The sequence below is a fragment of the Cricetulus griseus genome, chromosome 2 (genome assembly GCF_003668045.3).
Source record: "Cricetulus griseus strain 17A/GY chromosome 2, alternate assembly CriGri-PICRH-1.0, whole genome shotgun sequence".
Taxonomy (NCBI): Eukaryota; Metazoa; Chordata; class Mammalia; order Rodentia; family Cricetidae; genus Cricetulus; species Cricetulus griseus.
Window position 1 is genome coordinate 336304707 of NC_048595.1, and position 144179 is coordinate 336448885.

The window sequence follows — 144179 nt, forward strand, 5'->3', positions numbered from 1 at the left end:
TAAGTATAACAATCCACTAAAAATACAGTAATCATAAACTTTAGGCAGTTAACAAAATGACATTGAAATGGATCATATGAAATTACTATTATCACAAAGGGTATTTAAAAAAATAAATAACTCTGATAAATGGTTTTAAGACTTCCAAATATGCCATAGGTTAAAAAGTAACAAACAAATAAATGTTGGAGATTTAAAATAATCAGTACAAATTAAAATTTGTGAAATGCATCTAAATATTGCTTTGAATGTTTATGGGCTTAAGTCAATATGTTTGGGGAAAGGAAAACAATGACGTAACATTCAACTCTAAAGCTAGAACAGGTAGACTGATTGAACTCACAAGCAAAAAGAAGCAGAGGTGGAAATTCATAAGAGGGAGTACAAAGTAATAGGAGTTTATTTTGTATGTTTGACCTTTTGAAAGAGTGAAAAACACATTTTTGAACATGTTTATTGGAAGATAAATTGATAAGAGCCAATAGATATTGTACATGATAAAGAGAATTTGATTACTGGTTAAAAAAATATGAGGGAATTCTACAATTAACTTCATGTTAATAATTTTGAAAGGTAGTTCAATTTGTTTCTGAGAGTATTCAAAGTATTTCGGACAGAAATGGTATTCAAAAGAGAACTAAATGTTAAGCTTGATGTGAACATTCTAAACAAAATAAAATTTAGACGTATTTCAAGAAAATATGGTGAACAAATGAGCTTCCCAAATAATGCAAGGATGATTTTAATTTAGAGTCGCCATTAGTGTAAAATCCATAGGTGGAAGAAGATGGAAAAATCCTACAACCTTGTAAAAGTGTGCTATCTAACATTCAATAAAAGTACTCATTTGTGATTTTAAAAAAATGTTAACCAAGAACAGAAAAACTTAAAGTAAACAGTGCTTTTAATAGTGAAACTTTAGAAGTGCTCCCAATAAAGTTAGGAAGGATTCTTTGAGGTACTAATTAGACAAAAAAAAAAAAAAAGTTAAGAAAACTGGATTTAATGATGAAATAAAGAGGCACTTCCTTTTCTCAGTGGCTCTATGAATGGTCTTCCACACTCAGTCCATACAAGGACTTTCTATTGAAGGCAATGGGATTAATGTGAGGGCTAAGTACAAAACAAGCAATTGATTCCTTTGCTTTGTTTGAAGGATTTCCTATGCCTGGTGCTGAAGAGGGGAAAGGGTCCTGTCATCTGTCTGAGGGCCAACTCTTCTTGTTAAAAACCTTATGAACTCTTTGGGTGATCAAACTTTTTGCAATAAGAAGTCGGGCAGGGTAACATAAGTCTCAAACATAAAAGTTATTCAGTTTTGAAAGATTTCTTATGGTCATTAAATGTTTCAGACAAACCCTCGTTATGAACTAATTGGTAGCAAATGTTAATTTGAAGACTTAAGCTGGCTTTGAGTTATAGTGGTTTGGTTTCGAGACTTAGAAACCGAAATAATGAGAAGTTGTGTGAGTATCTTCCAATGCTTCAAAATTCCAATCGACAAACCTTATTGTTCCTCAGCTGCAAGCCAGCTCAGAATAGAGAGAACCTTCTAAATGCAGCAGTAGGGAAGCTGCATTCAATTCCTTGTACCATGAGGATCATGTCTTCTGATCTGGCTCCTGTCTTTTTTCCAGTGTCATTCTCTAGATCTGTTGAGACATGTTGGCAAAATTCTCCTAATGTTTTGAAATCCTGAGGATTAAGAGCAGGCATTTTCTATAGAGATGACGAGCCATTCTTAGGATTCCTTTACCTTTTCCTGTTGTTCTACGGGAACAAAATTTATGGAGCGTGGGGTATGGACTAAGCTAAGTATCTCAGCAATTTTCTTCTTATCTAGTAACTCAGATTCCTCAGGCAGCACGATATTTTTCTTCCACAAACTGTTACCTAATAATAGTCTCACCTTTTATCAGTCTTGGGGAAGAAAGCAAGCAGGGAGGTCTACCAGGGAGGGCTTCAATGGACTGATGACTCAAATGGGTCCTTACACATAAAACGTCATTGGGACCTTTCATGTTTTCCTCTGAGCCTTCTGTCTGCTGTTCTGTGTTCTGTGCTTACTATCTCCCTGTTTGGGGCTAAAGCTCCTCATCTTCAAAAGATTATCTTTTTAAAAAGGCTGAGAATGTTGTGTTTGCTAGGATTTTCAATTTCAGATTAAAATTGTAGATTGTGTTTTTTGAAGAAATGTCATAAATAAATATATTATAAATATACTACATTGCATTTAGAGGAATCCCATGCTAAATTCTGTGTATAAAGCTAAAAATGATTAATTAATTACAAAAATAGCATATCTGAAATACAACTGGTCCTACAAATTTGGAGTAAATAGTATGTAATAAGTTCCTGCAGGTTTTTGCACTGATATAATTAATTTAGATTTGTGAATTTGTCCTTTGCATAATGGACTGGATATGTGATTGCAAATGATAAGTTTTGTTTCTGTGTGCATATCCCTCCAAATCCCTTTTGTCTTTCATTTCTTCTTTATTCTTTCCTTTATTTTAACCTTCTCTGAGAGTTAAAAGTCACATTCAGAGATGAGTGACAAGAAATTTAAAAAATACAGAGACTTGGAAACATTTATGCAATGCTAAGAACTCCAGTGACTGGAATGACAGGTGCTGCTGATGGCCCTTAGGCTCACCTAATGTATATTAGAGTCTGTAGTGCCAGACTCCCAAAAGAAGGGTCTACTACAGCTAATTTCCAGTTATCTTTCAGACCATGAGTTCTGTCTTGTGCTTCCATATAGTTGCAACTAGTGTCAAAATAATAGTCTATTCTTGTTTGTTTTGTTTTTGTGTTTTTAGCATACTTCTACCTAAAGGCAAAAAAAAAAAAAAAAAAAAAAGTAAAACTGAAATGGACAATAAGTCAATGGAAATGTAGCATCCACCACTCCATCCACACACACACAATTACTGATGTTGATTGAACTGAGTTGGAGGTGTCAACTCCATCATCATCCCATCATCATCATTGTCTGTGTTTACTTAACTGGTCCCCAAAGGCCCATGTATATCATGTTTGACTAGGATGGCAGGATTGGAAGTTGGCAGAACCTCTTAAGAGGTAGGCCTTGTAAGAAAGTCCTTTAGGGGAGTCACCCTTGAGAAGGATCAAAAGTCTCCTGCCCTAGACATTCTTCTTCTTACCCCAGAGAGGTGATCAGCTTCCACTCAGTTCTTGCCATGACATACTGCCTGCACAAGCTCAAACCTACGAACCATTTTGCTCATGGACAAAACCTTCCAAATTAGAGTCAAAATAAACTTCCTCTTCATTAGTTGATTGCCTTGGGCATCTGTTATATCTGAGTAACACTTCTATCACAGTGTTTTGAGAGATTTTGTCCCTCATGTTATAGCATAAACACATATCTTCAATTGTTCCCTTAGTGAAGAAGCACATCTTTTAGTTCCTCCATGTGCTGTATGTCCAGAAATCTGGCTCTGTGGCCTTTTCTACTTTCTCCGTGCACAAAGACTCAGGAAGAACTTGACCTGACTTAACTCTAGCTTAGACATGTGTATGACTATCCAGGACTGTGTGAGCTTATTTGTGGGGACACTGAACACAAGCAGAGGGACAGGAAGGATGCGGTTTGAGGTACAGCTGTGTTTGTGTTTACTGCCTAGGTAAGTCCCAAACTGAAGGAAAGGTATTATTTGGGGAAACTGAAAACCCAGTGACCCTTCTTTCCATAGCCTCTTCTCCTTCATCTGTACAAATTCTCTCCCCCAGGGAATCCTCTCTTGCAGATCATGTACTCCTTTGTTGATTCTCTCAGCCTTTCTTTTTGTTGATGTCTCCTTGGGAACAAGGAAAAAATTAAGAGGAGCAATCATTTCATTTGGAGACTCTGTAAATCAGTGTGAAATTTCTCCTCCATTTTTTTCCGTAAGCTAGGAACCCACAAATAATTTATTAGAATGTTACCAAACCCCAGTATAGCTTCTCTTTTCCACTTATTCTACAAATATTTCATCCATTATTTCAACAAGTTCACTTGAAAAGTAGTTGCTTTCATAGAATTGACCACAAAAGGCATTCAGTAGCCTACATTATTTGCTAGTAGCCCTGGGAGACACCGTAATGCCTACAGCCATGGACTGTGCTGAACCCTAGTCATCATGGTCAATCTGGGCTGTTTTATACCTGTGGTGAAGCTTTATTCATCAACTAGTAGACTAGGAGATCAGCAACAACCAGTAACAGCAAACCAGAATAAGTATACAAGATGTAGTTATAAAAGAGTAGTTACAACTTCTTAGTTGTTTACTTGTGGAATTTTCCATTGAATGTTTGAATCTTAACTTTGCCACGAGTAACTCAAACCTTGAACACCGAGGATAAGGTACACACTGTAAATGTTTGTGCAGGAAGGTTACAAGCCATTAGGAAACATTTGGCATATGTAAAGTATCCAATTTACTTCTGGTTATTTTTTTTCCATGGTACTCGTCTGTGTTGAATTTAGCTGCTATTGTGTTCATCAATGATTACTTTTTATAGTCTTCTGGGATTTCTTTCTCTTTACCCTTTGTTTGACTAAATAGTTTGTCATCAACAAATTCTTCCCCTTTGCTACTCTCATGTTTTTAATATATTCAGCTTATTTGATCCCAATTGTCCCCATAGGAACACCATTATAACATGTTTCCATACTCAGAATTAGTCCTTAGTTCTCTCACTCTTCACCCCTTATTTAATAATAAGTATAAAATCTATAATATGACCTGTACTTTTTACTCTTTTGGCTACCAACCACCATTCAGATATTTCTTTTAAGGAAATTAATTTAAAGTTCACTTTCAACATGACAACAAATTCCCCTCATGAATATTCAGTAGTTTCTATTGTTTGTCCCTCTTAGAGAATCCACCCTTGCAGAATCAGGAGGGCAAAGCAGCCTTCTGTGCCACCATGCTGCTGTCCGTGTTCTTGTCTCTGGGATTAAGCGGGCCCAGCGACATTAACTCCTGTATGCTTTTCATCTGAAACAAAGCAAGTGATCCATTTGAGTTTCTACTTAGTTTTCCAGTTGCCAGACTCTGGAAAGATGTGGCTGTGATGAATGCTATCTGCTCTGCCGTCCTAGGGCTCTTCCAGTGCTGCACTGGTTTTAGAACAAAGGGCACTGTGATGGACACCTCTGGGTGCCCCATAGGTCAGTATCCTTTGGAACAACTCCACTTTCCTCCTGTAAACAATATAGTCAGAAGGGGAGCAAATTTATCCGGTGAACAGCACTAGTTGTTTTACTTGTTTTGTGGCATTTACGCCCACCCCCAGTTTTTATTCGCATTTTCTCCAGTGCCCCAAGTTGTTTGGTGATGTCTGACACCAGTAAAGACCCACTAAGCACCACCATTTGAAGTTAAACGGGTTATGTTTACATACAGTAATTAAGATTTTAAATTAACACAGAAAGTAGAGACCTCAGCGAGGGGATTTGTTCTAAATTAGTATGCAAACCTTCACTGCAATCTGCTCCATTGTGTTTGTGTAAAACCACCTCATCTACTAACAAATGCTGGACGGGTGTATTCGCATCATTTTGCTTTAGTTTTTTTTTTGTTTGTTTGTTTGTTTGTTTTTTGTTTTTTTTGTTTGGTTGAACAACTGGTCCTTAAGTAGTTAGACTTAGAGACCTACATCAATAGTTATGAAACTTCGTAGGGTGTGGGGTCATAGCTTGTGCCCCAAGCCAGGTTTGGCCACCATTTAAAAGAAGCATATTGATAGTAGGACACAGAAATGAGATTTCTTCAACGTGGAAAGTAGGATAAGAGATCCAGGCACCCTCTCAAGTCCATCTTCCGGCCCTGAAGTAAGATTAAAGTTTAAGTAAAGGGGTAAGGATACAAGGCTAAAGGTCTAAATAGCGTGAGTCCCGCCCATCACCGGCTATGCTACAGTCTTATCCTGAAGGTGACCTGACAAGTTGTTTGGGCTGTGTGAAATCTCTCCAGGAGACAAGTCCCTCCTCCGGCTGGTGCTTTCCTTCTCCCAGCAGGAGATTCCTGGGGAAATCCCCATTTCTTTCGAGTCATTCTTTCAAAGGTCTGATAGTCAGACTGAGAGATAAAGGTGTCTCTTTAGAATAGCTTCCTTTCTGCCAGACCAGTTGCAAAGTGAAAATCTTATTGTGTGAAGCTAGAATTAGAGAGCATGCCAAGATTCTCAGCTTACAGAACCAATACAGAATCAAACTTATTGGAAAATGATAAAATCCACATCCCTCATGTTTATTGCTAGACATAAGAACAGCCTCAATGAGTGGGATGTCTTGCAGAATTGGCAACACTGTCTGCTTGATATTTTCCTTATATCTGTTTCCTCACAGTACCACTTCAGATCTTGATTGCCTCACTTTTTAAACACAATCTCTAATTAGAGCTTTGTACTCACAATTTATTGTCTATGAGGTACATTTGAAAACTAAGCACATGGTCTTTGCTTAAACCCTCTCTACATTTATTTCTATTTGTGAGCCACTGTCTTCCTTTTTATTATTATTAGCTGTTTCAACTTCCTTTTCATTTTTGTCTTCTACTGTACCATAAGCTCTGCCTATACACCTTGACTAGTTGATTTTTGTACTTAACCAAAACCTCTACATATCTGAGAAGAGGAAACTCATTTGAATAATTATGTCCAATTGAATGTTGAGAGGTCCACTCCATGAGGATTATTAATGATTGATGTCGGAGAGGCCAGCCCACTGTGTGAGGTGCCACCCCTGGGCAGGTGGGATAAGAAGGTAAACTGAGTAACACATGGAGAGCAAGCCAGTAAGCAGCAGTCTTCCATGGTCTGTGATACAGATTTTGCCACCAGGTTCTTGTCTTGAGATCCTGTCCCGGCTTCCTTCTGTGATGGACTGCAAAGTTCAAACTGAAGTAAATTCTTACCTCTCAGTTGCTTTGGTCATGGTGTTTATTTCAACAACAAAAAGCAAACTAGAAAAACACTCGTGCCGGGCGTTGGTGGCACACACCTTTAATCCCAGCACTAGGGAGGCAGAGGCAGGCGGCTCTCTGTGAGTTCAAGGCCAGCCTGGTCTCCAGAGCAAGTGCCAGGATAAGCTCCAAAGCTACACAGAGAAACCCTGTCTCGAAAAACCAAAAAAAAAAAAAAAAAAAAAAAAAAAGAAAGAAAAAGAAAAACACTGGTGTCTTCTCTTGAATATCTAAAATCTGTTCCCTTCTTTGTTCAAGCATGTGTCTTTCTTTGACAACACAGAGCATTCCTTACTGGTCACCCTAACATCAGTTTGCTTTCTGTATATCACTGGCAAAAATAGTTTGTGGATAACCTTCAGCAACATTCAATATGGCATTATACTTCTAAATTGCTCTTTGCCAAAATATCCAGAATATGTAATTACTTGGAAATTGAGTTCCTACAGGTGTCATTTAGTACTATGTTTATATCAGAGCAAAGCACCTCCTCTGGACGCTTATGGTTGATGTTGAGATACATAAGAGCAATCTGTAAAGGGGCATGCACCTACCACACATGGAGAATGCATGTGAACATGAAGTCAGGGATGAGCTGATGCATCTATCGATAAGCAGCATCCAAAATCGAAGCTCGGGGAAAGGTATGGAACAGATTACTCCTTATGACCTTCAGAAGAAACTAGGCCTAAAACCATCTTGAGCTTGTTTAATGCACCCAGTTTATGGTCCTTTGTTATATCTGCTTTACAAACTAAAAAAAAAAAAAAAAAAAAGATATTTTTAATCCAGTTGCACCTATAGTTATCAAACACACATTTCTTACCATGAAATATAAAACTTTTAACATGTTCTTGGGCCTGTATAGCCCCCTTTTTTTCTCTTTCTTATATTTTCATGCATGATGGCCTTCAGTATCCTTGTTCACCTGGGAGCTTCAGTCTGCCCATCATGATAATTAATGGCTCCTCTTTTCTGTCTCAACATCTGTGAATTACTACAAGGCCAGATTAAATCCTTGTCTTCTGGTACCATTGGCACTTTCCCACTCCAACCTCTTTGCTATGCTTATCATTTCATTGTTTAGCCCTCATTAGCCCTCCCTCGCTATTCATTCATCCGTCAAACACCAAATTCTTTAAAGGAAGAGATTTTAGACTTGTTCAGATGACACTGCTAGAAGTTAAATGTTCTGATTAGGTAAATGAGGCCAGACCATCTCTTTATTCCTCTCTCTATCCTTTATGAAGAAGGATTTTTTTTTCAGCAGTTTGCTTACATGTTGTATGGATTGCTTAGAAATTTCTTTTTGGAGTTAAAATAATTATATCATTCCACCCCCCCACCCTCTACCCAGATCCTTTTCCCCCTTCTAATCCTTCCCCTGTATCTTCTTGCCTTCTTTCAAATTCATGGCTTCTAATTATATATATGTATATATATTAAAATTATGTATATGGATATGCATTCTGAAATCTATAAATATATGTGCTTAGTCTATCTGCTACTTGTATGTGTATATTTTCAAGGCCACCCCCTTGGTCTTGATTTGACATTACTTTTAATTTTCCTACTTTATGGCAAGAGGTGAGACTTTTGTTATCACTTCATTTTGCTCAGACATGTTTCTTCAGAAGATATTTATTTACAAGGCTGGGAAAAGAACATGTTATAAACATATTTTTAAAGTCCTATTGGCCAAAATTTACAAACTTCAGAACATTTAATACAGAAAAATCATTAACCAAGGAAATAAAATAAAATAGTTTTAGCCTATCAAATGTCTTTCCAACTCAGACCTTTGTTTTAGAGCTAAATACCAAATGTCCCTCACAGCAGTGGGCAATCCTGGAAGTTTTAAGTGAAATTCAATAACCACACAATGTTCTTGGCTACACATATGTTTCTGTAGAAGACAACATTGTCTGAGGAAATGGGGGAAAAGAGACAGATTATCTAGTACAACATTGTATTTCATTGTGTTCAGCAAATACTGTCTTAGTAAATATATATATATATATATATATATATATATATATATATGATAATGAATTCATATAATTCTGGACACAGATGTTAATCTTTTCTTTAAAAACAAATTAAATATGTTCATGTCAATAATTTTGAACTCCGTTTTCTGAATTTTTCTCTAAAAAAATAGCTGGATCTTTACTGAATATTGGATTTCAGCACTTCACAAAGAGCTATGTCAGGATCGTACAGTTTTAAGATAGAAAGTATAGCACAGGTTACCTAGGTAAAATCCAATTTTTAAAAATTAGATACAAACATCCAGAGGCTCACTAACCAGTCTGAGTTCATTATCTATGTGGAGATAAAAGACTGAAACTCATGTCTTCTGGCCTTATATGAAGTACGTCTTCTGATACAAGAGAAATTGGGGTTCCCTCTTGGGGTTCTCAATTTTATTAACAAAAGAATTTTAAAACAGACTCAAATGGAAGCTGAAAGACATTTTATTAGAGTTTAAAAGACACCCCTCCCCACCCCAGGGAAGGCAAACTATAAAGCCTCAGCACTTGCCTGGAGGAGCCAAATAGACTGAAGCTGGCTTGGAAGATAGACACTTGGCAAACAAGCAGCCACACGGCAGAAAAGGGAGCTTAGCAGAGAGTCAGGAAGCTCAAAGCACTGAGGAGATACCAAGAGTGAAGGAAAGCATGCTTAGAAAAGAGATGGAAATTTGATGCTGCAGCACTGAAGGGCATTTTTTTTTTCTTGCAGAGGACCCACGTTTGGTTCCCAGCACCCATATGGTAGTTTCCCATCCACCCATAACTCCAGTTCCAGTGAATCTTACATACATGATACATGTACATACATGGAGTCAAAACACTCATGCACCATATGCATAACATAAGATAAATAAGTGAGAACCAAATTAAATTAAACTATATTTTAAAAAGGTAAAATAAAAGGAGAAGTTACATTTTTTTCTGAATAATTACAAAAAGAGGGCAGACATACGAAGCTAGATGCTTATGGCTTGGAAAGCTACTTCTCTAGCACGAGGGACTTTGGAGGGAAAAGTAAAGAATCTCATTAATGGAAAAGTAGCCCACGTATCTCTTTGTTGTGGCCTTCCTATAGGTGATTCCTTGTCCAGGTAATTGACCTCGCCCAAAAAGAATGTTAGGTCTCTTCCCAGACTAGAACTTCTATTCTCTTGACCAGAAAGAATTTGTTTCCTACTCTATTATTTCTGTTTTGCTTCCCCATGCTAAAAGAAAATCCAACAACAACGTCAAAGCTAAAAATATTCACACTACTTTTGCATCATACCAATGACAACAGTGTCCTATAAAACTTCTACCTTACAGGAAATGTCAGTCCAAGGTCGTTCACTTCTTGAGTCTAAGATTATATTAGCCATAATAAACAGGGAGCACGTTTTTATTGGCTCATGTCTCTATAAATATTTAGAGTTGTTTGAATCACAGCATTTTCCTCTCAATTAATATCTATGTAGAAAGTAGAGGCTGACAAAACATTTCATTGGCCTGCTTTCCCAAAAATTGATCACTGTAGAACATAGATACATGCATGAAGTTATCACTAAAATTGTGGTAAGCTAAAAAAAAATAAAAAATGCATGCCATTTTTTCTTATATAGGACAACAATCTAAATGTTCACAGATTTACCATGCTGTAAAATCTAAATTATGTCCCTTTTGTGTTTCTCTATTAATTTCATGTGTCAGGTATTGTTAGACCCCCGGAAAACTCAGGTATCCGGGGTCCCAGGCCACGTTCGAGGTCACCCCAATCACCAGGCGGATTCGAGAGCTTGAGGCAAACTGCACGAGGCTTTATTGTAATTTAACGAGCTAACCCCATGTTAGCTCGGGTCCTTCCCCCATCCACCATGGCAGATGGCTAGAAAAAGACGGCTCCTAGGGCCTCCCAAGAGATCTTATAGGACAGCGTAAGGGGAGTGTCTAGGGGTACGCACAGGTTCAGGATTGGTGTGCCTCTAGGCTTGGAGGGCTTGCCCTGTGTTGATTGGTCAACTGGTTGTTATGGTCCATAGGCCCTCCCAGGGTGGTTGCTATGCTCTCTACGTCATTGCTGTGCGCTTGTCCGTAAAGCACACCCAGAGTCATAAAGCATAGTGCCACCAGCTAACTTCTGATTGGTTCCTTGTCACAAGGCAGGCATCTGACTTTCTAGTGTCTAGGACAAGGTCATAGAAGCACATGTTCGGCCGTTATGGCTGCCAAAAGGGAAGCTGGTCCCTTCAGTATTAATGTATTCATTTCTCTCATTTTGCTGAGGACAAGAACATTTATAACCCTCACAGGTCATAACGGTCTTCACACATACATGCTCAATTCATACTTGGAAGGAATAATGAGAATGGTTAGTTCAAGCAACTTCTTGTCACTTGATATGCCATGTTTGCTTGATATCCCTTGGAGACATGCTCTTTTCTGAAGGGAAACAGAGGAGGATAGATCTAGGGGAAACGGGGAGGAACTAGGGGAAAAGGAGGGAAACTGCAGCCAAGATGTAATATATGAGAGAAGAATAAAACAAACAAGCAAGCAAACAAGCAAAAAGTTTCTTAGTCCTTGCACCCCTAAACATAATTTGTGTATGTTCTTGTTCCGGAGAACCAATGTGAATACTCAGTAACAGAGAGGTCCACGGGGACTGCCAAATATTTTTATTTCAAAATGATTTAATACTTTATTTCTTATCTTGTCTAAAAAAGAAAAAAGAAAACATTCATACTAGTTACCCACCCATGCCCTTCCAGAGTGGCTCTACCTCTTGGTTTTTGCTAGATTCTGTAGTTACAACAAACAAGCCCATATCACAGCAGTGGGCACAGCAGTACTTTTATCTAATTCACATTACATTTTTCTACTGGTCGGCACTTTTAAATTAGAGTTATATGCTTTGCTTCTTCTGCTCATACTCTGTTGGCAAAACAAATCATATAGAGAAGCTTAGAATCAACTATAATAAAAATAAAATGAAGTACAATTCTCTCATATAAAGGAAAAGAAGTATCCCCTACAAACAAAACAACTCTCTATGATCTCTTACCCTTTGGCATTGCTATTCTAGCTCTTAACTTGTGACAAAGATACTGCCACACTGACAGGTCATAGAGAAATTTCAATATGGCTCCAACCTGCCTATATTTACCTACATCTGCTGACTTCCAATACTGTGTACAGCATCCATGTGCCTGGAAATATACACTGACCATGTTAAAGAATGGGAAACTTTACTATTCTGCAACTACCTTTTCTCCCTTTATTATTGAGGATGGTTTTAACTTGATTCACAGTTCTAAAATCAGCCATGTGAGCAAAAACAAAGATGTCTATTGCGTATTCTCTTGTCCCTTGGTATTTCATGTTTGGTTGATATCCCTGAGAGATATCAGTTTATCTCAACTGTCATATCATTACCTGCTTTGGTACACTAAGGAATAGGCCACGAAGTTTCTGATCCTCCACAAGCCTCCTATCAAGGAATGGAGTTCTGGTATTGCTCTTACTGAAGAAAGCTTCAATTCCTCTGATGAATTCTCTTGAATCCTCCTTTGTCTAACTACTGCTTCTTCTAGGAAAAGGCAAATATGGTGAGATGCTATTCTACTCCCTGATAAACAGGAAACACATGATACACATAAGCTCATTCTCAATGGACTCTCATATTTTGTTTAGGTAGCCAGAGTCATCTTGAGGAAGATGGGGAACATAGTTCCCTTTTTCTACAACCCTCCCAGTAGTGCTGGCCTCTCCCAGGAGCTCTTGAGCATATGAAGCTGATCTCCCCTACACTGAACAACTCTCTGTACTCACATGCAACACAGACACACAGATATCTACTTTTATGAGCATAGACAAGTTACCACATCGTCATAGGTCTCTGCTTTCTCAAATGGAAATCGAGTGCTACACTAACCAAATACTTTTAAAGCCATTAGGACAAGTATGAAGTAGTTAGATCAGGAGGTGGGAGCGATACTTTAATCTTTGATCTATTTACATTATAAGAAATCAAGGGCAGATTTGGTACTTCTTTGGAAAAGCATACTTACATTAACACCAGACTTCTGCCTTCGGTTTAGAATGGCGTTGGTGATTAAATGAACCGCACCTCCTGCCATACTGATCAAACATGTAGGTCCCCATTAGGACAGTTTTACAGCACTTCCAATTTTGTAAAACCATGGGACTTACACTTTAGAATTTTCCATCCCTAACTACTTCTTTAGCGTCATAGGAAATCTATTCCATTTAAAATAAAGAAAAGATTTTAAATTAAGTCACAAAAGATCCAGAGAACTCTAAATTCAGTCCAGTTCTTCTTTGAAACCACAACTGATGAAAAAAAAAGTCCTTTGTTAATTTGAGTTTGTGTTACATACTTAATTTCATTTAAATGTAGGTATTTTGTAATTTCCGTTTCCTTTCATGTAAAAAAAAAAAAAAAGAGAGAGCTGTATTGGGGATAATGGACATAAAGCTTCACAAATTACATGTGTCCGGTCTGAACACTGTTTGTGCATAGCACTCCCTTTATAAACAAACAACACAAAGTGTACCTGATGTGATACAGACACTCCAGGGCTATCATTTGTCATCAGCCTCTATCTATGTATTACCACATAATAAAATTTTTCACTGCGTTTTTTTCCTCACAAAAGTATCTTAAAAGAAGGGAAAAGTTACTTCCCACTGGAAATTTAAGCAAAATATTTACTTCCAAAACATATTCGTAATTATTTTAGGTGTGATAGGTGACAGTTTTCTAATTTTGAAACAAAATACTACTGTATACATGACTTGAAATCATTAAACATTTACTGATTTTTATCATGCCCCACCTACTGTACTATGTGAAATTCCCTTTCAAAGTATCAGAAGGCTTGATTAGGATTGTGTATAATTTGACCACAGAGTTGCTAAATTGATTTGTAAGCAAGTGTCACATACTTGAGAGCTGGAAGACATTTTCAGTGTTAAGTAAAGATTTATTTACATACTAGGTGCCTCAAAATGTAAAGAGTTTGGGTGCTGAAATAGCTATTGCCTCTGTTCCTGACTATATCTCATGTCTGCCCCTAGTACTTGAGACTCTAAAGCGGTTGATATCAGTGGGAGGGAGATAGCAAATGCTCAGAAAAGCAAAGAATGAGGAGAACCTAAGAGTTCTACATCCTAAAAATTATTCATGTAGTTTTCTGAAGGAGACAGGGATAATTGCTCTAAAAGCAGCTACTTTGATCACACATTGACTTCGTAGCTACAGGGTAACAGATGCTTCAGAAAAAACTGAAAGAGCAGAATTACAAATTTTTATCCCCTGCTGTATTTTCAAAGAAGCAAAACAACAGCTTAGATAACATAGAAAAGCAGCCTAGGCAAGTATAGAACTGTGAAAGGAATTAAGATGGCATAGAAAATTTGAAGAATAGAAAGTATTCCACAAAGAAAGACAATGAGAAGGACAAGACCTGACCCACTGGGAGAACCTTTTGGTTAAATATAGACAGACAGACAGACAGACAGACAGACAGACAGACAGACAGACAGACAGACAGACAGATGATAGATAGAAGATAGATAGATAGATAGATAGATAGATAGATAGATAGATAGATAGATATGCTTTTTGGAAAGCATATAAGTTGCTCTAGCCAGGCCTGGTGATTTAGACCTTTAATCTCAGTTAGCAAGAAGCTAATGTGGGAAAGTCACAAGTTCAAAACTTGTTGGGGTTATATACCAAGTGCCAGGCCAGTTTGGAATAATGAGTGAAATGCTGTCTCAAAACTATTTTAAAAATAGAATGAAATGGAGTTCTCCCTAGTGCCAGATCTCTCCTCAGATCTGTAGTGGCTCCCTCTATTTTGGTGTCTTTCATCCTTCTCTCCTTGAGATTTTATAAATCAATAAAAAGTAAGATTAAAAACACTAAAGACAAACAAAATAGAATGAAAGAGACTGGGAATGTAGCTTCATGTTAGAGTGCCTGCTTGGTAGCAACAAAACTTGGATTTCCTTTCTAAGACACTCTTCCTTCATTAAGAAATGGTAAACACTAGTTACTATACCTACAAAGAAGAAATACAGCTATGAGTAGAATTTGACTAGATCATCAAAACTTGTTCTCTCTTCCCCAAAAGGACAACTTGATACTAATGGGGAGTTAACTGGGACCTACCAAATCATTGATTTGGAACTCTGTATCTAGAAATAAGTAGCCAGGCAATTAAGATAGTTTGAGGAGGAGGGAAAAAAAGTCAGTAGTAATTCCTCTGGCTTATTATCACTTACCATATGGCATGGACACAAAAGCTATAAACACAAGAAACTTGGTAAACAACTCTAAGAAATTGTAAGTCCTGAGCAAGAAATTAGTGTGTTATAATGCAGTATTATCCTGTTCCTATTTCAGAGTTAGAGATTTTGTAGATTGAGAATTAGAAAACAGAATAGTTCACCGAATAAATAGAAATACAGGACAGTATCTGGTTGCTGCCCCAGGATCTTGCTAGAAGATTGATGAACACCTGGACTGTATAGCACAGAATGATCTGGAAGCCTGCCAGATTTATGCTATAAAGTCACAATCTTAGGGAGAGAAAGAACATTGTCAGATAAAACTATAAAACTGGATGTAATGAAAGACATCAGCCATTACAATCGAACATGTTATGCAAGTAGTACAGGAAAAAGAGAATTTATAGTTAAAAAAGAGTAAAGGAGGACCCAGAATTGTGTAATCAGAGCCCAGATCATGAGCAACATTTGGAGTATAATGCAAGATAGTAAAACACTAAGATTTGTTGCTCGAAACACATGATCATAACAATGAAAACTTGTACTTTGTTCAAGTAAGAACTTGAAAGAGTAAGTAGATTCTACATGTCATGAAGATATAAGTTTATGTGGAACTCATCAATTCTGCTTTTGATAGCATGAAAGAAAATAGCCCAGTGGAGATAAAAAGAAGAGAGAGAACAGAGTGAAACAGCCGAGAAAATGTTCTGTAGCTTGCTTACTGAAAGAAGGCCTTGTTCCTGCTCTTAGAACTAACATTAAGCTTGGATCCTGGAATTGTGGCTGGAGATGGCCCTAACATAGGCGGCCAGAGCAAGGTCATATTGGGAACACTGTTTACCTAAAGAGTTAGAGGCCTTGTAGCTGGAGAAAGAACCTAGATCTTAGTTGAAAGAAAATGTGCTGAATGGTAGATTTAAAGATCAAGACAAGGCAGGAAACAGGAGCGGTCAGAAACTGGAAGGATTAAGAGGGAGATAGAATGTTGTGGAAAAGTTTTCGACAAGGGATTCATGATTAAAGCAGTGGGCAGAGAGCAGCAGAGTGTTTGGATTACCCTTGGAAGCAATGTTTAGTGCACAAGAGGTGACCGTGGGTGGGAATTGACAGGTGGCATTGTCAACAGCTTAAAGGACACAGAGATCCGAAGCCTGCAAAGGAAAACAAATACAATGATGCTGGGAATCTTTTGCTTTCCTGTAGTCTGTTAAAGGTCTCATCTGTTATGGTACCGAACAGTTTAACAGGATCAGATAAAGCACAGGTTTTAGAATGAGATAATTTAACTTGAATCCTATTCTACAGGATTCTGTGACATGACCCTGAACAAGAGATTAAGCTCTGTATAATTGTTTCAAATTTTTTGTCTGTGAAATGGGAATTATAATAGCAAGTGCTGATATCACTGTGAGATGAGTAAGATTAAATATGACAACATATTCACAGACTTGAGCCTTGTGCATTAAAGCTTCTATGTAAATATTGGTTTACTCTTAGTCTGAACACATGCCAAAAAGTAATTGTAAATTCTTTATCTGCCTGGCAGTAAGTTATTGCTTACCATCAAAATGAGTGTGTGAGAATATTCTACTGGAGGTCAAAATAGCTTTTAAGGAATGTGATCATACTCTCTCATCTGAAAATTGGGGTTTTCTAACTCAACATGCTTTTAACGTACCTCATGGATCTAGTATAGATGCAATTTTATAACTGAGGCTCAGTAAGCAGAAGCTGAATAAATGAAGAAATAGTGAATGAACTGCCATGTAGCAGAGATTGAACATGAGGCTATTTCATGAAAATCACTTCAGGTTTCCATAAAAAGAAAGGTGTTTGTCTCCCTCCATATTTTGAAAGTTTCATACATGTGTATAATTCATCTGGATTTAAAATTTAGCTGCCTAACTGATATTTTATCTAGAAACTAAAACTTAGTAAAGAAAAACAAACTGAATTGAAAATTTAAGTGAAATTTATGAATATTTATCTTTATTTACTACTAATAAGGAAGAAATACATTTTCTTCCAAGTTTACATTTATAGATATAGGGAAATCACAGTGTATATGTTTAAAATAACATAATTGAAAAATGATCTACCTGAAGGGCTAAAGACAAAAGGCAGTTGGGTTTTAAATATTATGCTAGACACAGAGGTGTTATAAGCTAACCCTGCATGTGTGTACGTGGGTGTATTTTGGGATAAATCTTCAAACAGCTTTTAAGTGTTTTCTATAATTTGTCCTTCTCCCTTTAGAGGTCACAGGGTGTGTATTTTTGCAACTAGTTGTAGGCATGGCCTTACACTTTGGATTTCACGGAAGATTCTGACAAAAAACTATTGCTTACAAAGTCAAATAATATCTATTCAGAACATCCATATTCACTGACACTTAGTAAATTTCTCATACTAAGCAATCCTTTTAAGTAGCTGTCACTCATATGCTATGACCCATTTGAGCAGGTAGCAAGAAAAAATGTTGATATTTATGAAACTGTAAATATCTTTAATGAAATCATCAACTCTGGGGCTATTATCTAAACTGTCCTTCTTAGTATATAGTAATTATTCAAGTATTTGTGGGATAATTAAATTTTAGTGCAAATGAAACCCAAACCAAAGTATCACTTTTTTTCTATCTTCTATTTTACTTCTCATTGGTGTAGTTTTCCAGTCTCTCCTACCTTCTCAATAAGTATTAAACTAGTAGCTTAATGGAAGTCTGGTCCCTGGACTCTTTAATCTATGAAATGGGCATAATAACGTGCCGAAGCTATAATGCTCTCATGAAGACTGACTTTATGTAAAGAAGTTCATTTAAGTAAGAGATGTTACCTTGGTCATCACTGGAAGCAGCATTTAGCATGGGTATCATTTTTCACTGAGAAAGTTTCAATCCTGTTTTCCTAGTTATTCCTTTAGTCAAAGAGCCAGCCTTGAGCTGGGTGAATGCTTTTCACTGTTCTAAAGAATCACCACCCTTTCTGGGCTAGTCTAAAACATCTCCTCAAAAAGGAAAACCTCCAGCTCCCATTTTGGGTTCTTTAGTTTCCTCTTTGGCTGGCTTCCTAAGAAGTCTGTCTTATTTGTACGGCGATACCCTGTCTAGCTTTTGGGTCCCCAGTTTTCCCCTTTCATTCTAAAAGTCCATAGTGATGTCATTGTCATAGATGTTTTTAATCAAATTCTGTCAGTTGAAAATGGAAAATTACTCTGCATCTGACTTTTACAAGCCAGGGCTAGCCAACACAGTGACATCCTTTGCAATAAATACACCTACCATTTAACAGTTATCTTAGAATTCTCTGTCATCTGTTGTTTAAAGAGATTTAACGGATAGACACACATTATATGTTTAGTACATAGTTGTAGCATTGACTACACAGTGTAATGAGTTCTTTATACTTTTATAATATCTCTCAGTTCTCTTAGACTAGAATTGTGTTAATAATTTCAGTTGGCATAAGATGCTGTGATATGATCTCATTCCTAATATTTTCAAAATTGCCATCCTGAATCATCTTCTATAATTGTTTTATTTTTTATTTGTTATTGTGTGTGTACATGTGTGTGTGTGCATGTGCATGTGCATTCTGGTCTAGAGTATTCAGCACAGGAATGCAAAGGTCTATTTATGAAGCTATTGCAACAGTAAAGCTTATAGGATTGCATATGCCAGTCTAGCCAGCCCAGATATAGAGATTCTCCTGTACCCATATTCTGTCTTATCACAGAAGTGTTTGGATGTTACTTTGTCTGGCTTTTATGTGGTTCTGGGCTTCCAAATTTAAGTCTTTGAGCACGCATACCAAGCACTTTACCTACTGCCTACTTCCTACTACCTACTACCTACTGTCTACTGTCTACTGCCTACTTCCTACTACCTACTGCCTACTATCTACTACCTAATACTTACTACCTACGGCCTCCTGTCTACTACCATAATCTCTCCTTGCTACGTCCTGGAATCCAAGAATTGTGAACCATCCATAATTTACCAATTTTACTCAATTCATTCACCCTTAAATTTGTGGCAATGCATATGTAAATGTGTTTCATTTGCCCTTTAAATTTTTTCTTTTTAAAAATTATTTTAATTAATTAATTAATTAATGTTTTCCCAGCCTGATCAGCTTCCCCTCACTCCCTCCTCTCCTCCCAGTTCCTTATCCCAACCTCCACTCTCCCGCCACCAATTCACTCTTTTTCTCTCTTCAGGAAAGGGTAAACCTCCAATGTCAGTCAGCCATGGTATTTCAAGTTGCAGTAAGGCTAGGCACCTCCTCTCCTATTGAGTTTGGATTAGGTAGCCTAGTATTGGAAAGGGTCCCCAAAACGGGTAACAGTATCAGATTTAGTCCCTGCTCCCTCTGTTAAGAGTCCTACAAGAATACCAAGCTACACAACTATAACATATATGCAGAGGGACTAGGTCAGTTCCATGCAAGCTCTCTGGTTGGCAGTTCAGTCTCTGTGAACACTCATGAACCCTGGTTAGTTGATTCTGTGGATTTCTTGTGGTGTCTTTGACCCTCTGGCTCCCTTCCCCAAGCCCACTTCCACAGGATTCCCTCACGTCCACCTAAGGTTTTGTCTCTGCATCTGTTTTGACTTGATGCTGGGTGAAACCTCTCTGATGGCAATAGGGATAGGCATCAATCTATGAATATAGCAGAATATCATTAGGAATTATTTTGTTGACTGTTTTTGTTTTTGTTTTTGTTTGCTAGTCATGTTTGGTTCTATCCTAAGTCTCTAGGCTATCCAGCCTCTGGGTCCTGGTCATCCAGGTAGGTCAGCGGTGGGCTCCCTCTTATGGTATGGGTCTCCAGATGGACCAGTCCTTGCCTGACCATTCCCATAATTTCTGTACCATCTTTACCCCAGCATATCTTGTAGGCAGGGTAAATTGTAGGTCAAAGGTTATGTGGGTGGGTTGGAGTTCCAATCCTTCCACTGGAAGTCTTGCCTAGTTGTGGAAATAGGCCAGTTCAGGCTCTATATCCTCATTGCTAGGAATCTTAACTAGGGTCACACTTAGATTCCTGGGAGTTTCCATTGCATTTAGGTTTCTAGCTCATCCTAGGGATGCTCCTCATTCTAATTGTCTTTCCCAATACTCTTTCCCTCCATCCTCCCCCAACCTGATTGCTCCTGTTCCCCTAACCACTCCCCCATCTAGAACCTCCCCTTCACCCATTATGTCTATTCTATTTCTCCTTCACAGTAAGATTCATGTTACTCCTTGTTACTTAGCTCCTTTGAGTTTGTGGATTATAGTATGGTTATCCTTTAGTTTACAGATAATATCCACCTATAAGAGAGTACATACCATGTTAGTCTTTCTAGATCTGGGTTACCTCACTCAAGTGATATTTTTCAGTTCTACCCATTAACTTTTTCATTACCTTTAAAAATACCCTTTTCTAAGCTGGGCGTTGGTGGCTCACGCCTTTAATCCCAGCACTCGGGAGGCAGAGGCAGGTGGATCTCTGTGAGTTCAAGACCAGCCTGGTCTACAAGAGCTAGTTCCAGCACAGCCTCCAAAACTACAGAGAAACCCTGTCTCAACCCCCCCCCCAATTAATAATAATAAAAATAAAAATACCCTTTTCCAAAGCTAAGAAAACTGTTTTCTGCTCTGGGGCTGTATCACAGCAGTAGAGCAGCATAATAGCACAAGAGAAATGCTAATTTTCACTCCCATCCCCCCAGCATCACATACATACAAATTAAATTTAGAGACTAACATAGAGGCACACACTTCCTGGAATGCCAGCACTGGGGAGATTGAGGTAGAAGGAATGCAAGTTCCATGTTCAAATCCAGCCTGGACTACATAATGAGATCCTGACTATAAGAGAAGGAAGAAAAGAGGGTAGAGGAGAAGGAAATTTCTTTTAATTGTTGAGCTCTCTAGTACTCTGGCTTGCATTTCTTTTCTTTCTTTCTTTCTTTTTTCTCTCCATTATAGTGGTGAATAACTGGTAAGAAATCTGTAAGGTTAGGATAATTTAAAATATATAAATGCCAACCAACAGCAAGCCAGAGCATGCCAAAGTAGCAAGGTGAGAGAGCTCCCATGTGCCTTGTCTGTTCCTTAAAAATTTCTCCCATGTCACCCTAATATCACCTTGATCATACCCTGATAGGCGTGGTGGGGCACACCTGTAGCCAGTCCTTAGGAAGCGTGGTTACAGTGTCTCCCTACACTCCTTTTTTTTTTTTATTTGAATTAGAAACAAGATTGTTTTACATGTCAATCCCAGTTCCCTTTCACTCCTTCCCCCGCCCCCCCAACTAACACCCTACCTATACCATACCCTTTCTGCTTCCCAGGGAGGGCAAGGCCTTCCATTGGGAGGGGTCTTCAGAATCTGTCATATCCTTTGGGATAGGGCCTAGGCCCACCCTGTGTGTCTAGGCTCAGGAAGTATGGAAGGAAAAATTTTTTAAAAAATAAAAGAAAGAAAATGTTCCATTATTAAAAAAAACAACAACAACCTGTAACCAAATTCCTCTTTTACCTCTTTTTAAATTATTCACGCCATATATAATTTGAGCCAGTAGCTATCAACCTTGGCTCTGCAGCATTTTAGAAACATGGTTGTCCCATCTCATGCTCCAAAAAAGGAACAGAATATTTTATGATTGGAAACTTGAAACTATGTTTTAAATAAGCTTTGTAAGATATTCTGATGATCACGAGTGAGATTCTTCCCATTTCATTCTAATGAAAAACAATTCATGCGTCTATTAATAATACACTTTTGCTTTATTATGGTTTCAAAATATTGAAAAGAATTTACACACACAATAAAGATCATAACCCAGAAATGAACACGTGCCAGTCTTACTTCTTTATGTTCCGGCACATCACTTTGTAACTGGAAACATGTCCCAGGAAAGCCTTACTCTCTGCTGAAGAACACTGTTGCAATGCTGGGAATCTGCCTGTGGTAGACTGTACCCTCTGCATCAGGGTGCTTTACGTGCCAGATGTTTGCGTGTTTGTTTTCCTATGAATTCTGCTTGGTGAAAAGGGACAGCCCATATATGGACACATTATGTAAATGAGCTTAATTATTAGTAATAACTTGCAATGTGATGAAAAGGCATATTCATTTGGATTGTAATGGTCAGTGTTTATTCATATACTTTAAAAATAACTTGCAGCTTAAGGAAATTAGAATGTATAACTGTACTTTAGAAATGTTTTCTTAATCCCAAACAGATTGAATACATTTTAAATAATGCTAGACAGAAGACACTCTATTGTGAGCCTTCAATTATCCATTTTAACATTAATAAAACAAAAATTGCTAATCAATGTGCATCATGATTAGACAGATAAAGTCTGATGTGGTTTGGAGCCAAACATTCAGAAGAATCTTAGGAGAAGGACATCCTTTTATATATAAGTTGTGCCTCCAACTCTAATAACTGTGACTGAGTCATATCTTATACATTAAAATATACAACATAATGATACCCTAAAATGGAATGCAGTCAACTTATTCCTAATATATATTCAAACATAAGTAAATAACTAAATTTTGCATGCATCTATTTGCCAGTTTATGAATTATGTATTTTTGTTTCAAAGGGGGTGTAATAGCTCTGGAGGCCAAGAAAATGGTAAAGTTCCAGAACCTGATGATAGCACTTATGAGACACTTAACTATGAAAGGAAGGCACTGGTTACAAAACAAAACATGCATTTACTGAAGAGCCAAACAAAATGCCTCAGAATTTCAATGATTCATTCTATATAGATTATTGAACAACAGCGGAAAATTAACCCTTGGGGAATTCCTATGTGCTTTTGGTTTGGAGTGAAACACAGTAGATAGATAGAACTTTTGCCAACAATAGACCTAGGAATGAGCAGGATGTCAAGAACTGCAGCCACACATTCACTTCTTACCATTAGCAACACAAAGCAAAATTCTGGCTGCTGTTGATTGAGCTCAGATGCCCCACTCACCAAACTCCAGGACAATTTCAATCTTTCCAAAGAAGATGTTCTGTTGCTCTGCTCCCTCACTAAATGAGATATATGCCTCAGATGTAAAAGAATTTAACACAGTATAACATGGGTTATTCGAAGTTACCACCAAAATCTGTTTTCTAAAAGTTGATAAACACTTCTAATACCATCAAAAGCAAGGATGAACCTCTGAGAATAACCATCATCATCAAAATAAACTGTTGCTATAGGGATGGATGGTAGTACCAAATTACAAACTTGTTTCAATGTTACAAACATTGTTACAAACATGAATCAGTTTGTCTTGGGCTACTTTGAATACACAAGTCTTCTGAAAACAATGCTTAGTTACAATGTATATGTATAGGCTAGATTAATGGCTCAGGGGGTAAGAGGACAAGCTCCTCCTACAGGAGAGCCAAGTTCAGTTCATAGCACCCATTTCAGGTGACTCACAACTGCCTGTAGTTCCAGCTGCAGGGGATCTAGTGCTCTTTGAGGGTTGGAAGTTTTTTTTTTTTTTTTCTCCATAGAATTTATTGCTAAATAGCAACAAATGCTCAAATGAAGAAGCCATGAGCTTTCTCAATATCCAGGATTTTATATTTTTTGCATTAAGCCATTCTATCAATGATCCACAGTCCCACTGAACTTTAAGCAAAAGGGTTATAATCATATATGCCTAAAAAGTGTATTTTATTAACAAAGACAATTTCATTTAAACACAACTCTGTTAGATTTAATTTACATAATGGATTAGGAATAAACTAGTAACAGACACAGATTTGTTTTGGAACACTCAGTGTTCTCTCCTTCATCATAAAACTATGATCTTCGTTGTATTCATTTAAGCACTTTTTTAATTTTAGGGGGTAGGGAGCACATATGATCAAAATACATTGTATACATGCATTAAATTCTCAAAGAATAATAAACAAAACAAAGTATAATGTCACTGAAAATGTTTGCTCTGAATAAGCTTAAATTATATTTAATCTCTTATATTTTTAATTAAATTCACTTGAAATACTTACATGTAAGATAATGGTCCTTTATAATAGATTTTTTTTCCCCCCGACAGAAATGATAGTTGGAGGGAAATGGATGGCTCATGAGATAGAAGGGTGAACTAAAATAAATAAAATAGGTCACTAAGTAGCAATCCACAACACATTTTTTTTTGGTAAGTGGCACTTCTTCTGTGGGGAACCCAGGGGAACCAAATTTCTCACCAGAAATTTGGCTCAGCAAAATTACCTGAAGTATCATCAGGTCCCTGAGATTCATCCTCCATGCTGTGAATTCTCGTAGGGTCCAAGAGCCTACTCTGAAATAACCAATATGAAAGTTCCTGGATTTTTGGCCAAGGTTACATGGAAGGATCCAATTTATTTTGCTCTCTTCTGTGGTGAGGTTTTCAGAAACAAGGAAGAGAAAGCCTGGGTCAGAAGGGTCTCATGAGTTAGTACCATGTTGACAGCAGACCAGGAGGCAACAGCTTTTCTGACTCATAAGGCCTCTGTTACAATCCGCTTACTTGTCCTAGGAGGGTGGTCAAAATTCTAAGTATGGAAGGATCAAGGTTATGCTGGGAAAATACAGTGTATGGCAGCTTTGTGTTCTGTCTCTAGATGGTACTAAGCTGTTTCATCATTTTCCTTTTGGGTAATTTCTCCAATGTTGATCTTTGGAATTGAAAGCATATTACTGTCACAACGTAAGTTTATGATTACTCGTGTATGATTATTTCTGTCTCATCAGGATTTTAGAAACCATAGGGAGAATATTCAGTGTTTAATTGTTGTATTCCTTTAGTCTCATTAGTTAGATCTGCAATGCATGCTTAGGTCAGTTTGGTTAATTTAAGAAAATAGGAAATGGTAGTAAATCTTAATTATCTAAAAAATACTGCAATATCAGAATGGCAATTCTAACTCTATAGAAGTTGATTTATATGTGTAGACTTTGATTCTGACTAAACTTGTTCAGTGATGATTTTTATTTGCAAGTTCTTTATAATAAAAGTGATATTTAACAAAATTCAGCAATATTTAGGCTACCATATTAATTATTTAAGTTTGATGATCTAGCAAAGTTGATACATAAAATTAACATTATTCTCAACTAGCTACTACACAATCAAAGGATGGATGAGCCATTTGTCTTTTATAAAGCAAGATTTTATTCTCCTACTAACCAATTTAAACTCCCACCTGCCTATACTTTATTAATTAAACTAAAGACCTTAAAACATTGTTTTATGAATGACCTACTCCATACTATGAAGAGATTTTAGTTCCACTTGGATTTCTCACCTATAGAACCTATGCAATAGGTTATTTTAATCTAGTTAGTTTGGAGACAGTTGAGCCAATAAAATTTGACCAGTTCGTAATCAAGACAAAAGTCTTTTACCTCGAATTAAGTGTATGAGCAAACATGAAAAACAAAAAAACTAATGTATAATACAGGCTGCCATAGGATTAAATCATCTCTAAAAAGGCCTTCAGATTGGTGATAATAATCATATTCTGGTATTTACTTAATAGGTCTGCTTTGAAATAAGGGAGATATTTCAGAAAATCAATGTTCAAAGAATTTTTTTGTTTTAATCATGCTCCATTCCCAAGTTACAGTGCTATAAATTGAGGGTGATGCTGTCTTCTTCCACTTCAGCAGAATAATAATCCCATAGATTCTTACTATAAAATGTTCTTCAAGCCCATTCACTTCCTCCGTCTCCATCACTGCCATCTCAGGTCACAATAATTTCTCAACTTGTTTTTAGTAATGGCCTATTAGTTTTAGAACAAATATTGAATGTGTTCACCACGAGCTACACAGTCTTATGGATCTGGTAGCCACCAGCATTAGCAGTCTTTATTCATTAGCACCATCACTACCATATCATGTTGCAAGGACACTGGCCTTTCCTAGTGCCTGGAACTTCCCAAACTATTTCTTGTCAGTTTTTGCCTTTCCCACGCATGTTCATTTTCATCTTTCCTGATATTCTCTATTTAAAAACACTTTTTATTTCCTTTATTATACCATTTTCAATAAATATCTACCCACCTGTTATTTTATGATAATATTCAAACTTGGCAAGGCACAGACAGAAGCAAATTTTTCCCAACCTTCTTTACCAATGTATTACTTCTGAACATGTAAACAATTCAATAAATGATTCAAAATTGGATACTTTATCATGTTTGTAAACAATAGTGATATAAATGTCTAGATTTGGCTAAGGACATAGATTCTACCATGGAATGCTGGCCTACTTATCCAGGGAATTCTAAATAAATGCTTTCAGTTGTCATCAACACAGACCTTGTCTATAGATTCAAAGACATGCTGAAGTCTTATGCTTTATGCCATCATGGGATAGCTTAATGAGATGTGCACATGCTTCTCCAATATATCCTTGGTTCATTAAATTAGTATTCAAACATTATCATTTCTAAGTGACTATCGCTCAGGAGCTCAAATGGTCTTACCCTCTCCACTTCTACAACAACAGAAACTGTCTAGTGTGCAGTCAAATTTTAGTTCACCTTCATCATCCTTGCTATGTGGTTGCCTTCACAGGCATCTGACCCATGAATGTTCTTAATAGTAACAGAGCCACATCACATAAGTTTTCTTGGTAACATTCCATGCCACCGCATTGAGCAGTATTGGAAGAGAATACAGTGCACAGCTATCTGAACTAGCTAGGGTAGATTCATAGTTACACCAAGTAGAACTCAAAGTGTATTTTTTTATTATGTGACATTATAAGGATAGAGTATAGGTTTGTATGGTAACCATCCCCTAACCTGATTGTAGCTTTTTTGTCTTCACCATTAGCTTCTAAAGTTACTTGGGAGAAGTTTACAATATAGGCAGCAAAAAATAAAGAAACATTGAGTGGGCTAGGAATTGAAGAAGATGGCTGTGGAATATCACTATCACTTCCAATCATGCTACTAAAGGAGCTCAGCCACATGCTAACAGTCCAGAAATGTATGCAACACCCACCTAGGAAATCATTTCCCAATAAAAGTTGACAAACAATTGCTGCACATTTGACTGCCTGCCATGGCTGACAAGCAGTTCACATGTAGACATTGTGTCCCCAGATCTTCACATGTTTCTAGAAAAGATGTATTTGGGCAGATTTTGAGACTTGTCACCACACCATGCCCAGGATTCCCATTCCATCCCATTATCACTCACCATGCCTTGAATTCCCATTCATCTCTATATCACTTGGTGTTGCTGAATCTGCAAACTTCTGTAAGAATTCACCACTCTCCCATTTGTGGCTCAATTAGCACATCTGTGGCATCTCAGCTGTTGCATCTCAGTCTTATATCACCATGGAAACTCTTCAACTAAAAAAAATTCACTGGGAGAAAACATACTTCCCAGTAACAATATTCTCCCTTAAAACCCCTGTCAGTCACACTGATGCTTCATCTCAAACCATCCTGGGATCCTTGTTAAGAATTTGAGATGAGCCAGGAGAGTCTAGACAATTTATGTTAGCTATACTGAAAAAATAAAACAAAGAATTACAGCAAGGTGAAATTTGATCAAAAGCAATCATGAATTAATTCACCCATCATACACACACATATCAAACTGAGATTCAGCAAAAGAAAATGACTTTCCGAGTTATGAACCAGATACAATATTCTTTATTATCAATTAAACTATCTTTCATCGTGTGCTGTTTGGTCCTTTAGTGATCTTGCTTGGAAGGATTACAAATCTTAGTTAACTAAATTTTAACACACTTCTCGAGTTCAAAGTTAATACTTGGAGGCTTCATATCCTGATCTTATTAATAATCTCTTAACATAGATCACAGGTCACATTAGAATAAGTGAAATTGGTCATGAGAATTTTCTTTTTTAAAATTATATTTTATTTATTCTTCCCCCTCTCTGTCTGTCTCTCTCTCTGTGTCTCTCTCTCTCCCTCTCTCTGTCTCTCTCTCTGTCTCTCTCTCTCTCTCTCTCTGTGTGTGTGTCTGTGTGTGTGTGTGTGTGTGTGTGTGTGTGTGTGTATCATGGCATGTGGGTGCAGATCAGAAGATGATCTTGTCTTCAAAACACTCAGTAAGTAGTGGCATTTGAGAAAGTCAGTAAGCAGCAGCTCTCCAATCCCGTGCTCTGAAGGAAGGCTGGAGTATCTGGCCTCAGTAGCTGGAGTTTGAAGGCCAGCCACCTCACAAGGTAGAAGTATTTCTTGCTTGCATCTGTAATACACATTGCCAAAGTTTAAATACCGTGGCATATTCCAAAGGAAGGTGCCAAGGGTCAGTTTGCAGAAATGTATCCAAATGTGCTGTCAAAAGAACTCTGGGAACCAAAGCCAAGACAGCCCTAATCCAGGAAAGCACACAGAGAAACAAAGGGTCTGAATTTGGAACTGGGAGGTGGTGAGCAGAATGTCATACCTTGGGCTGCCATTGTTCTAGGTGAAGCAGAATATAAAATAAGCCAGGATATTTAAAGGACTGAGGAAAGGTAGACAGCAGACAAATTGGCTTTTAAAGCTTAGCCTGGGTAGAAATTAATTCTGCCAGAGAAGATTTCTAGGAATATAAAATCAGTGGTAACAAATGCCACTTTAGCAGAAAAAGTTGATGGATCTTGGCTCATCCTAACTGTATTGTTAATGATTTAGTTTTCAAATAGAGTTAACTTTTAACCAATAATGTATTTCCTGTAGACTAATAAATTACTGTCAAAATTTATTTGCAATATTGTGATTTTAATGAGATACCAATTCAGTAATTTTTTTTTAAATAGCCTACTCCAAAACAGAAACGTCCTCCAAAACAGAAACCTCCTCCAAAACAGAAACCAGAGTGAAGGTTTAGGAATAAAGTAACAGTATATTTTTCACACATATATGTGTCATATGTTGTGTCATGTCAAAGAAGCCTGAGAAGCAAAGCCAAGGCATCCCTATTACAGGAAAACACACAGAGAAACAATGGGTCAGAACTTGGAACTGGGAGGCAGTGAGCATGAATCTCTATCTTTTCAATACTTTCAAATAAACAATTTAAAGTTGCTAGTTTTTATTTTTAATATTTCTACCCATATTTGATAAACATCCTTATAGAAATAATACACTAAAATATTACTAATTGATACTAAAAATATGTATTCATATTCCAGTGTTTTATTTCTTTCCTCTCTTATTACATTTTTATTAACCAAGAAGAGAGTTTCATTTATAGCACAAAATGTTCTGAAACTTACAGCCATCCTCCTGCCTCAGACTTTTAAGTGCTGGGAAGGCAGGTGATAAGCAACCACCCCTAAATGTCAGTGTCTTCTTTCTAAAGGACAGCTTCCTAGAATTTGAGCTTCTGGGATAAACATATAAATTTTTAAATTTTAAGAAGGTAAAAAGAAATGTAGCCAATGGCCCAGTTTTTCTATTTCATTGTAAAAACAGGAGCAACCAGAATCAAGTTTTAAGTTTCTAGAATCTACAACCACACACCAAGACCTCTTGCCCACCATAATTATCTCTTCTCCTGAGCCAATATCTCCATCTGTCTAATATATCTAATATCTAATATAATCTAATATCTCCACACCACCTCTGCCCACTCAGGGACTTTTCAACTTCAGCTTTTTCCTACTCTTTCTCAGTATCTTAAAGTAATTCAATTTTTACAGTTCTCCAAGACAAAACCCAGTGCTGTTCCACCCCTGATTCTTGCACACAAAAAGCTGAGGAGCACACCATGCTCTTGATACTTTTATGCATATCAAGGGTGCAGGCACTCTCCAACACCTTTGGCACTGTCATTCCACCTTTTTTCTTGAATGTGTCTCTTGTTGTCAAAATCATCTCTCTGTTTTTGTGCTTTATTCCCTTCAAGTCTGGCTTCCACACAATAGCCACGAAAATTCCATTTACCTTAAAATGGGTGCTGTCACTCTTCTACGGAAAAATCCCATTAGTTTTGCTGATGGGAGATATCAGGTGTAATTCACATTTCCCTGATGGCTAATGATGCTGAACACCTTTTCATGCATTTACTACCCTTTAATACTTTTAATCTTTTTTTCACAACAGTATAATCATTTTAGTCGTTTTGTCTTTTGCTTATTAAGACATGGAGCTCCTTCACATACCTAGGTAATGATTTTTTTCCAGATAAATAGCTTATGTATCTTTGCTCCATATCGGTGGCCAGCCTCTTCATTTCTTTAATTATTGTCTTGATAGGCCAAAGTTTTAGTTTGGAAAAAACTAGAAATGATCACTTTTATACTTATTATTTATGAACCTAAGAAACAGTCTCTTTTCTGAACATCATGAGAAAGTCCGCCCATTTTTTTTTTTACAAAACATTTCATGATTTGAGGTTTTACATTTAAATATATGATTCATCATCAGTTACTCTGTAATAGTAGCAGGTAAAGGTGAATCTTTTATATAGTCAGTTGAAATACAGTTTTTGTACACCACTTTCTGACAGAATTTGAGAAGGATTATCAGGATACCTTTGTTTGACAATACTTGAAATTCTAGAAACAACTCACCATTCAGGACATTGGCCTCGCAATTTTCTTTAAAGGTAAGGTTTATTAATTAAAATACAGTTTCTTTAATATAAGGACTTGCAGATTTTCTACTGGGGTATAACATTTTCTTTATTTTGGTAAATTCACTCATTTTCCTAAGTTGTCAAACTTATTTTATGTGATTGTACCTCTTAATACTGTTAGTAGTTTTAATGTCCGAAATTTCCTTTGTCCATTCATAAATTTCATTTTTAGAAAGCATTTAGATTCATACTGAAACTGAGGAGAAAGCTCAGAGTTCCCATACATGTCCTATCCCCTGCTCATACACCTTTACCCACTCTCATGATCCCCACCGGAAAACTACATCTCTAATTATCAATCAACCTGTATTGATGTATCATCACCCAATCCCAATACTTATATAATGGCTACTTTCAGGGTTTTGTACTCTGTGGGTGTTTACAAATGAATAATGACATGTAACTACAATTCTACTCTTATATACGTTGCCCTAAAAATCTTCTGTGCTTTGCCTATTTAACACCTACATCTCTTCCTAAGCCCTGGAATTCACTGCTTGTTAATGTCTCCATGGTTTTGCCTTTTCTGGAGTGTCACATACATGCAATCATGAAGGGTCTCCTCCTTTCCAATTGGTTTCATTCAATTACTCATATTCATTATGTCCTTCCCATCCTCATCGGACCTTATTAGCTCATTTTGTTTTAGCACTGATTAGTCTTCAAAATCTGAATACGACAGTGTATTTTTCCACTCATCTAATGAAGGACATCTTAGTTACTTCCAAGTCTGGGCAATTATGAATAAAGTTGCTATAACTATTTATGTGGAGCCTTTTGAGAAAGCATGGCTTTCCTGTTGACTTGAGACTGTTCCAAGGAGTGATTGCTGGATTATATGCTAGGAGTGTTGTTTACTTTTGCAAGAAACTGTCAAACTCTTCCAAAGTGACTTATTTTCTATTCCTACCAATGAGCAAAAGACTATCTTTTCTTCCTGCAATGCATTGTTCCTCATGAAGTAGAGTTGTAAAAAATGATGCGAATCTATTTCTGGAACCTCTATTTGCTACACTGATGCATTTGTCATTTTTTTTTTTACCAATACCATATTGTTTTAATTATCATAACATTATAGGAACTTTTGATTTTTTTTCCTTTGGTTGGTTGTTTTGCTTCTCTATAAAAAAACTAAAGAATCAAGTTGAGAATATCAAAGGAACTACTTTGGAGGGGATATTGATTGAATTGCTTTGAATATATAGATTAGGTTGACAAGAACTGTCATCTTGATAATTCAGTCTCCACATCCTTGACTTTTGAATACCCTCCAATTCAAGTTCTGCTTGTCTATTGTTCCCATATAGGGACTCAATTACTTTTGTGGACTAACATTGTAGTCTACAACATTTGTTGCAGTTGCCTATTAATGCATTTGTCAATTCCTTAGTATCTACATAGATGATCACATCATCTGCAAAGACAATTTATCTCTCTCTCTCTATGTGTGTGTGTGTGTGTGTGTGTATGTGTAATTTTATCTTATTTTTATCTGAATTTGGACTTCTAGAACAGTGTTTGAAAGCAGTGGTAAAAGAAGACATACTTATTTTTCTAGTGGGAAAATTTCGAATTTTTCCAGAGTACATTATGTCACCTGTAGTTGCTTTATCCAAGACTGGTTTTATCAAGATCACAATTCATCTCTATTCCTAGTTTCATTAGAGTATTTATTTATCATGAATGGGTTTGAAACTTAGACCAGTGCTGTGTCCTATCGATTGTTTTGATGTTTTTTTTTTCTTCCTTACCTTCTTGATATGATTATTATGCTTATGAAAGGCTTCACGTACAGGAGGCCCTCAGTTTGAGTCTCAAGACAAAAAAAAAGGGGGGGGGAGGAAAGAAGAGTGAGGTGATGGGGAAGAGAAGAAAGGAGGAATGAAGGGAGGAGAGAGGGGAAGAAGAAAAATGCAAATATGTTTCTGGGATATAATATGCCTAGTCAGATTTAACAGATTTAATGTGATTTTTAATATGTTTCAATATATTGTATTGGCTACATATGACAATTCTTGTTATTTTGGTCTCAGAAAAGATATTGGTCTTTAATATATATATATATATTTTTTGTCTATGGAGGCTTTTTATTTATGTTTTACATCTCTAGAAAAAGAATCCCAGGATTTTCCCTCCTGTGTGTTTTTATCTTGCTTCTTGATGGTCCATGATGCCAGCTGAGGTTGTCAGTACAATAAAGCCAAAGTGATGGGATGGGAAGCAGATTGTTCTGCCACTTTTCTAGGTCTTTGAGCTGCACATCAAATCTAGAGCTGATCACTCCACACTTGTTCAACCTGCCTTTGAGGTTCATGACAACTTTCCCAGCTCTGTGGTCATCGATGATTTCAAATTCACCAATGGAACCATGCTTCATCATCACAGTTAGGAACCAAACGATGACTTTGGAGCAGGACCTGATGAGGACCTGGCGTTTGCCTCTCTTCTTAGCATTGTTGATGCTCTTCAGAGTATCCGCCAGGACATTCATGTGCACCATGGTGACCGCGCAGAAAGATAGCGGAAAAAGCGGTCTTTAATATTTTTGCAATGTCTTTTTCACACTTTCTCTTCATTTTATAACATAAAATAGGAAGTTCTCTATCCTCTTCATATTGTAATAAACAGTATTGAGTTTTTTTCTTCACCAGGGTTAGAACCAGTCAGTGATACCAATAGGGACTACAGTTTTCTTCTGGTGAAATTTTCTATAGAAATTTTGATTTCTGTAAGAAATGCAGGACTGTTACTTACACACCTTTAGGTGTTATTACACTACAGGTGTCTATAAATTTTGTCTCTCACCTTGTTGGGGAAATGGTGACCATTTCTTCTTGCTATTGCCACAGATTAGCAGTTTTCTCCTCTTGGACATTATGAGTTACACCATTACACCACAGGTCTTCAGTTTCTCTTAATTATCAAAACCTTCTTCCATTTTTTTATTTTTATTTTCTATTGTTTTTTCCAGACAAGGTTTCTGGCTGTCCTGGAACTCACTATTTAGACCAGGACAGAGATCCATCTTTCTGCCTCCTGAGTGCTGGGATTAAAGGTATGCACCACCACTAAAATGTACAATGGCCATTGAGTATTGAGTTAAGTTCAGTTTATAGACTCTTTCCTTTGAATGCTTCTTTCTATTAAGAAAAATTTTAGGACAATGCTGGGGTTTGTTTGTTTTGTTTTTTGTTGTATGTGTGTGTGTTCTGTCATGCCTGCTCAGTAGATAGTGTGATCACATTTTCCTTTACCTTATCTGAAAGAGCACAGCTTCTTTAAGTCTTTCTATGCTCACTATTACAATGGGGTCATGTTGATGCTGGTATATGCTTACTGTCGTACTCTCGAGAAAGGGCCATGCTTTCTTCCCGTTTATTCTTTATTTGTTGGAAATGTTCACCTACATTCTAGACATTGCAAGTGACTTTGTATATTCTATTGTAGTCCTCTAGCTGGTTAATTTGACTGAACTCCCATCATTAGCTTTGCAATAGTTCAAACCTCAGCTCAGGCTTTTCTTCTGCAGCTCGGGTCTCCTCCACATACACACACACACACACACACACACACACACACACACACACACACACACGTCTCAGTACTTAGCTAAATAACTGTCTAGAGGCTATGGGGAGATATTGGAGAGGTCACTCTCTGGCTGTCTTCTTGCAAGATAGCCCCTTACTTTGGGTGTTCTGTGTTGCCATTCTGTCATTGTCTTGTAGACCAGAAAGCTGTGGTATTTCATCACAGATTTGCTGTGCCACATGGCCACTAACTGCAGCTTGCCCTCAGGCTTCTCCCTTTATAGCCACAAACTCTCCCCAGCTCCATGGACCACATCTGCACACGACAATGGCTGGCATAAGAAAATAGGCATGTCTTTTTACTTATCAGTGAGGCCGCCAGAAACCTTCCTGTATGCCAGACCCGTGTCATATGTCCACACTAAGACCAGTCACCAGCAAAGACAAACAATGGTGTGTTATGTTTGGCTTAGTGAGTTCTATGCAGGAGAAGAAAGGTAGGCTTTCCAAATTAGTCAGTGGCTCTACCACAAAGGAAAAAGCTGGTAATGGGTCTGAGATAGACAGCCAACTGTATCTGCTACAGAAACTTCTGCGTTGCAAAATTTCAGGAGATGCTTTTCACACAGATTAGCACAGGGATTGTGGGACCCGAAGTTGTGCAATGTGGTACTGCTAAAATTAATTACTAGATAATTTTATAAGAGCTCAGAAATTTATGAAGTGATAAATCAGTTTTAATTCCATTTATTGGTGGAACCTCTTAAAGAGGGTTATGAAGAGCATTGTCCAAGAATTCATAAAGCATATGGATAAGGGTGTGGCTCAGTTGGTAGAGAGCTTGCCAGCACCACATTAACTAGGCATGGTGGCACAGGCCTGCAACTTCAGCACTCAGAAGCTGAATGTAGGAGGATAAGAAATTGAAGGTCATTCTTATAGTGTAGTTGAAGGGCAGTGTGACATACAGCAGATCCTGTCTTTAAAAAAAAAAAAACCCACAGGAACTCAAGCTATAAATTCTCTAAGAATATGGATATATATATATATATATATATATATATATATAATATATATATCTGTGATGGTTTGAATGTCAATGGCTCCCACAAGCTCATATATTTGAACATTTAGTTCCCAGTTGGTGGAAATATTTGGAAAGATTAGAGAAACATAAGCTTTGTTACAGGAAGTGTGTTACTGGGTTTAGATTTTGAAGTATCAAAAGCCCATGTCATTCTCATCAATATATGTAACATATATTAATTCCGACTAATATAAAAGTAGTCTACTCTTGAGTGTGTGTGTGTGTGTGTGTGTGTGTGTGTGTGTGTGTGTGTGTGTGTGTGTTGCTGAAGTTTGAATCAAGGCCTTCCCATGCTAGAATAAGTGTTCTATCATTGAGCTATATCTTCTATTTGCTGGTTTGTTTGCTTTTTGCAGTACCAGAGGCTGAACCTAGAGTCTTGTACATGCTAGGCATATACTCTGCCACTGTGTGTGTGTGTGTGTGTGTGTGTGTGTGTGTGTGTGTGTGTGTGTGTGTGTGTTTAGGAAACAGGATCTTGCTATCTTTTACAAGCTGACTTTTAAACTTGTTCTGAAGACCACATAGGCCTTGAGCTTGTAATCCTCTTGCCACAGTCTATTCCTATTAACTGAAATTACAGAGCAATGCCACCAGATCCAGGGTTAAAAGCACACATATTTACAAGGCTCAAAGCAGGACTAGATGTCGAACTAGAAATCATTGGAACACTATATTGTGTATGGGTGTTTGTGTGTGCACATTAGTGTACTGATAACTGGAATAAGAGAAATTCCCACAGTAAGCTTTTAATATGAAAAAACAGTAATAAAATAGTACTCATGCATTTTTTTTTTTTTTTTTTTTTTACCTGTAGCAAGAATAGTTGAAGTGGGGGGTGGAGGAAGCCGATAAGCAAATTCTGCACTAATCCACTTACAAAAGGACATGATTTCACTGGTTAAAGGCAAGAGTGCTTCTTTCTCACAAATTAGCCAAAGAAACTAAGGCCATTTCCCCTCCACCAACAGAAATCTAGTATAGTGTCCCAACCCCCACTGATTGCAATGGGAACACAGAAGCCAGGATTTATAAACATATATACACTCAGGCTAGTCAAACCTCCACTAACTTTAGTGGGAATATAGATCAAGAGTTTGTACTTAGTGGTGAAGGCAACAAGAAATCACTGAGCAGGATCTTCGGCAGAAATGGGTTATAAAACGCGCAGTTTTGAACTGCTGGGCTAATTGGGATTCAAGAAACTCATCAAGATCCTAATTTAGTGATGGTTTAGTACATTCTCAGTCACAAAGCATGATCTTCTAAAGGCATGATCTTTCAAACTGGTGCAAATAAACCCTGGGAAGTGTCCAATCCTCGAATAAGTCCCTGAATTCTGGTGTGCCTTTCCTTCTTGCTTGCTTCGGAGCCCTACAAGAGCGGCTGCTATCCCGGAAGTGAATCCTGTCTTTGGTATGTGGGAGGCTAAAACCCTTTCCTGTTTGCTTATCTGGAATACACGAAGAAGATTGCCACCAACCTGACTGCCTCAGACAATGCACTCACCTTTCCCAGACCCACCCTTTTTTTTTGTCCTGTAAATTAGGGGCTGGAGAACAACAGGAAATCAGTCCAGTCTTAAACTGGCAGGGTGCTGGCTGCATCTTTGCCTAGGATTGTAAAGTGAAAGCGCAAACACAAAGCATTGTCTGCTCTGGGTTGTATCAGTTTCTACCGATTCATTGGCTTGTGGAATTCCTGGAAGGACAATGACCAACAGCAATTATCTCCACGTGTTTTTCTTGAGAGTTTTCCATGTGGAACAGCTTTGTGCCTATCCTTAAAATCTAGATGTGACTACTTCTCCATCTTAAAGTAATTGTCTTCAGTTGAAAACCAAATATTCAAACAATAACCCCAAGTGTCCCAGAAAAGGACATAATTAATTCCTATCCTTATTTTCTACAATAAACTATAACTACATATTTTTAATTGCAAAAACAACTGTTTTAAAGGTTTGTAGATTCATTCTAACTATGAATTATTTAAAAATTTTTATAGTTAACTGGAAAGGAAACTAATTTTTAAATATATATATTTTTATTCTTTGACAGTTTCATACATAGACTAAATTTTAATTCTTTTCACACACACCCCCCATTACCACAGAAAAAGGAGAGCTTGTTTTGTTTTATTGTATTTGAGGCAGGGTTTCTCTGTAGCTTTGGAACCTGTCCAGGAACTTGCTCTGTAGACCAGACTGGCCTCGAACTCAGTTCTGTCTCTGCTGAGATTAAAGGCATGCGCCACCACTTCTCAGAGTAAAAGCAGTTTTAATGTGGATCTTTTAACTACAGCTTTCTAGAAATGTATTTTGTTTAGAGACACAACTTCAGCTTTACTAAGCTCCTTTCAGTTACATGAAATTATTTTATCAAACCTGTAGTAATCAAATAATTGATTCTTTAAACCTCAACAATCATTAGCTAAATAAAAAGCCCGGTAGTCCTCAATCTAAATGTAACTCCATACTACATATTTCAGTAGGGCAAATGTCACTTATCATTATCTCTTCCTACAAAGAATTCAGCACATCCCCAAGCAAACATTAGCTGTTTTACAATGGGCTTTGTGTTAAATTGCACTTTTTTATAATCTCGTATAAACACAAAAACAAATTATCATAGACTGATTACTTACTGTGAAAGATGTGTATTCCAGGCTACAGTCTGCTTTGTCCTAACAAAGACAAAAGTCATGTCAGACGATTCACAGGAGGAGACCTTTAAACCCAGTTTCATTGGCTCACAGAGGTGTAGTACAATTGAAGGAGCAACAAGAGCTGATGCTGACAAACCAGAAATAAAGATTAAGAATACAACTCCTTGGTAAATATTATCCTAAGGACTCCATGAATAAGTATCTCAAGACTTGGAGGAAGAGTCAGCAAAGAAGTGTGTATCTGCAAGGATGTACCTCCAGTCATATTCAGGACAATGACATAAAATGAAATATAGGAAGAAATACCATGAGCTTTCTGTATGGGTGCATATCTACCCACTGACAAAGCCAAATGCAAGTCACGTGTCAGAGGCACACTGGAGAGATACAGACGTCAGCCCAGAGCTGGCCAGAGAAGGGACGAAAATGGATTCCCAGGAATAATCCAAGAAAAGTTGGCACAACAAAGACTGCATTTATTACAACACAAGAACATTTTGGTTATCACTAACCCACAGGATGCACATTTTCTGTGCCTAATTCTATTGAATGGGGGAAACTTACCAAATTTAGAATGGGTGCTAGGTCAAGCGGAGTTGAATAAGATGTATGTTTTAATAGTAGGCACATGAGACTGGGGAGATGGCTCAGTGGAGATCATAACACCTATTGCTCTTACAAAGGATTTCATTCAGTTTGTAGCACTCTCACAGCCACTCACAACTGCCTGTAACTCCATTTCCAAGGCATACTCTTCTGGCCTCCATTGATTCCTGCACGAATGTAGTACATGTATACTCAAGGTAGGCGCACTCTCATGCAACATACATAAATAAAGAATGATAAATAAATTTGACAAAAACTTAGAAAGTACATCAGATGGTTTAGGAGATTTTTATCAGAAAACAGTTAATGGAATCATTTAGAACACACATGCTATCCATCCATGATTCTGGAAAAAGAAACAAAGGAGAGAACAACAGGGATAGCTGGCAGAGATTTTGTTCACATCCTAAGCCTGTAGGAGGAATCTAGAGTAGAGGGTTGTGCCATAACCACAGAGGAGGAGATGATCAAACCATAATCCTTCATGAAATCAGTAAGCAGAAGCCACAGTTTCCCTTGGCTCTTTTGTAAAGACAACATAAATAATTGTCAGGATCCAAATCTCCTCAAATGCTTTCTAGGTCCTCAGAAAATCCTAGCTTTCCTATCCCTAATGACAAAGAAAAAACCATAGGTTCATTCATGTGTCCATGTATGCATATTCTTTAATAGCTAAATTGCCCTATCTTCTTTGTTAGATACAAAAAAACTGTCAATGGACTACTACCACATACTAGATGCTCAATAAACATCACTTGAATTTTAAAAAGTTAAGAAAATGCATAAAAAATCATCATGCTGCAAATATTTCCATGCCAATGAACAAAAATTATAAGGAAAATATTGTAATTTCAAAACAAAACTTCGACAAGTGTCACACAACTAAGAAGTCTAGAGGGCTTGGCTTGGCAGGAAACAGATCTGCTGGAAGCACCACACAGAGCTCTTTGGAGACATCACAACTTTGTCAAGAGAAGGCTCTGCCTGCCAGCAGCAGGGAGGGGAAAAACAGCAGCTTTGTGAAAATATGTTCACTGTGTTTGGTTTCAAGATGCAGAGTTCAGCTTTCTGGAATTGCGCTGATTTATTGTGAGAATATTTCAAACATCCCAATATAGATATTTTTCTTACAAAAGATCCTTTATGCTTCTATCTTATCCTTATTTCATTTTCAATAGGAGATCATTGGATCTTTGAAAATAAGACAACAGAAATTCCAACTTAGTTTCAAATTTAATAAAAGGAATGTTTATATAAATGTCTATGCTTTAAAGGGTATACTGTTTCGGGAAAATTTAACATGATAGCATAAAGAACTGACTCAAATTAATAGATTACTCTTCTGAATGATACGAATTGCTTGGGGAAAACAACTTAAAAATGTTTATTAAACTCCAAATAGCTCGTGAATATCCTGAAAATTTATAGTGTAAGTAACAATTGAAATATGTTCATTTCACTTAAGAGTCTCCTTTTCCCAAACCACAAAAACATTTATTTTGTCTAATCAACTGATAGTTAATAATTCAACACTAAGCTATTTTATTGCTTTTCTCTGGCTAATCAATTGCAGCAAAGATGTGCTGGTTTTCCATAACCAAAGACTTCTAAGCTTTCTTATCTCTTCCATTCTGAGACTCAGACATATGAGAGTGAGTGGGGGATGATAAGGAGAAAAACAGAGAGAGGAGGAAGAAAAAGAAAATAGGTAGATGGGTGTGGCAAAACCTAGGGTCACATGTAAGGTCTGTTGCTGGCACTCCTAACTAATCTATCACTGAGTGACTTCAATCATTCTATAAAACGCTAAAGTCATTTCAGTTTTCAGCTGACCATCTTTCTTTCAAAACCCATTAGTCCAAACAGATCTTTCAATCATCCAAACTTTATGAGGGTCAATATGACACCACAAAGGAAAATGCTACATCTGACCTCCAAATCTATGCTGCAGTTGAAGCAAACACACAACTTAAATAAACAGACAAACAAATATATTTGGTCTGTGTGTGCTTTGTATAGATGTGTGAGTGGACTGTGTGTATGTAGTGTAGCTCGAGCTGTGCATAGACCAGGGAAGAACTTTGTGCTGTTGTATCAAACTCTCTTGACCTTGTTCTAAAGGGCAGGAAGCACCAGTGATACTCTTTTTTCTACAGCCACATTGTGAAGATAATCCGTGTTCAGAGCAATGCCTATCTTTCCATGGGTGCGTAGGTGCCAGGAACTCAAACTCAGGTCCTCATGCTTACAGGACAAGCACTGTTGCCCACTGAGACACCCCAGTTCCCTAAAATACCAAATAAACTTACCCTCAGACTATATTATGAAATACATCTGAAACATGAATTTCACTCTTTGACTTACATTCAGTCTGTAAGTCACCCCTTGATGTGTATGCAAGCGTTTAAAAAGCAACATTCAACAAATCTGTCCTTTTTCACTTCAATGAGTGATGTTCATCCCTTCTTGCTGTGCTTACTACGGGCTTTTAAGTGTTGCACTCCTCCTCTCTGTAAGGTAAAATGTGTTTTCAGCTCACTTGAAGCTCTTATTTTGAAATCAATAATTACAAACTTAATTATAAACTATCACTTCTGTACTTCCTCAAACATCATTGACTGTGGCCATCATTTCTAGCTATAGCTTTGGAAGGAAACAAGCAGGGGGGAAGCCTTCCTACTAGCATTTCCTATTTGTAAATATGAAAACAGGCTCATGCCCCTAAGTGCTGCAAACAGGCTTTAAAAAAGAAAAAAAAAAAAAAAAAATAAGGCCTGCACATGTTGTCAAACAGCCTGGATGACTTTTGACCTGATTTAGCATTATTTGAAGCAGCTTACTGACACTGCCAATAACATCTCACATAATAGAACACACATCTTGTAAGTGAACCACAGACAGTGCAGAGCAACCTAAAGAATCCAGGAAATCCATGTTTCAAATGTAAGTTGCTCAAAGAGAATAGCTACTGAAGGATCTGGAGGAAGGCCCTGATAGCGCCTCCTGTACATGAAGTGCCACATTTTTGAAACCTTTTTGCTTTCTTCTCACGAACTTGCATTTTTTTTTATTAAAGTCTATGATTTTTTTTGAATCATCACATTTAACAAAAGTTTACCTCCCTTTCTTTCAATAAAGATTTAGTCTCACTGGATATGCTTAAGCCATAGAAACAGAGCATGCCTTCCAAAGACTGGATGAAAGAGACAGACAGTCTTTTAGAATAGCAGGTACCACTCTAATCTGAAGCTTGTACTGTCCTTTCAATCTGAGCAGAGAAACAATTAATAAAGGAACCCATTAAGACCTGATTATTGCAGCTAAAAAAAGGAAGGTAGAATTTCAGTCCTTTGAAGTAACTGAGAATGATTCAGGCCTCATTACAGAGATATAATCTACATTCATACATTTATGTTAGTGATTCAAATCTATTGGGAGAGATTGGATTCCGTTAAATAGTGCATCTTTCCTGTGGAACTTTTCTCAGGCTTTCTGGGGCTAAGCTGAGAGGTGACTTACAATACAAAGTGGTGGGGGATTTGTGGATTCTACTGTGCTGTAAAAGAAAGGGAGTACAGAAAAGAAAAAGAAGACTGTGATATAATCTAAAAAGCCATGTCAGCCTCTCCTTTGGGCAGTTTAGTAAATGCTCTCCCTGTCATCAACACTGTACAGAGGAGAGGAGAAAGCACTTCAGAAGTCTCAGACACTGCACCTGCTGCAGGCGAGTTTCCATATGAACATTTTGAGGATGGCTTTTCCCCTCATTTTAGATAGAATTAAGGTCAAACTCTTAGCTAGAAGATCTGAATAGCTTCTACTGGAATAGATAAGTGATTGTGTGTGTGTGTGTGTGTGTGTGTGTGTGTGTGTGTGTGTGTGTGTAAGAGAGAGAGACAGAGAGTAGAGGAGAAAGAGAGAGAGAGAGACAGAGAGAGAGAGAGAGAGAGAGAGAGACAGAGAGAGAGAGAGAGAGAGAGAGAGAGAGAGAGAGAGAGAGAGAAGTGTTGGGCTGATTGAGTGTCTGAGTGTCTGGTGTGAATTAAAAAAGAAACACTCAAGTTGGCATCAATAGTGTTGATGCTCAGTGTAAAGAAACCCCAAACTAATTACTTCCTGTGGTTCATATATATATTTTTTTTACAAAAGCATCTTTATTGTATGGTTTCATCAAATATATTTTTAAATGTAGTTTTAATTAGTTGTCAATTCAAACATTTGAATTCTTCTTTCTATGAGGATGCAACTTAGCTCCCTTAGAAATTGTCTGCTCCTTCACTCATTTGTCTGTTCAGGTATAAAACTGTGAAGTAGGAAATTGAAATTAGCACTGTGGGCTCATTTTTCAATATCCATACTTTAATTAAAGAAGCAAAACTTCTTTGACGCATGCTCTTTATTTGCTTAACTTTTCAATTAATAGCTACAGAAATCAGCTAATTATATTAAAGTTAGAAATCTGCTGTGATGTTCGTCACATTGTTGAAATCTTTTGAATAAGCATTGCAATGAGTTATAAATAATGCAATTAAAATCCCAATTCTGGTATTAAATAGTTCTATTTCAAAGGCACTGAACACACAGGAAAATATAAGACCATGCATTCAAAACATTCTTCAAGTCACTAAAATGTATTTGGGCAATCATTAACAATGCCTATCTCTAGAACTTTTAAATTTTAATTTTCTTTCTCCAGTTCCCAATGAGGACTGAACCGGAATGCTCATGACACTGTTCTTGAGTTGTAGGTGCAAAACTCCTTTTGTTAATTCTTTCTGTTTTAGTTGTCTAACTCTCAAGTTCACCTTGAAATGCCTGCATCTTACTCAGCCTATTAGGTTGAACCAAGTGAAATTGCCACTTTCCTAAAAGGAAAGCTGCAAGATATTGACAATTTGTTTTGCTTAGACAGGACACAGATGTCTAACTACCTCGAACAGCAGAGTAATATATGTTCATGCATTCCTGCCAGGCAGTCGTTCCCTAATTTAGATATTTTCTAAAAGACGTGAACCCCTGGAACTCAGAACTAACTGTATCACACTAGGCAGGAATGGGTTATCACAGTATTTCCTTCTGTGTGTGTGCCTTTTGATTCTGGGCAACAGCTTCCTGGTCTTCTGCTGACTTCTGTCTGCATCTGGGTTAAGAGCTGGTTTCTGTGAGCAGCGGTAGAGTTGGGGGTTGGTGTGTGCTGAAGTGTGAGTGGAAGATTTGTAGGTAGTGAAGCTGCATTGTAAAATATAACCCTTTAAACATTAAATTTGAAGATGGGGGACCTCCTCTTTATGGTAAAATGCAAAGGAAATTGCTTAGAGAAGAAAACAGGCAGCAGGGGATTTGGTGAAATTGTGTGATAAAATCTGCGATCGCAGGGAAGTGCCTAGGCTTTGAAGCCCGTGCGTGATTCTGTAAAGGACTCATGTTAGCAATTAGAAATCAGTAACTCGGGTCCCTGATTTCATTTACGCCAAGAAAGAGGCGATGTTTAAGGGTGACGATAAATCTCCCTGAGCTTAAAAAGACAGAGAGGGCCAAAGTGTGAACTTTTTTACTTCAGCAACGGAAGCGAGAAATCAATGATTCATTAAAACCCGAGACCTCCTTGGAAGCTGGCAGGAGAGGAGGAAACGAAGCAGCTCATTATGTCTCCCTTTTCGACTCTAGCTCCTATCAGTTTATAATCTGCTCTTGGGGGAGAGTTTGCCCTGAGCATCCTCTACTGCTCTTTCTCCCCAGCCCTCTTCCCTGCTTCTGGGACCTGGAGGGGAGAAACGCACACACACACACAAAAGCCAGGCTCCAAACTCCATTTTCACAGCCAAAGAGGGTAAAAAAGAAAGAAAAAGAAAACGACACTGGAAAACAAGTGAGCAAGGGGCTCCCGGGAGGGGAGTGGTTCCCGCCGGAGGGCAGCAGATTTCGGAAAGCACGCGGACAGCTCGCGCTGGTGGCCAGCGCTGCTAGCACAGGACGCTGGAGCAGCAATTAGCTAGAGCTGCAGGCTGCGGGGCGGCTGGCCCACAGAGGCTGTGAGGAAGGGACCCGCAGCCCCCAGCTCTGAGCAAAGGCATCGCGCACTAACTCTCGCCTGGGCTCTCCCCCCTCTCGGCCCCTTTCCCCCTCCCTTTTCCCTGGCGTTCCCAGCAGCTTAGGGTTTCAGATGTCCCACCGCCGTTTGACCCCCTCCCCCGCCTTCTCCACCCCTGCAAATGAGGTTTGACCAGCAGAGTTAGAGCCCACCTCTGGCTGAAAAGCACTGACATTTAGACTCCAGGCTTCAACCTGTTTACAAGCGGCTTTCTAAGGGACTTGGAGGTGGAGGGTAGAGCCAAACAAAACACCAGCCGCCAGCCGCCCCCCAAACAAGAAGTGGCTTTCGGGAGACTTCACATCAACAGGCACCACCAAAAAGAGAAAGGAAGAAGAAGAAAACAACAGTGCCTGGGCAGCTGCCTCCGGTTCTGACAACTCCAAAGAGACACACTTTTTAAGTGGCCAGCAGGCTGGAACTCTGCAGAGAAGGACCAGAAGGTGCCAACCGCAGAGGGGCGCAGATGTCTTCCTGCACCCCCACCCCACCCACTTTGGGTTTTGTTCACCGTGCTGTCATCTGTTTTTCAGACCTCTTTTGCATCTAACATGGTGAAGAAAGGAGTGAAGAAGAGAACAAAGTAACCCCCGGGGTGGGGGGAGCGGAGCGCTGGTGACCGACACCACCAGTTCCTACTGCTGCGGCCACCCACGTCCACTGTTAACCAGAGACTGGAGAGCCACAGGCAGCGGATCTGAGAACGGAGCGAGGACAGGCAGCCGGCCCTTCCGAGGAGTTATGGATGTTGGTGTATTCGCTTCTGGCCAGATCCGTATCCGGAGGGAGCTAACCAGTAGCCACCACCTCCAGCTGTCTCTTTGCCTCGCACCAGGTCTTACCCTTCCAGTATGTTCCTTCTGATGAGACAATTTCCAGTGCCGAGAGTTTCAGTACAATGTGGAAATGGATACTGACACATTGTGCCTCAGCCTTTCCCCACCTGCCGAGCTGCTGTTGCTGCTTCTTGTTGCTCTTCTTGGTGTCTTCCGTCCCTGTCACCTGCCAAGCTCCTGGTCAGGACATGGTGTCACCGGAGGCCACCAACTCCTCTTCCTCCTCCTCTTCCTCCTCCTCCTCGTCCTCCTCCTTGTCCTCTCCTTCCAGTGCAGGGAGGCATGTGCGGAGCTACAATCACCTCCAAGGAGATGTCCGCTGGAGAAAGCTATTCTCCTTCACCAAGTACTTTCTCAAGATTGAGAAGAATGGAAAGGTCAGCGGTACCAAGAAGGAGAACTGTCCGTACAGTAAGTAACAAATGCGTGCTCCTCTCTTTCCAATTATCCACCCCCACCCCACGCGGGGAGGGGGGGCAGAATCTGTTCCAGATGTGGCCAGCTAAATATTTATGTCCCCAACCCCTGTAAAATGATGAAGTGGAATACTTTCACACTAAATCAGCCCCCTCCCGAGTATACATTGTGCCGCAGGGTTCCCTCCACCATAGAAGCCTCTTCCACATCCCTTGCCACCCTATTCTCCATCTCTAGTTTGTCACTCACAGGACCACTCCGGGTGCCCTGGAGTTGTTGCTGGTAGGAGATGCCCCATTCCGTCTCCAATACCTTCCCCCCCATCTCATCCAAAGGTCTCCTTTCCCTCCCTTCTGGAAATGGCTCAAGTAAACACATTTTGTTTCCTTTTGCTGGCAATCTTAAGAGTTTTGGGACAAGCTCCTAAAGCTGAAAATAATTACCCACTGTCAATTACAGGGGCTTTATAGGACATTTAAGGAAGAAGACTCACTTCCACTGTCTCCTGGCCCCCATCTTTTGTCCCACCACTTCTAGATAGAAGCCAAAAGAGGTTTTTTCCCCCTAGTTTTTCCTCGTTTTGGTTTGAGTGATTGCAGTCCATGAAGTTAGCTTTTCGGGCAGCACCACCGCTGTTTGTCTCTTGCCTGCCTTCTCTCTTGGTAACATGATGCTCATGTCTGCATTGTCAATAGCATATGCGCTGCTTTGTGGTGTCTTGTTGTACTGTTTCTTCTGAAACCTCTCATATTGCAGAGGCATAGTACTACAGCATTGTAAACATCTGGGACTGGATTCACACAGACCTCACACAAATTTCATTGTCATTCTTTTATTTTCAAAGTAAAAGCCTAAGTCTGTTTCCAAGACTGTATCCCATAGGGCGAGGTTTGTCTCCCAGCACACATTTCTGCAGGGGATCCTTGGAGCTCTTTCTTTCCCTTTTCCTTTTTCACTGGTCTTTCTTTCCATCATTCTGTCTTGTGTGTGCAGGGGGGTGGGGGAGTGCTGAATAAGGGGGAGGGTGTGGAGGGAAGGGGTGGATACCACCTCTTGTCTTGAACCAACCCAGGCAAGCCAGATTATTCTATTGGCTTCCCTTCCTGATTACTTTCAAGTGCTGAGACTTATTCATCCTCCATTGATTGTTATTTAAAGGGATTCCCAACGCTATGTAATGGCACACTGAAGACAGTAGACAATGACATTTAAACATCTTTAATGACCACTTGGCTTTATCTCTTTGGTAAATTCCAAGTCACCTTTGAAGGGTAACGTTTTTGTGTTAGTTGTTTGGGATTTCCAAGCATATACTGGCCAACAAGCTGAAATATATGAGTCCCTCATTTTAGATTTTTTTTTTTAACTCAGAGTATATCAGGTACTGATGAAAATGACAACTGACCAGAATTTAGCATTTCATTTTTCAATAAAGATTACATAAATTAAGATTTAGTTTTCTTCTTGGGGGACTCACAAACAATCCAACATTAACTTTATCCATCTTCAGTTGCTTTCAACCTAGTTGCTCATTAAAATTAGCGATATGTTTATAAGCAAAACATTTGCAGAAGCATTTGAAGTAATCTATGCTAGGTTAAGTATTGGAAATACTAAATACTTTATTACATATGCAAATATATTCATTCTGATGCTTAGAAAGTAGCTGAAATAGTATCTTTAATGGTAATATCTTTTGAAAGTCTCCTGCCACTTGAGCCCTATACATACTGTACTATAGGTAGCTTTTATGGTTTGCAGATCCTAATTTAATATTTTTTGCCTACTTTTAAAAGAAACTCCAGCAGTGTTGCCCAGTTAAAGGAAGAACCTGCCTCCATACTGGGCTACAGTGTTTTCTCTTAGGCTGGTTTTCTTTAGTTCATATGGAAAACATGAAGAGATTGAATCAAATGTCTGAGTTTTAACCTTGAGCTTACTTTCCTCTTTTTAATGTTTTGATAATAACTCAATCTTGCTGTTACTGTTGTGTTTTTTTAAATGTGGTATAATGATCAACCTGTAGATATCTTAGTTTATGACTATTTTGTAAAATAATGATTCCTGTTCCATGAACTACTTAGTAAAATGACTCCCAGGGAACACATTGAGTTTTATTTTTACAATATGAACTATCCCAAATGAGAAAATTATGCAACTTTTATTGCATAAACAAGTACAGCAAATTTCCATTCTAACATTAAAAAAATAGACATTATCTCTTTTGTGGGATTAAATATGGTAATTACTAATAGTCTCTTTTGAAATTAAAGGCTAAATATATAAGAAGACTGTCTTAATTAATGGTTTAAAAGTGAAGGAGGGTGGTTATATTGCTACATATTGTCAAACCATAACTAATTTAAGCTTTCCAAGAACGTGTGTATCAAAACATAGCAAGTGAAAAGTACAGTTTAAAAGGTCCTTAATTTCACATGGAGCACAGTACTTAGAATGCAGCTAACATTCCCAGTTGGACTGATTGACCTGAAATACATAGTATCATTTATATATTCTTTAAATGTTGCATAATTGCACATAAGAAACATTTGCCACACCCAAAGGGTAGCCAGCCAGCCAGCACACCAAATAGTAGCTGGCTAAATATTAGGATATCTAACCTCTAAAGAGTGTCAGTTCCTTGTCCAAAAGCCCCATTTTGGGACCATTTTCCTAAACAAGATATTAATTAGTCCCAATACACAAAGATGTTCTGTTGAGTTTTGCTTATTAGAAGATTAATTTTCTTTGTTACCTTTGACCCTGGTATTAATGTTGCTAGAATACCATCACAGCTTACCTAAGGGGTTATGCCTTGGGTAATTAAACAGCTGTTTCACTGGCTCATTGCCACAAAATGCTAACAAAAGAAAAGAAAGGAGCTCACTCATAAGTATTGCAAAAATGATTTTTTTTAACTTCATCTTCCAAAGCTAACACCTTGTTTTGAATACATCTGAAAGTTCCACATGTGTTAAAGAAACTCTTCTCAACTTAAGTGATTACTCAAGCCTTTTTCTTTAGAAGAGTGGTGGGGTGGGATGGGGTGGGATGGGGTGGGATGAGTGTGTGTTTCTTTGCTCTTTGCTATTATATGGGAGTAGAATAAAGATAGTAGTAGTGAATTATGTTTCTCCTGCTAGAAGACTAAGGAAGCTTGAATAATTGAGACTAGCTATGGTATATCTGTCACTAGATATGTGCAGGCTCATTAGGTTTTGTTTTATCATGCCTTACATCTAGAGCTTTGCCCTTGAAACATTACCACTCAGCTTTGGTTCTGACCTCCTAGAAAGGCTGGATACAGCTGTTAGGTCCCCTTGCAAATGGGACTGCTTGACTTATTTCTAGACATGAGTAAAACAGCTGTGAGCTTCTCCCATGGTTGTCACTTGAAGAACAGAAGAATCTAGCAAAAGGAAAATGTATCCCAGAACTACAGACAACTAAATAGATGTTCCCAATACAGGCTCCCAGAGCTTATGGGCCTTTCTGAGAAAAGCATATGAGAGGCAAGGAATATGTAACACAATCCCTCTTTTTAAATATGTATCCCACTTAGTACTCATAATAGCCACATGGCTTTGATAAAACTATATACATTTTAAAGTATGAAAATAAAGGTTGGAGGAAGTAAAGTTTCCAATCACTCAACTGGAAAGTGACAAAAGGATATTGCAAATCTAACTCTATCTGGCTATCTCTCCTTGTAGGTTATAGCTCTCTGCTAATCTGAACATGAATAACAGTTTATTAGAATTAAAGCAAGCCACTCCCAACCTCCTAAAAATGAATCTCTTAAAACTTGTGTTGCCTTTTGCTGTGAACACTAATAGGTTTCAGTCTTAATTGGATGAGAAGTAAAATGACCGTGGGAAAAAAATAAAATGTCAGAGATGATAAGTGCAGGTGGCCACATGGTACCAGACAATGTCAGTGTATCATCCAGGTCAGGCCTCTCGATATTCTGCTGTGGACACACACAAAGTACACATGCATCAATCTCACTTATGTGAACAGGGGTCATTAGGAATACATGGCTATTTAAGAAAATCCATGAATGTCATTGTATATAGTAATTGTTTACAGCTGAGGGCCAAATGCTTAATTGTTCCCATGTGCAATAAAATAATTTGATTGTAAATACCTGTGGGAGCTTAGGCTGTTGCAGGAACTTCTAACACATGACTCTACAAAAAGTGACATTATAGAGACCTAAAGCCAGAGACAGAAATGCTGTAAAATGAATGGGTAAATCAAAGAGATATTTTGCTACATAAAAATAATAGATTGTAATGCTAGACTTAGCACTAAGAGCTTGCATTATTATTTTTAATCAGGAATTTAATCAGGAATCAGTTTATTATTGAAGGAAATTTTTAAAAGTTGTTGAGGAAAGAACTACAGTATTGTCTCATATTAAATACTCAAAAGTTTTCTGGAATGTGGTGGGACTCCTATGGGCAATTTATGGCTTCCACTGGTGTCTTATTTACAATTGTGATTCTTTCTAGAATTTGCTTGCAAAATTTATAACCAGAAGCATTTAATCATCAGCCATGAGGATTTATGAAGATGGAAGGCACTGTATTTAATGTTTACATGACACTGTCCTATTACCTTTACTGCATCTGTACCATGTGGCCCCTCCACTTTGATGGCTTTATCATAAATCCATTAAAATGCACAATTTGAGAGTTTCCTCTTCATAAACCTGATTTATAACCACCTACTAGAAGAACCCAAAAAACCAATTGGCTGGAATGCTGGTATTGGAGAGGGAGAATTCAGGCACCAAACTCTAGGTCTTGGGAATGTCAGTAACCTGGTACCTGAAGGTACAGTCCATTCTTTAAAAGCATGTGATTCCAAAATTATGTTTAAACATATAATTTTTGAAAAAGAAGGGTCATATTAAACCAAAGTTCATTGCACATTTTCTTGTACATTGCCACTAACAGCTTATAACATAAACTCTTATTTGAGTGTGTTTCCTTAGAAATTAAATAGCTTGCATGAACATGAGTAGATACTCTAAATTCCTATACAATTACTTTAATGTTCAGAGGCAAACCCCATTTATTATCCAAATGTCTACCTTCCCACAAACCAAAATGCTGGGAAAAGGGTTGACAACTCACTTAGAATGGAACTAACATTTCTCACAATTATGATCTGCCTATGGATATCTTTCTACATCTTTTCCAAGTTTTAATGTCCATAGGCTTATCAAATTTAGAGTGCAAATTATATTTATTATCCTTTCAAAGGAAGAGAATACATGCATACTCAAGGTGATTTTAATCTATTTTAACATTAATTCTCTGAACTTTGCAATGAATAGTTGCACAGATGACAGCTTTACTATGACTGTTCCAACATTTGTCAACATTAATAGTTGATGTTTGCTTAATATAAGTAAGTAAAATATTAGCATTTCCCTTGAAGAAGTTAAAACCGTCTTGCAGTTTTACAGTAAGATGGAATATAGATCCCTGTTCATGCAATATTCATACAGTTTTCTAACAGTAACACCCTTCATTTTGTCTCAAGTTCTTTATGCAAATGTATCTTAACCTTACAAGGTATATCAGGATTGCTTAAGATCTTTTATATTTACCACTTAACAATTTTTTAGACTTGTTTTTTTTTTTTTTTTCAGATTTAAGATGTTGACTTTCTAATATCTGAACATTTTCTCCCAACGTTACTTTTACCTGTAACAGTCAGTGGGTACAAGAAAGAATTATATAAAGATGGTCCTTCCAAGTTAGAAGAAGGAAATACAGCTGAATCCTATGATCTATCTGATACTGAATTGATGAATACAAAATCTTGATATTGAATAGGATTATTTTTAAGTGAGACCTTAATTTTAACAGATTTTTTTTTATTAATGGAAGCATTCACAATACCTACCAGGTCACCCACAAAATAATGGCTGTCAAGGCTCCTTGCCTTTAAATCAGGCCACTGGTGTTCTTTCTTTGAACATTGTGTTCTAATTGGAACAATAAATCAAAGAAGACACTCAGAGTAGATTCCCATGTAAGGTGGATAACTGGACAGTGACTTTTTACTGCTGCTAACACGTGCATCCAATTACCATTTGATAGATTCACAGCGCTGGCAGTACAGCATTACCTCATTTTATAGTTCACCTAATAATTCTTCTGCCTAAATCTGTCTACCTTTACCTATACCTAACCTGTCAGGATGTGTATTACCAATAATGAGGAACTTTCAGATGTTTGGCATGCTTCCTGCAATGAATGCTGTGATGAATATGTTAATATATTACCTGACTAAGCCTAATAGAAGGGAATGTCTTCATTAAGTTGACGTACCCTAAACTTTAAATCATTAAATTAACTAGGCAAACCTAATAATTCCACCAAAACTATAACCTAATTCTGCAGTTTAGGTTAACTAAAACATAAAGGACTTGTTTTTAAAGTTGTATTATACCTCAGATAAATTATTGCTCTCTTTCAGGTTCCTTTTAAAATGTTCATTGTCTTGATAAGTGTAATTGTTGTTTTCATAATATTTCTTACGGTCTCACTCTGGTGTTGGGAATGACTTGCCATTTGTAGTATTGAAACTAAACTCATGGCTCAATTACCTTCTAGAAGTTCTGTTTTGAGGTGACCCATGACAACTCTATTTTAGAAACACCATGAACACTAGTTGGTCTATCGCCTGCCCCGTTATTTTCTCTTCCATTTTTGTTTGCTTGTTTTTAAGTTATTTTTTTTTCCTGGTGTTTAAACCTACTTCATGTCTTTGAAGCCAAATAAATACTTAGCACCCCAGGTTGTATGCAGGGCCAAAAGCACAAACAGATAGTTTGGAATGTTAGATAGTTTATATTGACCGCACAAGAACTTCATCAGTTTAAAATGGACACACTCCACCAGGAGCCTCATTCTATCAAATCACCAGCTAACCCTGTATCACAGCCTCCAGGCCAGCTTTTTAAGCTCTGCCTATACTGAAAAGGGCAAAGCCCTAGAAAGGCATCATTCTCTATTTGATTTCCAGCTTAAACTCTGTACCCGCACCCATTTCTGTAGTTTTCTTTTTATGATTCTTCTAAGTACCATTCCCTAGGTACTTTGACACTTTTCCTGTCTTCATTTCTTCTCCCAATTTTGTATAAGAGAAAGCAAAGATAATTTAACAATAAATGGCTTTTTTTCCCCTCAAACTACTTGATAATCCCAACTTTCAGAATGTCACAAATATTATCATACTCCTTTATATAGCTTTGGTAAATGTATATGACTTTAAAAAAAAATCCATGCCTTTGTTAATTCTGGTTATCGGGAAGGGGAATACACACACATACACACACACACACACACACACACACACACACACACACACACACACTTGTACTTCTGCTTAACCAAATACGGGCATGTAGATCTCTATTAGCAATATTTGAGACACAGACAATAGAATCTCCAGCAATATGTAACTCTATTCATATTCTTCCAAGAAAGCACCTTTGGTGACACCCTGCGGAATTAGAGTTATTTGCTTTATAAACAGAATCTGGCTATTCATTTGCATTAAATTTATCTGTTACTGTAATAATAACTGAATGTTGAGCTTCTTTGTTCAAATGTTTCCAAATTTGAAGCTACCAACATACCAGAATTAAAGGAACAGTTAATAATTTATAATTTGGCAAATGTGGTAACACATGACATATTTAAAGGAAGATATTTTGTAACAATGTTAGTAACAATGCTTATTAGATTTCTTTTGGGTTTTCTTTTTTGATGCAAAAGCAATGAGTCTTTTATTGCTTATTAGATTTAAGCAATAAATCTTAGACATTTTTTGACTGTGTCTCTAGAAGGATATGATTGCAAAGATATGGAGGGAGTGATGAAGATGATGATCAGATTACAATATAAAGGCTTGACAAACAAAAATACAGGAGAGCTTTATATTTATAAAGCACACATCCAACCAGCCAGAAAGCCAGTGTAAAATATATAGTGAAAATTCTAGGAGATGGAAAAAATGAACAAGAGGACCCACAGCATTAAGAAGGGAGTAGGAGGTTTTACTGAGTGATGAAGCCAAGAGTTTTAACTCCCAGATAGAGTTCAGACAAATGAGTAGCACTGACCTGCAAAAGGGCTGACCTGACAAGAAAATATAACCCAACTCCCAGCATTCAACTGGATGTTAAATGAACTGAAATGAGAACCTGTGACCTAAGAGGAATCCTGCAGAGGTCATCAATAGTCTTGTGTATCAGCAGAAAGAAAGCTTAGACCCAAGTCTTGCTAAAGAAACTATGCCTTAATGATGGAATGTAAAAAGCATGGCCTTTGATTCAAAGTAATTAAATATGAGTATAGAGTGAAAGTCGACTTAGAAATCACAGGTTTGGGGGCAAGTTGTAAGACAAGAGTGTGTAGCTTTGTGCAAGGTATCATCAGTAAAATAAGGATATTAATTTCTTTTTTTCCAACCTTATGAAGAAGAAAATAGAAAAATCCCATCATTTAACTCAATAGAAATATAAACTAATTATTTTGTGTCAGATAATTTTGTCAAGTACTGAAAATATTCCATGTTTGAGAAATATTTCTGCTCTCATGGGGCTAACACTGTAATGACAGTGTCAAACAGACAACTATATCAAGACACTGAGAATGCTAGAGTAGAGCTAAGAGAGACAAGCAGGTACCTGAACAAAAAACACAGAAACTCTTCCAATCCTCTTGTCTAGGGAAGGACCTGGAAAGGTAGGGGTAATGGAGGTTCAGGAAGCTAGGAGAAGGTACAATGAGGCTGGCCTTGACCAAAGGTCACAGAAATGGGAGTTGATATGTAGACACAGCTTAATATTAAGTGGTATATATTAAGTCTTCATCAAGCAGACAGAGTTTTTTTGTTTGTTTGTTTGGTTGGTTGGTTTTGGTTTTTCGAGACAGGGTTTCTCTGTGGCTTTGGAGGCTGTCCTGGAACTAGCTCTTGTAGACCAGGGTGGTCTAGAATTCACAGAGATCCACCTGCTTCTGCCTCCCTAGTGCTGGGATTAAAGGCGTGCGTCACCAACGCCCGGCTAACAAAGTTTTTTTTTTTTTATATGAATATGGTACTTCCATCTTTTTCAAGGAAGACAACTAATTATTATTTGTTAAAATGGAAATTAGCCACACTAACATTAAAGAAAGATGATTTGAGGCACCAAAGGAATTTCCTGAAATTTGATTAGATTTGTGATGTTCCTAGTGTTTTTAAGTTTGAGGAAAGAGCAGAGGCTTTTCAGGAGACTGTTAACAGGTATTTTAACATAAAATGATGGCTTAGGGGGAGAACTAGGAATGATGAAGACGATAATAGATGTCTTCAAGGACTCAAGCTATAGCAGAAAAGCCACTGGCACAAAAGAAGTAGCATGGAGCAATGAAGAAATCAGATGAAAGGCAGGAAGGAAAAAGAGACAATTTCTTCTGAAATTGTATATTTTAAACCATAGTCTATGTCATTGTGATTTGGTTTTGTATAGGATTATCACAGATATTGTGCTTTCATTTGTTATGCCTTGACTTCAACCTTTTGGGCTCCTCCATTACAAGTTTTCATTCTGGAGACAAGAGCTCATTACAGGGAATTGAAAGACAGAACACAAATTGTACTCAGAGCTGAGAAGCAGTGAAGAATTACAAGGGTAGCAAATACCAGCTCAAAGAGAGAATGAGGATATCAGATCACAGTAAGAAGAAGGGACTCTAGCAGGACATGACAGAAGAACAGAAAAGAATAGAATCCCCTAAAAGATGACACTGGAGCATGTACACTCACAACCAAAAAGTAAGGCATTCAGGAAGCTGCATAGCAACAAAGTGGAATGGTGAACAGGCTAGTTGGCATAGAAATCATCAGAACTTGCTGACACATAAAAAGCCAGTGTGAAATATCCCTACATTTTAGGGTCTCCATTTTTTTCTGTCAAAATATCACCTGAATGTGGTTTTGGTTTACTGACGATCTTCGTTTTTAACCTCCTTCCCAGTTAATTTTAGGTTTATTTGATGTATATGGGTGTCTTGCTTCATGTATGTATGTGCATTATGTGCATACCTGGTGCCTAAAGAAATCAGAAGATGGTGTTGGACTTCTTGGAGCTAGAGTTATGGTGAGCCACCATGTGGGTGCTAGGAACTGAACCCAGGTTCTCTGCAAGATCAACAAGTGCTGTTAATCTCTAAGCCATCTCTCCAGCCCCCTCATTTACTTCATAAAGTAAGAAAAACACAGAAAGCTAAGAAAAATTTGAAAAAACCCTTTACATAGGATTATTATTGGCACAATGAAAATATAGTTAAACTTCTAGCTAGATTTAAAAAGAAAAAAATTCAATTAAAAAAAAACTGGAGACAAGAAGCAGATCTTGATATGTCAGGTGGTTGTTAGCTTAAAATTTAAAATAGGCCAACCTGAAAAGTTCTTAATTTGTGGAACACGGGGAAGGGGTTGTATATTTAGGAGCAGATTCCACAGTAGAACTCCTGGAATATCACTCTACACTACCAGGCTGTGCCTTTGTTCTTCTCCCAAATTGTCTTAGACTTATTTGACAGAGGTGATCAGAGAAAGAAACAGAGTAGGCTATAGCTCATTATCCTACAAATGAAGCACTTCAGTATTTTTAAACAAACAGAGAGATGGGTTATCATATTTAATGACATCCAGCAATGAACCTGTCTGACTCTGTGGAGTCAGACTTTTGGGTAAACAATCTGAATCTTGAAATTTTACGGCAGTGTGATCTTGGCCAAGTTACTACCCAAGGCTTCATTTCTGTACCTATGCAAAATACGTTACTAAAAATCTATCTCGTTATTGATACAAAGGTGGGTTCATAGATTTTCACAGGTGGCTGAAAATATCATCTGCAAATATAGGACCCTACACAGAGCTCAGAGTGGTTAACTTTCATCAATATTTGAGGAGATGACTAACTTGTATTCTTACTAATTATCCGTTGTCTAGGAAGATCCCTGGATTAGGTAAGATTTTAAAAATAAGTGTAATATTGATGTTACACTATCTAACCTCATTTTATAGTTGACAAAACATTTTAGTGTTTTCCTCAGCTGATCGTCAAAAAAGCAAGAATAGTATAAGATAGGCTTTCTTATCCTGTACTATTCTTGGATGAGAAAATTACGTAATAATAGTATAAGATAGGCTTTATTATCCTGTACTATTCTTGTGTCCAGCTGGAAGATATGTGAGCTAGCATGAGTTAATATCAAACTTCACCTGGTCCTGGGTAGAGTACTCTACCTGAAAGATATTCATTTTCCTGAAAAAGTCCCATTATTTACCTTTTCTTCTGAACTACTAATCAACAGTACCTTATTCTATTTTAAATTATTTTATTACAAAACCCTCACCATCTTTGTCAGTTTTTTGGCTATGGAAGGTGCACATGCATGAGAGCCATCTGTCTAATAGACATTTTGATTCCTTTCCAGTGTCCTTTGCTCAGCATTTCATGTAAAATGGTCACACTTTTCTCTCCATTCATCCCCAGTCTTATATATTTCTATGCCCCCATTACGGACATCTCAGGTTGTTTTTGTTCCTGAAGATCCCTCTCTCTATGCTCACACTTTAAAATGGTATAAGATGTCCCTGGAAGGATGTCCCTTGCTCTCATTATCAGTTCGCCTTCTTTCCCGATTTCAGACCAGGTGCCATCTCTAGGATGTCTTTCTGACCACTCCAATGCCTACAACAACCTATTCCTGTGTTTATAATACAATTTTACATCTGATTGTTCACTGCTCACATGTAGTTTCATGCTGACTGAGAAAGCTGTTGTGGTGCACAACTATGTCTCACTGACCCTTGATGTAAGTTCTTAATTCAGTACCTGGCATATATAATCAGTTTTCTTCACATTTGTTATTAAGCAAATTAATCATTACAACTTTATAGCCTTGGTCAAGGCATTGAGACATTTCTGGGTTGGTCATTTGTTATGGTAAGCATGATGAATATTCTTTGGACTTTGGTCTTTGCAAAGAAGGGATTGATGTGAACAATCTCATAGACTTCCATTCAGCTCTTATTTTCCAATTCTGAGAAATAGAAAAATACATTAGAAGGATCATTGTTATTTTTGACTCTGAAATTCTTAAGTTCATTCAAACCTCTGAATTAAAATTGTGTTAGTATGAAATTAATCATTCTTCCTATTTTCTCACTTTTATAAGAGCTTTTGATTACATTCTATGGATATTAATAATGAATTTACTCCCCTTTAAAATTCTTGCTGCTGGCTGGGTGTTGGTGACTCACGCCTTTAATCCCAGCACTCAGGAGGTAGAGGCCAGCGGATCTCTGTGAGTTCGAGGCCATCCTGGTCTCCAGAGTGAGTGCCAGGATAAGCTCCAAAGCTACACAGAGAAACCCTGTCTCGAAAAACAAAAACAAAAACAAACAAACAAAACAATTGCTGATGAGCGTTGTTTCTGATTTCAAGTTATTTATTTTTATTCTTGGATAATATGGTGGCTATTAAGAAGTGAGAAAATCTTAGTAATTCCTTTGGAGGAAAAGAATAATGTACTGCAAACAGTAGGAGTAAAGGGATGTGACATGTAGTCCTGATTGTGTCAAAACATTTACTGTGAGAACTTACACAGGTCATTTACTTTATCTTGACCTCAGAGACTTATCTATAAAATGAGTGTCATTGAACTGACTTAAATCATCATTAAACTATTTTAGTTTGGTACACTCATGGATTAAGGAACAGATTTCAGAAGCATACCTGTCGATGAGCATGTGAAATTGTAGTCATGTGTAGACATCAGGTCCGAATCCTTAAGTCCTATGGATGCAACTTTATATTGTAAAGTCAGTAGAAATTTTACAAAAGATGGGCCATTACCTCTGTTTTAGCCATGTGGACCCTATGTGGTGTCACCAATGTCATCAGGAGGAAGTGCAGAGGATCCTGTAGCTGGACCAGGAGAGGAGCAGATTCCCTTCAAGAAACCACAAAAGAGCTTGATTCCATTGACTCCTTGCTGTAGATCCCCTGAAACTCATACTAATATCAGGCATCTGCTCCCCATGTCGGTGAACTAATACATTTACACTTAAACAACCATCTCTGTAGTCTTTTGTTACAGAAACCGTAGATTTTTGACATGCAAATCAGAAAGCTGCTACAAGAAATGACTAGAAATGTAAAGGTGACATTGAAATTGGACACTGGGCATAAAATGGAAGAATTTTCAGACATGCATTTAAAAATACCTAGATTTTTCTGAAACAGATGATCGACAGAAACACAGGCTTTAAAGACATTCAGGTTGGAATGTGGAAGACAAGGACACAGTAAAGACTAAGTCACCTAGGAATACCCATCCCTTAACTCTCATTGTTGGTGAGAATAGGAGTTACTGGTGCTTCTGGTGAAAGCCGGGAAGAAACAATGAGGGGTGTGTTATTGGAAACTGGAGGACAGGTGATTGTTGAGTAAGGCTCAATTTGTAAGTGGTAAACTTGATTATCTAGGAACTTCCGCAAGGTCAATGTTGAAGGACAGCCTGCTTTCTTGTTGCTATGGTAAATTCCACTTGATAAAGGGGATAAAGTGAAGAGAGACTTTCTAAGTAGAGAAAGCATTTGATGGCTTGTAAAATATTTTAAACTAGGAGACTCACTTTTAGAAAGAACAGGCCCAAGGAGCTGCTGAACAACTTTCAGGTATTCTTAGAGGTGACATGTGTGCCATTTCAATAGTCGTTAGGGATAGCAATGAGATTGACCAAGTTATGTTGATGAGGGTTCCCCACGAAGCATGTGAAAGGCCCACAATGGTTTTGAGAATGTTAAATCTCCAGAAACTGTCACTTTGGATTAAGATGGAAGAAAAATAGGCAAGATGAAGCAAGATTGTCAAGTGCCCCACAGATTCTAAGGACCAGAAGGGGAATAAATTGAATAAAACTTTTTTCACATGCTATCTTAAAAACAAAAGGAAAGGTCACTGTAATAACAGAGTCTTGTGTACGAACTCAACTCTTTGAGTACACAGGCAAAAATCCTCCAACTGTGGGACCAAAAGCCGGACCAAAATCCAAAGAGAATGCTTCCAAACTTAAATAAATAAATAAATTGCTCTGCTGGATCTGAAATTGCTTGGGACTATGAAGAACCCCTTTCCTCACTACATTGTCCTCTTTAGGGAATTGTACTGTCTATAGCTGCTGTTTCATGTCCCTTTTAGCAATGCATTTGAGAAAGAATTACTTATATTTTGGTTTTATAGAAACATTGGTAGAGAATAATTTTGTTGTGGGGTGGATCATGATACTTAAAGCATGAAGTTGGAGGTATTTGAACCAACTAGCACTTGAAGACATTATGCTATAATTGTATAATTGATGGAAACTCACAAGGGACATTGAGGGGTTATTATCTCATGCACATGGAATGCATGCACATTTTGGATGGGAGCAGGGTCTTTGACAGGTTAGATGATGGGCACCCAGATAAGAGGTTGTAGTCTCTGGTAGGTGTGAATGTTACCTTATATGGTAAAGTTTTGCTGACATGATGAAAAATATTAAGATGATATTATTAAGATTATCCAGATAGACCCCAAGTGGCACTAGAAATAAGAGAGAAAGGTGAGTCACTAATCTGATTAAATGATAAGGCCTGTTCAGACACCCTCTCCACTATTGCTAGGAGACTTAGCTGGGGTCATCCTTGTGAATTCCTGAGAATTTCTGATGGAAGCAGAAGCAGTGACCCACAGTCGAGCTCTGGGGCTGAGCTCCTGGAGTGCAGTTTAACTAGGGAGGAGGGATCATATGAACAAGGCGGGTCAAGAGCATGATGGGGAAAACCACAGAGAAAGTTGACCCTAGCTAGTGGGAGCTCATGGTCTATGGGCTGACAGCTGGGAAACCTACATGGGATTGAACTAGGACCTCTGAATGTGGGTGACAGTTATGTGGCCTGATCTGTTGGGGGGCAGGGCTGACCGTGGCACCAGAACTTATCCCAGGGGCATGAACTGGCTTTTTGGAGCCCATTCCCTGTAGTGGGATACCTTGCTCAACCTTGATACAGGAGGCAGGGACTTGGTCCTGCCTCAACTTGGTATACTAAACTTAGTTGACTCCCCAAGGCAGGCCTTACCCCCTATGAGGAGTGGATCGGGTGGGAAGGAGGGAGGTGGAGTGTGGGAGAAGGGGAAGGAAGGGAGAACTGGGGTTGGTATGTAAAATGAAAATTATTTTTTAAATGAAAAACGACAAAAAGAGAAAGCTGAAGGAGATTAGCCATATACATGCAAGGCAAGAGTGCAGGGAGTTGAAGATTGTACATTGTTGGCTTTAAATAATACAGCAGAGGGGCCAGGAGGGAAAAATAATTGTGGATCCAGAAGCTGCAAGAGACATTGAATAGAACCTCCTCTGGAAGGCTTGGAGCAAGAGTGTAGCCTGCCAACACCTTTTTTTCAGCCCAGGGAACTTGATACTCTGATACTGTATATACAGTCCCCACAAGTGTGAGATAACAAATCGCTGTTTTAAGCTACTGAATGTATGGCAATTTGTTACAGTCAACTATGGCAGCCTTTATAAGGACCAAATTAAGAACAAACAAACAAACAAACAAAGCTGTATCTTATGGTAGATAGCACTAAGGCTGGAGTCAAATACCTGTATGTTACAATTGTTCATCTACTTCTTAACTGGATGAGTGGATGCCTGGATGTTTCTGCTTCCTCAGCCCTGCTGCAAAGATTCCATGGAATAATACATGTAAAAATGCCTAGCAAAGCACAGGGCTCAGAATGGTACCTCAGATATGCCTACATATAAATGCATAAGTTTAAACGATGACATGTTTTTAAGACATTGTTTAAAATACTGTTTTCGTGTTTGTCTTTTATGCTCTTGTGGCCTTTATGTTACTACAATTTTAAAAAGCTTTTGCTTGTTCAATGAAGAATTTGACTACCCAGGTGGTCTGTTTTTGCAGCAATGTAAACTCAGGTTGGCTGGGTTGAAGGGTTTCCCTTGAATGGTTCCAAGATCATTTCTCTTGAGATCCTTGCTAACTCCATGGAAGCCTTTTCTATTGAAAAAGTCCCCTTTGTAACTGGAGGATGTGGACAGAGCATTATGTCCCACCTGCCAGCCTCCCAGCTCCCAAATAACCACATGCATGCTTCTTATTAATTGTAAAAGCTTAGGCTTGTTTTTAGCTATCTCTTATAACTTAAATTAGCCTGTTTCTATTAATTTTCTTTCTGTCTTGTGGCTTTATTACCTTTATTCTGTACTGCCTTTGCTGTTTTCCTGCTTCCTACATGATTGGTTGGTAACTCTCTGTGTCTCTGCCCTTCTTCTTCCCAGAGTCCTCTCTGCCCTGAAAATCTTGCCCAGCTATTGGCAGTTCAGCTTTTTATTAAAACAATCCAAATAAAAAATCTTCACAGTGTACAAAAATATTATTCCACAACAGGAGGTAGAAGACCAAATTATAAAAGCAGGTAACTGGGGCTAGTGATTAAGAACTAGAGAAAATGGCTTAGTGATTAAGAACCCTTTGTTAGCCGGGCGGTGGTGGCGCACGCCTTTAATCCCAGCACTCGGGAGGCAGAGGCAGGTGGATCTTTGAGAGTTCAAGACCAGCCTGATCTATAAGAGCAAGTTCCAGGACAGCCTCCAAAGCCACAGAGAAACCCTGTCTCCAAAATCCAAAAAAAAAAAAAAAGAACCCTTTGTTTCTCTACTAAATGAGCTGGGTTCAATTCTCAGCACTCACATGGTGGCATATAACCATCTATAACATCGGTTCCAGTCTTATGGCCTCCTGTGTACCAGGTATACACATGGTACACAGACATACAGGCAGGCAAAAAACTTATTCACATAAAATAAAGAAAAATGTCTTAAAGTAGGAAATTAATGCATTAAAAATGCCAGTAAGGTGTACTTTTTGAAGAATGTCCTCAATATCAAAAGTTGAACTATCCATTTGTTCTTTTTTTTAAAGTATATCATCTCTCCTCATTATGTCAAAATGCATAAAACTCAAGTGATGGACAACATTCAACCCTGCCCCATCCCAAGATGCTCTCACAATACTAGAGTTCTTCTGAAACTTATCAGATATGTTCATATTACTTGAAAGAATTGTTTTCTCTCATTACAGTAGAAGACAATCATTTTGTTAACGAGCCTTAAGACAACAGGGCTTCCACCAAGCTGAGGCTGATTACTACCACAGCTCCTACTTTGCCTTTTTAACACTCCTTATTAAGTAGAGTTTCCTACAGGAATTTGAAAAAAGAGATAATGGTAGAGAGAGTTTGGAAGGGTGACTACAATTACAAATAGCATGGTGGTACAAAAGAATTAGGTAAGAGATGCAACCCGGAACTACTTTTTTTGTTTTGTTTTGTTTTTCAAGACAGGGTTTCTCTATGTAGCTTTGGAGCCTATCCTCGCACTCGCTCTGGAGACCAGGCTGGCCTCGAACTCACAGAGATCCGCCTGCCTCTGCCTCCCGAGTGCTGGGATTAAAGGCATGCGCCAGCAACACCCGGCTGCAACCCGGAACTACTTTTAACATATCATTTCAGGTTTATGCTCTAAAACCAGGCATACAGCATGAGGTAGTTCAAATCTCTAGGACATTTTCTAAATTTTCTCAGCAGTAAAATGGCTACTAGAATCCGTTGGGTATTCTCATTTAGATCTAGTCCTTACTCATCACTCTTAAAAAGATAAGATTCCTTCTGATTAGCATTTAACAAAAGAGCGTTAAAGCAGGAGAAGGAAGCCAGGTTGGAACTATGTCACAATAATAATGGTTACTAATTGGCATTTCTCAAACTTATGTTTATAGAGTAGATCACATGACCAGGATGAGTTAGTGTGAGTATTCAAATGCAAATTATGAATCTTAATCCCAAGATAAATTATGGGTGGGGTGGAGGACAAAAATAGATTCACACACAGTAATCTGATCTGTGATAAACAGGTCACTTGATTGCTTTATGGCCAACCTTCAAGAAAGGTAACACCAGGAGTGTGGCTAAGTTGTTTTGAGTTTAGAATAACTCGAAAAAATGGCAGAAAAATCTTCATGCACACTTCCCATGTTGGCTCACTTTCCATTTTTACGTATATTCTGGAGACAGAGAGCAAGTGCCAGTATGTTCTATAAAGGGAAGTAATTCTTAACGTAAGTTAAAACAGATGCTTGCGTTCCACTGCTCCTAGCTTACTGAAGGAGGTTTTCTGATAGAGCTGAGATTAGGTTCGTTTTTAGTTCGCTCTAGTCTGAGTGTGTGTGTGTGCTAGACCTGGGAGGAAGGAGAAGAAAATGTGATCTTCCTCTTGTCGAACTGTCCATATCCTTGCCATGTCAGTGCACTCTGCCACGGATATTTATGATCGAGAACTGGAGATGCTGCACCAGATGATACTATGTAAACAGACTTTAGAGGTTTGGGGTTTTTCCCTACTTTGACTTTGAAGCCACAGGAATTTCTGTGCATGTGCCTCTGTGATCCTGAAACTTCTTCCAGCACCTTAGCTCTCCAAGTGACCATTTGAGATTGAAGTACAATCAAGTACAAGCTATAAGTATTTAAGGAGAAGTACCAGGGAGAAGCTGTGGTTTCTCTGTGTGGTATCTTTTAACCTTAGTCATTTCTTGGCCTTATAGACTGTTTGGAGAACGTCTCTGTGCTGTGAGAAATTCTTTCTTCTCACTGTAAGAATTTAAGTTAACTTCCTGTATACAACTTCTTCCTCAAATAAATAGAATTGGCACTGTGGTTAAAAAATAGTTACTCTGTTCATCTGTCCATCTGGGGTGTTTCATGAGTATACTAATGATAGCTTCACTTCTAATATATATGACATTTCTTTATAATGACAAAGTCGACCTCATACAAGACTAAATAAAACCCTGTATTCCTCATGGGAATAACTTTGGCAAAGTCACAAAGAATATGAATTCAAGAATGTTAATAGGGAATTAACAATAGGCAACATCCCTCAGATGCCTCTCTTTATTTTCCTTTATGTATTTACAAACATTTTTCTCTGTCTATAGGCTGTAAAGTAATTTAATAAGGATAATTAGAATTTATTCAGCTGAGCTATATAGCTACTGACATTGACCATAATTCATTAGTCTCACAAGCCTAAAGAAGGGTTGGGTTTTTCACAATTCCCACAGAATGCATGGGGGATTCATTTTTTTTTTTTTTTTTAATAACTTGCTGTGTTGTCTTACAAGACATTTGGCCAGTAGCTCTGGGATTACAGGCATATATTACCAAGCTGAATATATATAGTGTTAGGGATCAAACCCAGAGCTTCATGTATGTTAGACAAGCATTCTACCAGTTGAACGACAGTAACAGTGATGTTTGCCTTGAAGAGTTGGCTCAACATATAAAAGCTGTTGGCACTTAAGCCCTGGGATTCTTGGTCTAAAAGAGAAAATCCACCTCTGAAAGATGTCTTCTGATTTCCGATCTCCACAGGTATATACACACACTCACACAGGCATGTGTGATAATAATAAATATAATTAAGTTAAATCTTAAAAGTGGCAGCCAGTAAGATGGTGTATTGAGTAAAAGCAGAAGAGTACCTGTTGTGGTTTTTAAAAGTAGCACATGAGAGAAATGCACCATGTGACAGAGCTTGGGAGGAGGGTTTTTATTGGGAAAGTGAACAGGAAAGGGGGGAGGAAAGAGGGGAGACAGGATTCTGGGGACAGAAGCAGCAAAACAGAAAGGAGAGAGTAGGAGAGACAGGCAGAGAATCAGAGAAAGAGGTAAAGATGGAAGGTGGGCAGGGCCCTTTTAAAAGGGAACGTAGTGAATGTGCACAGGTGGTGCTTTTAGTGGCTGCAGCTGAGGGCGTATCCTGTCAGAACCCCAAGGGCAGGCCAATACAGATGCCTGAATACTAACATTATCAACTCCACGATGTTGTCCTTTGATCTACATACATGTTCTGTGGCACATGTGTCCCTCCCATCGTTTACACACTTGCATACACACAGTAATAATAATAAATGATAATAAATAAATATTTTTGAGACAGGGCTTCACTGTGTATCTCTGCCTGTCCTAGAACCCCCTCTGTAGACCAGACTGACCTCAAACCAACAGAGATCTGCCTTCCTCTACCCCACTCCCCCAACCCCAGCCCCGAGTGCTGAGAAAAATTGACTTTTTATTGAAGTGGAATAAGAGATAAATAGAAAATTTGGAATAAATTACTAAATTCTTATTTTTTAGTCAAAACAAATGAAGAACTCAGTAATATACCTGTGTTCACTTAGATTGGACAGACAATTGTGACTTCCCTAAGGCTGTCATGGAGCACTATGTAAGCTCCAATCCCTACTTCAGTTTTAATCAATACATGGATTCTTTTTTTTTATTTAGACAATACTTTATTAGTTTTTGTAATCAAACCCACGTAGATAAGACCTTACATATTTAATGCAGTGTGTTACCCCTGTACAAATGGAAAAAAATTAAGTTCAATATTTCTAGACCAATATGGCTGTTAATTTCTGTACTATGCCAACTCAACACGGTAAACTGGGATACTTTTTTTCCAAAGTTGACAGCACAGCTAAAGTTTCCAAAAATTCAAATTATATATATATATATATATATATATATATATATATATATATATATATATTTATATAAAAAGATCAATAATAGCAGTATGTTATGCATCAATAGCAGCAACAGCTTTTCCAGGTTCTGCAGTCATTTGAACAAAATTGTAGAGACATCCAGCACACTCCATTTAAAAAAAAAAAAGTAAAAAACAAAATCCCAGAAAACAGCACAGTTCTGTTACTCTTGTGGTACCTGGCACCATTTTTTTTTTTTTTAAATTAGCTTCTCAATCATCATCTGGAAGGAAACCATTCTGAGCAACATCATTAAAAACAGCTCTGATAAAGCATGGTCACTACTATGTATCATAAAGCAGGTCCACATATGAGTGAGTGCATATCATTTTTGTCTTTTGTGATTGGGTTACCTCGATCAGAATGGTTTTTTCAAGTTCCATCCATTTTCCTGCAAATTTCAAGATTCCATTGTTTTTTTTTTTTTTCTGCTGAGTAGTACTCCATTGTGTAAATGTACCACATTTTCTCTATCCATTCTTCGGTTGAGGGGCATCTAGGCTGCTTCTAGTTTCTGGCTATTACAAATAATGCTATGAACATGGTTGAACAGATGTCCTTGTTATGTGAATGTGCTTCTTTTGGGTATATGCCTAGGAGTGGAATTGCTGCATCTTGTGGTAGACTCATTCCCATTTTCTTGAGGAGTCGCCATACTGATTTCCACAGTGGCTGTACAAGTTGGCACTCCCACCAGCAGTGGAGGAGTGTTCCCCTTTCTCCACATCCTCTCCAGCATAAACTGTCATTGGTGTTTTTGATTTTAGCCATTCTGACAGGAGTGAGATGGTATCTCAGAGGTGTTTTGATTTGCATTTCTCTGATGGCTAAGGATGCTGAACACTGACTTAAGTGTCTTTTGGCCATTTTAGATCCCGCTAATGAGAATTGTCTATTTAGTTCAGTACCCCATTTTTCAACTGGATTATTTGGTGTTTTGGAGAATTTCTTCTTGAGTTCTTTGTGTGTTTTGGAGACCAGTCCTCTGTCAGATGTGGGGTTTCAACACATGGATTCTTCATGTTTCATTTTAACTTTTTGTTTTATCTTCATGGATAATTGTAGTATCAATTTGTCAAGAAGGTCAGTTTTGAGAACATTTTTTGTATATGATTTTTATTACGTAGCACTGAATGGATGCAAACTGGCTGAAGGATTTTGAGTATTGATATCTATCTCCCAGTTTTTTAAATATTCCTTTAGCTGTTTATAGATTTGGATAAAATAGTAATAATAGGTATTGGTATTTGATACTTAATTCCACTTATTTCACATTTGCACTCATTTCATTTTTTTTTTTTTTTGAATAAATGGTGTAGATATCAGGAAATCCCATTTTACAGATGGGAACATTCATGATCACTGATTAATGTCACTGAAGGTTTATAGTTAATCAGTAGAGGCCCTAGGATTTGGGCCCATTTACTATGGTTCTTGTGCCTATGCACTCAATCACTATGCTATCTTAAATAAAATACAACTAGTATATTTTTAAACCCTTTATCCACACATCAACCAAGTGTTCTATAGTACATTCACAAATTAAACACTATAGCTAATGGACTTAGACTGTACTTAATTTTCTTGATTAAATTTTTCATACATAGAGACCCCAGAATATTTCTTCTTGATGTCTAGATATTTTTACCTGCAGCTAAAAAAATCTGGCTCATGTTTTTAATCTTCGTATTCTTAGCTGGATGGTGGTGGCCCATGCCTTTAATCCCAGCACTCTCAGGAGGCAAGGCAGGTGGATCTCTGTGAGTTCGAGACCAGCCTGGTCTCCAAGAGCTAGTTCCAGGACAGCCTCCAAAGCCACAGAGAAGCCCTGTCTCGAACCCCACCCCCTCCCCCAAAAAATGTGGTGTTTTAAAAGATGGTTTTACAGTATAAATTCTTTTTTCTATATCAGTCCTTTCACCTTGAAATTTTATGTCATTCCTCTAATATCAAAGTTTGTTTTACTTAATCACATATGAGGGAAATATTTATTTTGTTATTTTCATTTTAAAAAATGTTTAACTTGATGACAGACTACCTGAAGACATTCTTTAAAAGCAAAATTTTATGGCCAGGAATAGTTACACACACTTTTAATCTTAGCACTTGATAGAGGCAGACAGATGTCTGTGTGTCTGAGGCCAGACTGGTCTACAGTGACTTCCAGCACAACAGCCAGAGCTGCATAGTGTGACCTAATGTCACAAAAGAAAGAAAAGAAAAGAAAAGGAAAGAAAAGAAAAGAAAAGAAAAGAAAGAAGGAAGAGAGAAAGAAAGAAATTTAGAAGAAATGCTATCCTTTTAGTATTTGCTGATAGTCTCCCTCTAATTTAAGTCTCCTATAGTTCTCTAGTTCAATACCCTAACCATTCTTTTGTAAAAAAAAATATTATTCTTGGTTAGTCCCCGAATCTACGCATAGCTATTCCTAAATCTAAAGGATAATTGAAAAATTATCAGAACCCTGGATCAAATGAGAGATTTATTCCCCTATTTTAGGAAATGGATTTTCTAATGAACTTCAACCAAATCCAAAATCAGCTTTTGTCATACTTCATGCTAATGATAGATTTGCCTTTTGCTTTTGAAGGAGAATTGATATTCACAAATCATATGTCACAAGCCACTAAAAGTGTCAGAATCCCACAGCAGGCCCTTGGTGGCTTGTTAATCTTCCCTGTTTAAAGGAAACAGACTAATTCACTTACATATAATGAAAGCCATGCCTGTTCAGCCCAGCCCCTCAAAAAGCATCAGCCTGTGCAAGTATTGCCTTCTCTCTTTACCTCCTCCTTCCTGGCTCTGACAAACATGGAATTAAGACACAGTGATCTCCTTAATGTTGTTATGCCTGAGTCCTTTCAGACGACACATATGTTAAAAGGGAAAACAAGGAATGTTTCATGTTTTTATATCATCAAAAGTGAATAGAGAGGTCTCCCAGTCCACCTTTCACCATTGTTCTGCACAAAGCATAAAAGATAAACCAGGATGTTAAATACCGGGGCCAGATGTATATGTAACCTTTTGCCCTCGTTATTCTAATTGGTTTCTATCAGAGAGAGGGTGTGTAAAATAAAATTGCACAAAATAGGAATGAATTAATGCAAAGTTGAAATAATAAACTTAGCTTAGCTAAAGTCCAGGACTTTAAAAACCATAATGATAAGAAGTTACAAGAGATTAAATGGTAATATATGTAATCCTAAAGGAGAAAGGGAAATGACTTATCTTTATTGTTGTCACTCAGATATTATCTAACTTACATGTATTGTTCCCAGGCTGTATTAATTTTAGTGCTTCTCATATTTATATTTATTTTTAAACTTCGAAAGACACACCAAATGTTCTAACACTTGTGGCTAACTATGTCTGTAGTTGGATCTCTGGTTTCTAATTTTGTGTGTTTCCTTTTTAGTAGCATTATCTATTTTTTGACAACTAAATGTAGTTGAGTTGGATCACCCTCGAAATGTCTAATGAGAAACCTGGGACTGGGTTGAACACAGATTTGTGCTTTCAATGTATGTCTTCATCAAAGCTCAAAGTCATAAGAGTGAATATCTGTAGTTAGGACATTGAGGAGGGAAATTTTTTCATTGCAAGCATACTGTATATGTTAGTCATGGCTCATAGTGGAGTAGGAATTTTATGGAGTAAGAAGGGGGAGGTGCAAGAAGGTCTTGAATTTCCTTCCAAATGTATTTTTTAAATAACATTATAGAATCAGAATCTGTGAAAAGGGGAACAATAAAAGAGAAAGATTTTTGTTGTTGTTTTGTCAAATGATTTGAAAATGTGATTGACTATCAGGAATGAGGTATAAAGAGACCTGAAGAGACATTGATTAAAGAACTTTTGAATGTAGCAATGTCTGGAATCTTAAGGATACTCCCTAAAGTGTGTTGATATCTAATTTTGGAATATAAAGTCAGAATGGAGGTTCCGCAGTATGGAAGAAACTTCCAGAGGTCACTCAGGTCATACCAGTCATTCTGCAAACCATAGCCATCATTCTAGACATCTCCCTCCCACTCTCAACAATAATAATCACAACTGGAGATTCTACTGTGTTTCTTTAATAGCCAGGTCTAGGATTTGGTTAAATATCTGGATATACATAGACACACATTAATGAATACATTCATTATGCACAAATACTGCATTACCTGTTTTCACTTTTCAGCATGCCTGCCCATTGGGGTAAATAAGGCAGTTCATATCAGATCACACACACATATACATGCACAGTCTTAGTAAGAAATTATGTGTTTTTTAAATGTAAATTGAGGATGCTGGGTCGATGGCTCAACGTATAAAGTGCTCAAATAGTTTGTCCGCCACAAGCATGTAGACTGGACCTGAGTTCAGATTTCCAGGACCCATATTAAAAAGTGTTGGTGTGGAGTGGGCAGGGTGGAGACAGGCAGAACTTCTGAGGTCACTGGCCACCTATTCCAGAAGAATTGGTGAGCTCCAGGTTCAGGGACAGATATTATCTCAAAATTTAAAGTGGAGAGTAATCAATGAGGACAACCAATGTCAATCAGTGGTCTTCACAGCACATACATACCTTTGCACAACCATAGATACGCACACACATGAACACATGCATTAAATTATATATAAGTATATACAAATACATTTACACACACACACACACACACACACACACATATATATATATATATATATATATATATATATATATATATATAATTTAGATGATTTTGAGAGTCCCTTGTCCCTTAGCCACCATGCTACAGTCTGTAGCTAGGATCTGAATCCAGAAGTTTTACTATACTTCCTGTTGTTATAACTTTCTGAAATACATTTCAAAAATTCATAATGTACATTAAATATAAAACCTCATGTTTACTATAGTCATTAGTTTGGTGCCTTACCACATGGGTAATCTTTTTGTATAGTTGATGTTATATAAGAGACAAGGTCTAAAGAAAAATGTGCCTTTGGTAAATAATAGCTAGAGAAAAGAAAGGATGAATATTTCCATAGATGAAAAGTGCATATAAAATTATAAATGATTTCAAGTGCAGGATATGGTCAGTAGCAGTCCACTAACTGAAACATAAGTTTCTAATGACACAATACAAATACTAGGTTGCTAAGAATATTTTGTTCACATGAAAGAAAACCTTTCAATGGGGAAAGATGGTGTCAATGACCTAACTGAAAAGTCTAATTAAAATTGATTGAAGGTTTCATTCTCTGATTCTACTTTTCAACATGCATTTGACAACATGCAACATTTAGTTTGTTTCCTGGGGGTTAATAAGGTAATTCATGTGAAATCACAAACTGTGACAGGTGCTTGGTTCAAAGAACTCACAGAAATCTTAGAATAGTCAAGGATCAGGTGATAATTCCAATTTATATTTTTTAAATTGCTACTGCCTTCAAGAATGTGCAACAGCTGACTCTTGTTGGTTCCCTGCTGTTATGATCATATTTTTATGAAGCTTTAAATTTTCCATTTCATTACTTTGGTTTATCAAAATGTCCAGCTGACAGTAATAGATAGTCATTAAGAGGCTATCACTTAAGGTTCACCAATTCCTTACCTGCACATTTTCTCTTAAAGAGCTGTTGGTTTTTACTGAAAGTTGAAAACTATATTCATATTGCATTAAATAATGGAATTTCAGAGAGACTTCATGTAAGGACACATTTTAAAATGACATAATTAAGGTCAATTAGACTCTTCTGCTGTTTAGCACAAATTAAACTACAAATAAAAATAATTATATGGGATATTGGAAAATATCCCATTTCAGAAGTGTGTTCATCATTCAGAAAATACACATTAAGTGATCACTATGCCCCATCCTTTGTGAAGTAGTTTAGGACATAAGATGAGTAGTTGTTGTATCTTACATGCTGCTCACAACCTGAAAGCAGAGAAAATCATGTGTATTCATTCATACAGACCAGTGATTGACTGAATAATAGATAAGCCAAGAACAAAGAAGAGTAAAATTTAACCCTAACAAGTTCTTACTATTTGGGTTAAAAACGTTCTGAGATGAATGATACCAGATCAAGTTTCTACAAGCAGGACTTCTCTTAATCAGGGAATAAAAGATATAAAGGCTACCTTCAAGGCCTTAGGGAGATTGTGAATACAGAATGGTGGAACTAATTGTAGAAGATAATTAAAATAATTTGTCATGGTAGGGCAACATAAGAAATCTTTCTTATTTAACAGTTAATATCTCGTTATATTATGTGAGCTATCTGTAAATGGTACATTGCCAAAGTACATCTATGAACTCATAGCATGATGCATTATGAGGAATATTAGTTCTGTCAAATGTGGGGAAATGTAAAGAAATAATGTGCTACATGCTGGATTGTTGGAGCTATCTATATGCCCTAATCAAATCAACTAAAATTATTATGTAGCGAGGAATGGAATTTCCAATTTTCAGGAAAATTAAAGCTAACTTAAGCTAGTTGGCAAGTATGAGGATAAACAGAACCAAGGTCCCAAGCTAGGTCTACTTGAATCCAGTCATTTATAGAATATGAGTTTGGTATGTTTTTTTAGATTTCATGGTTTCTTCAGAAGACCTTCAGAATTGAAGCAGAAAGACAAAAGGTGGTGGATGTTGTTTGGCAAAATAATTAAGGCCACCTTTCCAGGAAAAGTAGCAATGAAGAGAGAGGTGAGAGTGGCTTTATGTAGCTATGAGGCTTCACAAATGCAGACAAATGGGAAAAGTAATGGTATCTAGGTGCTATGGAAATTGTGACTATAAAAGTGCTGAGCAGACAAAATAAAATTGATAAAAAAAAACTCAAGGCAACATATACACAATATCAAATGCAGATTTATTAAGTGCAATGTAATAATGAGTTTGTAAGGCACAAGGAGTTTGTAGAAGTCCAATATGTCTAAGCTTTGCCAGACTATGCAAGTCAGATTTCTTTTGCCTCCCTGGCTCAGCTCCTAAACAGAGCTTTTATCTGGAGAGATAATTCCAGATGTTCTGACCCCTTCCAAATTCTTATTTGATGATCAGTCATCTGGAGTGGAGCTCTTACTCCCCATTGACTTTTCAGAGTGACACACCACGGCTTGCTCTCCTAATTAACACAGCGGACCATCCCATGCACCTAGTAGTTCTTACAGATCGAAATGTCAGATTCTCAAATCTGTGACATTGCCCCTGGGGAAAAGACAAGAGCACCCCTTAAGTGGCCTTCACATGCCTGTGCAGAGAAGGCTCCCATGAGTGTCTGAAAAATCTCAGCTGTTACTTCTCCAACTTAATTTTTTTATCACAGAGAGCAATAAACCAGCAGCTAAGAACACTCAGGGAGCTTCCGTGGAGTAGCAGAAGCTGCTTTCAGCGGAACTAGTAAGCCCTCTGATTGTCACTATTCCAGTCAAGATGTCAACACTGAAGAATGATCTTGACATAGAGTTGCTTCTGCAAGCCACTCTTTTCATTAAAAATTTATTATTGCTTCTAAGGACCCAGAGACACTTTTAATGAAGATATTTCTGGATACATTTGTTTACATTCTATATGGAATCCAAGAGATAATTAAAATAACATTCACAAATGTTAAAAGTTTAAGTTAGGAAATATGAGGAAGTCATCCATGGTTTTAGCCACCATAGGCCTTCTTAAAAGATTCAAATCTTAAAATATCATTGAGGCAGAATGTATTATTGACACCATTACTGTTGTTGACAATTGTATTGCTAAAAATATTTTGCTTCTTTTAATAGAGGACTAATAATGGCTTTCATCATATTATACAAATATTCACTGATTACCTGTTGTCATAAAGATACAGGTGTCTGTGTGGTAGTGCCTGATTCCCAATACTTAGTATGCTGAGATGAGTGCATAAATGAGTTGCAGACCAATTTAACCTACATAGAAAGACTTCAGCCCTTTACTTCAAACTTCCACAACCATCCAATTTAGAATCTAAGGAAGTTAATATAATGGGATCTATAAATACCTATAATTTCTGAGTGCAAATGGAATAGTCAGTACAATGGTGTGTATAATAAAGTGTTGGGGGTGAAAACTCAAGAGATAATTTTTTAAGGAAGCATACATTTTAGAGTTGGACTGAAGGGAATTCAAAGCAATAGCTTGTTCTAATTTGAAGTGTAGTTTGTATATGGATTAAGCAAGCAAAGCAAGTGACTAAAGAAATACTGGGGCCAGGGAAGATAGTGTTTGAGATATTTGGTGAACTCACATTTTGATAGACCTATAGAAAGCTATCAAAAGATCTCAAACATGGGAAAAATAGGAGAATTCAGTTGGCACATTGTCTTTCTCTTTAAAAAATTATTTTTCTTGGTGGAATAGATTTTAAACAATTAAGTGCTATTTTATTTAAATATGGCTGCTATATGATTAGATCTCATTTAGCTTTCAAAATTATCCAAATGGATCTTGGCAAAAGTCATGTGTGAAGTCATGATATGTCACAATGCACCAAAGTATTAAAGGGATATTGGTCAATTGTCCAATTTGTTTAGCATTTTTTTCAGGACTGTGATGACTGCATTTATATGAAGGCTCAAAAGAATATAGGTCCTCTATAAAAGAGTTTCAGTCAAGGAAAGGGGTATTTTCTAAACCTATGGCACATTATTTTTTAGTAGAGAACTGAAATATCTAGACTATATTACACCAACCACTTAGCCAGCACAAAGCTACCTATCAGGGAAAGTAAGGAACGATTAAAGGATGTCTCATATGCAAATGATTTGCAAGTGCTATGATATGTGTCCCTAAAGTAAATCAGTGGGGGCCAGGAATGTCATCATCACCACTTTGCAATCAGAAAAACCTTATAATCTTAAAATTCTCTATCAGTCTGCTAAAGTCTACAAAATAATAAATTTAAGTGGTTACCCAGTCTCTTTGAAATATCCAACACATAATGCTGTCACTCTAATTAAATCTGTAGGATTGACCAGAAAAGGATGTCTGTATCCCAGTCATCTCTCAGGTAATATGGATGGTTTTATGATACACTAATTTCCCCTTTAAAAACTTAAAACAACAAATGGCTGGTAGAGAAATTAGCAACTGTATTCTCTAAGACAGATAACATCATATCATTATCTTCCTAAACATTAATTTTTGCATGCTGTATCTAGCCAGTTTGTATCAGCATCATTTTTTTTTTTTTCTTACTAACCTCCTGTATACAAAAGAGTCAGGGTTCAGAGCATGCCTAAGAGCAGGAGAAAAGTCTCAAACCTTCATTATCACATTCAGTCTGTTACAAAGGTTCTATGAATAGTCCAAGAACAAGTACAAAATGGGGCCCTGCCCCATGGTCCTTACAGTTTTGTTAGGAGCATCTCAGAGGGATATAAGACTGTATATAAATCTACTACTGAAAGGTTTGAGGCTTTGAGGGGTTGAGTGTGTGTGTGTGTGTGTGTGTTTGCATCATATGGGGAACAAACACAACACAGCAACAACGCTTGTCTTAGAGACTGTTATCCTGTGATTTTTTACTTTGGGAGGCTAATCCTATTAATTGTATAATTTCCATTTTTTTCTTGGCTTTTAAACTAGATATCTCAATTTAAGATATAAAATACTGACTTTTAGTGTTGTCATGGGTAGAGCATGTACCATTAAAACTGATGTGTGGAGATAATACACACCACATGGTTCCTTATTGTCTATATGTCTGGATTTAATCACAGATTCTTCATGAAATGTCGCAATCCTAGGGTAAGTAAGCTGTTAGATTCTTCTGGGTTTGAGCTGGGCTGTGTATTATAGGTGAAACTGCATTACCAGGCTACTGAGGCTAATTATGTTGAAAGTTTCCAGTACAATCTACATCAGTTGACACTCTGGGCATACTACATAAACAATCTGGAGGGAGACCTTTATTAGCAGAGCAAGAAGGCAGCTAACTGTCTGTACTCTATAATGTCCTTTTGTTTTTCAAAACTTCTGAGTCAAATAGTCAATCTGTTTTATTTAACATATAGTTAAGCAAGTGTATGCTTATAATAGTAAATAATTAATAGCAAAGTAGATCAAATCTTGAATTTAAACAATCTAAATGTAGGAATATTTCATAGTTGGAGATAATATGTTCCAGTATAGCCCCCCCCCCATTGCACCTCAAGAAAAGCATGGCATCATATTCTCCAAATTTTAAAGTACATGGTATAACTTTGGAAAACAGCCCAATCTGCAAAAAGAGCATGAAGAAATTATCCAATCAGTTTAAATTAAAGGCATAGTCTCTTGAATGTTTATTACACTTTCTGCCATGTAAAATCTTCCTTATTCTCAACAAACCACAATCTCCTTGTCTGTAGTACTCTTTCTGTTCTTAAACAATAAAAGAAAAAAGAAGATTGAAGCTAGTTAATCTAGGATGGTCTGGGAAGACATTTCCTTCCATCAAGACTCCCAATCTGATGTCATTAATTTTCCATTGTTATTCAAGGCCTAGCTTTTTTCATGGAAGTTCTGTTTCACTGTTTTCAATGTGGTCCATGTTAGATAGAGTTAGTCCAAATAGAGAAGATATAATTCATGCAGGTATCCTATGACTTCCAGGGCAAAAACACTTAGGAAGATTTTAGGATCCTAATACCCTTGAAATAAGGTACTTACTAACCATACAGAAAAATCTGTATTCACTGAAATGTTGAAGAAAAGACACAAAGCATAGGAGAATTTTGGCATAAATTGACATATTTGTTAGAACAGAAAAACACAAGGCTTCTAGAGCTGATGATTAATTTTTATTCCAGATATACTACTTATGTAAGTTACTGACTACATATAGCTGCCACCTCGAAATAAAATGGAAATGCCCATAGAATCCTGCTCAGGGTTCCTATAGTGACTGGATAAGTGGCACCTGGTAAATACTAAACAACATCCCAACTGAGAATTCTCAGTTTCACCCAATTCTCTGCTAACAACTCCACAGTTAGTGCATATATGCCAAACAGGTTTTGTATCTGCAAAGTAATAAGAAAATAAAAATGCAAACTGACAAGAGACAATTTGCCTTGATTCCAGAACTAGGAAGATGTAGCTTTGCACAATTCTCTGAACTTTGAGGGTTCAAGTCTCCTCAGCTATAAAATGAGATTGGAGATTAGTTGCATGGCGTCTTTTAGGTACAGCATCCAATTGCTTTAACTTTAGAGTTTTATTGTGGCTAAGGCAAAATAGCTTGTCATGATTCCAGATTTTTTTTAACAGTGCCTGGAAACTTCAGGTAGTGTCAGTGACCTACACATCATTTGTTACCTACACAGGCATATATTTTCCGTGGAACAATCTTTTTTTTTTTTTCTAACAGTTTTTGGCATTTGAAACAGGAAGAAGTGAAACATTAGATTTTTTTCTTTTTAGAGCAAAATATATTGGGAGGAAAAGGGATACAAGGTCACCCGGTTAGACTGAAGTATATAATTCTTTTCTCTCTCACCTCATTCCTGTTCCTCCAAAATGGCAGTTGGGTAATACTGCATCAGTTTGATAAGGCTGCCTTGCCCCTCCCAACAACTAAAACCATCCTAGACACTTTTTCATGGACACTCCTCCATTAAAGCTTCAGAGAACTTTCTAACTGCTTTTAAAAATAGATAAATTGATGGCTTTCTTGACTAACACTCTTCATAGAAAATGTCTCACTGCTGAAAACAGTTGATAGTGCAGTATAATATGATCCTTGCCTTGACTACAGACATGGAGCCTTTCCTGTCTCCAGAAACATGCTCATGAACGAGTCTGGGCCATAGATATTAGGAAGGAACAGACACAACGTCCACTGCATTTGGCTGCCAGTACAGAGTTCATTTTGTTTACATTATTACTCTCCAAAGCAGACAAGATGAGATTGTCATTATCCAAATGTTGTCCAGGGTTTTCCAAGTTAGTTCCTGAGCTAAAGTAACAGATTGCCAAAAAGCATGTTTACGACATCGAATTCATTGTGTAATAAAGTGTTAGGTAGATCAGCTAATAAAATTACTTATTTTGGACTTCAATCTAAGTTGAATTTGGGTTTAATTCACCATCAGGGACAAAGAGAGTTGATTTTGTGATAAACTGAAACATACCCAACATTTTGTTGTTAATAAGGAGTGTGCTCTTTTATCTAGATTTTGCCCATGGGAACCACTCCCTTTCAGTGGAAGAAGTTGGCCAATATTCACTGTATTGCTAATGGTCTTCTAATTGATCTTGATTCCCAAATTTGTTAAAGCATAGTTGGCAAAGAATACTTTGTATTGTCCCTTTTGGCTGACTATGGACTTGTGAGATGGGATGGAGTTGGTTAATGTTTAGGAATGGGACTGATGTCAAATCCTGTTATTTCCATCATTGATTTCCTAGGGGAAATTTTTAGCAATTTCACCTCCCTTCTTTTCCTGACATGGGGAGTTTTATGATCAGCATTCTGTTGTTTAAGCATTAATGAATTAAGTCTCCTGGGAAAGGCAGTGATGCTCTTCAAATACTTGGCCCAAAGTACCACTTAAGATAATTTATCTCACTTTAAGCTACTTATCAAATACAGAATAGGAAAAGTGAATCATTCATGATGCTTGAAGTATAAATAATGCATCTAATCCTCAAAATAGCTAGCAGCAAGATAGCTGAACTTTGTATTCTGTGATGTGTTTTTATTGTTATGATTTAGTTTTGCAAAAGCTAAATTGTGAAAATTGTTTTCCTTGTTTATATACCTCATATACACTAACACCTGATTTGTCTGCCTTTGCTTTACATTAAGAAATCTGAGGCGGTTGATTGTTCATTCTCCGTCTTCTTAGTTAACACTATCATACTAAAAATAAATTTCATAGGCATGTATATATATATATATATAATGAATATGTGCAAATATATATATTTCCTCTCTTTGAGTCTTTTCATATCAGAACTTCATAAGTAATGTTCTCTGTTGGTTCTAACTATCATTTGTCATGTCTACAAAAAGCACATTATGCCATAAAAAGAAAGACAGTATGTTTGGATTCACACAGCCTCTGTAGTATTAGATGGGACCACATTTCTCAGAGGGCTTTGGTACTATGGAGGTTTTACACATTCTGTGTAGGTCAGGAGATAATGGTCTTGCTTGGTGAATTGTTTGATTGTTTTCCTACTCAATTTTCCTAACTGTAGATGCAAATAAAATAAATATTATCTTATGTTTTCTTCCTCATTGATGCCGTTTAGATCACAGTTCAAATTCTATGGACACATCATTTAGAGACTGGCTTCATGCAAAGAGAATGAAAATGACTGATTTGCACAGGCCCAAACTTACATCAACACCGCTCTGTCGGGTAGAAAGCCTAATGAGTTGAAAAGAAACTGGTGTTAGAATGGTAGTGAATCATGCATGCTAATAAAACCAACATCCCACCAAAGCAGCATCTGGGAGTGAGGTTTTAAGGAGCAGGCAGGAATGTGCACTAATTATCGGATTGTTAATATGTTACATATGTTTTGGAGAGGAGATAGTGTGACTCAGGGCAGGCAGTAGCTGAACTGGTAGCCCTGGGTTTTATCCATCACAGATTCAGTATTAAAACTCCAGCTGCATTACAGCTTTCTAATGGACCAAATTCCCACACATGACCTGTTACTTCAGCCTGACATTCCACCACATTCTGAGACTTTGAACATGTGAGGACTGATTATGTGACCTTTTCTCTCATAGGGTAGAAATTTTAGCATCTGTAAAGATAACATTTGTAACTGTAATGTAGAAAAAAAATTGAGAGTTCCAAGGTCTGCGTATGCAATTTATTATTTTTTTCTATTTCTTGAAGTTATAATAAAATAACCCCATCTCCCCTCCCCTTTCCACCTCATAGCCCTTCCCGTGTATACCCCCTCCTTGCTTTCTTTCAAATTCATGGCCTCTATTTTATTAAATTGTTGTTACGAGCATATATGTATATGTATATATATTTCTAAATATAACCTGTTCCATCGGTATACTATTACCTGTATGTATGTTTTCAGGGTTGACCATTTGGTATTGGATAACAAATTATTGTATTTTTTCCTAAGGAAGACAGTTTCTCCCACTCTCAACATTTCTTAGTTGCCTGTAGTTTTTTCTGTAGGGTCAAGGCCTCATAAGCCCCTTTCCACATTGGTGTCCTTGTTCAGGTCTTGTTTAGGTAGCCATGTGGCTTCATAGGTGTAGCGTCTCTGATATTCCTAGAACTAATCTCACAGAAAACTCCGTGTTCCTTTGGCTCTTACAGTTTTTGAACCTTCTATTCCCAAATGATTCTTAAACCTTAGGTGGAGGAATTGTGTTGTACATGTATCAGTTGGGACTGGGTTCTACATCAACATGCATTTAAATTTTAGAGTTAATTATTTGACTTAAAAATACATCATAATTTTCCTTTGTCATGTAGTAGCTGGAGTCTCTGAGCTCCCACTTACTCAGGTCAGCTGTTTCTGTGAGTTTTCCCAAAGGAGTCTTGACTCCTTTGCTCATTACTCCTTCATCTCTACAACTGGACTCCAGGAGTTTGGCTCAGTGCTTAGCTGTGAATCTCTGCTTCTGCTTCCATCAGCTACTGGATGAAGGCTCTATAATGGCATTTAAGGTAGTCATTAATTTCATTATAGAGGAAGGGCATTTAATGTACCCTCTCCACTATTGCTTAGATTCTTAGTTGGGATCATCCTTGTGGATTCCTGGGAAACTCAACCAAATGTTAATAAAAACCATATTCTAAAACACAAAACAAACACAAACTGTAGTGCCGTGAAATACATAGGACAGAAATCAATAATGAACCACAGAAATTTGATTAGGTTGTTGCTAACATCAACTAATTATTTTCATGAAATAAATCACAGCGAAAATAAAAATCTCATTTCTAAAAATTCCCATGGAAATTTGAAAGTGAATACATTTCTTAAATTTTATACCTGAATTACATATTCTATATAACTAAAGAGCATATATTTACCCATAAGTGGTATGTATTTCATTTGCATGATTACATATTACATAGAAGAACTATTTTCTTATTAATAATTTTAATTCATGTCCATTATTGCAAATGTGTAAGATAAAAGAGGTGCTTTGATAATAATTACTCACAATTCTACTACAGAGATACCTGCTTTTGCATTTTATTGAATTTCTCTTTACTTTTTTCTCTTTATCTATGATTATGTAATTAATAGCTTTTATTTCCACATATTAATTGCATAAAATAAAGAGCTTCATAATAATATTTTATTTAAATATTTCATGTACTTTGACCATATTAAACCCTCACACCCAACCAAGCTCCTCCATTTCATGAACCTGCTACTCTCCTTGTTTTCCCCAAATAGTGCCTTACTTGACTTCATGTCATATGTATAAGTATAGTAGATTACAGATATGATGTGTGTGTGTGTGTGTGTGTGTGTGTGTGTGTGTGTGTGTGTACGAGAGAGAGAGAGAGAGAGAGAGAGAGAGAGAGAGAGAGAGAGAGAGAGAGAAAGGAGACAAGGAAAGAATATATGCAATATTTGTCTATTTGTATTTCTGGGTTTGACTTATTTTACTCAATACAATAATCTATTTCCTCCACTTTTCTAAAAGTGACATAATTTTGTTCTTTTATGGCTAAACAAATCTTGCTTGTTTGTATTTGTTACCCATTCATCTGTTGATAGACACCTAAACTGATTCCATAACTTAGCTATCATAACAGCTACAATAAACATGGATGAGCATGATCTATGTAGTATGTTGGCTTCTGATCAATATGTAACTTACCTGGCCATTAATGTATACCATAGATTTATACTTGGGGGATAAATTTATCAATTGTTTAAACATTTATAGTAAAAGGCTATAAAGGGAAGTGAACAATGAAAAATTTACTGATAAGAAGAAAAAGAGGAACAATAAGTATTACGGGGGGGGCATACAGCTTTTTATTCTTCCTTCCTCCCTCCCTTCCTTCCTTCCTCCCTTTCTTCCTTCCTCTCTTCCTTCCTTCCTTCCTTCTTGTTTACACTGGCATATTTGCATGCTGTCATCCCTACTCACAGATGTTTGTCTAAGTCAGCTTCACACACAACTGTCTTGAATGAGTTTATGGGAAACGCTGCAGAAAATAAGCCCTGCTTCCACAAGGCAATTGACACATTGCCTGGTGAATGAAATAAACAGGAAAAGTGGGAATGTTACTAGGGAGGATAAGATGACTAATAGCCTGCCAGTACCTTTCCTGCACAAAATTACTGGATTTTCATCAGTTAGTACCCTTCCTTTAAGAGATGTTCTATTCCAAGATTTCAGTTAAACAACAAATAAGTTTTACTGTAAATAGACACGTGCAAAACATCACATGAAATACCCATACACTAAGTAAAGATTCCTATGATGTTTACGTAAAGTTCAGCTTTAACTGGGCAGTCCACATTTTGTTCACTGATCCCAGCAACTTGCTTCTGAGAAGAGATAATGAGAAGGGTCACAGGTTTCATCTTATCTGCGATGGGAGTGGGAGAAAATTGCACTGAACTTTTGCTGCAGCTCTAAGGGTTGAGTGAGCACAAATATGCACAATTAGTGTCAGAATGATTATGAAGTCCAGATCCCAAGTCAAGTGCCCTTTCTTCTGTCCCTGGTTCTGCTTCCATTTATGGCAAGACGATTCCATTAGTAAGTTTTATTAGTGTTAACTTTGTTTAATACTTATAGATTATTTTATTCTATTATTGTCAGTGGTTTCAAAAATGCATTTTTAATAACTCACTGTTGGCCCTTGTTGAAATACATAACTCTTTTTAAAGAAATGTTGCATTGACACCATTATCCACTTCATCTATAGTATAGCTAGAAGGCAGACAGAGTCTTTGTGGGACTTCTTTGGACCAGTCTCATATTTGTCAAATTTTTCCATTCAAACATTTTCTGTTTATATATTTTTGCCAAATTATGATATTCTCAAGAAACCCATTACACTGCAGAATGATTTTCTGGAATTATCACACATTTGCCTTCTAAATTAAATAAAAAAATATTATCTTCCAAACATAAAATTATATTACCAAAACAAAAGTATTTTTCCTATATTACACATATTACAAAAACAAGAGAATGAGTCATATTGGTTCATGCCTGAAATCATAGTTCTTGAAAGGCCGAGGCAAGAGGATTGCTAAAAATTCAAGACCAGTCTGGACTATGAAATGAAATGAGTAGTAGGCAAACCTGATATACACTGTGAAATTCTTTCTCAAAAAAAAAAAAAGAATTATTTTTCTATAGTAATAATATAAACCTTAATACAGGGTTACAAGGTGACAACCACAACTACAGTGGACTCCTGCTATATGAATGTGAGCTGTGTTAATGAAAAGCTACCCATTAAGCATCTATCATGTTCTATATTCATCTTTGCTCTGGGCTAACAGAAGCTAAAATCTCTGTATCAGATTTAATTTATTCACATAGCAATCAGTATATGGCTAAGGTATGACAGATCTCTACACACAGACACACAAATGATTCTTCTTAAGATACTGAAGACTTGGCAGGAAAGAATACCGTAAAAGCAGACCTCTAAGTTACTTTATGAAGGATGACTATAACTTGCCAAAACATAAAAGGAAATATTGCTAGTGACAGCCTAAACAAGAATTGAGACTTGCCCTAATGAAACCACACAACCCAATAAGCTTTTTAGTTTTCAATATTTTTTAATTTTTTAAATTTTAATTAGAAGGAAGCTTATTCTACATGTCAATCTCAGGTCCCTCTCCCTCCCCTCCTCCCCTGCCCCCCAAATAACACCTTACCTATCCCATACCCTTTCTGCTCCCTAGGGAGGGTGAGGACCCCCTTAGGGTGTCCACAGAGTCTGCCACATCCCCAGGGATAGGGTTCAGGCCCACCCCTCTGCATTCAGGCTCAGGGAGTATCCCTCCATGTGGGATAGGCTACCAAAGACCATCCCTATGCCAGGGACAAGTACTGATCCACTACAAGGGGCCCCATAGGTTTCCGAGGTCTCCTCACTGACATCTACATTTAAGGGGTCTGGATCAGTTCCATGCTGGTTTCCCAGATATCAGTCAGGGGACCAAGAGCTCTCCCTTGCTTATTTTATTTATTTTGTCTGCCTGTGATCACAGAGATGTAACTCAGGTCATCAGAACTGGTGACTGGCATCTTTACCTACTGAGCCCTCTCATATATACCATACAAAAGTAGGTAAATAAATGTAAAATGAATATGAATAATTTACAAATTATTTTTTAAATAGAGCATGTAAATGAGCTAGTTCTATGCTATTCAACAGTGGTAGCCACTAGTCATATGTAGTTATTAAATTTAAATAAACTAATGAAGCTTAATAAAACTATTTAGTTTTCCCAATGAAACTAGATAAAATTTAAGTGTTTAAAAGTCAGTTATTAGATAGTCATCAAAAATTTGTATTATTGTAAGCAGCATAAGATAGAGCTACTGGAAGGTATTATTGGTATCAGTTTCCATATATGAGGGAATAATGTTTGCATTGAGATCTGGATGATGAAATAAAGCAAGCTTGTGATGGTTGCTTTTTCATCTTGACACAAACTAGTCACCTGGGAAAAAGGAACTTAAATTAAAGAATTGCCTTTCACTTTTTGGGTATTTTCTAGATTAATCCTGATGTGTCAGGGAGCCTTGGGCTGTAAAGAAAGCAAGCTGAGCAAGCCATGAAAAACATGCCAGCAAACAGAATTTCTCCATAATTTCTGCTTCAGTTCCTGCCTTGGCTTCCATCAGTGATTGACTGTTACAGGATGGAAGTGTAAAATGAAATAAACCCTTTCCTCTCCAAGTCATTTTTGATCAGTGTCTTTATCAAAGTAACAGAGTAGCAAATACAGCACCCTATCAATATCAGGGAAATGAATCTCAGAAGCATTGAAAAATAAAATCATTGAGTTTAAGAAAAATCAACAATAAACATGGAGACTGATACCTTCTGAAAGTAAAAATGAAGAAGTTAAGGAGTAGATTGTGGTTACACAGCCCATTAAAGTAGGAAGTTAGCGCAGGAATAAATAGAAGTGAACAATGCTACTTTGGAAATGAGAAACCAGAGGAGAAAAGTGAAAGCCTTATGCAAGTGAGAACATGGCCTTAATGGCATCTAGAAACACATTGGAGGTAGAACACATCAGTCTTTAGTTTTACTGCAAATGAGAGTAGGAGGTACGAGTACGTGAAGAGGGAATTTGTGTTCCTTTGTACTGAGTGGGATCTTGGGTCAAGAAACAACTTCAGGAGGACTGCTCAGTTAATTTCAGAGATATTAAGATCACCATTAAAACTTCAATGGCTGTTAAGTAGAGGTTTATGAACTTACAAAAGTTGTCACAGTTAAAGATGTCTGTTTGAGCATCATTGACATATGTTTGGGATTTAAACACATGAAACAGATCCCTGAGGAAACAACATAGAGAGTCTGGGCCTGAGTCCAAAATCAGCATAGTATTTCCATGATGAGTAGAGAATTGAAAAAGATAGAGAAAGAAAGAAGTGGTGTCAGAGATTCCTCAAATAGTCAAGGTGCTATCACAGATAACAGGTGAGAAAACTGTTTCCATGGAAGGGTTGAGATAAGAGATTTGGAGTAATGTGAGTACCACTGATGATGATAAGGGCAAGGAGAGACCAAACTGAGTTGATGAGGAGTGGGGAGGGTAAAACAAATGAAGTCCTAACATACAGAAAATCCCATATTTTACTGAGAAAGCGAACATAAAACAAAAATGGAGAGAAATGCATAAAACACTTCGTCAGTCAAAGAAAGGATGTTCTTAATATGAGAGGGTTCTGACATACTGCTGCCAGAGCCCCACATACAGACAGATATTAATGACAGAAATAATCATTGTCTTCGGCAAAAGTGACTAGAAGTTGGGTAATAATGGAAATATTTCTTACATTAATATTCTTGTGAATGGATGGATACAAATTTGATGGAATCTGATATATTATAGAAATAGCATTTTGGATTCTTAAGCTTATACTTCCCTGCAGTATTTGCTCAAATCAGATCATCCTACTTTCTCATTCTATCATTCATTATTTTACAATATACAATATTATCATTCAGCTTCAACTTTTAGCATTTGTAGATTCTTTTTTGAGATAGAGTCAAGCCTGGAACTCACTATGAAGTGAAGCACAATCTTGAATTCCTGGTGCCCCTGTCTCTACTTCCCAAGTATGGAGATTACAGTTACATGTCACCATCTTTAGCAAAGATACCTTTTAACATGAAGATACTTTTGACCACCTACTTAGAATATGTAAATTTGCATCATGATGAAAAGTTCGTTTTTGTGTTTTAAAATAACTATTATTTCATGGTTAAGAACACCAAATTGAATGAAAAGTGATGCATAGGCATGCAACATGCTTGTTTTGAAGCTAGACAATGTGTCGTGTAACTATGAACTAAATTAGCTGAAATTTTTGGCACTCAAAGTCAAAGATCAATGGTCCATACACAATAAAAGAAAACAAGACCTGAAGAAATGCCTATTATATGTAGTCTAAATTGGAGATGTTACTAGGAATAGACAAATGGGTTTTTATCCAAATTCAGAGTTATTTTTTCAAGTGAAATCCTTTGAAAGTCCAAAAACTTCCTTTCCTTTACTGACCCATAGAAGTCACTGACCCAGTGCATACCATAAAATCAGAACAATGTTGAAACACTGTTATTATTAGCATTAGGCCACAGAAAATCCTCTTGAAGGGAACAGCACTCTCTCCATCTCAAGTACTGGAAACACAAAGTATTTGTTCCTCAAAGCAAAAGTGGGTCAGGCAGCTTGGGGAAGGGCAGAGGAGAAGCCAGAAAAACCCAATTTAAAACTTTTCCAAAGTTACAACTCAACTAAAAGCTGACAGTTTTACTGATTGACCTATAGAAAAAAATAAGCATTCAAGTAATATTTAAAACAATTCGCACATTATGTTTCAGATAGGTTTAGTCTACTGAGAGGTCCAACCACGGAAATGCTGTCAACCTAATTGCTTGTCTCTAAGCAAGCTTGGTTCCATCATATGCCTGAATTTACCCCTGTAGTACGATGGGATCCAGTATTCTCTAGAACTGAATTATGGTGATGGGATTTCTTAAATCTTGAGTGGGGAACTCAGTCAACCTCAACCTTGAAGCTGATGTCTGTCCTGTCAGTTCAGTCTCAACTGACTCATTGTCACTGTGGACACATTTTGTCCACACTGTGACACATTCAACATGGCTTGTCCCCTCCACCTCTGTGTGTGGCTTCATCTCCATCTACCTCTCTGGTTGGTTAGTTGTCTGTCAGTATATAGCAGTCGGTTTTCCAATGCTGGGTTGTTATGCCACCATTAGTATTGTTTCTTCAACAATATGCCACCATTGTTTCTTCAACAGCTATTTCAAATAGTACTGCTACAAACTTGGCCATGTCTATTGGACCTCTATAATTATTATCTACTAAATATTTCCTTTAAACTGATTTTTGTATGTACTAACATAATATGTCTTTTAAAAGAAATGATCTCTCATATCACTCTCCTTAAGGAAGGTTAATATCTAACTCACATAAACAAAAGCAGTAAATAATATGAAGAAAGTTCTATGTTAATTCATCCTTGTATGGTGTATTTTGCAGAATAATCTAAGTATGGGAATAAAGGTTTCACCTATTAAAATGAGAGAAATCAACCCCTGCCTCATTATATAAAACAAGGAACAGAAATGTCTTTGTCTATGTACACATCCATGTTTTTATCTATATACCCAAATATGTAAAATAATGAAGCATATTCTGTTAATTCCTCACTGTATTCACTAAATCCTATCCCATGTCCCACCAACGTAGAACTGGGTGGTGTTGTTTTAAAACTATGCTTTTAATTCTTGTTGTTTTTTCTATGTTTTTTAAGGTTTAAACCAACCACTTTTACTAAACTGAATATATATTTCATATATTAAATGCCCTAGAAGACATAGTCACTAAATATGTAACACATAAATGGGAAAAAATCTATGATATACTGCTATGATAGGATAGTCACTTCATCAACAAGCATCTCTTGCTGTTAATTTTTCTTTAAACTCCCATGCAAACTTTCATTTTAGAGCCAGAGACTTGGAAAAACAACAACAAATGAAGACCTGGTTAGAATATTTTTCTGATTAACTAGAAAATGTATTTCAAGGCAAAGAATAAACCAATTATTAGAGTACTTTTAGCATTAATTTCTCAGATAATGTATTTATTTTCTTCTTTGCCTGACATTATTTTCCTTTTAGGGAAACTTCTCTGTATGTCTGATTTTATCCAAGGTCACAGATTCTAATCCTAGAAAGGAATCTGTGACAGAAAACAAAACAAAAAAAACAAAACAAAACAAAACAAAACAAAAAAACCCTACCCTAAATACTTTTTCTTTTTTATGGAAAATATTTTTCCTACAATATATTCTGTCATGGTTTCCCCTCCCCATACACAAAACCTTTAAAAACACAAAATTAGAAACCATAATATAAGCCAAAGACCAATAAGTAACAAATACCCAAACCAAACAATATGAGGGAAGAAAATCTCCAAAAATACCTTTGAGTTTGTTTGTGTTGTATTCTAAATTCTTGTTTTTCTTTTTATTTATTTTACACACCAACCACAGTTTACCTTCCTTCCTTTCCTCCTGTTCTTTTCCCCACCTCCTTTCTACCCCCACCCCCACCCCACATCTACTCTCCAGAAGGAGTTAGGCCTCCCATGTGAGTAAACAAAGCATGTCATATCAAGTTGAGAAAGGGCCCTTCTCCTCCTCCCTGCATCAAGGCTGAGTAAGGCATCCCACCACAGGGAATAGGTTCCAAAAAGCCAGCTCATACACCAGAGACAGATCCTGGTCCCACTGCTAGGGGTCCCAAAAACAGACCATGCTACACAACTGTCACCCACATGCAAAGGTCCTAGGTCTGTTCCATGCAGGCTCCCTAGCTGACCATCTTGAATCTGTTAGCTACCACGAGCTCAGGTCAGCTCTCTCTGTGGTTTTCCCCATCACAGTCTTGAAGCCCCTTGCTCATATAATCCCTCCTCTCTCTCTTCAGCTGGACTCCCAGAGCTCTACCCAGTGCTTGGCTGTGGATCTCTGCATCTGCTTCCATCAGTTAGTTACTGGGTGAAGGTTCTATGATGGTAATTAGGGTAGCTACCAATCTGATTACAGGAAAAGGCATTTTCTTTTAGAAGTTTTTGTCTAGTGTATGCTATGTAGTCCAATGTGAAAGATATGAACTACAAATTAATTATGTCAATACTAACACAATAATGAAAAGTAATATTTCACCTTATGACAAAAAAGTCTGGAACTATGCTTTGATCTTGATTAGCCTTGGTGTAATGTTGGTGAGCTACATATGCTTATATCCTATTCTTAAACTTCCATACTTTTATTATGCTGCAATATGATTTTCTCTTAAGTCAATGTTGAGTGTTTTAAGAAGTCCAAGGAAAACACCAAAGATCTGAGAGTTGTCTCCTTATGGATACAGGGTAGACACAAAGGTTTTCGATTCTCACTTGAGTTCAAAACTCTGTCATTCTTTAGCTTGTTTTGTCTTTCCTGGAGATAGTCTACTTTGTAGGCCAGATTAGCTTCTTAGTAACTTTGTAACCCAGAAGGACTTCTAAGTGACTATACAGCCCAGACTGGCCTTGAATTCAAGGCCATTCTCCTGCCTTATACTGAGGGGAACTATGACTGCAGACATGTGCCACCACACCTGGGTTACTCTTGGAGACTGAGAAAGAAGGAAGCAAAAAGAACACAATTACTCTTGTTCATTTCACCTTCCAAATTCTGGTAATTCAAATTTTTGCATTTCTGTCTACATTCACAACTTTTTTCTTACCCATTCATGCCCTTTTAACATATGCCTCTCTTCTTTAACATCACCCTTCACTAACTGCCCACAATTGTAGATACACAAATATATAAAATAGAACAGTAGTGATAGAGTGAAAGCAAAAGACACAAATGCACCCTCACATTCCTCCTTCTTGGTTTCCCATAAATGCTATTTAACTCTTTTCCCTACCACTGACCAAACAGTAGAGAAAGTAATTGAAAGGCAAGAGAAATGTTCAAGGCAATACTTTATTTGAAAGCCCTGTGTAAGAATAGAGACCTCAGTCTTCCAGTGTGAGAGACTGGTGTTGATAGGACAGAAAAAGAATGAAGGCAGATGGCCTAAAGTGATGACCCTTTGTTTGAGATAACAAGGAGACTGAAGGGGAGGGAGATTATAACCCAAAGTGGCAAGGTGAGGAGCTGAAGAGCAAAGAGCAGGAAGCCTGACATTACAGATAGGGGTCAAATGTCCAGAGGAAACCTGTGAGATAAGGAGACACCATTCAAAGAATCTCCAAGTGGAGAAAGAAGTGAGTGGACACTTCTCAGCATGGGCCTAATAGGTTACTGTTCTCACATACAGAGTGTTGGTGGGAGGTTGTCATTGTGGTTCAGATAATTTGCAAACACACAAGGAAATTGTCTTTGCATAACAGAACAAAGCTGACTCACACAAAGAAAATTTCCCTGATAGACTGACTGCCACACTATCAAGATTTTAAATTTTGTGTTTTCTTAAAATCTTTTTAGTTCTGAAACCATTTAATATAGTATATAAAAAAAACACTTGTCCACTTAACAGTTAAAATAAATTATAATATGGGTAATGTCTTTGAGTGGTAGATTAATCTTGTATCACTAGATTAAACATTAATATTACTTAAAAGTAGTGTTACAAATTCTAAAATAATTAATTCTGACCATTTTATAACACTGAGAAGCTAAGATATACAAATAAAAATCCTTAAATGCATTTAAAAATGTTCTCTGGGGAGATTAGATACTTTGAATCAATTTTCATAGCTTTCTTTCTTTAAATAATATTCATTGTGTGCTTAGATCACTTTTAGAAAAAAATAATATGAGGAAAGGGCTTCTTTTTTTAAATTAAACAGAGTTCATTCTAAATAAACAGGAAATTAGATTCATTGTTTTGGCTTTGCAGGAACATCTATCCACATTCTGACTAACATTTTTAACATGCTTCAAATTCATTACCTGGTTGAAGAATCTTCACATGGATATTACTTGATTTCCTACACCAATCCTTTCACTGACTAACTGTGACTCTATTATCTTGTCTTTGATCCTAGAAACAGAAGCTATTAATCACAACAGCAATGAAAACTGACAGAGTACCTTAATAATTGGTGAATTTCTGATAGTTATGGAGAAACTTTACATCATAAATAAAAGCAAGGAGGAGGCCTTTGTTACAGTTTCACGCCTTCATAATAATGTCTCTTTGAACTTGTGTCCTGAGAGGGAAGAGCAGGGGAAAGCTCTGATGAGCTTTCAAACACATCAAAGCCCAAGAGCCTAGAAGGATGATTTTATCAGCCTGAATGGGAGTGGGGAGGCATCTTTCAGTGTAGACAACCATTTATCTCTTATGAACAGCAGAAAGGAGCTCCCTACAGGGACTCAGAACCAGAAGGCCTACACAGAGCATAACTTCTCTTTGGTTTGGTATTTGTCAACTTTGATTATCAAGTGATGTTTTCTCAGAATCAATTTTGTATCTTGTATCGTGGGAGAAAAAGTTGAGTACCAGCTCTAGAAAATACTGAATAATATAAAAAATAATTTAAAACAGAATAATGTCATCCCTCATTAGTAAAATACATTAATTAACAACATGTTTGCCACATAAGTATTACCATTGTTCCATATGCTTTGAAGGCATCATGTCTTTTAATTCTCAGCAGTGTTCTAAATCCTATTATTATTTCAGAAAACAGTGGAATGACTTAGGTTTATCAAGATTACACAAGCCACACAAAGTCACAGAGACAATACATGGAGAAAGCAGAATTTAATCCAACCAGTTGGAAAATTTCAAAGCCATTGCTCCATAGTCTTCCTCAACTTTATAACTCAGGAAGAAGTCCTCTGTCACCTTTCTTTAGAGGGAGAGGGCCTGGGGAGACAAAGTGATATGGTTAACAACTAACAAAAGAATCTGCTTCTCTGTGTTATTTTTATCTTATTAAGTATTTTAGACTAATTATTTTTCAATATTATTGAACAAAAATAAATAAAAGAAATGTTTAACATGCCTAATGTGAAGGCCCGAAATATAAAGTGTTGCAAAATATGAACTCTCAGTTACTAATATAATAGAAGTAGAAAAGTTCATACCTGATATCAAGTGACAAGATTCTGTCAAAGCATAGGCACACTAAAAACTGTATATAAAATAATCTTTGAAAACTATTTATGAGGAATACTAAAACATTAGGGATGAGTATTGGCTACTATACTTATACATGTACACGTACATATATATATATACACACATTATAGATATATGTATATATAAAGAGTTAAATTATATATAAAATGATTAAGCTAACTACAAATAATAAAGGTATAAGAAACTCAATTCACAATCACAAGACATAAGTAGGAGCAATGAATCACAGCTTTCAAAGAACATTACTGAAATAAGTGCTAAAGAAAACTGCTTTCAAAAATTTTGGAAAGCATTTGGAAACAGTAACATGAAAAGATAAGTTTTCTACAAATGTTTCTAATACCCAGAGAATGAAGCTCATTTTACCATCTTGTTTCTATTTTCTAGTCTGTAAGATATGGAGTCATAGAACAGTTCTTGTTTTTCCACTCTCTGATAAAGTCATTTTCATAATTAGCAGTCAAAATTATGTTCTGTTTACATATTCAAGAGTTTGAATAATTATAGGGTCATTGAGATGAGTAAATATCATAGTCCACCAAGTTAGTTACAGAATATTTTCTCTCAATATATATATAATGATTGATTGGAAAAACAATACAAATTAAATTGAGACTAGCAAAATATATTATAGATTACTGTAGTGTGGGATGACTTGCTTTCCACAATCAGCTTATTGCAGTTAAAAAATAATAATAAAAATGATAACCTAAATAGGTGGAAATTTTTATCTTCATGAACAACATTCCAGTCACAAAATTAATGAACATTTAGAATGACATAATTAGATATGGCATGGAGTTTGGTGAGCATACAATTCCTGGAAGGTATTTGAATTTTCTTTTCTCTTCATAAACTATCTTTATTGAAATAAGATTTTTTTGGGATTTAATTCTCAGATTAGTGCTAAGCAGGACACTAGCTATGAACAAGACTGAAAACACAAGTAAAATTGAATCTTAACCTGGTGGAAAAATCTAAAGGGCTTTCCCAGTCTCCCTGAACTTTTAGGACAAGCAGAAGTAACCCTTGCTTTGTATTTTAAGACAGGATGTCTGAAGGCCTGATCGACTCTTGGTGAATGATTTTTAGATCATCTGGTAGTTAGAAATGTAGACATTGAGGCTTTATTTTAGATAACCTGTGAATTTTTTTGAGAAGAAATACCCAATCACGCTCGTGGGTAATCTAAGCAATACATGGTTTCACCCACTAGAGGGCAGAGAGACATATGTACCACCCAGGACTCCCTTTATTTGCAAAATAGAGTTAAAAGTTCCTGTAAAAATCACTTATTGCTGGATGTGGTGGTACACACCTTGAATTCCATCACTAGGGAGGCAGAGGCAGGATGATCTCTGTGACTTTGAGGCCAGCCTGGTCTATAGAAAGAGCTAAAGGATAGCCAAGGCTACATAGTTGTTTCGGGAAAAACAAACAATAAACAAATCACCTACTGTTATCAACAGGTATAAAAATAGTTCCTTGAAAATAAAAAAAAAAAAAAACGAAGTCATACTAGGCTAACATGGGAAAATTCAACATGTGAGGTTAATGAAATAAGTGGTACCATGGCATTAACTATGTAAAATCAGATGCCAAATCCTAAATTGTAACTTCAGCTCTTGGCCATAGTTCACAGAACTATAAAGATGGAAAAAGCTTTGATACTCACCTCTGGGGCAACCTCCTTATTTTAGAGATGAGAAGGAGGACCATGAGAAGTTAAGCAGCTTTTCTAAAACTAGAGTTAACAGTTTGCCAAGACAAAGCTGAAATTGTTGTCAATTGAGGTCAGATCAAAGGAAAATGAAGGATTTAAAATATGTTAAACTTTGTTTTATTCCATTGGTAAAATGTGGTTCACACCTAGGGTTGACATCTGTCATGGGCATAATTCCAGTAGCTGCTTTGGAGGAGTTCAAGCTGCAGAGGAATTTGTAATTTTTTTCTTTCTTTCTTGAGTTACTTATTTTCATCTGCACTACATTCAGAACACAGCTTAGATGTCTCCAGATCAAGCCCAAAAGTGTCCACATGTAAATATCAACCAAACACTAAGTATTGGGTAACCATAATATGTCATTCTTTTACATTCCTTTTAGCATGATGCTTTCATGAATGTTGGTGGTGGTCCTTGGTTCTGTGTAGCTTGGCTAGTAACCACTTCTCATCCCGAGTTCCACATGGCTTTTTGCAAGCAAGATGGGATCAATAACATTGTGTCAGACCCACAGATACAAAAGGTGTTGAAAACTGGGCTAGTAGATGTTCATTCATCTGAGAAACTGGCAAGGCTTCACAAGGAAAAGAGAGCTAATTGCACATATAACACCCCCAGTACAACGTATGTGTCTTCAAAGTGACCTTTGAAAAGAATGTTTTTAAATGTCAGTGCTTTTTAGAAAAAATAAATCAATGAACCAAAAATGGAAATTGCTTGAGAAAAAAACAACTCTAGATTAAAAGCACATAGAACCACATTTTCATGTCCTTTTCCTCTTGTTTTTTCTTCAATAAATGTTTAAATTATGTAAAATGTATGAGCATAAGCACTTGGGTGTTCATAGAAATTTTACAGTTTCTAAATCTAGATCTTGATTTTTGATTAGGGCTCAAAGAAAAAAAAAAAAACTATAGTAAAGTATTTACAGAGTGATCCCAGCAACAGATAAACTCTTAAAAGAAGTTCCTGAAAATCTGAAGGTCTGTTTGGACTACCTGAATTTCTATCCTTATGAAGGGAAGAAGTCTATCCAAAAATGCAAATTCATATCTCAAATAAATCTTTACATTATTTCTTCAAATTAAACAAGCAAATAAACAGTGCTAACACTATTTGTCTGTTTCTCCTTTGACCATTAATTCTAGTGTATGAAAGAATTTACAGCTATCATAATTTGACCAAGAAGCAATTACACAAGCTCACTTTTAATTACCAACAGCAGTAATATAAAATGGCTGATTAGAGACTGAAGAAAACAGACAAATAAAGATTTAAAAACTAACAAAAACCTCACAAAAATTAAAACTGTCCATTCAATTGAGTTAAGAATTCCTATTTTATAGTTTTAACAGATTATAACATTTTAGGAGTTTAAATATAATTTAGATATTTTCTCAAGAGTTAGATGAGATCTTATAGGGCATGTATTTTCCTTTTCATAAAAATACTACTACCTGAAACAAAGCAGTAGTATCCACTGTGTATTGCTTGCAAAATTCACAGATATATATTCTCAGATATTTTAGCAGAACAAACCTTTTAGACTGATTCTACAAGTGTCATCTAAGAGTTTCTTTTCTCTGACCCTCTTATAATAAAGCAATGTGTCTTGCAACCATTCCCAGTAATGTTAGTGGCACACTTGTGTTTATATTTCAAATATGCTTTTCATTTTCTGAAACAGAGGCAAATTCCTGGTGATATCTTAATGTTTTAAGGTAGCTAATGCCAAAAGGCTTGGACCTGTTCTAAAACTGAATACTTCCCAGATGTGAAGTAGGGTTAAAGGTGGAATAACTAACAAAAACCAACTTCCTACCTATGTTAAACTTACTTAGATGAATTTTAAGTAAGGATTAATTAGACAGTAGGACCTATAAGCAGCTGAAGCCACAGAGGTAAAGAAGGAGGCTTTCTTAGTTGTAACATAAGCATGCTGCTGAGAAAGGCAAGCATTGCCTGCCAGTGTCTCTTAATAACCTTGTTTACATTACTCCTCTAACTAACTTGCTTTTGAAAATGCAACACTTTTAGAAATTTTGAATGGTTATTTACTGACATATTAAACAATTTATAGTTCTGGAACAACTACCAGATGAAGAATGAAATAGCAAAATTGTATTTAAAATATTTAACTCATGGGTAAGTCCCTACATCTAAAAGGTCAGTTTATGAATCACAAGAGGAAGCTACAGTCAATAGGGCTTATCCTAGACAAGCTTGACAGTGCAACATACTCTGTGATGGTAATGGTTCTGAAAACTCTATGTCTCAAGGGAAGGCAAGCTATCTATTGTAGGAGAAGAAACCGTGTCAACTCATAGGTTCAGTAGATCTAAAGACAAATTGGAATAAGGATCTTCTGTCTAGCAATTCTTAAAGACTTGGGTACTGTCACCTGACATGCCATTGAAAACAACTGTTTTGTATTGGAGACTGGTAAATTTTACTGAACCACTTAAGTCTAATCCATAAATTTTAAAACAAATGTTTATGGTATTGGAAGCATATTTATTTGGTGATATTTTCATTCAAATTATCATGTGAATATTCGTTCTGGTTGAGGCAAAAAAAATGGTGCAAACTTAAAAGGCTAGCATCAAACATGTCAACCACGTAAGAGACAAATCTATTTTGATAGATATAATAAAAACTAGAGTGGACAAAGCCAAAAGAAATCAATGACTTGCATCTTTTTGCTAATAGAAGACCAAAATCTACATCCATATTTTTAAAATATATCAACCAGTTATTTTATATAGGAAATTACTTGAATAATTCTCCTTATGGGCATACTGGTCTTTGATTTATGAGTGTTTTATGTATATAGATGAGGTTGTCAGTGAGGGTTAGCTTCTCAAAGATGGGAGCATGGTAAGCTAAGGGAAATATATAAAATCTGTCTGAGAAAGTTATGTTATTAGAAAATAACTGATTATATTTTTTTACTCCTTAAGTTGGACAACAAAATTTCCTAGCATGAGTTTCGGTGTCAGTATATCTTTCACTTCCCAGTGTGATTGCCTTATGTAGTAGTCAGCTAAGCAAAGAGAAATGAAAAGGAAAAACTATCGGATTCCACAAGCAGGACACTCCTCATTCCCCTGTGCAGGCCAGTATTTTTGGAAGTAGGTTAGCTGAAGGTGAAAACAAATCTAACAGTATAGCATACACAATCCTTGAAGATTGAGGAGGAAGAACCTAAGGAAATGTCTCTCAAACTCTTTTTCTGCAAATCAAGTTTGTGTAACTGGACAAGACGTGGCAGAAGCCTGTGCAATTAGATCACAGAGCTCAGGACCACAAATGTAATCATTAGCGGCTGTCTTTGTGGACTGGCAAGTTGAAGAAACAATAAAAAGAGGAGATGGTGATAATGAAAGAAGCAGGGTGTTAAATGGCTCTACTTTTCTCCCTCATGTCTTTTAAGTCTACCTAAAGGAAAGACTTTGTCATCCTCTTCAGAGTTAAAGTGTTGAATGACTGTGAAGGCAAAGAGGGATGAGGAGGCTGTTTGTTCGCTAGAGGAAGAAAGATAGGATCTGCCACCATGTCAGAAAGCTGTTAAGCACTCAAGATGAAAACACTCATCAGGGTTTTAGAGTCAACAAACAATTGTTTATATTTGGATATTTGCACCAGACTTCCTTACCTTCACATCTCTGGCCAGGCTTCTTAGACAAAGAACATCAAGGGCTAGGGCTGGGACACTGGCCTTTTGTGCTTAGGTGACCTCTTTCAGAATTCCTTTTTCTAAAGGTTCCCATGACTACACACTATGCCAAGGAAAAGAGAGAAGTGGTCCTTGACTTCTGACTGAAACAAGTGGATTTAGTAAGAAAAGCCTAAGTACAATAATTCTTATTTAGATTTGAAGTTCTTTTTTATCTTTTATTTTCCTAGAGCATGAAGTCAACAGTAAAGGGTCCTAAGCACCAAACATCAAAGATTGTCAACACGGTCTTCTTAAAGTTGCACTGGGCCATCAGTGGTTTAGGGTACCAGATTGTGGCTTTTGAATAAAATACATATACATCAACTCATGTGAGGATTTGGTCCATAGCTAGAGACTGTGTTGAGTGGAGAAAACAGACATGGGTCTTCTGATTTCAAACTGGGTGCCACACTTAGAGTTGCAGAAAATTAAAGAAGGAAAATCTGGCTTCTGTTTTCACATAGTGCCACCATGGAACTTCAGAACTGAAAAACGGAGGACAGAAACCAAGAGCTCCTACTTCTCTTCTTTCTTTTTTCCAAGGAAAATGAGTTTCACAGACATCCATTGACCATGAGTGTTTTTCTGATGAATGCATTTTCCCATGGCTATATTTGGGCATCAGCCGTGAGCCTGCCCTGCCATTCCAGCATAAAGATGACAGATGCAGCCCAGAAGGAGATTTTCAAGAGCAAGTTAGATCTCATTCTACCCTCAGTCAAACTATCTTCTTGCTTCATTCCAGCTCTCTGCTTGTGGCCAAAGATCAGAGATTTGAAAATTGCTTGAAACCTACATACTAAGGCATTTCTCCATGACAGTGTATGCCAAAAAGAAAGACATTTTGTTTCACAATAGCTATAATCTACCCATAGTTAAAAAAAAAAAAAAAATCCTTGGTTTGTTCCTTCTATTTCTGCTACCAGCCATGCTTTAAAATTTTAAGTTTTTAGAGGGCAGCTCTATTTTTAATTAATTCTGCTTCAGTTAGGTCATTTTTTTTTCATTTTAATTTGAAGTTGTTTTCTAGCTGTTCTTTTGTGTAAGACAGATGTGCATGTATCTATTCATCAATATCTATCCATCTGCTGAATAACAGCAACTGTGGAAATAATGCCGTGCCGCTGGTCCTAATTTTTAGCCTATTTTCATAAGATAATGAAAACTACAGATATATCTCCTTCTAAGATGTAGATTAGGACCCTTACTTTTCATCCATCTAATTATGATTTGTAAGCTCTTTTGGGAAAACACAGTTACTTTGACTCTTATGAAAGAACAATGCTCACTGAGATCCTTTCAGTGTTTAGAAGCTGATGTTTTTATTCTGATCTAAAATCAACAAGAAAAGTAGAGACAATTAAAATAGAAATGGAGCATCATGGGGCTGTTGGTACCTGAAAATTCTCTCTCTCTCTCTCTCTCTCTCTCTCTCTCTCTCTCTCTCTCTCTCTCTCTCTATCTCTGTGTGTGTGTGTGTGTGTGTACTTTCAAGGTTATAATATAATTACAGTATTTTTCCCTTCCCTTTTCTTACTCCAAATCCTCCCATGTATCCCTCCTCATTCTCCTTCTAATTCTGGACCTCTTAAAAAATTGTTATTGCATACATATGTAAATATATACTCCTAAATCTAACATCTAACCTGTTCAGTCTGTGTAATGTTACACACATACACACAAAGACACACACACACACATACATATATATTCACATACACACACACATATATAAATACATACATACATATATATATATACATATTATTGAAGGGTGGTCGCTGGCACTCTGAACAACCCATTCTTCTTCATAGATGTTTTCAATGATTTGTAACCTAGCCTAAAAAGCCCACCCCTTTACCTAGAAATGTGTGTTGGCATTTTATTGAAATTTGATGAAACTTTACAAACATTTTTGGACTTCCCAGCTAGTGATGAAACTGTTAATCGCACATATCACAAAAGACTGATTGATGCCTCTCATTGAATTTGTAACTGCTTGACAATACTTCAGCCAGTCAATACTGAGCAAATCAACCCAAATTCCTCATTGCAATGTACTATGAATATAAATAACATTAATAAGTCTTCTGAAAATAAAAGCATTAGAAAGTTTTTGACTGAATGTAACTTGAAGCATTTTTTCATGATATAACATTGTAATTCTTTACATGCATGTCTTTGAGTATGTACATGCTAGTAAATGAACCTAGAACCTTGCACATGCTAGATGAGTGCTCAAGCATGGAGCTATTACTCAGGCCAATACTGTAGGTTATTAAACACACAGCTGAGTTAGATATACCCAAATGAAATTTAAGATAATTTTATCTTGTATACTTTTCTAATTGTTTTTAACATTCTTGATTAGGGTACAAATTGAGTAAAATCAAGTGTTTAAATCTAGGGCGTGCGTGTGTGTGTGCGTGCGTGCGTGCGTGCGTGCGTGCGTGCGTGTGTGTGTGTGTGTGTGTGTGTGTGTGTGTGTGTGTGTGTGTGTGTTTCTTTTGTTCTACTAACTTTTAGGATTGGAATCCCTGATTCTTTACCATACTGATAATTTTTGTGTGTGAGAACTTATATAGACTCTCTCTCTCTCTCTCCCTCTCTCCCCCCCTCTCGTCTCTCGTGTGTGTGTGTGTGTGTGTGTGTGTGTGTGTGTGTGTGTGTGCATACAACATTTCTTTAAGCTACAGCATTGTGGATTTTAGTGTGTGTAAGCAGAGTCAGTGTGCAGATACAATTTACCTGTTTGCATTTTGAAATCTTCCCTAAGCTTTCCTACTCATCATTTGTAACCAACGTATCATAAACCCTTCCTCTTATCCATTAGTTTTCATTTGAAATTTTGGATTTTTCTGAAAAGGCAGCTCTATTTATTGAGAACATGTAGTTTTCAACCAATTTCAGCATTGGTTTTTCTGATAAATGGTGATACTGACATAATTTATTTTCTTTGTCCCCCTGAGGAGTCAGAATATGACAGATAGGATTCACAATTTCTAGTAATTCCTTTACAGATTGTTAACCTATGATTTAATGACAACAAAAGTATGTTAGATTAGGACTTTAACACTTTTACTCAACACTCTATACGCCATATAAATTACAGGCCCGAATCATCAGTTTGTATTCTCTTCCTACTCTTCTTGTTGAAGAAGCAGTCCTTTCTCCTTCTATGTTATCATGGGAACTGTGTTTATTCCTAGAACTCTTCTCAGCCCACTGCTACTCTCTTGCTCTGTCTGGACTAGAACATCAGACTCACAATGCTTTAACTTTGTTCTTTATACGATTTCAAACTACTGCACCAAGCATGTACTTTACATTAATTTACACTAAAGTACCCACTCCAGCCTACTGGCTACACTTTGATAGTCTGTGATCAGAAATAAACCCTTGGTTCTGTTCAGAAAGCCCTGTTTTCTTCATTGTGCCAGTTGTACAAATACAGAGCATTTTCATGGACTTTGGGAATATCATGTTTACCCTTGGTAAAACTCACTCCTGCCAGTTTCTAGTAGAGACATGAACTTCCTAAGTATTAGGATCATAATTTATCATGGCCAATTGCCATGAATCACCAAACTATAATATTTAATTATAAAGACAAACATAGTTTGTCAAGTTCTAGTTATAATTTGAAAATTTTATGTTAACAAATTTCACAATCAAGTCAAAATTCACATTTCTAAGTAGTCATGGAAAGACTTTAGTGCTAACTTAGATTATTTTGACAATTTGTCAAACTTGTAAGCGTATGTGTTTGAGCTGTGAGCTTGTTCCATATTATGTATCTTACTATTCAGAGCCATCCATGCTTACCTGATTTATGAACTCTTCAACACATCAAGTAAGACTTTCTTGTGGGGAAGAAAAACATTTTCATGTGCTTCAATGACTCATTTTCCTTTTAATTAAGTCAAGAAGAAGAAGAAAAATACTACATTGTAATTGGTATATTAGAAAATTTTACTTTGAAAATTAACTAATAAGGTAGGTATTTCATTGGACTATCTTTAAGATAAATATCTAAGTAAATATAATGATAACTTTATTGCAATATTCCATATAGCAATTCATCTAGCCCTTTGTGTTAACTTTAATTTTTCCCCCATTTATAAATAGAAAGCAATGCTTGGAGTCAAATAGACTGAACTGTTTCTGGGTAATGAATAAGATGAACTAGTCTATAAAACATAAAATTGATATAAAGTCTTTGCCTGGCTGCCAACTGTTTAATAAATGTTTACAGGAGCTCAGGAAGAATATAGACTCAGGATTTACTTCTTGTCCTAAGTGACCTTTCTACAGGTGCTTGGATAAGCTTTTCAATCTCTCTGGATCCTCTGGTGTCATCTCTTGTAGAAGAAAATGGATATGAAGTAGAAATTTTCTATATTCAAGCTCTTCTCTTAATTTACAATGTGCTAAACCATAGCCTTCCTTAGGTTTGAAATACTCTCACTTTAAAAAAGAAACAAAAAACTAGTCTTTTTATATGTAGTGATGTTTTACTCCTTTTGAGACTGTGCAGTTCATGCTTTAAATTAGACTGATCAAGGCTTTGATTGCATACAGATTTCTGAAATAATTTATAACTTAATTTTAGGACATGAAAAATATATGAGAATTAATGTTTGCCAACACCTCCTTACTGCAGTAGTTCTAACTTAAGGGGTTCTTTAGATTCTACTAATGCACAGAACAGCTATGAGATCATAAATCACTTATTGATTTCTCTGGAAGCAATAGCATTATGGTGATTGGTGGTGAGGAAATCACTTCCTGTGCAGAACAGCAGACTTTTTCTTCTTTCAATGTTCAGTACAGACCTGCATTACATATGAATTCACTCAGGCTTTTTCCACACTGTGAAATACAAGAATAGGAGGTATAGTCACTTGTAAGACCAATCTAGGATACCCTAGTTTGAAAAATTTAACAGAATCAAACTTTCTGACTTTGTAGAATTATTTGAAGAGTAATTTATCTAATAAAATGAGATTAATAGTTTTATTTAACTTTATATAAATATATCTTTTGGCATCTAAAGTAAAACTAATCTAGGAAAAATACTACTCACTTCCTTGTTCAGAGCTTTGATTGACACCATTTGAATGGGCCCTTCTCGAAGTACCTGCAGTTCTAAACACCTGTGTTTTCTGTACCAGCCCCACCACATCCCATGTGATTCCATTTCCAACTGGAACCAACTGTCAATCATATACAAGCATTTGTAAGCATGTACTTTACCCTAGCTAGCCATCAAATCCTCTCCTGGTTGTGAGGCAAATTTATATCAGAACTTACTTAGATAATTATGAAGAGCCCACAGAAAATCCTAGGTCCAGAAACATACCATTTATGTCTTTCTGGGAATATGTACTAATAGAAGGTAATGTTTCAAAATAAAACACTTGAAAAATTGATAAATTGAAATGAGGTTAGTTTTGGTTTTCTTTTCATCTTTACTAGGGCGAGAGACTTAATATAAATGATTACCTAGATGATGCTGTCTTATGGACAAGGATTGTCTTGATTGATAATTGATGTAGGAAGACTCAGTCTATTGTGCTATTGTGAATGTCATCATTCCCTAGACAGAGCATCCTGAACAGTAGAAGAGTAGAGAGAGGAAGATGAGAGCAGGCAAGCATAGATGCATTTATTTACTTTCTTTGCTCCTGACTGTGGGTGTATTGTGACAATCTGCTTGAGTTTCTGCCTTGACTTCTCTGAAATCATAGCCTATGACTTAAAATCATAAGCCAAATAAAACCCTTTCCCCAAAGTTGTTTTCTGTCAGTGTATTTATCACAGCCACAAATAGGAAATTAGAACACCTATTGAGAAAAAGGCAGCTAGACAGTATCAAGCTGATATTGAAAAGACACATTAGATTGCTAACTCCAAGTATTGGTTGACTACTGATAAGTATGAAAGAACTGGAGTCACATTTTCTTTGTAATAAAATGCAGTAAGAAATGTCTTAAAGGGAATTCAAGAAGTCAGTAAGAGTTTTAAAAATTTGTATTTTGGATTCTATTGTAAATTTCTGACATTTGAAAATATTAGGTTAGTGCCAATGGGTTAACTATTTAAAGTGGTGTGTGTGTGTGTGTGTGTGTGTGTGTGTGTGTGTGTGTGTGTGTGTGTGTTTGATGCTGGGTATAGAACACAAGACCTTGGACATAATATAGGTAAGCTCTCTACCACTAAACTATATCCCCAGACCAAATGCTTAGTTTTTTTAAATTATCAGTTAATTAAGTGCAGTCTTAAATTTATAATTGTTTTATGATTGGTCTTTATTCTCATCCATGATAGCAAGCTGATTGTGAGTTTATCTTTAGTTACTAAGTGAGAATTTGAAAAGTCATTTGGTCTTTTTGTACCAAATTAAGAAATATATGTCTTCTCATGGAACACTGGTAATGATTTTCTCATTTTGGATTAATTTCTATCTGTAATTCTAAGTGAATGTTGGGAGTCTCTGAAGGGACTGTAGCTGAAAAAGAAGCTAATAGTTGTCCTGCATTATGCTGAACAGGAGGCTTACATCTATAACTGTACCAGATAGCTGGACTTAGACCAATCATTAGCCCACTACGCTGTCTTTCTTTGAAAGACAAGATCATTCCAGGAAAAGCATATTCCTTCAACCCTGGGTTGATGGGCTGGTGATAAAATGAATCCCCATTGCACTAGGCCAGTTTCACAGCTTTGAGCAAAGCTTTAAGGGCAACATACAGGCCTTTAATCTCTAATGTCAATATAAATAATCACTTCAGAATGTCAATTAAAGTTGTTAAACTCTCCTAAAATTCACTTAACATTTATACAGTCACACTTAGGAGAAAAAATGGCAGTAATATCTTTCATAAAATATTTATTTTATTTTATATCTATGTATGTATAGTTCATCTGCATGTATGTATGTGCACTATGTATGTGTCTGGTGCCCACAGAGGTTAGAAGAAGGAATTTGGACCCACTTGACCTCTGCAAGAGCAGTACATGATTTTAACCACCGAGTTGTTCTCTAACTCCTCTGGTAATAATATTATTTCAAATCTTTAAGAAGCTGAGAAAATAAATGATACATATATAGCATGTAGATCCCAAATTCACGTTTTGACCATTATGTGGATGTCAAGATTCCCACACCTGCTATGCAGAAGAAAATCCTCTTCTATCCACATCTATCAAAAACTTTTGCGGGGGATGTTAACTGCTTCCTCTTTTCCTGTTGTGGTTCTGCTTCTCTACATGCTTCTGCCATGGCTTCCCTGCATCAAAGCTGCTCCCCGCCTCTGAGTTGTAATGTATAGAGCAGTGGGTGGTCCTGATGCTAGCAGACCAACACTGACTGAAAATTAACATGCTGGAAAATCTAATTCCAGGGTCCCAGCCTAGACCCACATAGTCAAAAATCCAACCAATGGATGTTTCAATGTGTCTTCCAGATGGTTGCTAGGCAGGTTTGGGTTTGGGAACCACTGGGATAGGTTAGTTAACTTGGCACCCCTGTGACTGAGCTGACAGGGCACAGATTTAATGGCCCCCTTCCCTGAAATGACACACAACCCTGTGAGCTATAAGCAATTTGTCCCAATTTACAAATAAAAATACTAAGACTCCCTGAGTGTAACTGACTTACCTGCATCACTTAGCCACCCAGCAACAGAGATGGAAAACCTAGCTCTTCTCTGCTTTCACAGCTACTACTAATTCACTCCCTGTATACAAAGTGCCTTTCCAAATTTCTTGACTGAAAACAGGACTTTGCAACTCCCTTTAAAACACCTGTGAGTAGAAAAAATGATTAAAAAGGAAAGAGTTAACCAAAAATTAATAAATATATGAAATCAATATTATAGATGTTATATTATTTTAGCTATACTCAATGTAGGGATTACTTATATAAGCATTCTTTCAAAAGAAGCCAAGCTAAATTGTCAAATTAACCAAATACACTATCTCAGATAGGTCAAAAATGTATTCTCATTGCAATTATTGGGAGATAAATTTTAGAGTGCCTGCACTCCAGTATTATAGATATGACTCCAAGATAAATGGGATTTTATTTCCATTAAAACCCAGAGGTTTTAAATGATTGTTCACTAATAGATAGTGACATGCCTAGCTCCACTCCTTAAGCAGACTGCAATAATCCTTTTTGATCTTTTTTAATCAAATATTTATGGAGTATTTTGTTGACATATAACACCCATGTTTTTGGTAACAGTTTTTTTACTCTATAGTCTTTGATCTTTTAATATCATGGGATTATCAAAGGGAAAATAAAAATAGGTAAAAAGAAAACAACAACACTAGATACTGACTTCAGATATTCTGACAGTCACAGGAAGGAGAGAAGCATCATGGAAACTGAGCTTAACTCTAACACAAAGGCAACTGAGTATTTTAAAGGAAGAACAGATAGGGAGTGATTTAGCACCATTTCTTTTGCAACTAGAAAATACCTGTGACTGCATACCATGTAAGGAATACAGGTTTATTTGACTCACCATTCCAGAGGATAGAAAGCTCATCATCAAAATGCAGACATCTGGTAAACCCTACTTGTGGCATCAACACAGCAGATGGCAATACATGGTGAGGAAGGGCAGGTTACCTGGGGTCTCACTGCTTATTTAGTCATGAATTCCACCATAGAAACCTATCTCTCCCTCACAATTCTAACAAATACTTTGGTATATTACTAATAGCAGTTTTACTCAGTAAAATGTAGACAGAGAAGAGGCTTTGTGTCCAAACATCAAATCAACCATATTCAAAATAATATATGTCTACCAATTCATAATTAGTAATTTCTCCAAAACTGTTGTTTTTGTATGTAAAAGGCACAATGCTTAGCTCTGATACATTTTGCCAAATTAATTGGGAATTTTAGCCATATATAAAATTATATGACACAAGAGGGTCATATACTTTTTAACAGCCTTACTTATGGTACATTTTTAAAAATAATTTAAGGAGCAGAAGAGATGGTTCAGTGATTAAATACATATATATTATTTTGTTGTCTTATGTTGACCAAAAATCATTATTGCTAAAACCAAGGACCCTATATAAAAAATAACCTTTCAAAATAATTTCAAAACTCCTTTATTTATAATTATATTAACCAATAGTTGAAGATTATTTAAAAGCTAGAAAAACTTTCACATTAGCAATAATTTACCTATAACTGATATCAAATACATCTTATAATTCACTAAAATTTCCTTTGAATTCATTTTGACTTTTTCATTTACCTTTATTTTCATTATATTTAGATATGAACTTATTAATTGATGATTTCACAAGTATAACTACTATCAAAAACAAACAAAAATTTTAGATTTCAGAAATGCTCTAGTTTGCCTTGCACAGTCATTGATTCTTTTATGTCATTCAATGACTACATATCAAGCATATATAATGAGTATCATTGTGGTTATTATTCTTTAATGAAGGCTAATTATGAAAAAGAAGAGTCAAAGTGGAAATTCTTACATGAAATGCATAGCCATGCAGAGTGTCTCACAGGACTGAGTGAGGCTACCTAAGCCCTGATGTATATACTTTAAAAGTGATGGCCACCCAAGGTATTTTTCCATGTTATCATACAATAGATCAGTTTGGGACTCTATGACTCATGTGAAGGAGGGAGAGATTTAACTTAAAAAGGTTAAAATTCTAATTCCATTATACTAAACATGATACATTCTAACATATTGATTAAAATTATCAAAGTACCTTGTATTATAATTGTCCTCAGACTTGGTAGTAAAAGTCTTTACCATTGAGCCATTTCTTTGGCTCTCAAAAACTTTTAGCAGCTTTAAGTTTTAAATAATTATGGCATCATATAAGGTGCAAGAAATCCAGAGAGGTCCCACGTACCTTTTACTCACTCTACAGCACAAGGTCTTTCAACTGGCATTGCATTGTTTGTCAAAGTAGACACATACAAATTTAATAGGTGATGATCTAAAGAACCTCAAAAAATTCTGGAGTTTCTTTCCAAAAATAATTGGAATAAGGCAAACTTGATAATTTTCACCAAATACATGAAACCATAGAAATTACATATGAAAAAGCAGAGATGCCCTGCAGGCTTGGTTCTGCACAAAAAAGCCTCCATATCCACAGATGCTTGCAATAAATGCAGTCATTGCCTGTGGCCTACAAAGCTTTTAAATTATGATTTAGTGACCTGTGGCACAACCAAAATTTATTTTTAGAACTCAAGGATATTAAATAACGTTAGTCTTTTTTTCTAATTTGAAAATATAGGAAGCCTCTTTTGAAGAGATAGTCAACCTTACTCTGATATGAACATCAAGCTATACTTATACATGGTAGAGCATCATATGATGACCTTCAGATATGTACATTGAGAAAAATGCTTAAAAGTAAATATTTTACATGCTTACCCAAACTGGCAGTAAAGTAAAAAAAAAGGGGGGGGGGAATGTTTGACCAATCCTTTAAATTCTGAGTTCCCATTTGAGGTAAAAATACAAAGGCTTCAAGTGTATCTTAGTGAACCTGTTGTATGCTGCAAAGTTTCCAAAATAACCAGCCAAGGATTTGATGATATTCATATCATGTTGTTTCCTTTGTTCAGCTTAGTCTCATTACTATAGCTCCACTCTACTGCTTCACCTTCAGAAATTCTGTTCTTATTGTTTGTGAGAACCATTCTTCATGCTTCTCTTTTCTATTGGTTTCCTGTCTCAGTAGAATACATATGGAATATCTCACAGTTTACTGACACTGAACACTTCTGCTTAAATATTTTTACATTACATCACTTCCTGTCGAGTTGGCATCTTCTTGTCACAAAGTATCAGTTTTCTTTCCCTCTCTGAAACTCAGGTTTCCCCCCCCATGTGGCAGACCAACATCCTTGGGAGAATGGCATGTTGTCATTTAATAAGAGATTTAATGAATAATTTTGCTAAATGGTTCCTACAGGATCCCCCTGTAGGAAAGGGAAAGAGGAAAAAATGAAAATATTCAGAGGTGGAGGGTAAGGAAGTGGGAAAGCCCCAGGACTGGGTGTATATAGACATCATGATGGACCTAAATAACCTTGTGTGTGAGCTGTAGAACTTTATCTTCCATTTTCTAGTCTATAACTGACAATGAGAACAGCAATATCTCATTGAGGAATAGGTATGGAAATTAAAGTAACGAACTGCAAGAGAGTACTTTTGATATATGCAAATGAATAAGTGTGTGAGTACCCCAAGGGCAACAACCAGCATAGAGTAAGATATACAGATGACATAAACATTGTCCTCAGTACAACTCACAATCGGTCCTTGGTTTGGGTTTGCAAGCACAGTGAGATGCTGCGTTAATGAAGATTATGCTGTGTGAACTCAATACTTCCTCGACACATGGCTAAGGGTTTTGCTTCATGTTATCTAACACAAGTCTCTTTTTATGTCAACTTTGCTGTCAGAACATTCTAGCATTTCTGCCAGCTTCCAGTAGACTAACCTGGGAAAGGAAAGAAGAAAAGCAGTTCATGTCCTGAATATAAGCCTCTTTCCCCGGAGGGAATATAAAACTCTGAGAACACACTTTATATACTCCATTGAAGATGGTGCTTGCCATCTTAGGTGATACACAATTCATCATCTGACTAAGACAACGGGGGTTTGTCTGATCTATGGAAAACTTCCGTAGCCTCTTAAAGAAGTTTCACAATTCAGGGGAAAAATTGCCTCTAATAATAACTGAAGTCCTGATATCTAAGCAAATTCCAGTCATTTTGTATATATAGTCCTGTGTGCACAGCAAAATTCTGAGAGAAATATTGTTATGCTGCCCAGTTTTCAAATGACACTGAGACATGGAGCAGTTTGATTACTTCTGTGGTCATTTTCCAGTAGATGCAGAGCCAGGAATCAAAAATACATATACCTTAACTCCAGATGCCACACTCTCCTCACTGTGCTGTTCACCCTGCCTAATGAAATACGTTTTTAGTTTGAGGTAGTCTTAGGTGGAAATGGCTTTTTGCATTCTACATCAAATGCCTTTCCTACAACCGCTTACAAACTTTTCTAAGAATATCGTCTTTACATACACCAAACTAAACACCTTTGACTGGAGGCAATGGTCTTTATTCTCAGCCACTACTTCCCCAGTTTCCTTTCTTTCTAGAAAAAAAGAGTAAACCCCTTAACGTGGAGTATTGTATCTGCTATTGTAAGGCAATGTGGATGCTGAGAAAAGTCTCTCTGTGCCTCAGCATGTCAACACATTGCTCAAAAATAAATTTATCAGTTAAATGCGGCCGAGGGATTTAGTTTATCTAAATGTGCTACAAAGAAAAAATAGTTTACCATTGTTTTTACAGATTGAGGTAAATCTGACATATCATTGACATATGCTGTGGATTTAATTTAATACCACAGTACAGATGTGAGCTCTGATAAGTTTTTGTGAAATCTAGGCTAAGATGAGTAGAGTAGTTTCAATATTTATGGGGTTGAAAATGCAGAGGTTGCAAAGGAAGCATTTTAATTAAAACAACATTTGCCTGTACATGCTCAGAGTAAGAATGGAGAGGAAACCTTCCAAAGCCTTACTACTGGTTTCATATACTCAGTGGGGTTTTCAACAGTTTTGACTCAGTTTGGCTACCCCATTATTTGCCTTTTTCTTTGAGGTAAAACAAAATGTACTTTATCGTTTCTGTTGATTTTTTTTTTTTTAAACCTTCTCCCAACTAAGCACAGATGACTCTTTACAGCTTGCCTTTGTAATTGTGTGTTTTAGGTATCCTAGAGATAACATCAGTGGAAATTGGAGTTGTTGCCGTCAAAGCCATTAACAGCAACTATTACTTAGCCATGAACAAGAAGGGGAAACTCTATGGCTCAGTAAGTAGCTGGCTTTTGTTTTTAAAACACATTGCTTTAAGTTAATACCAGAGAATTGGATGGTTTCCTAGAGGATACATTGAATGGCTTCATTGTCATTTGATCACTACTAATAGGATTCACAGGGGCAGGGGGCTGGTCACCAGCATCTCAATGGTCAGCAAAGCAGCTTGTTCAACTCTATAATCTACTGAATTGTTTGCCCTTGAATCTACTACACAGGACATTACTGGCATTTGTGAATGTTCAGAACTGCAAGCCAATCAGAATCTCACCGAAACAACTGGATGAAGTAGGGGACTGGACACAACTTAGTGAATAATTACTTAAAACAGAAAATTTGGATGGAATGTAACCTCATATATCATGAGTATCTGCCATAGCTGAAGAGAAAGCTTGGGCTCAGATGTTGTAGTTTTTTTTTTTTTTAAATCATAAATGGAGAAACATATCAAGAGATTCATGATTTTTCCAAGTTATTCAATGAACTTTAGAATTGTATGTACCTAGGCAATAGTTATTAATTCTAATTATGCATGAACATTATAGACATTATGTAAAGACAGAGAAGTGTCTTACAGTAGGGAATACTATCTACAAAAGTACAGGTACTGAAAGAGGACACTTGCACTATGGTCCTCTCAATATCTGCAAGTGGTAAGTATTTTGAATATCACCTCTTCAAGCTCATCAACTTGATTTAGAACAGTTCTTGCACTAAAGTCTCATATAAAATAATAGTTGTTTATAATTAAAATTGCAATCATAATTAAAACAGAATTATATACAGTATATCAATCATGCTATTTAGATTTTTAGAAGAAGCTGTCTGCCATGTGCCAGATATTTTTTGGTCTACCTCCCAAAGATGCATAATGAAGAAGTATATAGTCACACATGGCAATGTACAGTTATGATTACAGCACTTAGAAGGTTGAGGTAAGAGTAGAGTATCACAAGGTCCATATTAGCCTGGGACATGTAGGAGAATCTGACCCAAACAAAGCAAACCAACTCCTAAATGCATACACACCTCACGTGCTGTGCAGATGCCTCTTCGAGCTATATTCTCTGTGAGTCTCTTCATTCACTCTGTCTGAACTCATTGCCAGGGTACCTCTGCCATGTTACTTTAGACTCACTATCTGAAATGTCCAGTCTTTTACTATCAGGTTGTGGCCTTCAGGAAGGTGGTGTGAGCTGTCTCTCCCCCCCACACACACAGAGAGAGAGAGAGAGAGAGAGAGAGAGAGAGAGAGAGAGTTAGTTTTGACTTCAAGCATTTTATAATATGTAAGAAAAATGTCAACAAATATGAAATTGCTACAGAACAATTAATTGTTATAACAGAAGACCATTATAGTAGCCTTGTGATAATGTTAGAACTCCACTTAGTTGCCATTTGAAGGATAATACAAGCAGGTCAGTTGATGACTATGGATATGTTTCACAGTTTTAATCCTCAAACTATACCAAAGAAATATTAAATAAATTTAAATTTTTATGAATTCAATTCTAGAAGAGAACATGGAATATAGCTATATAAAATTTCAATTGTATATTTGGAGGATTTACAGTAATATCAATGGGCAGAAATAAAAACCTGAGTCACTTTAAATAATCTTATTTTTTTCTAGCCAGATATTGACTACTTTTACATTTTTCAAAGCATCAAAAATAATTCAACTTTAAATATGCAAATAAATGTGCATGGGGTTATAATACTCTGCTAACCTCCTCGGGGGCTAAGTATGCAGGAAGTATACAGAAAAAACACACAGGCAAACACATCCATACACATGAAATAAATATTTTTTTAAAGTAAAAAACAAAACAAACAAAAATATGTCTGAATCCAGGCAGTGGCCTGAACATTCATTCCAAGCTACCAAAGGCTGGGAGAGGAGGATAACTTGAACCTACAGGCCACGAGTTCAAAGCTATTTTGGCCAACAAAGCAAAATATCTTGGTCCTTTAAAAACATCAACTAAACTTGTCCAGGTCCTTTCTTGATCCACTGTTTCAGAGTTAGTACATAAGAGGACCTCATGTATTTGTATATTCTTTGAAGAGGGTCTCCAATATACACATAGCCAAAGTCAACATAATACAGAGGTAGAGCCAGCTAATGTAATTTAGCATAAGAAAGTAAATGTATACAATTCATGTTGTGAGGAAAGACTACACCAATTTTAATGATAAAACATGTTCATTTTAAAATAGGGTATCAAGACAGTAACAGCCCACTCTTAGATGAACTGTGACATGAAAATGTGCAATACTTTCTTATCATTTCCCCCATTTCTTTCTGTGTTGACATACCTCATGTGCTGTGCAGATGCCTCTTCGAGCTATATTCTCTGTGAGTCTCTTCATTCACTCTGTCTGAATTCGTTGCCAGGGTACCTCTGCCATGTTACTTTAGACTCACTATCTGAAATGTCCAGTCTTTTACTATCAGGTTGTGGCCTTCAGGAAGGTGGTGTGAGCTGTCTCTCCCACTATAAACATAGCATCTAGATCCAGTCTGTTTCCAGAGCCTTATGATACATAAATCTTTCTATAACCCCTGGAGCTCCCCATTAGAATACATGCTCTCTGCTTTTTGCCCATCCCACAGCTGCGTATCTAAAAAGTGTACTGTTAGAAATCCAGATTACACACGTAGTATAAGCCTGGAACTTTCCATTCCAGCAGCCATTGTTTTGAGCAATACTATCCTATGTTCCAAGTTTTCTCTTGAATATTAGAACTGAGCAAGTCTTGAAGATGAATTAGTATGGTCCTCAAGCACCATGATTTAAAAATCAAATGTCCCAGATAAGCATGGAAAATACAAAACCTTTCTTTAATCCCCAAAATTAACTTTGGGTTTTTGTTCAGCTAATTCTTTTATGTAACAGGAATAATAAAAACCCAGACACAGATATTGGGGTTCAAGCTTCAAGCTGAAGATCAGAGAATCAAAGCAGCCAAGCCTGTAGATCTTACCTCTACCAAGCTGAAATGGCAATCCTGTCTCCACAAATCCTCAGAGGCAAAAGCTCTCAATTCCTGTCTTCTGCCTTGTATTCCTTTCTCCACCCAGCCATATCACTCCTGTCTCTACCTCCCTAGTTCTGGGATTAAAGGCGTGTGATCCCAAGTGCTGGGATCAAAGGCGTGGGCTTTGTTACTCTTCACTCTTGCCAGGGTGACCTTGAACTCAGAGAGATTCATCTGCCTATCTCCTGAGTCCTGGGATTAAAGGTGTGTCCTACCACTGCCTGGCTTTGTGGCTTGCTAGTATGACTGCTGGGATTAAAGGTGTGTATCACCATTGCCTGACCTCTATGGCTTGTGGCTAGCTTTGTATTCTGAACTCTCAGGCAAGCTTTAATAGATCATAAATAATATATCACCACATTTTAAAAATACTTTATTAATTCTTTAAGAATTTCATACATATTCATCACCAGACCCTTCCCCTGTCTCCTTCAAGATACACATCCACCTCCTTACCTTCTCCCTCCAATCTGTTGCTACCTCTTTTATAATAACCATGGATTCAAATTTCTGCTGTTTAAATATTCCTAGATGTGGGGTCATCTGCTAGAGTGGTAGACTGACTGGAATCTACAAGCTTAAAGAAAACTGACTCTTCTTCCTTGAAGTCATCAGCTGTCCATAGTATCTCAATTAGGGGTGGGAGCCCAGGAACTCCTTCCTACTTCATGCTAGAATACTGACTGTCTTGACCTTGCGAAGTTCTATAGACAGCCACAGGTGCTGTGAGTTCTTGAATGCAGTGGTCCTGTCATGTCCAGCAGTCACTGTTTTCTCCAACTCTTTCTGACCTCTGGTTTTTATACTCTTTCTCCCCACTCTAACATGATAATCCCTAAGCCTTAGGGAGAGGGGTATAAAATAGAGTTGGATGATCATTTCACAGACATTTACTCTCCACATTTTGACTAGTTGCAAGTTTCTGCATTAACCACAATCCACTACAAAAAGAAACTTCTCTGATAAGTTCTAAAAGGTATGCTAATCTGCCAGTAAAAAGACAGAGATTTAGAGGGCAGCCTGATGCTCTCTATTTAGCAAAATAATAACAGTAGGTTCACTCCTGAGGCCGTGAGCTCCCCAACCATAAATTCTTGGCCAGATTTATATAGCACAAGGAATGTTTTTCCTCCTGTGGCATGGGTCTTACATCTAATCAGATAGTAGTGGTTATTCCCATAATATTTGTACCACTATTGCACCCACGGACATCTGTTGCCACGCCAGTCATTATTGCAATTCATAGGGCTCACAGACCAGTTAGACTACTGATGGATTTTTCCAGCAGCCTGCATAATACTTTTCAGCACAAAAGCTAGCCAGCAGGGAGAAATGTCCCTAGTTGTTACAACCTAGATTTCTTAAACATTAGTACTTATGTTTGCATGTATCTCATGAATGTCTAGGCCGTCCTCCAGAGATTACAGCTATGGCACATCTCAGTTACATCCCAAGTGTCAAAACACCCACGATGAAAATGCTGACTCAAGCACACTTCTTTTTAAAAATATATTAAGGCATACTTCTTAAAAAAATATTGTTCTTTAAATTCATTTTGGGGAGGAAAAAATAGCACCCAGTATAGAATCTCAAATATGAAATTACCTGAAATAGTCCCAATCTTCCTTTTAAAGGAATTGTTACATTTGTTTTGTCTCTATGTATATTTGTACATGAGACTGTAGGCACATAAAACCACATTGTACATGTCAAAATACAACTTGAAAGAATTGGTTCTCACTTTCCATCTTGTGGTTCCTGGGGATGGAACTCAGGCCATTTGGTCATTGAGACAAGTGTCTTAAACCAATGAACTGTCTTACTGGCCTCTTCCTTTACTATTAAAACTACATACCCTTTTAAAAAGTGTGAAAAATACTTGAAATCCATATAGTTTTAGACAGACAGATGAATAAGAATAAAAATTAAATAAGTTCATAAAAGATTTAATTTTTTCCAAGCAAAATTTTTTGTTTTATTTTAAAAATTATTTTAGATAATTTATATTCTCTTCTTAATATCTATCATATCACCATATGCATTTTGCATTTAATAGTACTTTACAAATGAGAAACACACACCACTACTCAGTCTCAGGAATGTAAAAATAAACTTCAGAATAAGACATGGAATTTGGGAAACAGGTGAGAGAAAACTCTTGACGCCTCAAAGCTCCCTAACAACCACTTGGCTACTTGGAACAATGACAAAATGCTGTAGGTATAGATGGACATCCCAGTGAGAACATCTGAATGCATTTTCAAGTACTATATTCATAATTACTTTACATGCTGATAGACAAAACAAGGCTTTTTTTTTTTTTTTTTTTTTTTTTTTTTTTTTTTTTTTTCTTTCTTTCTTGAAATAGTCCTACACAGCAGAGACTGGCCTGGAACTCACTATGTAGCTTTACTTCGGTTCTGCTTGCCTCTACATTCCAAGTGTTTGGAATATAGGTGTATGTAACCATGCATGGTATACAGAGAACTAGGGATAGAACCCAGGGCCTCATGCCTTCTATGTAAGAACTCTACTAAGTGAGCCACATTCCCAATCCCCAAACAAGGCATTTCTATATCTTACTTTTAAAACATTCCTTGAGTTGATCTTTAGGCAGATAATGTTTGTAAATGTGATGGGCCCACATTTCTGGTGATTCTATCTTTCCTATGGGACCTATAGTTAACACTATGAAAGACAAGACAGTAACACTGTCCCCTCTAGCTGGTCCATCATAAATATTGTCATTGTGATGTATACTTCCTGACAATCATTCTAGGCGCTTAAAACATGTTATATTCAAAGCATATCAACTTTTTAAAAGGACAGAAAATGTGGCTGTGGTGATTAATCAAAGGTGACGATTCATGTGTTTTCATGTCTCTTGTCCCCTCATTCTCACTCCTTCTCTTAGGGTCCCTGTTGACTGGCAAAAAAATGGCAGCTATAAACAAGACAATGGACTGTAGCTCATTAGATGGTATATATCATATGAAATCAAGTATCATCAACATACAAATAAATATGTTTTTCCTTTGCAGAAAGAATTTAACAATGACTGTAAGCTGAAAGAGAGGATAGAGGAAAACGGATACAACACCTATGCATCCTTTAACTGGCAACACAATGGAAGGCAAATGTATGTGGCATTGAATGGAAAAGGAGCTCCCAGGAGAGGACAAAAAACACGAAGGAAAAACACCTCTGCTCACTTCCTCCCAATGGTAGTCCACTCATAGAAGAAGGCACTGTTGGGGGATGTAGTACAATCAAAGACTTTTTGACCAGGAAGAGTTGGAGTTGGGATCCTCATAGAAGACTGCCATGGAAAAGGCAAAGACATATCAGAGTTCAGCTTGCTTAAAGGAAAGAAGGCTTTGGAGATTTTTGTACTCACTGCTGACATATGAAGTTCTTTTCATTAGCTCTGTGCCATGCCTTATAACTAAGATAAAGGCAAATCAAATGGGATGGAAGTTATCCCCAAGTGAACAACGTTGTCGCTGGGGTGTTTTTCTGTTTGTTTGTTGTTTGTTTTTTAAGTTTTTTTTTTTTTTTTTTTTTCGAACTTCTGAGATAGAACTTAAAGGAACATGGAACAATCTGTTGAATGATCTTTGGGAAAGTTATTTATGGAATATGAACACATATCAAAGACTTTCATTGCTCATTCAAGCCTGATGATTCAATGAGCAGGAAGACACGAAAGCATTTACTGGAAAGCTCTTGGGTCATATCATATGCACAACCAAAGGAGCTTTGGGTGTGGCACCATGGAAGAATTGGATCAGATTTACAAATATAAACATATTAGTGTGAAACTGTTCTAACAATACAAATAGTATGGTATGCTTGTGCATTCTGCCTTCATCCTTTACTATTCCTTTCTAAGTTATTTATTTAATAGGATGTTAAATATCTTTTGGGGTTTTAAAGAGTATCCTCAGCACTGCCCTCTGATTTGCCTTCTCTCTCTCTCTCTCTCTCTCTCTCTCTCTCTCTCTCTCTCTCTTTCTGGCATCCTATTCATGTTCATGACAAAGTGTTTTAAAAACTTGGCAAACACTTCAGAAATAGGAGATGAGATCAAGGGAGCTGAACAAGTGCCCCACCAGTTGACTTAATTTGCACTTCTGCAATAAGAACCATCAGTGATGACTATGGCAGAGTTCTGCTATAGCTTAAGGAACAGATACCTGTCATCATTTGCCAACACTTATCAGTCCCGAGGCTTCCTTACCTAAAAACATAGGATGACAAATTCTCTTTCATTGCCTTATTTCATCTCCATGACTATACCAAAAGAAGGAAAATGAGTTGCTAGATTTTAGGCTAACCATTTCTTTTCTTTTTTCTTTTAACTGATGATGTCTCACTATAGGTCACAGTGGCAAATGATGGAAAGGTTATCTGCATATGCAAGAACCCTTTGTAAGTCCCACTGAATGCTTCTCCCCAAAAGGAACCAAAATACATTTGGAATGAAGTGCAATTCTCCCAGGGGCTAAAACTGAGCAAATATATCCTGGTATATGTGTAACCACATACTGAAACCTGTTCAAGCTGTATGATCTAGTCTTTACAAAACCAAATAAAGCTTGTTTTCTGTACATTTAAAGTGTTCTAGAAGGTTCCATAATATAACTACATCAAAATTTATTTTCTTAGAGCAGGTATAGAAAGCAATACATAAGTGTACCATTAACTGTCACTTTGTATTTCATAAATAAACACATAAGTCTTATTTGCAGTGTCTGTAGTGATTTAAAAATGTAAAAATCATTATTTGTTCTAAATATTTTAATGGATAACTCTAAGACTATATTGATGCTGCAGTTTTATCTCCTTATTTCTTGTTTGGAAAAGTCTGTTTATTTTTATTGTTTGGATACAGTATTTTGGTATGAATGAAAGACTCACCAAATGTTCTTTTCACTAAAAATTTAACCTCTACAAAGGCTGGTGATTTGGGGACCTCTTCTAACACATTTGTGCTGATGCTTAGCCAGTGCAAATCAATTATTAAAAATATTAAGTTAAATGTTAACCAGTTATTAAAAAAATCAGCTTTTTTGAGAATGTTCCCATGGAGTAATCCAACAAAGTTCATATTTTATGATTTTTTTTGAAAAGCTGTTATATCAAGAGAAATGCACAGAGGCTCAGTGCTTTGGTTTATGGGTATAGTTGCATTTCATGGTACTTTTCTTTCAACTTGTTTTGTGACAAATGGGGTTTTTAAAATGTATACTTTTGTGGTTGGATTCTGTATGTTAAAATTTAATTGGTAACTGAGTCTGAGAGCTCTAATGTAATGCATCTCTAGAAAAACTAGGTATCTCTTTTTTCTTTTATTTTAAAATAATAATTATAACTGACACATGAACATGGACCACCCACAACCAAAATTAAATGTTTGGGGAGACAAACTACAGTATTCAATGACCAGAGTTACAGCAAATAGGGCAGATGGTGGATTCTTATTTCACATTGCCATTTAGATTACTAAAGAGACTACGTGTAAACAGTCATCATTATAGTACTCAAGACATTAAACAGCTTCTAGCAAAATGTATCAAAGCTTGCAGAGTCCAAAAATAGGAAACATCTTTCCCCCTCCCCCACCCTCCATCTTTCCCTGTATACATCCTAACACATAAATACAGAAACAATTCGATAAGGAGTGAGGATTCTTCTGCATTAAAAATTGTATCTTTGTTTGATATTGATATTCACTTTTACAACTACTGAAAGAAAAGAAGTTCAGTCCTAAATGTTGTGTGCTTAGGGAAAAAGAAAGAAAAGCTTCAGGACTTTGGGAGCTCTGCCTCTGTGGAAAGGGTGGGCACTGGTCCACCATGCTCAAGTGTATCATCCTCTGATACAAGGCCATCTGAGCTGTGAATGCTGGCACTGACACTCCTGAAAGATACAGAGTCATTATCTCCTTCTACCCCAAAGGCTGAACAGTGTATATTATGTTACATTTAAATAAAGGCAATAAAAATGCTGGGAAAGAAAATAAAAATACTGTCCTTGGTTTTTTTTTTTTGTTTGTTTGTTTGTATGTTTTGTTTTTTGTTTTTTTTATTAGCTTAAATCTCTACCTGGTAAGGAGAGAATCTCCAGGGTTGTGTGCATGGCAGGATGTGGTTAAATGCCCCACAGCCCCAAACAACAACAACAGAAAAAAAAAATTACTCAAACATTTGTAAGGTTTCTTTAATGTTTTACATGTGTGAGTCGGCTATCCTTACCCTAATAACAACCAAATGCTTTCGGTTTTCCTAACTATTCAGGTCCACCTAGTTTACACAGTGGATAAAGAAGAATGAATTGAAAACAAGGATGGCTTGTGCAACAATGAAAGGCTTTTGGAGGGAAGCCAGGAGCTGCAAAATCAGACTTCCAGGGGATGGAATAGACCAATGAATTTGATTTGAAAAGTAGGCAGAAAAAAGAGAGAAAAAATACCATAATAATGCAACTTGATTCCAGGGTCCAAGCAAGTTTGTGGACATATTTCCAGTGGATAAGTTTTGTATGTCATAGTTCTAATAATTACAATACTATATTCAGTAATATAGACAAAATTTTCAGATCACTAAATCACTAAGTTGCTAAGTTCTAACTAACTAACTAACTATATATATAGTTAGTTAGTTAGTTAGAACATAAAAGAGATAATGATCTGTACTTTAGCATGTATGGATGTAAACAAATCCTGTGATAAGAGCTCTGTCTGCCTTGACAGATGAGACTTTTGCAATTTAAACTAAAGTATAAAAATGATTTATCTTGGAGGAGTGCTGGGGGAAAACATCAGAATTTTTCCAGAACGGGAACATCAAGCTCTAAGCACTTGCTCTCTCCTTCATTTCCTCTCAGCTTGATTGAGTATAGACAGCTTAGGAGCTGCTTCCTTCCAGATTGTTTCTTTTCAACTCCAGAACCCCAAATTTCCTCTTGTCAAGATGAAAATTGAAGCATCCTAGGCATGACTCTTTCTGTTCTGTTTTGAATAAGTTATCAATCAATTTGAGGAGCAGTTTACTAGCATGTCAAGAGATTTAGGTATTGTGAAGGGCCAGTCTTCATCCATGGGATCACAAAGAGGCAGGATACAGGTTTTAGAAGTTCACACACAAGAGTGAAGAACTAGCCACTAAACTGAGGAAAAAGAGAGGAAGGAGAATAGTAAAAAATAATAAAATTCAGTGGTAGGCAGGCACAAAACTGGATAATTTCTAGTTACATGTGCTTAAACTATATCTTTTTCACATATAATTTTAATCAATTCCAATCATCTGCCATTTAATTATCTAAATTAATTTACATAGATATAAAGATATTCCTTTTTTTGTGCAGTTTTTAAATGAAAGTAATATGTTTGTTTAGTTTTAAGCCAAGAATAGGGCCCTGAACACATCTTAGAGAATGATCAGTGGAATGAATTACAAATTTGCAGTGAAAAGAAGCTGGCCCTCTAATAAACATCACCTTGTATCATAATGATGCTGTAAATATTTCTTTAAAATATCTCCCATGAGCATGTGCTCATGTTTTTGAAAAATCAGAGGACAAAAAATTTGAATTCCATATATCATTTATTGTTTTAATTGTGGAAAAAAATGTTACGTCTTTTAATGTATCGTGTATACATTCAACAGGAGACAAAAGAAAATTTTACAACCTGAATTCCTCTTCCCTTTTGTAGATTAGGGGAAAACAGCAGAAATCTCCCTTATAAGTAAACAATCTACTGAAACAAGTTTATAAACACCATGCATTAGTTAAAACGGAATAATCATGATCAAACTGGCAGGATCAAAGGAGCTGGTCTTATTTCTAAGTGGATAATAACGAACATTTCCATGAGTCTGCATCATGATAGCAGCTAAAGGCAACAATTCCAAACTCTGAAAAAAGCCATATGCCTACTGCACATGCATGTGACATGTATTATTGGCACAATTTTATTACCCTCCACAAAAGAGCCTATATGCATTAAAAAAAAAAAAACTCAAGCAATTGCATCCTCTAGAGATGAGCACAGCAAATGAAGAATCAAAACACCCCATGTTCCTCATTACAACTGTAAATTGAACATATGCCTTTGTACAACATAGGCAATGACCCCAGCTGCAGAATAACCAACTGCAGTGTGGCCTTAACCCTCCTAAGGTTTGGTTTTAATTACCTTATACACATCTTAAATGCCTAAATCATCTTACAATTTTCTAAATTATTTAGTTATCATTTCTGTGGTCAATTTAAGCTGCTGACAATGCAAATACCCTCAAAGAGGTCTTTCAAGGAGAAGTAAATTAAAACCAGTTTTCCATGAGATATTATACATTTTGAAAGGATTGTGTTTTATGGTTATGGGAAGCTTTAGGGTTAGGGGGTCAATTATTAATTCAATTCAACATTAAAATCTTTTAACATATGGCATTTAAACCAGAATCTTTAACAGACTTTTTTTTTTCTGTGACACAAATCAATATTTTCAGACATCAATGATATTTAAGTCAACATGTATATAATTTGAGTGCAAGCTGTATGTGCTATTATGGAGTTTTCCAGTGAGAAACATTGAAGGACGATGGTACTGGGTATGAGTAAATTTGCTATCTTATGGACTTTTCCAGATAATTTGAGTTCTGGATGCAAAATGGATTTTAGATCTCCAGCTTATGCTCATGGAGAAATCATATGAAACTAAACTGTAGTTTTAAACTGATGCTTTCAGTTATTCCTTTGCATCTCACCCAGAAAATCTCCATCTTTTGGCCCCTACTTCCCCTAGGAAATAGTCAAGCCAGTCCATCTCCTTTCTCCTCTTCTGTTTTAATGCAACATGATATTAAATAGCTTTCCACCCTGTGTTTCCTTATTAGACTCACAAGAAAATGATGGCTTTTATTGGAACCAATAATGTACTCCACTTCCTTCCAATGAATAGTAACTCTATACTGCTGTTAGTAGAGATAGTTAATGGCAATTAGCACAAGAAACCTGAATTATTATTCTATTTTTCCTTATTGTTAAATTATTTACCTTATTAAAATAGTGGTTTTCAATCATTTATATAATTCAGTACTAATGGGAAAACAAAACAAATTTTAAACATAGGGACTATATTATTGGTTAAATTGTTAATCCACAGTTCCTAGAATGCATTCCTATTTAGAAACAAGATCATTTCATAGAAGTCAATAGAAGAAATTAAGACACAGACATACACAAACCAAAACCACCTTAGTCTCTTCATGCTGCTGTAACAAAACATCATAACCTGTGTGAATTCTATAGACAAATGAATACACCTTTTAATAACAATTTTTGCATACAAAGATTCAAAAGGACATGGCTATAAAATAGAGTTTCCTCATATGATTTGTATATTCAAGTGAATATTGCCCATTTCAAATACAACATCAGAAGATTGTGCTTATATTAGTAGACTTATATTGGGTGACTGCTTGAGGAGAAGTAGAGAAACATCCATTCACCCCAGATTGGAAACTAATGACAAACCAAAGAAGTCATTGTATCCAAGTCTATTTTGATGAACCATTGATGTTTTTTTACAGTTGCCTATAAAAGATCTGATGTCTAAGAAGCTGCAATGACACTGAAAAGCCAACCTCAGTGTGAAAGCTGAACCCCAGAGCACCCTATCCAACCTGCAAGCAGTTCCACCAGAGAGTATCATGTCTCTCAGCAACCAATAACACTTTCCTGAGTCCCACAAACCCCACTACTCCATTAAGGAGGGAATGGTTCTGTTTCAAGGAAGCAATTATACAACACATGCTATCAGATTTTCACCCTCAAAGATGACTTCATACCCTATGTACAGCTCTTTGAACTAGGGATAAGCACCTTGGTTTAGATAATTAATCATCTTATAATTATTTTTTTCTCTTTTATGCTTACAAATTAATAATGTTTTATAAAGTTGTTATGAATCTGTCTTGAGACAACAATGTATGATACAAATACTTGTGGTAGTATCCCTCAAACAGGAGGGTATTTGGTAAAAGTAATCCACATATCTGCCTAGTGCCTTTCCTAATTTATTCTTAACTATATTTTTATTAATAATTTGAGAATTTTATGTAACTATAGAATTTTAGATAAGGAACATATTCATTTCCTCCCTAAACTTCTCCCATAACATCCCTCTATGCCCTCTCATGCCTTTCCATCAAACTTTGAGACTTATTACTTTTTGTTTTTGCCTTTTCTGCATTGAATCAGTTTTGAGTTTCCCAGCTAATCTCAGGAGTTTGGTCCACCTTTGTATGTGGTTAGCCTACCAGGGATCACTCATTTAAAGAAAACTAACTCTCCCTTCCCCAGCAGGTATCAAATGATAACAGCTTCTTAGCTAGTGGTTGATCCTTGGACCCACCATCTTCTCCCTATGTTGGGAATTCTCTGATGGGATTGTGCACAGGTCATTTGCCTGTTATCACAATTGATATGAGTGCATATCTGTAAATGCCCTGTTGTATCTGGAAAATATTGTGTCTTTGATGTTATCAAGCGCCTTTGGCTCTTACAATCTTTTTCCCCTCTTCCTTGAAGATTACTGAGCCCTGTAGGAAGGATTGTGATGTGTATGTTCCATTTAGGACTGAGAAGTCCACAGTTTCTACTCTAAGCATGTCACCCAGTTGGGAGTCTCTGTATTAGTTGACATCTATTACAAGAAGAATCATCTCTGAGAGATGCTCTTATTTATGGATATAGCAGTAAGTCATTAGGAGTCCTTTTAATACTATGTCCATTTAGCAAAATAATAGTATTGAGCCATCCTTTAGATGGCCATGACCTATCTAGCCACAGTTTCTCTGCCTCTTTAAGAGTACCATGTGTAAATTCCATATCGTGGAGAAGGCCTTAGATATACTTGGAAAGTGGTTGGTTACTTCCCTAACATCTGTGCCACAATTATACCATGTCTTTTTTTTTTTTTTAAGGATTTTATTTATTTATTATGTATACAACATTCTGCTTCCATGTGTATATCTGCACACCAGAAGAGGTCACCAGATCTCATAATGGATAGTTGTGAGCCACCACGTGGTTGCTGGGAATTGAACTCAGGACCTCTGGAAGAGCAGTCAGTGCTCTTAACCTCTGAGCCATCTCTCCAGCCCACACCATGTCTTTCAAGTGCAGTTGTTGCAGGGTTCACAACTAAATGAGACTGAGAATTACCTTTCTCTCTAGCAGTGTACTTAGCACCATCCAATATCATGAAAGCTAGATGGTAAAGCTAAAACTTCCAGGTAATAGCAGCAGAATTTCTCCATGTTTCATGACTCAAGTATATGATATATTCAGCAAATGGTTTTGCCATCTACTTCTTAAGGATAGTCATGAATGTTGGTAATAGCTTGTAATTCCTGGGCTCTATGTAACCTCATTGGCCAACAGACCAGTAAAATATTCTATAGAGGATGAAGCAGGAGAATTATGAGTTCAGAGATCATTCTAAAATTTTTCTTTTAGGTTACTGAAAATGTAGCAGCAACTCAGGTATGAAGACCACACCATAGCTTTTAAATTATAACTCAGTGTTTCACAGATTTTTTTTAGTTCACCATACTCTTTGATGAACACCAAATTCTGTAACCATGTTAAGTGTTATAGAGCATAAAGAATAAATGTAGTTGCATCCATTTGCCTGCAAATTTCATGAGGGCATCATTTTTTATAGCTGAGTAGTACTCCATTGTGTAAATGTAGCACATTTTCCTTGTCCATTCTTCAGTTGAAGGGCATCTAAGTTGTTTCCAGGTTCTGGCCATTATGAATAATGCTACTTAGAACATTGTTGAGGAAGTGTCCTTGTATTATGATTGAGGGAGGAGTCGACTGGCAGTGGGCTGGAGGGGAACCGGGATGGGGGGAAAGAAAGAAGGGGGAGTTGCAGGAGGAGAGGTGGGAAGAAGAACTGTGGTTGGAATGTAAAATGAAATTTAAAAGAATAAATAAATTATATATAAAAGAATAAATATAATATATTGACTAGAAATCTGAACAGCAAAAAGGTACAATTTTTTTCCAAAGGTGATTTTTTTTTTATTTGTGGCTTCTCTCTGTTGATTACTTTGTTCAGGGAATGGGATTTAACATTTACACTTTCAAAATGTTATGCTGGATTGCTTTGTGCTTTATAGTGTTTGACAATATAGTAATGTCCCACCAATTGTGATAGCAAAAAATGCTTATAATAAAAAGGTTGAGGTTTGTTTCTATCTCTCAATTCATTGTTAGGTAGCAAAGAAGGTCTCCCAATTCCCAAACCTCTCTCTGCTCCTTGTATATATATTCTATGATAGAAAAAGTTAGTTCTATGTCCTGTCAACCATGCTTTCCAAGTTTCAGAAGTACAATTTTAAAGACAGTCAAGGTATCCCACTTTAATAACACTATCTCTTTGTTGACACTGTTTTGCAGGGAATGCCATGTGCTTTCGAATAGAGAACAATTATTTTAATTCTGGTGGTTTCTAACAGCACATATGGGAAAGGCACTCCACATAAAGTAAACATACTTACCTATAAATGTTGTAACAATTACTAACACTTAGATCAGTGATAGGTTTAAATAATGTTTTTGCTGAGAGTTTTGAATAAAGCTGGGCAACAGTAGATGGTCAATACATCCTGCAGTTTCTCATATTCTTGGTTTCTTAAGCCCAAGTTCCTGATGACTCTATCTGAAGTAAGATACACTATATCTGAAGTAAGAACATTTATAGAAAATTTCCTGATGTGGTAAAATAATGAGGAATCCTCCCTCAAGTCTTAAGAGACAGATATACAGAGCAAGTAGGAAGGGTTTTAGGAAAGGCACAAGTGTTCATTTGCCAGAATGCTGGCCATTCATCTGAATCTGCTGAAGACACCTTGCAAATTCACTCTGGAAGCCACATCCAATGAAGGCTCCTTGGGAAGTATGCAAAACTGAGAGTAACTCAATTGGGTTATCACCTTTGTGATCAGCCAAGACAGTTACTGACACTTGTTATCATATCAACTGTTCCTACTTCTCAACATTGCTTCTTTTACCTAATCACAAATATTCTTAAGGGTACTATCCACAAAGTTCCTACATGTTCCTTTCCATCATAATAGGTTTCCTGTGGAAACAGCCCTGAGACATCATGTAAGAAAAGTTTATTTGCTTTTAAGGTAGAGAATGCGTCTGTTTCATGCAGTTACAAGAACATAACTAAATCTAGGTAATTTCTAAAGAAAATAATTTGTGTTATTTGGGAGAGTAGGAAAGTCAAGGTCAAGGGCATGCACCAGGGGAGAGCCTTCTTATTCTGTCATTCCATGATGAAAGGCAGAAGGGAGACTATCAATAGCAAGAGTTCTAACTCACAACCTCAAGACTAATTATAATTTGAATTAAGTTTTTCATGAAAGCAGACCCTCATGACATAAATGTCTTCTATTCAGCCTAACTTCACGGTACTATTGCAATGGGGATTAAGTTTCTGACACATGAATTTTAGATGGACAATTTCAAACTATACCAAAGACTGTTAGAGAAAATTGTAGCAAAGAACTCCATAACTTCTCATCTGAATGCTAGTCCCATTTTCACTTAGGTAGCATGTGAGCTTAACAAGTCTATTGCAACTAGTCAATACTTTCTTGGAGCCAAATGATAAGGGGGGAAGTTTTCAGGATTAACTTGGAAATAGGTAGCAACATAAGAAAAAAGGAGTCAAAGGACTTGCCAGTCCAGCTCCAGGAATGAACTAGAGACATATGGGAATTTAAGCTTATGTGCTGACCTTAGGAAAAGGAAAAATAAGGATCCTTCATGCTCCTTTCATCTTTATTGAGGAACTGTCAAAGAGGGGCAGTTGAGTTGCAGAAGCCTCAAGTTTCCAAATGTGTGTTCAGTCTTAGAAAAACACATGTACCAGCACAGTCTTACAGAACACATACGTGCTATAAAAGGAAAATGAGAGGTGTGGAGGAGATACATGAGCTTCAATATGAGAGACACAACACAAAGAATAACATCACCCAAACTGACAAAAGTCTCCTTTTATCCCCCAAAATAGTTGCTGAGACTCGTCCATGTACTCACATTTTTGTAAAGAAAGTCACTGATAACAATTTCCTATTATTGTTTTTCAATGTGCTATGTTGAAATGTCCTACCAAGAACCCCAAACATCATTATTGAAGACAATCCCCTATTATTAAGCTAGGAATGGAACTTAGTTTTAGGTTTCCAACTCCAAGTCCCAAGTGGGAACTAAATGTCACAGAACAAAATGTCATGCAATGAGATCGGATACTAAAATATGTGACAATAACCAGATGCCTCCCTAACAGTCACCACACAGCAAAACCCAGTCAAACAAATGAAGTGCCACACATCTCACAACTCAAGTGACACCCCATGTTGTTATTTTGTATGTTAATGTTTGCCAGTTTCTGTTTTAATGAACACAGCCTGGATGCCTCTGGAGAAACCAAGGCTAAATTGTTAAATACCATTGCTTCTTTGAAAGATAATAGATTTTACAGTCTGGGGATTGAACCCAAAATCTTGGAAAAGCTAAGAGAATGTTTTGTCACTAAAATATAGCAAGATACACAAAATGCATAATAAATAAATTATAAGATCTCACTAAGCAACTCACATCAACAATGAAATCCAGCTCCTCATTAAAACATGAACCAGAAAGAATGAGGACGGCTTGGTCCACTTGCATCACAGCTCTATCCTCCATCCTTTCATATTAACCACTTTTCTAATTGTTGAATGTACAAATGGGTATCAAAGAGGAGAACTCAGAAATATGAAAGAGGTTCAACTCAAAGGCACAAAACCAAAGGCAAACAGAGTAAAGAACTGAAGTGCCAAACATCTTCCAACCCTGGAGACAGGGTTTTTCTGCGTAGCTTTGGAGCCTATTCCAGCACTTGCTCTGGAGACCAGGCTGGCCTCGAACTCACAGAGATCCTCCTGCCTCTGCCTCCCGAGTGCTGGAATTAAAGGCGTGCGCCACCAACGCCCGGCCATGTTTGTTGGTTTTTAAATTTAATTTTAGTTTGGAGAACTTCGTACATGAACACTGATTCTGTATCTTTCCCAATGGCTTCTCCTCACTCAAATTCTTTTGTGGCCCCTCTCAAATCTATGGTCCTTTTAAAAAATTGTTATTATAACATGTATATACATGTGACAATGTATGTATATGTGTATATGCAACCTACTGAGTTTGTTTACAACACAGATCTGAATTGATTCCTCAGTTTGAAAATCACATGGCCAACTGGAGAGAATCAATAACAAATTAGAGGATAGACATCCATCCTTCCTTTTTAATATCCACTTTAACACTCTGATGAAGTCATTGGCCGGGAGTGAAACAAAAGTTGCAAAGCAGAAATATTTGTCAATCTCAATGGAGATGCCTCAACTCCATTGAGATAAAAGTAGATATTAGTTTAATGAGTCAGAGAAAGTATTTCAGTAAATAACTCAGAAGTAGAAGCAAGGATGTCAAAATCCTTTGGACATAAAAGAAAATTTAGATTAAAACAAGTGTTAGATATAGTTGGTTGAGGAATGCACATAATAAATAGTTAGACCCAAGCAAACTAAAAATAATTCATTTAATTCTCCTTACAAGTGTAATCTTTCTTTTCTAGGAATTTTAAAGCTCCTGGAAATTCATAAATTTTTGAAATCATGTATGTAGGTTTAATACAGAATAAGATGACAACTTAAGTGTCTTCGGTTCTCAAATGTGTCTGGGTCTTTCTTTTCTGACCACACTCCATTCTCTAGATACGACAATATGCAACATCTTGGTGGGATGGATTAGATACTTTTCTTGTGGTGATAAAATAACTGATAGAAGCAACTTACGTTGAAGCACATGTTTTGGATGATAATTTTAGGGTATTTCAATCAAGAAAGGCAAGAAAGGAACAGATGGGACATCATGGCAGCTACCAGGAAGCTAAGGACAGAAAGGCAGCTGGATTCAAGCTGTCAAAGCCAGCCTCCAGGGACCTTTCTTGACCCATAAGGCTCCTTTTCGTAAAGATCATACAATCTTCTCAAACAGTTCAGCTTGCTGCAGACCAGGTGTGTAAACACCTGAGCCTACATAGGACTTTTCAAATTCAAGCCATAGCACAGAATATATCTTTAATTCTTAATTTGGCAAGACATCTTAAAATAGAAAAATATCTATGTTTCTCTCATTTCTACTCCCCTGCTTTTTAAAAAAAATAAATGGGAATATGAATTCGGTACCCTTGGTATACAAAACATAGGAAACAGTCCACCAAGTCACATTGGAGAGAAAACAGCAAAGATCTGCCTCCTTATGACTTGTGTAAATTTTATTTAAGGTCCATTAATTAGTATATTACATTACACTTTATGAAAACGCTACAGATGTACTCCTCCCTCAAAATGATACATATAAAGGCTGTTCCTAAAGTTTTTATGAATGCTACAGTAGGTAATAGCTTATACAAATGCCATGTTGAGCAAAGTCAAAAGCTCTACTAAGTGTCCAACTACATATTAATTTTAGAATTTGAACATTTTATATATTTTTATATATCGCCAAATTTATTTTCAAAGCATATCCAAAATAGAAGTGTTAATTTCTAGCATGCTTCCTGTTTCCATGTTATTATAAAAATTTTCCTTCTCAAGTGAAATCAGAATGCATAATGTGAAATCCACAAAGAATCAATAAAAGTTTCAAAAAAATCCGAATCCTTTGTTGTAAAATATTTATTTTGTAATTACTCCTGAAGGATTTAAAAAATAATTATCACTTTTAGATTTTTCTATTCATTAGAAATTTATTTGCTAATGGAATTTTAATTTCAGAGTAGAGGACTGATTTTTAATCCTTTGAGTATAGATAGAAAATAGTATTTTTTTATTTAAATTAGAAACAAGCTTTTACATGTCAATCTCTGTTCCCCCTCCCTTCCCTGCCCCCCATCGATCCCTGTATCCTAACCCCTTTATGCTCCACAGGGAGGGTGAAACCTTCCATGGGGGATCATCAAAGTCTGTCATATCATTTTGAGCAGGGCCTAGACCCTCCCCCGTTTGTCTAGGCTGAGAGAGTAACCCAAAGTTACTTTGTGGAGCGAGCTCCCAAAGTTCATTTGTGTACTAGGCGTACATACTGATCCACTACCAGTGGCCCCATAGATTGTTCAGACCTCCAAACTGACTTCCTCCTTCAGGTGGTCTAGAACAGTCCTATGCTGGTTTCCCAGCTATCAGTTTGGGGTCCATGAGCTCCCCCTTGTTCAGGTCAGCTGTTTCTGTGGGCTTCTCCATCCTGGTCTTGATCCCTTTGCTCATCACTCCTCCCTCTCTGCAACTGGATTCCAGAGTTCAGCTCAGTGTTTAACTGTGGATGTCTGCTTCTGCTTTCGTCAGCTACTGGATGAAGTAACTAGGATGGCATGTAAGGTAGTCATCAATGTCATTATCAGAAAAGGGCATTTAAGGTAGCCTCTTAACTATTGCTTAGATTGTTAGTTGGGGGTCACCCTTGTAGATCTCTGGATATTTCCCTGTGCCAGAATTCTCTTTGAACCTATAATGGCTCTCTCTATTACGGTATCTCTTTTCTCGCTCTCCTCTATTCTTCCCCTGACTATATCTTCCTGTTCCCTCATGTCATCCTCTCCCCTCCTCTTTTCCCCTTCTCTTTCTTCTAACTCCCTCTCCCCTCATGTTCCCCATTAGCTTAGGAGATCTTGTCCCTTTCCCCTTCTCTGGGGGACGATGTATGTCTCTCTTAGGAACCTTCTTGTTTCCTAGCGATAGAAGAGAGTATTACCTTGTATTTCTTTCTATATTAGTTTCATCCCTGTATAAAATAACATATAAATTTTTTCAACCAAACCCAAATCCTTTGATGTTGAATGGGTACATTGTTAATAATTGTGCTTGAACAATAGGACCTATGCCAGAAAATGAAGGCCAAGTTGTTTTTTTAAACCATGGTCTACATGCATTCAAAACCGTGTTTTGAAGCTCTTGTCTCTTTCATTAAATCTTCTATGTGTTTCTACTATTGTGCATATAAGATTATTGATGAAAGGCTATGCCAGAAATTTAACACACATTTTAATTAGAATGAACCATATATAATAGAAACTCATTAAATGCTTACACCGAGAAATTATATTTTCAGTACATATTCTCGAGAACAAATGTTATGACAGATTATTGCATACCTATTACGTGAGAAAAGTTTAGAAATTATAATAATACCAAGTACAGGAAAACTTGGTAAAATGGAAAACCTCATGTCTTGGGAACAAAGATCAAAAAGAATGTTAGTCAGTGTATTAGTCTTGTTCTCTAGAGGAACAAAACCAACAGAATAAATATACTTTACAAAGCATTTTTATTAGATTGGCTTGCACTGTTTGGGCTATGTTGAGCTGCCTTGCACTAGAGACACAGAGAATATGGTGACTGTTCATTCCATGGGCCTGGATGCCTCAGCAATCCCTGTCTGATGACGAAAGAGTAGGAGGATTTCTGGAGAGCCACAGGTCCATGGAAGAAGGCCAAATAATCTGGTTTTCCATGCCTGTGAAGGATGGTAGCAGCAGCAGCAGCAGCAGCAACAGAATAGATGCATTTGAAAGCAAGAGTAAGGTAGATGGATGGCAAGCAGCACTTCTTTCTTTGCAGATCTCCTCATGGCTGAGCGGAAGGCACCAACCTCTATGGGGAAGGATATGTCTCCTTCCATGAACTGCCTTCCCAGTTCTGCTCAGAGGCATGTACCGTTGTTGAGAGCAGAGTACCAAGCTGACAATTAATAACAACAATCACTGTCAATTTCACTCCTTCATCACCAAAAGCATTCTAAACGACCCCTTCATATGAATCTTTTATTTTTCATAAACTTTAATTAAAATAGAATTATGTAACTTTTTTCCTTCCCTTCCTTCACTCCAGACATTCCCATGTACCTATTCTGGGTTCAACTTACCTTTTCTTTCTGAAAACTGTTTCTGTTCACTGGCTACACCCATCAGTTTGACCAATTAGATGAGGGATAAATTGCAAACTCAGGTGGCAATGTCTTTCAGTTGTATTCTTCAATCATGTTAGAAAGTAGCTGTTTGGTGGGCATGTGCTTGCTATTGTGTTCACATGTGGACATATATTGGAGGCTTGGGAACTTTGTTTGCTCCCTGCCCATCTTCTGCGCATCTGTTTTAAGCCATCTCTGTGCTGATTCCCGTGCAGCCACACAATTTCCATTGCTTTTCTCACCTCCCATGAGAAAGGGAGCTCCTGGACTTGCCTTGTGCTACCTTCCCGCTTGATATCTTAAATGTTCATTTTAGGCAAGCCAGTAGTAAATTTACTGATTAAAAAAATTCTCACATGGATTCATTTTTCCACACACCACTTAACACAATCTAACACAGCCCGTGTTTACGTCTGAAATGTAAGATCCATAAAGGCAGGCACGTTTTGTTGATGGTTATATGTGGTCACAGCTTATCCGTGCACAGGTGTTGTCAAGCAAGTGTTTGTTGAGTGGATGAGTTAAGTAGATGAAAAACAAAATAAAGGAATGTTTGCATTTCACTAGTGATTGGACACAGCTAGACCTTGCTGCGATACATTTTAACACAGAAAAGGTCAGGAAGAACATTTGTAAATAATCACATAGCTGAGATCAGAATAAAGGTGAGAACCCAGGCTGACTTGGTCCCTTCACCACAAATGTTTCCACAATGGCCTTCTTCATTGTGATATCGCTTTTGCTTTGTTATCTGAGATTCTTTTATCTTTTCAACCCAGCCGAAATTTCATGAGCAGAAATCTTGTAACATAAAACATACAGAAACATTTTGTGCCTCCCCGCCCCCCCACCTCAAATCAGGTCTAAATTACACCAAGAACAAGCTTTCCCTATAGAATTTCGGCATTTCCCCCTCCTGGCTCCAATCAGATCCCAAGGCCTAAAGGTGTTCCAAGCAAAAAAAGGAACAGGAAGGAGAAATTAACCGAACTCCCGAAGCTTCCAGAATGATTCGTTTCAAGTTGCATTTGCGTCTTGGTATGGATTAGTCATGAGAGGCGAAGGGGGAGGGTTATTACTTAAATCAATCTAAGCCTCAAGGTTCGAGGTATTTCTCTTTGTTTTATTTTCTTTGGGGGTTTCTTTCTGTGTTTAAATCTCTCCTGTTTCTTGCTGACAACTCATTTTTAACAATCTCTCCTTCGTGTGTTTTTAGAGAATTTTAACGGGAGCCAGGACGAGTTTAACACAATCAGGATGGTCTTCATTATAGAGGGGGACAGATGGCGAGCTTTCCATAATACATGGGAATCGTGTAAGATTTCTTTTTAATTGAGCATGAAATATGTAACAGGTTTTATTGCCACCTAGATAGAATGACAGGCTTGAGAGTAAATATACATGATGGTGCACATACACACAGAGGTTTTTAAACACCCAGGAAAACAAAAAAATCAAAGACGTATAAATGTTTTACATGTTACTTGTCATGTGGCCCTGGCCAAGAGTCTGAGGAATCAATGAAAATCACAAGCATCTTTTACCTTTAAAAATTATTGTCCTGTATCCTGGTTAGAGTTACACAGCCCATTTCCATAATTTGTTTCACAGGCCTGTTAGAAGCCATCTCGTTATGGAGAAACTATGGACATTGAAGTCATATATATCTTCATTCACATCTGGCTCAAACATTTCATAACTAAGTTGAAGTTCAGTTGACATGATAAAATTATTATTATTATTATTATTATTATTATTATTATTATTATTATTATTTGGTTTTGGGGGACAGATTTTCTTTGTATAGCTTTGAAGCCTATCCTAGAACTCACTCTGTAGTCAGGCTCGCTTGGAACACGCAGAGATCTGCCTGTCTCTGCCTTCTGACTGCTGGTATTAAAGGGGAGTGCCACCACCACCAGGCTTGACATGGTAAAATTCTATGATCATAATTATTATTTGTTCTTAAAGGGTTCTGTAAACATTTTAAACATTGTTTATCAGGTTCCTATCACAGTTCTAGGCATATAGAAAATGCCTAACCAATGCAAAGCAAGTTGTACTAAGAATATATATCTGAAAGGTTGTAAAACAAGAATTGTTTCAATGAAAATTTGATTTGTCCCCTAAAATCTCCAGAAATATATATGTTGTATGGTGGCCAAGTTGGAAGGGGTCCCAGCGGTCAACTAGATCAAAAGACTCACTTAAGAACAACACAACAGATTATTGCCTCATATAAACTCAAATCTAGTTTGATGCGTTAGCTATGGTTTGCTGATTGTCTCAGAAGTCTATCAACACAATTTCAGATTCTTGTCTCTGTTCACATAGTTTATCTGTGTGTGAGATGACAGCTGAAAACTGTGGATTCTAAAAAAACTATTTCATGCCTTAAGAAGTGGAAGAAGGAGAAATGAAGTTAAATGAAGAATTATCCTATGTGGAGAAATCTTGTTTGACAGTCTTAAGTTCTGGACCCTCAATTATCTTTCCACTGATACCCATTCAAATGAATTTTGTTATTAATTACAACAGAGTAAAATATTACTATTAATGAACATTGGGAGATATTTCTTATTCAAACTAGCATATTTTATACCTCACATCAGAGGCTCATGACCATCACATGACAAAAAAAAAAAAAACACATTTAGTAAACTTTAAAGTCATCACAGTGTTAATTAGTCTCAAAAGTGTTCAAAATTCCATCATTTGAAAACTCAAGGCGATTCTTAACTGTGACTTCATGTAAAATCAATAAGCAAATCATATTTCTTTATTATACAATGACACAGAATGTTTTTTTTTTTCAAAAAGGAAGACTTGTAGGTATAGTGAAGAAATATTTGACCAAAGCCCAGTAGGCAACCACTGAATCCTGTAACTTGATGTCTATTGCCTGGGGATTCAGTTTCAAGAGGCCTTTTCCTCTTCAAACTTCACATTTTAAATTTTCAATCTGTCCCATTTTTAATGTGTATTTGCATATGATAATCAACAATAACCATCCCATAAATCCAATGTTTTGCTGACTTGAAATTTCCTCCATCAAAGAAATTTTTCATTACTTTTAAATTTAGTTTCATTGAAATTCCCGGGACAATGTCAGAATATAGCTAAATTCTTTACCAAAATATTTCATGAATAGGCTCTAGCCTAGTTGCAGATAGAAGATAGCGTTCTTACTCCCCTCTGACACTTCATGAGCTGGGCCTCTACTGTTTGCATTTCTGTCAGCATCCTTATCTTCCAAGTTCCCATTAGAGAGGCCCATTAATCTGTTTCCAACATGCAATGGCTTTTCCACTCAGACTTCCAAATTCTTCCCCAAAATACTCCAAGGACATAAAAGACACATGGTCATTTTATCACATGAGTACCTTACTCCTGGTACCAATTTGTCACCTAGTTTACTTTTTGTTGTTGTGATAAAATACTCTGACAAAAAACAACTTAGAGAGGAAAGAGTTCTTTTTGTCTTATGGTTCTAGAAAGATAGAATACCTGATAGTGGGAAGACCTGGAAATAGATTATCACATTTTCATCCACATACAGGAGGTAGAGACAGAGAACATGGAGAAGAACTCACCCATAAAACCTCAAAACCTGCCTCTACTGAGGTATTTCCTCCAGACAGCAAGGTTCTACCTCATAAAAATTCCATACTCTCTCCAAATACCACCAACTGGAGACTAAATGTTCAAACACGTGATTCTATGGTGAACATTTCTCATAAAATCACCATAGAATACAAAAAATTGGAAACCAAACTTATATTATAAGGAAAAAGATGATGCTAAAAAAATTTAGTGGCAGTTGGTTTAGTTAAAACAAACTACTTGCATGCTAATTTTTATCCTATCTTCATCTTACCAGTTGAGCTTAATTTATAAAAATTTTCTTTCAGTTAAACTAATACTAAAATTATTATTGACTTGCTTGCATTAAAATTTTTAAAAACTATTCAATAACAATCTAGCATTAAATTTACTGATCATTAAGATGCATATATATATATATATATATATATATATATATATATTCACAATGACAGCATGTACACTGTAATTACCTGCTCTATATCCATTCTAGAAGTATGATGAATGTTTTATTAAATCAAACCTGCATTCCAACCATATTTTATTTATTCTAGTCTTCTTAAAGTGACTTTGTTGTCTACAATTCTTTAAATATGCAAGTCCTGATAGTTTGGACTTGTAATTTTTGTGAACTCTACACATCAAAACTTCAACATAGATATTAAACAACTGAGGTAGATGATTATAACTATTTCTCCTTCCCTTTTTCCCCAAATCATATTTTATTTTGTCATCTAATCCTCATTACTGTTTGAGTAGACAAAATTCATGCAAAACTACACTTTGAAACTAAGATTTTAAACATGGTCTTCATGTTTTAACATTATCACAGAGTCCAAGATGCCAGTGGATTGTTTTCTAATTAAAGACATACTATAATCATGTCAATAGTGGAGTCATCCAAATCTTTTGTTTGTTCTTGACACCTTTAACATTGGGAAAGAGTTATATTATTTCCAGTGCAGCTTTTATATTTTATTTTATTTTCCAGATTTTTTAAAATTTGAATTAGAAACAAGATTGTTTTACATGACAATCCCAGTTCCCTTCTCCCTCCCATCCTCCCCTACTACCCTCCCCCCCACACACAACTAATCCCTACCTATCATATATCCTTTCTGCTCCCCCTGGATGGTGAGGCCTTCCATAGGGTGTCATCAGAGTCTATCATATCCTTTGGGATAGGGACTAGGCCCACCCCTGTGTCTTGGCTCAGGGAGTATCCCTCTATATGGAATGGGCTCCCAAAGTCCACATCTATGCAAGGGATAAGTACTGAACTACTACAGGAGGTCCCGTAGATTTCCAAGGTTTCCTCACTGAAACCTATGTTCTTGGGGTCTGGATCAGTCCCATGCTGGTATCCCAGCTATCAGTCTGGGAAGCAAGACTTTCCTAATGTTCAGGTCAGCTGTTTATGTAGGAGCCAGAAGGACCTAGATAGATATTCTAGCAACTATGAGCTTTTATATTTTAAAGGAAGCCCACTTTCATGAAATTTTATATAATGCTAAATGTATTTGCTTTATATCAAAGAGAATAGACTTCACCATGCTGTTTCAATGCAGGTAGTATAAGCAAACTGTAACTCTCAGAAAATAACTTAAAAATAAAGTCAATTCAATTATACAGCACAAAATTAAATGTTTTTACTAGTCCAAGTATGACCACATCAGTCTTTACAAACAAAAGAATCGTCCCTTCTGAGGCCAAAGAAATCTTCTCTGGAAATGAGCCCTTCCTCTCCATAAAACTCAGTAGAAATACAACTCTTTATTTTGAGATACAATGATAGATGCTGTAAGGCAACCATGCTCCTAGTCCCTGAAAAAAATGCTACTCAAAATTTGTCTTCAGGTTTATATTAGTGAAGCAATAGTTCCAATCTAGTTTTAGCATTCTTCATTGAAAGATACTTTTTACAATTTCTAAAGTTTAGTGTGGAAAGAACACCACGGCAGTGGAAGGCTATATCAGTGAAAATTCTACTTTTATCAGAAAGGAAACAGAGAAAAAGACTGAGAGATAGAGAGGGCAGAGAGAGAATGTCAGAGACAGAGTAAGAGGGGTGGCAAGGGGGAAAGGATACTGTATTTTCCAAAGACAAATCTCCCTTCCCCTTTCCCCTGCTACTGACCTTTCTCCAGAAAATCTGAGAAACCAACCAACAAACCTTTCAATGCATTAGTCTTTGGAAGCACACTTCATTACACAAAACATATCTGGAACCTACTGCAGCCCAAGCTGAGGATCAAGTAATATGGTACTGCTCTCCATATCTTGAAAGGTAGATTCTATAAGCACTTTAAACCTAAGCATTCTGTATTTACAGAGGCATTATATTTTCTTTAGAGCAAGAGAATGTACTGGTGTAATCCACACTTTCCTGTTTTGACTACTTTATATTACAATATGTATTTCTATAACTCAAACCTCATTAGTCTTACTGTGCCACAAGGTGCTAGCTAGTCTGTCTGTCCCAGTTTTGCTTTCCCTCTGCCTCCATGTTCTGAGAATCAGAAATGCATAATCCTCTAAACTTCAATATGGATGTTTCTACTTTTCTAATTTCCTCAAAACTTCTTAAATTCAACCAAATCTCCAATTTGATATTGTGACCTTGTGTGTTTTAACAACTAAAGAATGCCTATTGCATTGTGAAAGGTTTAGAACATAAGTCAAGCTAATTAAAATAGTCTTTTTTTTTTTTTACTGGATTTGAACGACTTCTTGGAGCTTACATATATCTCTGTTGGTCACATAAAAGCCTTCACTATTGAGTAACAATATCAAAGAGATCTTCTATTCTTCACATATACCAGGACAGTTTAAACATATAAATTCAACTCTAAAATCCTATTAATGATTCACATGTATTTCTATTGGCTATATGTGAGTTGAAATCACTGGATTGGATAGCAGGCCTTTAACAATGTCTCCTGCTAACTAGATCTCAAAACTTAAACTGTGAGTTCAAAACAACCTTGTAAAACCTAATAGATGCCATTTATGTGTACTGTCCTGCCCCTAATTTTGTAAAACTCTTTTTCCAATGGCATCATTCATATAAAAGAAATGTTTTTTGTTTCTTTTTCTTCTCTTTTCCATATTTGTGGTAACTACTCACTCTTTATTTATTAATATTATAAAACCAAGAGTATACTACTCTGAACAATGGTGTGGCTATTGTGGGTAGAAAAAACATGAGATTTTACTTAAAAAGAGTAGCCACCAGAGCAAATAAACAGGTTTTGAACTACACAAGCTGCTCAAGAAATGTTTCTGGATTACTTGACCGTGTATTTCCTTTGAGTAAACAGAATTCCAGGACATAAATACCAACCATTGCTGACAACTTCTTAGAGTTTGCCTACTGGATTCTCTTTCTCCTTGTTTCTGAGCTGAAACTTCTCAAGGGAACAAATCAATAGTCTCATGAAATGTTCAACTTTTCTTCCACTTCAGTTACATTTTCAAGCTATTTTCACAGAATCAACAGGAGGATACAGTTCCTTTTACCTACTTAACTTCATTTTATCTTTCAAAGGTTTTTATCAATTTGATTTGTCATTTTTCTCTGAAACCAAGAAAAATACAATTGGGCATGAAATTCAAAGCCATAGAATATGGCTTAAGACAGAGCTCATGTTGCTGCTTATATAAAAGTTCAATGTATATGGAAACTAAAATGAGGACTAAGATGGCTAAGAGATGCTAGAGTCAACATGTACAACAGCAGCCATCGGAAGGACCTTAGAAGATGTTTCATAAAGAGCTTTAATAGACTCCTATAAGATGAAATTCCCAAACTAGTACTGATGCTTACTATTAAAATTCAGCTTATATTAATTGAGTTACTAAAGCCAAACATACACATTTTGATATATTTCATGATCTAATATTTTTGAAATGTTTATCACTTAGTTTGACAACAAAATGAACGTTTCTTACATAACAGAAATAGTAATGGTTTCATTGTAATATAACTTTTATAATATTATTATACTCATTTTATCATCAAATAATATAACCAGAGTATTTTATAACCTGTATAATTGTGCACTTATGTTGGAGGTACACATTAATTAAAAAATAATTATGTCTTAATAATGATTTTCTGACTTCCTATAATATAAATGATAACATGTATCATTTTCATAAGGTAAATCATATAAATATTAAAGATTTCAAAATTAAAATAAATGTCAGGGTTAAATGCCCCATGGTGTTGATAGTCTCTTATGAATTGATTAGATTTTTCCTTTCCAAACCACCTAGAAATTTTACTTCAAAATCAACACACATATAAAGGTGATAATTTTCTGTAGGTGATGGAATTATTTTTTAAAGGTTCTTTAGGAGTTTCATGCATCTATTTAATATATTCTAGTTAACATGCACCTCTTACCCTTTTTTAATCCCCTTCTCATCAGCCCCCCTCTCCCCTCTACAATATACTTTCATATCTTTGCTCTGTGATTGTTTAAACTTTGTGTCTGTTAGTCTTAACCAGGACCATTCACGTGGACTTGGGTGTGGAGCTGTCTTGTGGGACATGGGTAGTGCATCATAGTAATTTTCAAATGCCATTAGCTCCCTTTATGGGTTATGGCCCCTTGAGTCCTTCCCAGATCCATGACTGGATGTTTAGGGACTCTGTACTGTGAAGATTCCATGTGAAGAATTGCATCTTCTGTGAATTCATGAGTGTCATGGACTTGTCATGTGCATAGAAAATGTATTGTGAATCTTCTCTCCACCATCAAATGTTTATTATTATATTATTATTATTATTATTATTATTATTATTATTATTATTATTTCTGTCTCTTGCAATGTTCTCTGAGCCTTGCAGAGTATGAGATAAGTGTCCTGTAACACAATTCTTAAAAGACCCAGGGACAGATATTGGGGTTCAAGCTTCAAGATGAAGATCAGAAAAGTAAAACAACTGGTCACTAGCTCTCACTCTACCTCAGACTGAAATGCAAACCTGGCTCCACAAAACCTCAGACTGAAGCTTCTCAGCGTGGCTGGAGAATGCTGAGATTTCAATGTCTTCCTATCCTCAATGTGGCTGAAGTATGAATGTGTGATACTCACTTCGGAGACCCTGCTCCTATCTTTCATACCTCTCTAGTGCTGGGATTAAAGGCATGTGATCCCAGGCACTGAGATAATCTTGGTGTGACATGGTTCTCTTTAGGACCAGTTCAATCTTGTATAGATCTGGCTGGCCTTGGACTCACAGAGATCCAAATACCTCTTAATCCTGAGTTCTAGAATTAAAGGTGTGTACCACCACCTCCTAGCTTCTGGCTGCTGGGATTAAAGGTGTGCATCACCACTACCTGACCTCTATAGCGAGAGGCTGACTTTGCTTTCTGAATCCTCAGGCAAGCTTTAATAAACCATAAATAACGTATCACCACAGTGTCCAGGTTAAGGCTGAACCTTCAACCTTCACTTTTTTCTAATCACATTGACCAGCCATGTTATTTTCTGCAGAGAGAAACTCCTTTCATCAGGGCTGAGTGCAGCACTAGTTTGTGGGTATTAAAAATATTTAGAAGGCAGATTGACAATGTGTCTGTTTAGCAGAATAATGCAGTAGGTTCACTTCTATGCTCTATGACCTTCCCAAGTCATAGGCTTTTGACCAAGTCCATGATCAAAGGACATGAAGTGGTCATGAACTCCCTACTGTGTAGTAGACCTCAGATCCAACCATAATCCATAACATCTGTACTGCAGTTATCCACAGCCACATCTTATCTGGCAAGTCAATACTGTAGCATAAAAGGTTTAAATCTTGGAAAGGCTAATGTTTTATTTTTCTCTAATTTCTTACTTAATTATAATTTGAGTTGGTTATCAGAATATGCTGTATGAAAAAATCTATTTTCAATAAAATATTATTTGATTTGAGAACTAACTAGAATAAAGTGATTGCATTATTGATATTATCCCTCGACATTCATTATGACAGAGGCTTATACATGATATACACATATATAGTCAACAAGTTTTAAAACAGTGACTGGTTTTTAATAAATTCACATTTTTTTTTTTGGTTTTTCGAGACAGGGTTTCTCTGTGTAGCTTTGGAGCCTATCCTGGCACTCGTTCTGGAAACCAGGCTGGCCTCAAACTCACAGAGATCTTCCTGCCTCTGCCTCCCGAGTGCTGGGATTAAAGGCTTGCGTCACCAATGCCCAGCCAAATTCACATTTTGTGATAGTAAAATGATTTAATCTTGGTAATTCATCTTATGTATCAGGTAATCTATAATCACTGGTTCAAGAGCTTCTTTCCATTTTTTTTTTTGGCCAAATAAATGCTCACATATTCATCATTAAACATGATTCAATCATAGTTGTATTAGACAAAATTATTTCAAATACTTCAGAGCAGAAAATATGAATTCTACCACCAATCACACATAAACTGAGTTTATTCATAGGACATATGTTCAGTGAGTAGGGATGCAGCCTTAGTTTTAGGCTCATAGTTTAAGCATGGATCGATGTTGAGTGGGTCATTATTCTCACAGCTCATCAGCATGGCTAACGTGGCCTTGTTTTCTTTATAAGGAAAATTTTATCCACTCTGTAAAAATTGTTTTCCTCCTCATTTCTTTAAGTAGAGGTTGATGGTTAGACGTTGAGGTTTAATGAGTGTAAATATCCTTGTTCACTGGAATTATAAGCTTTCCTTTGCAAGTCCTTGATTTAGCTTCAGGAAACCTTGGCTAACACTCTCCAGGAGAATATATTGCC

At 36.7% G+C, this 144179-nt stretch overlaps 1 protein-coding gene and 1 pseudogene across 1 annotated transcript; one reads left to right on the forward strand and one right to left on the reverse strand.

Annotated features, from left to right (window-relative positions):
• Positions 1–33027: 33027 nt before the first annotated feature.
• Positions 33028–33421, reverse strand: LOC100750754 (annotated as a pseudogene).
• A 12376-nt stretch (positions 33422–45797) lies between these two features.
• On the forward strand, positions 45798–117938 carry Fgf10 (fibroblast growth factor 10). Its single transcript, XM_027401416.2, has 3 exons — positions 45798–46146; positions 111550–111653; positions 117741–117938. The coding sequence occupies exons 1-3, from the start codon at positions 45798–45800 to the stop codon at positions 117936–117938; spliced, it is 651 nt and encodes a 216-aa protein (XP_027257217.1).
• Positions 117939–144179: the final 26241 nt, after the last annotated feature.

Coding starts and splice junctions, on each gene's coding strand:
- Fgf10 (XM_027401416.2), top strand. CDS start 45,798: ATGTGGAAATGGATACTGACACATTGTGCCTCAGCCTTTCCCCACCTG. Junction 46,147..111,549: donor GAAGGAGAACTGTCCGTACA/GTAAGTAACAAA, acceptor TGTGTGTTTTAG/GTATCCTAGAGATAACATCA. Junction 111,654..117,740: donor AGGGGAAACTCTATGGCTCA/GTAAGTAGCTGG, acceptor TTTCCTTTGCAG/AAAGAATTTAACAATGACTG.